Below are 144,179 nucleotides of genomic sequence, written 5' to 3' on the forward strand. Positions count from 1 at the left end.
AAGTTTTAAAGTTTTTCCTCCCTTCCCCAATTGTTGTATCAGCTTTTCCTCTTTCTCATTTGGCATCTATCTTAATGCCTTTTTTTTATACTACAGATTCCTTGGGAGCTCTGGGGGCAGTCCTGCCTTGCTTAGTCTGGTAGCTCTAGCAAATGTTTAGGCAGAAACAATGGAAAAGCCCTGCATCATGATGAAAATTAGCTATTGGGTATAAGCTTTCACAGCTTTTCACAGAAAAGGGGGCATTTTCCTCCTTGGATGACCCTAGAAGAAGCTGGACTTGGAGGACAATCACACTGCCACAGACAGGAGGAGGCTGAATGAACCTTTCTTTCAGTCCCATGTTAGCGTATAGAAAAGGGAGGCAAAAGGGCTGTGGGCTTCCTTCCAGAGACATTGTAACAAGCCTTCTATGAATGGAAAGTTTGGAAGCAATTTTCAAGACAAGATCTAGTTGGGGTAAATATCTCCAAGGAAAGCAAAGCACGAATAGAGTTAAAGCAGGGGAGGAAACAAAGCAGTGAAAAACAATATATGAACTTTAATTACAAAGTCACTTTTAAAAAGACTTTTCTTGCTTTTATGACTTTTTTTCCTTTGAGGTCTATAATTTTTTTATATGTATTTTCACTTTTGGACTAGGAAAGAAAGGTAAGGATAAGAAATTGGATATGAAAAAAGTACGTAAGAAGAGAGGGAAGGGGATTAGAACATTGATTTGTTGTTCAGAAAAGCAGAAAAATAAAAAATAATATTTAACACTTTCAAGTAGAATTATAAAAAACTTTTTGAACTTTTTTCCCTCTCAAAGGAATTTCACTGGTTCTAAAAATTTATTTTTCCATGACTGAAAACAGAACCCTTTTAGAGTTTTCTGAAACTTAGTGAAAAGGCCATGGCCTTAATTCTAAAGATATTCCTTCTAAATCTTTCTGTCTTCCCTCTTTGCCAAAATCAGAGCTCAAGCATTATATAATCAGAACCTGGCTTGGTTTGAACAGTGCACATGTATTCTTCACTGACTTTGGACAAGTCATTTGGGATAGGAGTCATCTTCTCTATCTTAGATTTTGAAGTATACAGTAAGGCCCCTAGACTTCACTCCTTACCACAAAAAAAAAAGTCTTCATAGGATAACTACTCTCATCCTAAAACCAGTGTATGAAAGATGCTGGTTGAATTCTTTCCTACAACTTTAAAGCGAGACTAGGGTGATTTTCCAAAGTTTAGGAGGCTATATTTTAGTCATCTAAAGTTAGGCACTCATAATTTCTCTCAGTTTCCTCCTCTGTGCAAAAAAGAGATTGTATTTCCCTGCTTCCCTGGGATGGTAAATACCTAACTTAATTAAAGTTTGCAAAGCAGGTTGCATTTGCTGGACAAAGATCTTATATAAATAGAAAGTATGACAGACAGACTGATTGAATAAGAGGAGAGTAAAACTCTTTGGTGTGCTAAAATAGTATGGATGCCAGATGATATTATCTGAAAAATTCCAAACAGCAAAGAGGTCTGGGCTGAGTGGAGACACACTTTGAGCTCCCATCAAAGGGGCAGTGGGTTCAGTTATAGCATCCTCACAACTCAAAGGAATTCCAAAAATTTGCCCATTTTTGTTATTACACTTAATTTTCTGGAGTTACACAGGGAAACATGAAAAATATGCGAGTTTTACTGCTTATGCATTCCTGAACTCATCTTTATCCAAAGTTTTAGAAAATGCACAGAATTTCTTCCTGTGGACAAAGTATATAATTGTTCTTCTGATATTTTATCAGATTGGTTGTATGAAGGGAATGGCAATTTCAGCTGTGAAATGTAAATTTCACTTATGGTACTGATGGTGCCTATAGGAAAATTAAATATGCACTGTACAATGCCATATGTAATTCACAATTGTATATATAAAATGATTGATTCAGCAAAAGGTCAGCAAACACAGACATATCCATGCTATAAAAATACTATCAAAGTCATTAAAAAGAGAGTCAGGAGGAAAAGGAAAAAAAAAAGAAGAAATACCCAGGAAAACTAGTCAAACACAAGGCCTAAAAGTTTTGTAGCATGAATGTGTATTTCTGGAGACAACACTGCTCAAACAGCCAGCAGTCATTACCACATGGCAAAGGGATAAGCATGGCAAGGAGACAAGCATTTATGCTGTTCCTTGTTACTCTTTTATGGCAAAAATTAAATTATATCTGCAATGTGCCACCACAAGACTTCTGTCTCTTTTCTCTCCAGCAACCTGAACCACAAATTTTAGTTGGATCTACATATTGGACAGAGCCACCTGACTTGCAATACATCTAGAGACCAATATACAGATCTGGCATAGGGTGATTCTTCATGCACACACTGGGCACAAAGAAGAAACTTATAAATAATACACCTCAACTGAGGAAGCCTGCAAAAATGTTTAATTAAAGGTATAAATTCATTTTCCAGTAATTTTTGTATTTGTCTTGATTTCTTTTTCTTGGACAGTTAATTTTAATTTCTCTTGATATATTTGCACATGCTTTCAGAAAGTGTGAGGCAAGAACTTACATTAATTACTTCCTAATTGCATCCACAAATGTACCTCTGTACCAGTATTTTCAGTGTAAAGCTAATGCAAAAACCTCTCAGCAGTTACAATCACAGAGTGGATTGCATCCTCCACTAACATCTAGGAGGAATTTGCAAGTCATCCTCTTCACTAAATTGTGTGTGTTTGGGAACACATTAGATTTCCAAATATTTTTTGGTCCCTGGGGGAGATACCTTTTGGAAACAGAGAAAGGAGAATGATAAGCATTAAGTAGCTTGTGCAAAACAATGAATGACACACTTCTAGTCCATCTGCTTATGAGCATGGTGGAAGAATCTTGAGACCTGGAAAGTTTTTTCTTGAATTAACTTTCTGTTGCCTGGATACTAATGTGAAATGTCTAATATGAAACAATAGATAAATCAGAAATATTTCATGCCATGCATTTGCAAGTGTATATGTAAGTTATTTTTAATTATTATTGCCTGCTCTGCCTTGTAACAGATCCCTTGTTATTTCCTGTGTACTAAACCATGACAACAGCACACTACATTAGGTTAAAGAGATGAAAGAAGATTTTTTTCATTAGGGCTGAAAAGTGAAATGTTAGATCAGTCTCCAACAGTGAAAATCTAAATGCACTGGAATGAAGGATAAAATGTCCATCCATATGATGATAAGATCCACCATGACTGCACAAGGAGAGCCACAGAGGAACACGTTTAGAATAAGCATAGAGACCAGTACAATAAAATGTTCATTTTCCTCCAAAGATATTATGAAAATTCTTAGTCAGTCAATTCCAATCAGAGAGACAAGCATAGAATCACAGAATTATAGTATGGCTTAGGTTGGAAGGAACCTTAAACACCATCTCATTCCAAACCGCCTGCCATGGGCATGGGATACCTTTCACTGGATCTGGCTGCTCCAAGCCCCATCCAGCTTGGCTTGGAAATTTTCAGTTATGGAGCAAGCACAACTTCTCTGGCAGCCTGCTCCAGTGTTTCACCATTCTCTATATTGTATAAAAGAACACCAGCTCTTTATAAATCTGTATGGCACACGACCACAGTGAAATATGTATATTTAGTAGTAGCTGCACTGCATTAGTTTAGCCAGGAGATTTTCCTAAGCTCCTGAGATCAAACTGAAGGACCTTATGCAGAGGATTATTGCAACTGACTGCAGCTACCATGATTTATGTCAGCTGACTTTCTGTCCATGTTGTTCTCTAGGTTCAAATGTTTCTTACCCTGTATTAGCTTCAGAAGTTTCTTTCATTCCTTCATTTTCAAGACACATTATTGTGCCAATTTTCCACGCCATTGCAGATTACATTTGCCTGAAAAGATCACTACAGTCTAGCACAGATTTTATATATGAGTTTTCAAATAACAGTCTTAGGAAAAGCATTCGATAAAAAAAAGGAAAGACTTTGGCCTTTTTTATGAATTACACATATTACCTTTAACGTAAAAGAGATACTATCTGCTCTACAGAATTTTCCAAGGCCTTCAAAAAAAGGACTTATGTTCATTTTGATATCACCTAGCACAGTAGCATTTGGTTTTAATTTGAGCTTCTGGTTGTAATCACACTTATAAAGTGATGATAAGAAGAGCTGTAGTACATAAAAAGTCTAAAAACATTTTACAGTACAATATCTTGTGAATAGCAGATATCTGAGCATAAAACACTTTGCAACTATCCATACTCCATGGCCCTATGACATTACGGACTACTGTCACTTCTAGGTGGAGAAGTTTGTCATTCATACGGTGAGCATTGTCAGTAAGCAGATTTTTCCACCCACCCACCTCCCTTGCTTTCTTTGTAGTGTTAGCCCCCATAAGCTGTTGGTGGTGAATGAGACATGTTCATGTAGAGTTCCCTGCAGCAACCATTGCCAAAGAGCAGCTGAGAGACTTATAATGATTCAGTGGTGCACGATAGCTCTAATTTCCTCTTTCTGTTTTCAGTCTCTCAACATTTTCATTTTCTGATATTCCAGTGCCAGGACTGCTTTGTTCCTTTTTTGTAAGGAAACAGTCTTTGTTGTTTAATTGAGATAGGAGAACAGGACAAAATTTATTCCGTATATTTCTTTAGACCATTGCATGTGTATTTATATGTATAGAAAAATGTGTGTACATGTGTGTGTATATGTATACATGCATATAAATATATATATGTGTGTATCTAACTCCCTCTTTCACTCCATATAGAGTAGCAAATCCCAGCTTCTGCCACACAGTGTTACCATCCAAGAGACACAAGCTTTAAAAACAACTCAGCTATCCAAATTTGCCTGAGGAGATTTTCTTACCTCTCTACCATTCTATCCTTCCCCCAAATAACCCAAATATATGGCTTCTTGCAGTACATTCCAGCGAAGTAAATCAGTGACAGAGTAAAACCTTTCTTTCCAAAGATTTCACTTAAAGGTTTTAGAAGTCTTTAACTCCATTAAGTATAATATACTTGAGAAAAGTATAGATTTACCTTAGAAGTCTCTCATTCTCTGGTGCTGCCTTTTCTGATTATGTTTCCCCAAAGCACAGTTTAAGGTGTAGTATAAGATTATTTGAAGTATAATGTATACTTTATACAGTACATAAAATTTTACTTACCTTTTCTTTACTGTACTTTGTGAGGGGTGTCAAGAGGGCAGAACTAAATCCCAAGACATTGTAGAAGTGATTATCAACTGAGAGAGCTTCAAAACGGTATTACTTCTTCTTGTAATAAAAGATGTTAGATCTTTTTCCCTGGGTATAACAGCAAGTCCTTGCTTGCATCAAAAGAAGCTTGTGTTGCTTCTGCAAAATATCTTAACTAACTCTAATACAATGGCAATCTCTCTTGTTAATAACCCAACAAGCCTGCAGGTCAGATTTTTTACCCTTTAAGACAAATAACATATGGTCGTATGACCTTATTTCAGAAATTGGTCTGATCTTCCGGGTCTCCTTTTAAAATAAATTTTACATCTCTGAAAAAGGCAGGCTTGTTTAAGCCCAGTTCATGCAGAAAGTCTGCAACAAGCTGACCCCATTTTAGTATACACACAGGCAGACCATCCTGACTATGCAAGATACCACTCCTGCTTTTTCACAGAGTCTGAAGGATGAGAGGCTGTCATTTCCATCCAAAATGCATTAAAATATCTTCAAGAAAGTGAAACAAGGATAAACTAGTGAAATTTATCTCAAACACATTACACGTAACTCACATAAGCATAGCCCCTATAAAATAAAAAATTAAATCTATATCATGCCACACTATATTTCATTCAATAATTTTGTGTTCTAATTATCAAACAAATCACAGATTTTGTGCTGGTCACACCTAATTTATGAACTGTATAGTATAACAGTTAATGGACTCAGTAGTTAATTCCCCCTTGTATCTTCTCCAGTGATATTCAAGTATTTCAGCTGAGATTTAATTGATTTTCACAGTAGCCACTTGTTAATAGGATAATTTGTCAATACAATAATAAAACAATTGTTCCTCCAGTTTATCAGATAAGAAAGTTAGGGCTTGTTTCATTAATTGCAAGCAGCTGTAGGGTTTTCAGGATGAAAGATATAAATCTCAATGGCACTGTGGAAAACTAGGTCAGAGGGCAGGGGAAAATTAGTTAAGCATGATGGACCAACAGTGACCTGTACAGGTGTTTGAGCTCACTTTCTAGTCATCACTTCCTCTCTTCTTATTTGGTTCTGGCAAAGCCCATAGGTCAACACATGTACTCTTATGTCTGGTTTGAATTAAAAGCCAGTCTAGAGCTTCTTGCTCCCAAACTCCAGATAATGTTACCTACTGGAAGGAAAACATTTCACAGTGTCTTTATGTTGTCATGCATTTCCCAAGGAGCTTTGTTTATGTCCATAAGTGACTCTTGATTCTTAAAATAGGAAACTTAAAATAGCATTCAAATTATCTAAAAGAGTTGAAAAGGAGTATTACAAAGGAATAACTGTAACTTATGAAGTCTAGAAGACTGCAGCAAAATAAAACATCTTTTGAAAAAACAGTCCAATCGATACAAATATGTTCATCAATCACATGCAGCTACGTCCTCCATTCCCCTCCCAACATTAACAATATAAGCATTTTTTCCCCTCTATCAAACTTTGAGAGTAGTATTTCCCATCTCCCTTGTTTTCAGCTTTGGGTATTTTTCTCTGTACTTTACAACCTTCTGTCTTGATGTTATTCTTCATTAGGTGAAAACTGAAAAGAGCACAAAAAGCTAGCTAAAAACTATTACTTTTTATTGTAACTAATTAGCCTCAAGGTTCCCAAAGAGACAAAAGACACTGGTCTGACACCATGCATTCTGCATTATGTGAGCTTACTGTATTAATATGTCAGTCCGAAAATGCCAAAAACAAGTGTTTGATCTTGATTGAAATCTTTCAGCTATACGAGACACAGCTCCAACAAGCAGCTCAGCCTCCTACATAAGTAAAATAAAATAGTCACACTGCAGCAAGTAGGACAAGGGCAGTCTTAGTAAAATGGGTGTTTCTGAAGCATAAGTAGTGGAGGGTTTACTTACAGAAATGGTGCAGAAAGGAGAAGAAACAAGATCACTTGTCTTCAGTGCTTCTTGTAGAGAGTAGAGATCAGTCATCACAGTTATGTTCAGAGGTGTACTTTGGTGACCTTTGATGCACCTCAGCTCACTGAGCAATTTTGGAAACCGTAGCAGCTGTGGTATTTATGAGTGTAAGCAAGTGTGTATATTCACCTATGCAGGTCTCCTGATTTGCAGGTACAGGTGAGCCCGACCATGGCTTTGCCTGCTAAATGTAAACTACTGACTGAGGGACGTCTCCATGCCTGCATTTGCAGAGGCTTGGGAGCAGCCATTTTTGCAATATGATTTTTCTGGCTTATCATGGTATCCTTCCCTGTCTCCCTCCCACAGCTGACTTTTAGGCTTTACAGTCCGATTTTTATATATCTTATTTTGGGGCTTTCAAGTAGTGGGTGACACTGTTTGTTGGCTGTATTGCTAATTTTCTCCTTATCAAGTTGGGAATTTCAGAGTCTCATTCTCAATCTCCCATCTCATTTTCTAACCATAGAGGCAATCAAAGACCACAAAATAAAACTAAATAAATAAATAAATAAATAAATAAATGACCTGAAATAATTTCAGCACAATATGACAAAAATTTCTTTGTTTCAAATTCTCAGAATAAGGGCACAAGAACTGCAGAGGACAAACAAATAATTTGGAAAACCCCACAAAACAACTTGTGTGATGCTTAATGGTTCACATTTTAAGCAAGCAGGCTCATCTCAAAGAAAGCTTTCTTTGTTCAAGGAATACAAAGTAGTTTAAAACTGCAACCATTTTTAAGAGAGGTTTGGTTACCTTGCTGTTTCATGGCAATGAAGTCAAGTGCTCAATTGTCTGCTGGTGGGAGTTTCATTTTAACTTCCTCAGTTACAACATTGTTCATTCTTAACCTACCATAGAGAGCAGTTAATTCCAAACACCACTGAACAATATTCCTATAAAGTTAATTTCTCAATTAAATCTCAGTACTCTTCTTACATAATAGACATTAGGAAAATACAGTAATGTTCTTTGTTTGCTTGTTTGTACATATAAGTGTTATAGATATTCATTACCTCCTCCTTGCAAGGAGTGAAATATCTTTTTCCACTGGGCACTGGTGATACATTTTTCTCACCATGGAGATGAACATGCTATTTTGCCATCAAAAACTAACACCAGTACTACTAAATTAAATCTTACCTCGGTCCTCTATAAAGGAAGGATAGAGTAAGAAAATAAAAAATGAAAATTATCTCCCTTTCACAATATTTTCTAATTTAATGAAGGCGTGCTTATGTCACACAATGCACAAAGAAAATGTTATTTGCCAAAATATCAAATCAAATGTTAGTCACTTTTGCAGAGCAAGTACAGTAATAATTCAGTGTAATAATAACTTAAAATGTGTGTATATATAGAAAAAGGTGTGTCAAATATTAAGTCAGACCTCCCAACTACCTTAAACCAACACAGGTATTTTTTCACTAGAACTAGATCAATTTATGTCAAACGAAGAGCTGAACACTGAGAACAGTTATATTGATAATAGGAAATAACTTTTAACTTTTGTTTGACTAAGAACAGAATATTTCTGACAGCAAAATTAAATAAATGTTTTCATGTGTCTTTAAATCTGCCTATAAATGTAGAAATATATTTATGCTGGTTGAAATAAATATTTTCTGAAGCCTTAGAAATCATGTTATTTCTTTTGCTTAATTTCTAAGTAAATCACATGTATTAAGGGTAAAATACAAATGCTGCTTATATCTTTTATAATTAAAACTATAATTGATTCTGGCATTTCTACTAATGTGGTTTTGTGAAATTGTATCAAGAACGCTGTATTAGAAAACCTCCTGAAAAGCTTTTTTTCTATCACCCAGGAAAAAATGAAACAAAAATTCCAAACATTTCTTGTAGAATTACATGGTCTAAAAGTTTGTGCCTAGACTGTATGGAGGAGAAAAAAAAAAGTATATATTCAGAGAGACGGTACACAGAAGTGAAAGCAGCTGAACTTCTTGCAAACCACCCTCAGTTGTGAAAAGAGAGAGAACAGCGGCTACCATGTGGCACAAAAACTAAATATATATTATTTTGTTCCTTTTCGTTAAGACTGCATAGGGCATAAGTTGTTTTCAAGCATGCCTCGGACTCCTACAGCTCCAGCTGTCATGTGTAATTAAACATTTGGCCTCCACAATTACTCTACAGTGTACATATGCCAGTATTTCAAGCCTGGAATATGCATTTCAAAGAAGAATAATTCCCTGGAAATCCTAAATTGACAGGAGCAAAGACAGCCTGAAGGAAAGTAGTCAGAGAAAACTGTAAGGTCGGGATCTAATGATTAAAAAAGAAACTTCAAGAAGAACTTCAACCCTTAACTAAACCAATGGGAAAAAGAACGACAGTTGGCAAGCAGATTTCTGCATAGGGATCCTGATTAGGGAGCCTCTTGGGTTAATTTAATATTATCAGTGTTGTTCACCTTGCTGTAGTATGCCTTACCATTAATACCATTTAAACAGATTTCTTTTTTCTTAAAGCATATTTGGCATCATTTATTTTCCATGAATACTGATCATGGCAATATTAAATTTGATGATTCATATTGAATCTGAGGTTGATTTATAGCAAAGGGAGTTGGCTTTTCGGTTGGTTTGGTTTTTTTCTTTTTTTTTTTTCTTCCCTTGCTTCACATGCTTGCCTTTACTGCTGGTGCTGTTGTCCTAAGTAATGCTGAGTTTGCAGTTCAGTTAGGAACGTGGGTTTTTTAGAATTTTTTATAAGGACCATTTGTAAAGGAATAGTTACATACCCTATTTCCAATGTTAAGAACAATGGCTTTAGAGAAACCAAGATGCTTTTAAACAGGGAAAAAAAAAACAGAAAGAAGTTGGGCTGCAATAAAAATTGAGTGAATAAATTTATTGTGTACAAAAACATTTTCCTTTAGAGTGTGTCTGGGGTCTAAGGATCTGTTTTCCACCCTAGATCATCTGCTTAGTAACAGTTAAATGTGAAGGACTATGAATCCAAAAGCTTGAGGTATGGAGAAAAAAAATGGTAAAAAAAGGAGCATTCTTCTATTAAAACACATAAAAATGCACTCATCTACTTAGCTTTCTGAAAGTTAGACATTTAAGCCTGAATTGGTTCAACATAGGTTCCCTTTTGTACTGAACAGAAAAAAATAAGCATTTCCAGTGTGCAATGCACTCAATTCATTCTACACTAAAATTATTATGCATCTTTGTAATTATAATGCATTATTCTTCAATAGTTATTCAGAAAGACATTATAAAAGACAGATGCATATGACTAGAGCAGCCCTAGATATCTAAATTTGAAACATCTGCATTAATCTGGGCTGAATTCTTGCTTTATAATGAACTTTTTTTTTTTCTTGATTCTTAATATCCTTAATATCACTTAGCTTTAGATAAAGTAACAGGAGAGCAAGAGCACTTCCACCAGTGAAAGTGTATCAATGACAATGGAGAATTACCCCAAAAGGTTGTTATCAACCCTGCTAATCTGTTAGTACTGCAGGCATGCCAGCCTTTATGCCATTTCTGACTAAACTAAAGCATTTATCTTTAACTGACTGTAACTTACTATCTTAATAAAAAATTAAAGTTCACATCATTGTAAGGTGCCATGGCATGACAGCAAGTTACAATGCCTGTCACTGTGAATGATGGAACGACAATATATTCATGTGAACCCTCATGCACAAACACACATACAAGGAAACAATTTTTAAATGCAGCTTGGTATTGGGCTCCAGCCTGTCAGTGTTTTATACTGAAAAAGCATCTTTGGGGAAGAAGTAAGAGGACCACAATATGACTGAATCATCAACTTATTTTCAGCCCTATTCAGGTTAAAGTACAAGTAAAGTCACACTAAACTATGTGTCACTTTTCTCATGATTTTTGGTTTCACTTCAAAATCCAGCTCTGCCAAGTCTGAAGCTGTTGATAAGGAGTTGACTACAGCTTTTCCTTGTTAGAGCTGATCACTGAGGCACCAACTTGGTAAGTAGGAGCTATCAACTTCATTGACTTTAACTGCTAATTTCCATATTTCTTTTAATAGCTGCTAGTGTTGCAGACTATTCAGGAGAAGAGGCAGCCTACCTGCTAATTCTGGCAGTGGAAGTAGCTTCGGAGCACTGGCATGAGACTGGTCCTTCTGGTTAAAAACACAGAGGAGTAACTCAGAGACAACTGATCTGTGCTGCGCTTCCCACCGCTCTTCCCGATTCTGCACCAGTCAAGCCTGGAAAGGCCCTTGCTCCTGCACTTCAGCTCTGTCCTCTGCATTTAAAATAGGCAAGCTAAATCCACAACTCGAGAGAAATTCATAGGATTCAACTGTTGGAAAAATGAGCCACAATATAATTTTAAAATGTCAGTACAAAATTACTTCTTCTTAGAAGTCCCTGCCTGACTTTTCATTCCTTCATCCTGGTACAGAAGAATTCTGCTGTTTCAAAGCAATCTTTTGTTGATTTAAGTTGATCTAGATGTCTCAGAGGATAGGGGCTTCAAAATCAAAGCCCAGACATCCACTTATTGACTAGATCCTGCACATTAAGGGTGTGGTGTTAATGCAGGAAAATAATTACCTCAGCTTCCCCCCCTCCCCCACTTCCCTTTCACTGGATTTTCTTTTTTTTTCCAAAGCTATCTGACCTTTTCCTTTCATTCTGAGAAGATGACTGCTGGAAGGAGGAAGGATGCTGAGAGGGAGAAGATAGGAGAGAGAAAAAGAATGGGAAGAGAGAGGGTTTCACAAAGTTTAAGAAACTGTCAACATACTGGAAAGGCAGTGACCATTATAATTCTAGTAAAGTTCATGTAATTGAAAAAAACCTTGTGCTGCCTCAAGGCTGTGGATCAGGAAGTAAAATCTTATCTCTCCTCAAGTCAGTTGAAAAAATGTCATCAACTTTGGTGCACACAGGATATCTAATGAACCTTAAGAGGGTTCTTTAATAGTTAACCATGCAGAATTCTGAAAAATAAGGACATGTCTGGAAATTTCACTCCATATTCAGACCTCAGTGATATTTTTTAATGAAAGTGGATTGTCTAGAATATTGCCTTTCCCATTACTACCTTCTATTGTTGTTCTTTTTTGCCTGTTTTTTTATTATTATGCTCATTGCCTCTGTTATCAACCAATGCTCTTATCCTCAAGTTGCCTGTCCAGATGAGTTCTGGAATAGCATGTAGCTATTTTGATCCGTATCCAAAAATGAAAAACAGTATGAAGTGGAAGACACCAATTTTGTCTCTTAATGGATGCTCCACAGCAATTCTTTAAACTTGTTGTCCCTAAGGTGGTCAAATGATCCCATTCTGTCCCATCTTTTCTTTCCAGAACTAATTATAAGCCCAAAAGTAATTTAGCATGCTGGAAAATTTTACATGATGAAAAATAGGTTGTAGTAAGTGGAATTTGTCTTTTGATCTTTGGTCCCTTCTTCTTCGTACTGAAAAGTGAAAAACTTTTTTTAATGAAAACTTGCAAATTTTGCACCCTGTGGGGATGTCTGCCCACTCATTTCTGAAATCAGTTGAAGTCTGGAGATTTGGAAGCACTTTTTTCTTTTTAATCTAAAATTTTATGTGCACTTATAAAGTGAGGAATGACTGCCCATGCAGAAGTAGGACAGAAATGTGGGGCTCATAGTGAGTTGAAAATTAAATGTAAATTGATAACACAGTTTTCTTACCACGAGTACTCTTATTTTGTGGGGGATTAGCAGGGTTGTCACACATAAAATACAGAACACAGTCCTGTCCAGCCTACCCTGGTGAGGCTGGAGTTCTGTGTCTGCTTTTGAACATCACACTTTAAGAAAGATAAATGGGAGAAACCCAGAGGAGAGCAAGAAAAATGAGATAAGGTTTAGAAGACATGACCTGTGAGAAAAGGTTGAGAGAATTAATTTAGTCTAGAAAAAAAAAAAGAGACTGAGGCAGAACATGACAGCCATACTCTACCATATAAAAGATGGTTATAGAGATGTTTTCTCCCCTATTGTGTGAAAAAAAAAAGTAGAGCAAAAAGGCTTAATTAAGAAGAAAAAAGAAAAAAACAAAAAAAACAGCCTAGATATTAGGAAAAAGCTTGCTATTGTGACAAAGCTCTAGAGAAGGCTGCCCATGAAGTTTCATTAATCCCTCCCTTTAGTGGTTTTTAAGTCAAGCTAGAAAAACACAAATTAGGAACATCCAAGGAAAACTTTAAGGTGAACTAGATAACCCCTTGAACTTCTTTCCATCTCTAAATTTCACAGACTCAACACCTTCTTCAGACACACCTAGACAAACAAAAGATGGGAGCACAGTGATAGCTGTTGACAAGGCTCCCTCTTGTTAGTCACACCTAGATCTTTGAAGCCCTTGTGTATGATGGGCCACAATACTGTCAAACCTGTTGTAATTTCAAAAGAAACAGCAGAACCTCTCTCCTTTTGGTGGAAGGGGCTTGGAACTAGGTGATCTTTAAGATCCCTTCCAGCCCAGACCTTTCTATGATTCTATGATTTGAAGACAAATTCATCTATTGAATCATATGTTACTGATGCAATGCTGTCTTCCTAATCTGGAGAATACTGAATCAATTGTTCTGAAAGATGTAAATATCTTTACCTTTTATGCATCTCCATTGCTGCTCTCAATGGAGTAGGGTGTGATTTATCTCGCCTGGCTGAAATCACTTAACGTAAAAGATGGGATTCAGTTAAGTGTAGCTCTGGATGAGTCCTCTATACTGCAAATGAGCAATTTCAAATGCCTAAATTTAGCAAATGGAAGTCAGATTATAGTTACCTTCAGTCAGTCTAGTTAATTCATCCTAGATTGTTTCTGGAGTATCTGTCCAAGCGTACATGTCTACTTGAAGGTGAGCTGGCTAGCTCCCCATAGTGTTCTGAATGGATTGACTTAGGTTTCAATGGACTCTAAAAGTATCCTGGAAATTAATTCATGCACAGACATTTGTGTGGGATGCCTGAGACACAGTATACCTGTCTTATTTTGGATTTTTACTGTAGGATGAGTTGAATTGGGCTAATTCAGATGCCCAGGCATAGTTTTTCATGCTCTATGTTGTGCCTACAGAATGATGCAGGTCTCAGTACTTCTATCAATCTGGCAACAGGCACCTATGTTCAGGCAACTGAACTGGACCTGTAATTTCTTAAAAGTGCCTGATTCTGCCCATTGATTATAATGGGAATTTTCTGAGTAAAAAGGGACAATCTTACTCTTATAAATTTCTTTACACCAACCAACATATGTGAAGTTACACAAAATGAACCGTCTCTACTATGGTTACACGGAAAATATAAACAAAACTTTCATGGTTAGGTAAGTGATTAGGAAGTAGGAGACAATGAAATTTTTTTTGGGAAATGTCAAAGAAATGAAAGGGAGCCATATAAGCCCAAAAAAGAAGTACAGAATTTGGAAAATGGGGGAAGAAAATAAAAAGGCCAGAAATGTGGTTGTCAGCCAGAAGAACTCCTTTCCTTGTTGCTTTTTAGTAAGATTAACAACATTGTACTAAGCAAATGCATGTTGAAAATAACTTAATTGTAGCCCAAAATAAAATATTTTATCCTAACTTCAGCATCAATACAAATAGCATGTAAAGCATATCTCTTTCAAACCCACATGCTTAAAATAAAAATGGAATTAATCTCTCTCAAATGAGTTTGACTCCCAAGTTTAAGAGGAACAGTGTGAATTTGAAGGTAGAGTTCTCAATAGGCATGGTGCAGATAATTAGTCAACAGTGAAACACATCTTTCTTAATATCACTCACAGGTGCATCCAGTCTGCTTGAGCATCATGAGGTAGTGTGTGCTACATTTCCCAGTTTGCTTCAAAGCTGAAGAGTTTGGGATTTTCTTTATTTGATTTCTGGGGCTACTTCAACTCTTTACCTTTTGCTACCATCAGCTTCCTTCTTACCAGGCTGAGTCTCTAATTGAATCACACATATGTAATAAATGACCCATTTTTAAACTTAAAAACTTACTGCAGTGATGAAAACACTTTATTTATATAAGAATCTGTAGGACTAAATGTTTTCACTTATATAGTGTATGAACATTAACTAATAATTATGTTCAGCAGAAAATTGTCAGTCTTTCACAATAATAGTACAAATAATACAAGAGCTATGAAAGAATAGCAAGAAAATCAATGATTTTGAAATTACAGCATAAAGTTATAAGTTAAAATATGTGTCATTACAATCTTTGTATACTAAGGTATCACTGAAAATTAGTCATTTTGCATGTTAACAAGAAGGAGTTGCAGCAGAGATTAGATGGGAATAAAAAATAAGGATACTCATTAATTTGGCAGGCACAGAATGTATATCAAAGGATGGCTATGAGGACAGTATAAAAACTCAGTCAATGGTCAGTTCAGAGGTAAGCTTATGAAATATGTCAGGTCACTAGAATTTCCCAGATACCTATTTCAGCTTTCCTCAGCACTGACCAGGAAGATTAAGCACTGTTTGATAAAAATTAAATAAATAAAAATAAAGCTAACATATTGAATTTACCTTCCCTTTTCCATGTCTCTGAAGTGACTGCCAAGAAGTAGCATGGTGTCAACAGAGCAACACTACTGATAGCTCCTGTAATGTAACATTTTCCATTAGGAACTAATTTGGAGCTGCCAAAAATTGTTTTACATACCATAACAGCTGTAGTATGGCAAAGTAATAACAATGGCTTTCAGCCAATCAAGTCACCTGTCTTTCAGCTGTGTGCAGATTAAAGTCTCTAAATTAAGCCACCATCTAAAATGTTCTGTCTGATGAGGTATACTCATCTGCTTGGCAGCTGTTTCCTCACTTAGGAAGCAATTCTCACCCACCATGGGCTCCTACCACGCATGCATCTTCTACTCAGTTTAGAGCAGAGAGTGTTTAAGGATCATACCTCGGTTTTTAGAGTGAACTGCACTCTCCAGTTCTACAAGACCTTAATAAAAATCCTATTGGAAGAGATTTTCTTCCACAAAAGATTTTTTTTATTGAAACGGCAAAAAGCCAGCTTAGCATCCCTTCAACAAAAGCATAACAGTGAATCTATTCGGTATTTCTTAGTTTGTGATAAGGTGGGTATCTGGCTTCAGATGAAGAACTACCTGGAATCTTCTGTAGCAAAGATTGAAAAGAAGTTTGCAAAACATTTTCCTGTAAGAGTCTGCTTTCTGAAGAAAATAAGCAAGTCAGTGTCCTGGTTTAGGGCAAAGGACACCCCAGGACAGTCAGTAAAATTTAAAATTTGTCTTGATATTAGTTGGTTTCATTATCTGAAGAGAGATTGTTATCACCTATCTCAAATCATGTATTACTGCTGCTGATGTCAGACTGCCCTGTTGTTCCAGAACTGCTAAAGATAATTTGTGTTCGTTAAATCTTGCAATGACCTGAAAATGAAAAATATGTAGAAAGAACTTCTGTAAGCCCCTTACTTATTTATGTCTTTAATTGCAGGAGAGACCCAAAGTCCAATGTTCAGCTCTACATTTTAAACATTTAAATGAATAAATAATAAGATTTCACAGGGTCACAGCAAAAGTGGCCCAGATGCAGGTATATTTAGGCTGCAGATTTGACAAGTGACTTAGAGCCACTGACTGGTAGATCTAGGTTGGGCTGCAATATTTTCCACATTTGAAAAGAGCAGAATCAGTGTGCCATCTTTACTCCCTTCATTTAAACTGTTTATCACTTCTTTACAACACCTTAAGTTCACAATTCATGTATATTACTCCATATCTCAAAGTGTAGAAGTAAGGTTACTGACAACACAGGATTCATAGGAAACCTCAGAGCCATGATAAGATTTTCAAGACACTTTGTTGTGGCAGTTGAATAAACTGAACTGAAAATTCCTCTTTTTTTTAAGTTTTTTCCTTCTTTCCAGCTACACAGCTGACAAGATCACAAAAATACAATGTCAAAATAAACACATGTCTACACAGGTGACAGCCTCAGGAAGAGTCTGTGACCAAAGTAGCATGGAAATATAATTATACTTTTGCTTTTGTGGAGGGTGGTCTTTGCAGGTCAGGGATGAGGCCCCTGGCTGTGTGGGGGAAGTAAATCACACTTAGATAGACACTTTATCTTGACTTGGGAATGTCAGAAAATTTAGTTATCTGAGACAAAAAATAATTTATATTATTTATTTTATTTTAATTTGGTTTGTTTTGTTTTTACTTGTTTTTCATCCTTCAAGAGAAATAGAGGAAGATTGGTAGAAGAGGGATGTAAAGGTCCATATTTCCTGAATGTTTATCCCACCTCCACCTGTAAGGAATGTCAGATTACACCTTGGAAGCACAGATCAACATAAATGGCTGAACATATTCAGATAGAGAACATATTCAAACATCAGCCATGGTAGTGGCTGGTTGTCAAGTCAATCAAGCCTCTTCCAGAAAGATCTTCAGCAGATCCTTCCTGCAAAGGATCCTGACAAGGAGAACTTCCCACAGTTTCTTCTCTTTGGCCATTCTGCTATCTGGTTGTTTTTCCTTCACCAGCCTCCTTTGGGGGACTCATGTTACAGGTAGCATCAGCTAAAAGCCACACATGCTGTGAAGTGATAGGATCATAGTTGTGGGTTAGGAAATTTTGTGGGAGCCCTAGGACCTCATTGTCCCTGTCCTGACCCTGTCCTTGTAGTGCCATCTGCAAGCACTCTGACATGCACCATGAAATGGTACTTGTCAGCCACTCTGCCCTTGCACCGTGGCAAGAGAGAACCATAAACCACAAATGTTTATTACTCAGACCTGTATAGTCGAGTTAAAATAGTTCTGTCTGACAGGAAAGGATCATTACCTTGAGAGATGCAAGTACAGTCCTACTGTCCTGTTGTCAGACCTTGTAGGACCCAAATTGAGCACAGAGCTGCGCTGAGTGGGTGCGATGCCTTGGAGGTACAGCACTGTGTTACAGCATCAAGAAGCTACGTTCTTCATCTCCACTCATTGTCCATTTTGGGATAAATACAACATATTGCTGTGTTTTCCAGAGCTGCTTCTGAGCTTTTTGGTGGTGTTGGTAAACTGTGATAAAACAAGGATAAAGAGGTGGTCTGGGGCTGGAGCAAAATTGCTTCTGCCATGAGAAGGAGCATGGAAGAGGAAAAAGAGTGATATGAATGGAAGGGGAAGAGAGGGACAGGTGAGCCATGAAAATTTGGGTCTGCTGCTTCTGCTGCTTATGCTGGTGAGATCCAGACTTCCCTCCACAGTGACAGCAGCCTGATTCTGCTACTATCTGAAGTGGCCATTCCATAGCCATAATAATATCCAGTACCTTGATTGAAATCAAATATATCCAGATTCAGGACCAGGAAAGAGAAAGTGCAGAATATTTCCCTCTATTCTGAAATAACATGGAAATGCTAAAAACAAAAACAAAAAAACACAAAATAAACCAGCCAAAACCAAACAGAAGACTCTTCCTTTTAGCATAATCTGTATTACTAGACAAGGATGTGTTCCCTAACCTTTGAGGGAGTATAATCATGGAATATTCTGAGTGGGAAGGGAACCACAAGGATAACTGAGTCCAGCCCTTGGCCCTGCACAGAACCATCCTCAAGAGTCACACCAGATGCCTGAGACCATTGTTCAAACACTTCTTGAGTTCTGTCAGGCTTGGTGCTGTGATCACTTCCATGGGGAGCTGGTTCCAGTGCCTAAACAACCTCTGGTGAAGAATATTTTCTTAATATCCAACCTAAATCTCCACTGACTCAGCTTCATGACATTCCCCTGAGTCCTGTCGCTGGTCAGCAGAGAGCAGGGATCAGTGTCTGCCCCTCCTCTTCCCCTCACAAGGAAGTTGTAGACTGCAAGGAGGTGTCCCCTCAGTCTCCTCCAGGCTAAACAGACCAAGTGACCTCAAACACTCCTCGTAAGTCTTCCCTTTTGGACTCTTCACCATCTTTGTGTCCCTCTTCTGGACACTTTCTAATAGCTTTATGCCCTTTTTGTATTGTGGCACCCAGAACTGTCCCCAGAACTCAAGGTGAGGCTGTCCCAGCTCAGAGCAGAGCAGGACAATCCCCTCCCTTGCCCAGCTGGCCATGCTGTGCCTGATGCCCCCAGGACAGGTTGGCCCTCCTGGCTGCCAGGGCACTGCTGGCTCATGCTCAACTTGCCATCAAAACTATGCACAAATAAACCTGTCACAGGTATTTTGGACGCTGCAGGTAAAAATAAACATGTGAGGTGATTAAGCTTGCTTATTGAAAAATATACACTTACCAAAATACCCTTAATTTGAGTACATCAGCAAATAATGGCATACTGAAGACAACATAGGGAAAGCAACGACGAGGTGAAAAAGAAGGATAGAATACATATTCAATACACCAAAATTCTCTACTGGTTTAAAAGTATAAAGCAATTTACTCAACTTATTAAAGTAAGAGTTTATAAAATACCCTTGGACTCTGGTTTGTACACTTATCAAATTCAAAACTTTATGTATAAAAATGACTAGAACTTGATTTCTTGTCTCATATAAAAAAAGGTGATTTATATTTGAACTAACAATAAGTCTCAAGACCCACAACTATCTCTTACTGAGGTAGTTTTTCCTCCCTGGGGGAAGAGAAAAGCTATTGGAGTACACATAAAATTTAGGTGCTTTAAGAATTTCTCCAGGACTTCTATTAGATTTGCTATCAGAAGAGACAATAAAATGGGAATTTATGTTTTTTCCTTAACAAATCTTATGCTTTCTGATGTGGTATTTTGTCACTGCAATTAGGGCTGTTCCTTGAAGTAGCAAACTGAAAAGTGGTGCCATGGTGTTTATTTTAGCTTTGAACATTTAAAGAATATGGGGAATGTTTGGAAAATAAAGTTCATATATGTTATTCACATTTTTTTTTCTGACAGATTGCCTCTTCACAGAGGAAGGGTATGGCTTGATCATGACTTACAGGAAGAGATACTGATTTACACTGCTTTCCTCAGTAAAGATTGCAGCCATGTAGAAAATAAATTTATGGTTGCAGTAAGAGAAGGCAGAAGAGGCTGTACCTCTTCTAGGTAAGAACATCTTCCTAATATGTCCCCAAAAGAACTGGAAACAAAGGAGTAGAACAATTGTGACATGTAATAATTTCTACTGTCCATGCTAAGTCATTTCTATAGTATGACAATATTCTGTAAGTCATCTTTAAATAGTTTGTGTAGGTTTTATCTCATCCATGCACCTCTTGTATAAAACCTGCTAGGGATAAGTTTCTTATTATAGGACTTATCACCTGATTCACTTAGTGAGCTTTCACATATGACAGTCAGTAAATCAGGGCTGGATACAGGAATTATGCTGGGGTACTCATGGCAAATGTAGCAAATCCTGAAGCATAGAGTGCTGGCCTCAGCTGGAGCACAAGTGCAAAGGAACCTCTTGGTCGTCCTTAAGCTCGAAGAGAGATGTTTATGGTTACTGGACTGCTTCTACTTTCATCCAATTACTGTCTGTATTAGTAAATGGAATATATGAACACTTCTAAGAGAAAGAGCAGAACCTCAAAAAAAAGTCTCTCAGCCGTGGATACTCACTATTAGGCCAGAAAAGAAGATTTATATTATTCTCTCATTCTCTGGCCCTATGATACTTTACATTTAGGACAATGCAGAAACACATTGATTATTACTCTTGTGTCTTGGTTAGTTGGGCTGTCTCCCAGGAAACAAGCAATAGGTCTGCACAAAATTTAGTCTTCTCCTACATCCCACCAAAGGTCTCATGCAGTGCTTTCATCTCTAACACTTTTAAAAACATGAATTCAATATTTGACCTGTCATTTTCTAGCAGCAGGAGGTCGATAGTCACATAAGAGCTCTGCACATCATTCCAGGTAGACACAAGTCAGCAGTTAAACTCCAGGCAGAAATCCCATCCTGCCATTTTTTTTTTCAAGCGAGCATGAAAGAAACAACATCCACTGATATTTCATATCTCATGTATGATTACTCTAACTGTAAATAGTAGTTTCTGTCATCCTGCTCCAGAGCCAAGGATCTTCAAGCCCAGAGTTTGGAGATAGCATTGCCTCCTCGCCCCACTACATTGACATTTCTGTAAAACCCCATGAAATCTTAAGTTTCACGTAAGTAACTTGAATATTGTATTCGGAAGGTTTCACAAACACTTAATTTGTTCTGAGTTTCTGCTTTTTCCTCGCTTCTATAGTACCATCTAGAAAACATATGTTATTTAACATGGAGACAATGAAGCAAGGGAAGAGGCTTGTGATCAATTAAGCTTGAATAGAAACCAGGTGATCATCAAGCCAATCTATCACTCCTCTGCTCAACAGGACAAGGGGAGGAAATGCAACACAAAGCACATAGGTCAAGATAAGGACAAGGAGTTTGCTTGTCAATTACTACCTTCTTCCCAGGCTCAACTTCACTCCCAGCTCTTCTACCACTTTGTTCCTCTGAGTGGTGCAGAAGGGTGAAGAAGGAAGGTTATGATCAATTAATAATGTTTTGTGTCTGCTGCTTTTTCTTCCTCATTCTCTCCTGCTTCAACATGGGATCCCTCCCTCAGGAGACAGTCTTTTGCTGACTTCAACATGGATCATTACTGCAGGCTGCAGGTGCTGAGGAACTGCTACAGTGTGAGATCTTTCTACAGAGTGCAGTCCTACAGGGACAGACTGCTGCAATGAGAGTTGCTCTTGGGGGTTAAAGATCCTGTCAAAAAAAATGCTCCTGTATGGGCTCCTGTCCACAGTCTGCATCTTCCCTCAGGTCATATCCATCTGCTCTGGCACGGGGCCCTTCGCAGCCTGCAGGACATCTGCCCTGCAGGCTGCAAGTGGACCTCTTCTCCAGCACATCAAGGAGTCCTCCCTGTCCTTCTTCCCTGATCTTGGTGTCTGAGGGATTGTTTCTCTCACACTCAGTCCTCCTTCACAGTTGCTGCACAGCGGTTTTTACCCTCTTGTGTATATGTTACCATATTCCAGTGTTGCTGACAGGACCAGCTATGGGCAGTGGCAGGATTTTTAATTTAGCATGGTACAGTAGGATCCTTTCAGGTAAAAGACAAAGCATAATTTAAAGATATGATGTTATTAGCAATTGAAGAGACGGACTTGTAACCCTGGGAGTTCTTAAAGCTGCAAATTTTTGGAGGTTGGGAGAATATTCTTGGGAAAACAAAATACTTGCTTTCTCTGATCTTGTATTTCAGACATTACATCCATATTGGCAGTCATGAGATGTGTTGGGTCTCTAAGTCAGAAACCATGCCCAGAAGGCCATCTACATTATGACCTGCACACAGGTAACACAATTAAAGAGCAGACAAAACAAGTAAAAAGCCTGTCTTGCACTCAGCTGTCTAGATGTTCATCTCATACAATGATCACCATATCACATTGTTACTAGATAATGGTTTGAGGTTTTCACATTTATCTTTTTTTTAGAAATGGCTGAGAATGGGTGAACACTTCTGTCATAGCTCAGTCACACTGAAAATCAATCTTTTCAACATCAGTGATGCAGCTTTTGTTTTGGGAAAATGAGGAATGAAATACAGAGTAGTCTTACAAGTTCTGGGGAAATTAATTAATTCTTTAACATATCTACAGTGCTTTAAAAAGAAAAAAAGAGTTATCCTTGATATTAGGTAATCTCATGAACCTAATGAGACATGTCTTACATGTCACCACTTGAAGCCATTGCCCTATTCCACAGAGTTGATTACAAAACATGCCCAAAAATGCAGATTATTTTTTAGGAGATCAGTCAACAACTTTTCACTTCTTATGAACAGACCAAACTCTTCAGATTTCTTTGATTTCTACAGTCAATTCAGTATGAAAACATGAGCAGTAAAGCTGTAATAAACTATCTCTTAAAGGAAAACAATCACAAATCTGGTTTATGTGCCCTAGTGGTCCAAATGTAAATAAGTACTCAGAAGGGGAAATTAGCATAATAAGCATGAATTAACTGACTGAGATAAACTAAAAAGTATTTCAGCTTCAAAATGGATCAAAATAATTCTGCATAAATGGAAAAATAACTTACATTTGTGCATGTCTTTTTAACTTCTTAACTTAATATTAACTGAAAATGCCACAATACTTCATGAAAGGTTATTTCTCTCGTATATATCCCTTTGGCTGTAATCTGGGAAAACCAATAAGTTAATATAAAGAGTCTGTTCTGAAAGCAATACTGTACTTTAACTAACACATGGCAGTACAGGAAAGCTAAATAAATTTGTTTTCTTTTGAGGCCATTAAAGAAGTAGGGATATGCTGCCAACAATACAATATGCAACGGAGGGGTCTTTTTCTCCCTACAGATATACATTTGACAAATTTTGTCTTTGGACTCGTTATGGGTTTTGTTTGGTTGTTTTTTCTTTTTTAATTTTGTCTCTCCAAACACTTCTGAACAGACTTAGCATTCAGGATTGTATATAACACTTGAAAACATTCAGTGGTGATTCTAAACAATAGGAACCTATTGAATGTTTTTAGAGTTCCCAATATTTGTGTCAAACACAAGACTTTCAAAACTGATTACTCATAATCTTTCACAAAAATAATGCATGACATACAGTTTGAAGTTTTGCAGAATCACATGCATCAAAGATTTTGTCTGCTTTCCATGGACATTTTCCATTTTTTCCATTTTCCATGCAAAATTCCAGTTCACATTTTTGGCTTCAGAAACAAAAGAAATGTATATCTAAATAAAGATTTGTTGGACTGTGTAAGAATTATATAAATAATTATGCCAGGTATTACAGTTTAAAATAAATGGTATATGAAGACAACTTTTCATCTTTGCCCTATTATGAATACATCTGGAATATTTTTAATTGCAGCACACCAGTTTTGATCTTTGTATCTATCTCAGTAGGTTTTTGAATAGTTTAACCAAACGTGCTTTCAGCATTGATTTGTCATTTTTTTCCTAAATGAATCTGAAATTTTATGTAAATTAATGAAACGGTGATTCTTTGAAAATTTTGTGTCCACAAATCATTTTTTTTGAATATTTTATTCCATTTTTCCAGCTGATCAAAGAGATTTCCTTAGACAGGAAAATTTTATAAATAAAACAAGCAAGCATACTGCAAATTTTAAGCAGTTTGGTAGATATGTAGGTAGAATCTAAATTAGCACATTGTCTACACTGACCTATTTAGCTTTAAAGCAGAGCTGTGAGAGAGTAATAATGAACTGTAACTGCTTTCTCTACATCACACTTCACACATATAATTTAAAATGTATTTGTTTAGTATTATCAGAGGACACAATGCAAAGTATCTGGCTTGTAAAATCCAAGTATAAGGTTAGAAATAACAATACTGTAAAGTCTGAAGCCCCGAAGCAGCTCAGTATTTTCAAAGTTTCAAGTTAGGTATTTTGAGTCTCAAGCAATAAAAAAAGTGGTTTTCTTTGGAGAAGGAATTAGCAATTGGAAATCTGTTTGCATGTACCTCTTGGGTGTTACAATTCCCTAGGCACTTTCTTTAAGAAGGAGGGCTTGGCTAGTAATTTTGAATCTGAGTCTTACTGTTCTCCCTTTGCTAACCTAAATACCCAGCTTTTCTTCTGTGTTTATTCAGAGCATGTGATCATCTGCCTGACTGGTAAATATCACTCACATGGGGAAAGAGGGCTTATTGAAACTTTTACCAAACCTGCCTCAGGAGACACAGAATCAATTGTATTTTAGAATCAATTGTATTTTAGAATCAATTGTATTTTTTTCTAGACAAAAGATTAACATACTTGGAGAAAACACAGTTTCTCATCTGAAAATCTTCTAGGATAATCAGAAAGTGATAAAGTTGGAAACATCAGTGAGATTTAAGGAGAGGTGGGATTTGGGGATTTTTTTGATGCCTTTGATGGAAAAAAAAAGAGGGGAAAACCAACCAAACCAACGCATTGTGTGTAGTTTATACAGACCAGACTGTGCAACAGAAACACAGCTTAAGAAAGCAGTAAAGTGAAAAACCAGGAAGCACCCGCAAGCACAAAAAGAGGGTATCTCATAAAAAGTGCTGCCACTAAAATGCCACAGTAACTAAATCCTGCTTTAGATTATCTTTCTTTGGTCTAAATATTATAAAAGAGTGAACAGAAAGATGTTCATTTTTTTTTTTCTGATAACTTTTGCAGTCTTGAAAATCTTTATATTTCTGCATGCTGTTTTAATTCTTTTCTAAATTAGGACAAGAGAAATCATTTCTCAAACTATATCTTCACATTCTTCTACTGCTGATAGCTGTCATTCAAAGTCCAGCCAGTTTGTTGTCTCAGTTTCTTGGTTACTTTAATAATTCCTTTATTGGTAACAAAGGATATACAGGAAATAATAAGTAAACTTCTGAATAGGTTAATGTTTTTAACATCAGCAGTTATGTTGGTGTTACCTGAAAACGAGTTAAAATTAAGAGTTCAGGCACATAGTGTACTTGTATTTTAATGAGGTGATTTGTGTAGACCTGTCATTGAGTGTTAACATTTACAAATGCAATTAATTCAGTCATATAAAACAAATATTAGATAGTTATATTTTAATGAATTTAAACCTATGTATAAATGCCAGCAGAAAGTTCCAATCATACTTAGTCAGGAATATGCATTAATCTTCCTTAGTTTTGCTCTATATGGTGCACTAGACAAGATCTTCTGCAAAATTAAAAATAAATGCCTACATTTGACCTCTGACTCATGCAGTGTGGAAACATACAATATTTAGGTTTTAATTGTGCTATTTTTCAGCTGCACCAAATCGGACCATCTGTCCAAAGTCTAAACTAGATTTGTTTCTCTACATATATTGAAATGCATTTTTTAAAATTAGGCTTTATTATTATTTCTCTGTAAAAAGTTCAGAAATATTTGCATATTTCCAAACAGGAACAGCCCAACATCCAATTAACAATAAAATATGCATTGAATAAGAAAAATAAATATTGATCTGCAAAATACCATGCCAATTTGTTCTCACAGTAAGCATCCTTTCCCTCCAATCAACTGATTTTCTTTGACAAAGGGAATGGGAAAAGAAAAGTGCTTACATGAAATATAAGTGAATGTTGTTTATAAAGAAGAAATGTATATACCGATGGCAAATACTTCAGGCCAGATTTCCCTACAAGTTTCAGTTTTTGTGCTTCACTCAAAACAAAAAATAAAACAGATCCTAAAAATCACATTTGAAAAAACTACCACAGATGGTGATGCTTATTTGTATACTCACTAGATAATGCTCACAGTATCATATATTTGCATTTTATTTTCACTCAGAAGTTGCCTCGCCATAATTTTCATTCCAATAGAGAGGTCTCTTCTACAGCAAGGAGGGAGACAGTGGAAAGAGGACTTTAGCAGTGTTAAGATGTGACCAGAGGCACAGAATGCTATCATTACAGCAGATCTCAGATCCTCTGGAAAGATGTCTGAAGAGCAGACAGGCTTGCAAGAGCCTGAAGGCTGATTTTCTGTGACTTAAGGCTGGTTGTTCAGAAGACCAGTGAAGAATGGACTCTTTGGACATCTGTGCCAATTAACACAAGGGATGGCCTGTTACCTTGATGAGCTTGGCCTTGCCAGGAAAAGCAAGGCTCCTGTACCCCTGCTTGCTTGCTCTCATCTTTGCAAAATGGCAAACCCCAGTCAAGCAGCAGTGCATTTGCACTGCCACATGCAAGTGTAACAGACGGTCTTCCCATCCATAAGAACAAATGTCAGCATTTAAGAAAACACTTGAAATTACTTTAGCCAAATAAATGCCCCCAAAAATTTTGAGCCGTGCCACTGTTCAGATTGTTCCGCTGTTTTTCTTCCTTATGTCAGCACCACTTCACACTCCAGACATGCTAATCCCAAAATATCTACACAGGAGCTTTAGAATGTCTTATATCTCCACAAGACACGGGGATGAAATGTAGATGTTTTCAAATCCGACATCCGTATCTGAGTTAATCACCTTAGCCTTTATAATCAGTGAGTGGGTAGGATAGGAATTTTTTGGGCATGGTTCATCTCCTTCCAAAGTAGAATTTTGTCAAGTGATTGATGATCTAAATGTACTTATTAGTCTCCAGAAGACCAGGGCATGACTATATGACTAGAAGTTAGGTAAGATGAATCCCACCCAGAGTGTGATGTATTAGATAAATAAATGGTATAAAAATTTCACAAAACATATTAAGTTGATGACTGCTACAGTTTAATATCAAACATCCCCCCTGAAGTGCCCTTTACTATATGTGTTATTGTCAAAATGAAGTCACAAGGACCAATAATGAACATCTGGAAAAATGCATGTTACATAAAGGTGAAGAACATCTGCAGTGTTCTACAGAGGATTTGATGGAGGTTTAATAGAGATGAATGTAATTCAATGAGATAGAATTGCTATCAGCAAAATAAAAAAGATGGAAAAAAGTAGAGAGGAAAAGAAAAATAAAGCTACCAAATTCCAGGCTATTATTTCTGTAGTTGAGAAACCCTGAAAACTTAGCTATTTTTGTTAAAGTTCCAATAATATCTGATATTTCTGTAACAATAGACTTGATGATTAGAGATATTGAAGACCCAGTGCCTGGAATACTGATTATTTTTTTTTTAAATTTGAATATGCACTTAAAATAACATGCTGAAAAGGATATATGACAAAAAATATTTTTTCAGAACGTGAAAGGGTATGTTTCAGAAAAACCATTTTCAAGGATAGAACCAATGTCATAAAGACTTTCTGTTTTGCTGAAGGATATCTTTCTGACAGAAAAGTAGTAAAAATATTTAGTCATCATGAGCAACACTGAAGTTATGTGAGTAAGCAATACCTTTTTGCTGCAGTTTTGTCTGTGACATAGGAATAAGTACTGAACTGCAGTTAAAATCCTTCATGTACTATATATGGGGTTCAAAGTCACAGTTTTTTACAAAATACTTGCTGTAAGATCTGTATTTATTAATAGTGTTCCTATCATTTTAATACTTTAAGATGAGCCAGTAGAGGTATTATGATACTGTAAAATTTTAATAGTAATAAATGTGCCTATGGAAATAAAATACGTGTAAGTTAGTGCTTTTATGAGTTTGAAGTTGATTTATGTTATGCTGTAACCCCTTTCTGAGGAGGATATCTTGCTGTACCTTAGAAATATGTATATTGCAGACTACTGTATTTCTCTTCACCATTCTAAACATAATAAACAGTTGAATAGTTGTGTAGAATTCCTAGGAAAACTTGAATTTAAATAGAATGGCATGCCAAATGATAGATATATTTGCCTTTTAATAGATTAGATTTTCAGTTTTAATTTCTTAATCACCTGTAATTTCAAAGATTTTCAGATTATTAACAGTCTATCAGTATTTTTTACCACCTAATACAGATAGAAAGAAAAATACACCTGAAATCATTTCTCTCTAAGATATTTTCCTCTCAGTGTTTGTTTACTATAGCACATACTCATTATTTGTGACTAGTGTGTATCCAGCACGAGACCTCAGAGACTATATATAGATTGCTGAACTAGAAATATTTTTTTATTATTATCTCAAGTATTGTTATTTATTTAGTTTTAAATTATGTGTACTCCTTTCATTATTTTATGATGATGTCTATTGTGCAGTCTTTTGCAGCAAACCATTAGAAGACTTGTTTTCTTCTAGACTGTTTTTGTTCTTGCGGGTTTTTTGTGCATTACCTTTAATGATAACTTATAATTCTTTAAATACAAAAATTGCTGAAGGCTCCTCAGCAGTGCTGGAAACAGACTCAGTTGGCTCCAAACTGTGTTTTCCTCTTCAATCTCTTGAATGTTGTGTACAAACAATACCTGTGAGACTAGAAAATAAAATCATGAAGCTTATACACATTTTTCTAGAACAATTTTTTCCCAACATGTAAATATGATATGTACAGGCACCTACAATTCAGCATTTTTTGTATGCTGCAAATTTGCCATCCTTACTGGTATAAACCACGTGAACTTAGTCTACCACTTGCATGTGTCATTGTGTGTGTCATATTTGTCATCATACACAAAAAGTATCATTGAACTTATTCTCCAGACTAAAGTAACCTAAAGCTAAACAGCTATGTCGGCAATTTACTTTTCTAGAGTGACTCCTTATATGGTACCTGTTCAAACAGCACTGTCATTGAATTAAGTGTCACAGACCTCACCAGCTTTTCCCATATTCCTTATGCATCTTCCTTTATGGAGTTAGGTAAATAAGTGGTGTCATCACTTCTACTCAGCTTATTGCTTTGTTTCAGGTCAGCGGGATGAGTAAAGCCAAGGTGTGCAAGGCAAACACCAAACACTACACTCTGAGACTGATCCTTTACAACCAGACAAAATCCTAGCAGTAAATCCTAGCAATATGTAGGCACAGTGAACAAAACAAAACATCACAACAACAATTAGGCAGTGTAAACTCTTTAATCCCTAAGTCAGAGCATTTGCTTTCCCTATTTTAAGGGTCTTGCAGGTTCTTGCTTTGATTTATTTACTACCCTTCTAGAAGTGGGTCAATAAATGTGCCTTTACTAACACTGAACACTTCTAGTCTCAGCAGTCTTAGTTGTCAGCATCAGTTGCCTACACCATGTACAATAAAACATTTTTGCCTAGGGAACTTCAAAAAATGTAGTTTTCAGTGCATTTTTCTCTGTGGCTTTGTAAATAATTGTAACATGGATACCTCTTCTCTAGGTGTTTTATCTTTTTCTTTTTTTTTCCCTAGAAAATCAGTATATATAGTCCAGGTCTGTGAAGAATCCCCCCCAGATATCAGTAAGTAAGTATTGTTGTAAATATGTAAGTATTGTTTCAGATTTAGTTCATGAACTTCCCTTCTTTAAGATCAGTTAGACATCAACAAGTACTTTAGCTCTAATTCTAAAGTCACAGTACAAATAGTTCTCAGAGGGATATATTGGCTATATCTTGAAAGAAAGTCACTACCACCTTCCCACATGCTCAACATCCATTCATGTGCTGCTATGATTTTAATATGAATGAAATTAAGATTGTAATAAATGAGATATACAAAAGTAATTGTGTGCTGTTGAACAAAGTGTTGTATCTTACTACATAAATAAACAGAAGCACACATATGCAGCATCGCTTGTGCTGTATATTTTACTATACACCAATAACATAGACATCTCCATTGCCATGAAAAATAGTGAAATTTTACAGGCTATTGAATTTTTGTATGCCATCACATTTATCTCCTGCATAGGTGCTTCTCTAATTACCACACACTGATAACATTCTCAATATTTAGTGATCATCATCCAAATTTCTAGTCCAGTTGTGATGATGATTCAGTATTTAAACAATGGGTGCCAACAGGAAAACAAGCCAGAACCTCGCTTCTCAGATTTTCATAGTTCACACTTTCCCTCCCATTCATCTAGCTACCTTGTCTGGTTTTATTTATGCATCATCTCTGTTTTCTCCCCCATTCCTCAGATATCTCTCCTGAGCCAGACGATCTTCATGGGTGTATTTTATCTTCATTAAAACATCATGGTGTGGTGTGATTAATTTGAACCAAACCTGAAGATCTTTATTTAGTCAGACTGAAGAATTTGGATCAGGAATTATCAAAACACACCCACTTACCCTGCTGAGCATCCCAGCGAGCATTTGTACCCTGCTGAATGAAGTCCTGGCACTTCCTGCTTTTAGCTTTCCTGAGTGGCTTGCATGATGAGTCATGGGGGCCTCAGCAGAGAGGGGAGCAGAGCAGAGCTTTTTACACTCTAAAAGTTGTTGTTCCCTTCATTCCTTCATTTATGATGATCTCTGGAATTCAGTAAGACACTAGTCAGCTTGAATAAAGACATTGTAATTCCATGCTGTGCTACTAGTAAGCTTGCTTTCAAGGTGCTGTAAGGCAGAACTTGGCAAGTAGTTACACCATTAAATAGAGAAACTCAGCTGTAACTATAGCTGAATTACTAGAACATGTTTTTAATGTATTGCTTAAAAAACTTTCACTCATATATCCATTTCTCCCCTCCTTCTTGTCTCAAAAAGGACTCATACAGACTTTCCAAATTTAAAATTTTATTTTCTGTCTGTAAAAACTCAGGAAAATCTTCAGTGATAACTCTCCCAGGTTTATTGCTCCTGTAATCTCTGAAGTCAGTTTAGCTGTCCAAGGGCAAGGGATAGCAAATGAACTGAGGTACACATACCACCTGATACCATGACTCTGACTAACTTTTACTGTAAATTCTGTGTATAGTCCTCAGATAGCAGAATGCCTGATGAAGTCCCACTTATTTGCCCATCTATATGCCCACAGGCATCGTATACGTGTATTTCAGAGACCTTTCAGCAGGCCTACTCAATAAAATTTCAGTCCATTCCAAGTTTATAAGGGTTCAATCAGGCAGATGTTAATCAGTGAACTATGCATAAAAAAAGGAGCAGCCGTTTCCACCGTCTCCAAGATACTTGCCATAGAATCTATTATTCCAGTACCACAATTGAAAAAGGGCTTAGGTTTCAATTGAATCTCTTTTGCAGTCTCAAAGAAATTAGGGCTCCTCTAGGCTGATACTTACTCTAATGAGCCTGAATACTGTGAAACTCTCCCTTTCCATCCCCAAAAAGGCTTCTCTGACCATAAACAAGACTGTATCTCTGGAGGATTTCCTATGCTCTATTGATCTAAAGTATGCTTTATAGTCTCTCAAGAATGGTATTTGTCTTTATATCAAGTTCAGAACCAGTAAAATTGCCCCAGACAATTTTATTAAGCTGATAAAGAGCTGCTCATTTTAGGAAGAGAGAAGGACTTTTGCTTTGTTGGTCAGTTAATCAGAAGGTTTTTATTTATTTCCTGTGAAAATTCTTTTTGGGTTTGTTTTTTCAGAAATCAGAAAGAATTTCAGACAATCTGAGAGTTACTTTGCTTTCTGGCATGTCTAAGAAGGAGTCCTTTCCATATAGACTTTTGTATTTTATTAAAAAAAAAAAACAAACTACATTATGTTTGATACCTAATTTAACTGACATAAATGTCAATAGAAAACTTGAATTGAAACACAAGAAAGCCACATTTCTGGTGAGGGTTTTAAAAAGACCTTGATTTCTGAACACTTCCATACTTCAATTCTTTGGAAGCAACAGGTATATTCTGGAGTTAGGTGCCACCTGTATGTATATACACAGGAATTCAAGTTGATTGGAGTTTATATATGCTATCTATCTTATCTCTTTATCTGATCTGCTTATCTAGATAAGCAGTACCCATAAAATAACAGAAGTGATGTTTCAACAAGCATGCAATCTAAATTAGTCAGGTAAAGGAGAAGAATAGAAAGAGAAGGAGTAGGACATGAAGAGTACACAAGGACAATAGAAGCCAAGGGAACACAATTCTCTTGTAAACATAACTAAGGATTATCTTTCACTTCTGCAGTGGAGGTGATGGAGGTACTGACAGGTATTACTAAGATATTTAAAACAAGTGACATGCAACTCTAAGTGAAGTCTTAGTTTGCCTGAAGTTTGCTGTAGTTTTCTTATTTGTTGCAATGTTGGAAGTGTACTCAAGATGTTGCTCCACTGAAAAAGGTAATATGCGGAGCAGAACTCCAAACACACCATGAAAAGATTCATGTCTGTTAATGTATATAAAATGCATGTATATGAAATCTAAGAAGTTGATAGGTTTGATAGATATGTCACTATTTGAATGATAGGACAGATATTCTATTAAGTATGAACTGATGTAATTCTAGTAGTATTTAGTAACTTAGTAGGACCTAAGTTACTGAAGAATAAAGAATAGAGACAAACATTAATATATAAGAGACAGAAAGAAAAATTCATTGGAATAGCAGCAATTGAACAAAGAAAGTAGCGGTATAGTTCTAATTGTATCTCTACTTACCAGTATATTGTAATAACCGTCATAAAAGTGAAGGAAAAAAAGAAAGTTCATTACAACATAGAAATTGTGCTTTATCTTAATTTCTTCACTGTCCTCCCCCTGTGGCTGACAGGACTTCCTTTAGGAATGGAGAAGAGTGGAGGGTGTTAAACTCATGAGTCCTAACATGATCATTCTAGTTCATTCAAAATACAATTTTTTTTTGTCATGTCTAAACAGAGATGCTACTTTCTTAAAGATTCTTATGATTTTTGGAGATTTTTTTTTAAAAATAAAACCTTTTTCTTCTTAAAATCATATCGTTAATTCAAAAATTTTGGAAAATGCTTGAATATTATTTTGATTTCTGTGTTAACTTCTATTTTAAATAAAGCTGCTTTTAAATGATGTTCCAAGTATGACCAGTGTTTCTCTTTGGGTATCAAAGTGTTTCCCACCTTTGTTTATTGGATTACCAAATGTTTCAGTTCTCTTAGTTCTCTTCACAGACCCTTTCTGCAGCCAGTCTTTCAAGAAAAAGCTCAGGATCCAACCAGTGGGACACCAGCACCACTGCATCCCAGTGCCAGCAAACATTCAGAGACTCGGCAGAGGAATGGAGCTGCTTACTGCAGGTGGTTTATCATGCAGCATTAAGAGTTTAAATCACTTAAGGGCAAAACACAATTTATATAACCTTTCTCTGAGTGTCTGTGAAGGCAACAGAACTGCCAGATACTGAGTAAAGTGAGCAGTGCTGTATTTTAATGACCATCTGAGGTCTCCAGTTAATTCCCCAAGTTTTTAGAGAACCATGAGATCTTTGACAATCCACTGGAAAAAAAAAATGTTGGTTTTGATTTAGTTTATAACACTCTCATTGATAATGGGCTGCAAAATGCAGGTATTCTTTGTTTCCTAGGTTTGATTTTTCCTTGTTTTCATTATCTCCACAAGTTGATGAGTTTTGCTGATCACATTCCTTTTTTCCCTTGTGAAAAAAGGACCTGCAAACTGTTTTTGTTTGCTTTGATTCAAGAAACACCTCTGTATTTCTATTGATGTGATATTGCATTACCATCTACGTGACCCATCTAAATAAAAAAAAAACCTTTAACCTACAAAGGAAATTTAGCAGGGTTTCAGCACTTGGCACAGAAGGGGATTGAGCTGCACTTTAAATTTGGAGTTTTACTGCTATACTATTCAAAACACAGTAAAAAACCTGACTCAAACTCAAGAGGAATAAAATAGTGGTCTCCTCTCTAGGTTTCTGAAGCCAGAGCACCAGGGCAGTGGTGGTTGACAATTGCTACGAGAGTTAAATCATTCCATCACTCTCATTGTATCTTACCAGACAGAAACAAGGAAAGCTTTATACCACAAGAGTTTTAGGACTTCTTCTTGAAGAGTACAAACAGAAACACTAAAAATTAGATACCAAAGCTTGACTAAAGATAACTTCTGGTTGAAGGATGCTGCAGGCCATGGTTGGTTAGCTTTGTTCTTGAGTCATGTTTGATGTTACTTGTCAAGTCTCAGACACAGAGAACTGGGGAGGGGAAGGGGACAGAGAGAGAAAGAGAGAGCTGCAATTAAAAATAGGTATTTTCTAAAGTGCAGACTTTTCTTTTTATAGCAGGTATATTCCTCAGTTCAGACCTTTCCCAGGGTGAAAGGAGTTGGTTATTTCTTGTACAATTTAGCCTATGTCAGGAGGGCTATTTAAACTGCAAAGAGAAATATGTGAAACTGTCAGCCACGGACCTTTAATTCCCAGGCTTATTTTTGTAAACAATGATGCCATATTTTTACGGCACACTCCCTTTCACAGAGATATAAAGATCAAACATGAATGTTTCATTTTCCATAACTCTTCCAGACAAATATAGCTCTTCCAGAAAAATAATAATAAAAACCCCAAAGAGGTAAACAACGTTCACAGAGGGAATATAGTTTAAGTAATTCACACAGTATACAAACATGTAATGGTACAAAACCTGCAACATGAGTTTTTTGTTACATTTTAACAGTGTTTCCTCAAATCTTCAAAGCTTGCTTGATGGTTTGCTGAAGTAATTGAACCACTCTTGAGTTGTTTTATATAGGACATCTTATCTTTCTTTCATTACCCAGTCCGTGGCTTCTTTTCTATTCCCATGAAATCCATGTACACACTTTAGAAGCCCTCCTGAACAAGCTTGCTTCTAACTTTCACAGAGCCCTTAGCACAATTTGAATACGAAAGAGATACTGAATAAAAAGCTTTAATCTCTTGTCTGCTATTCTTCTTTCTTGCCTCTTCATCTCCCCCCACCTCCTCTGTCCCCCTCCCCCTTCTTCCAAGAGCTTTTCTGTGTTAGTAAAGTGAACACTTTCTGTTTTAAGTAAGTGTAATGCTGCAGAAGATGCACTGGGAGAGTGAAACCGAAAGCCTGGCCTGTGAAGCCTCTTTGCCACAATTTAGCAATAATTGTGCTGCATTTACTTGCTCTTGAGCTTTTTGCAGGTAAAAGATTAGTAAAGAGCTCTCCTTAACAAAATCACTCAATCAGTAGCAAGCATAGGTAGTATCAAATGTGCCCTCTACCTCAAATACTGTGGGGCTCTTTCTTCTGATACCTCTTCCCTCAGTTAACTGGAACTGCTTTGAAAGGGCTTTCTGTTCTCTGCTCTCTTGTCAATTTGAATGCCAGGAAATGAGCCCCCTTTGTGAGATTAATTAATAGCAGGAGCTGATCGGCCCAAGCCCAATTGCCACGCAACAGAGCTGTAATTGCTACTTTGTGGAAAGGAAAGAAAAAGTTTTGGTTGCAGTTTAAGAAGAGGGTTTAAGGAAAGTTCTTTGAACTAGAGGTCTCAGTGCACGGGATTAAGGCAAGAAGCAAGGAGGCCTTTGAAGTTTGTTAAGAGGTTTTGGAGGAGAAAAAAGTTGGGTGGCAAATGGGAGCTGGCAACATCAAAAGCATTTAGCACCATTCCTCACCTGCTTGTATTCAGAGCAGGGACCACAGGCTGGAAGCATCATTTGCTTGCAGTTTAAATGGTCATTTTGGGACTCTATTTGTTTTTATCGGAAACTGTACCATGTATACGTCATTATGTATGTAAGGGTTGTTACACCTGGATGTACAAGAGCTGCATGTACCCTGTTACATACACATGAAGATGCACTACATGTAGAGGTATCCACAATCACCGTGTTCAAGGTGATAATTGACATGCCAGTTTTCTCCCTACCATGTCTTTAACTGCTACTTTGTTTATTGTTTGTACACTGACTTACTGGTAGTCACTGACTACTCATATTGCTGGTCCCTCATTCTATTAAAAGACTCGGTAGATAAAGGTTTTTATAAATCATTCTAAGCATTACATACATATATATTTGGCAATATCTCAAAAGTTAAGGTCATCTTCAGGCAATTTGACCAACAGAGTGGACAGAAATACCTTGAAAATGCCAAGACCAAAAGCAGACATAGCATAAATCTTTTCATGAGCTGAAAATACAAACTGTGTGATAAATTAATATCCATTCATCTTTTTAATATGTAATGGCAAGGGTGAGACTTTACAGGCAGAACACAGCTCTGAGTCCATCAGGGTAAAGATCCTCAAAAACCACCCTAATGGAGGCTGCAGGATTACCTTGAAGCCAGGGGATCCTCAAGTGCATCAGAGCCAAGGATCTCTTTCCACTCCACCCCACTGCAGGGCCCATGGCCAGAGCCTGTATATGCTGGTAACACTCTAAGTGGCACAAAAGCACCTTGGAGGATGCTGCAAGCCAGTGGAGCTTAGAGCAGCTTTGAGGTGTTCTGAATTACACAGATGAGCCACTGTCAGCCCTGAGATGCAGACAGGAAAAAGGTGGGGAAATCTGCTTTTCCTCAGCATTTTCCATTTACAACATCATAGTCCACAGGTCAAATTCACATCTCATGTGATCTGCATATAGCCAGGGCCTTCTGGAGGATGAATTTGGCCCGGTATCTATAGTCTCTTAGTAATAGGACAGGGCTGCAAATTAGGCCACACATGTCTTGTCACAAACTTGAAGTCCTTTAAACCATTTACATTTAGAGGGTGGTGACAGGTTTTTTTTTGCAATCTATTTCTACAGAAGCCAGCAGGAAGGACTTCTACCACTGAAGTGGTATCTCTAGTCAAACACGCAGTCCTCTCAACAAGCAGGTCTTTATGCTGTTAGTCTGGGTGGTAGGATGAAATTTCAGAGTGGTATCAGTTTGAAAATCATTCCGGTCTCATCTACTTTCCTTACAGTTTAGAAATAATAAGAAAAAATGGTTTCATTTTATTTCAAAAATTCCCAGGTTCTGTAGGTTTGTATATTTCCCCTTTTCAATCTTGCATGTAAAAATAAAACAGAAAACTAAATGTACCTTCAAATAAATGTCATTAGGTTTTTGAACTCTGTCTACACCTCTCAGTCCAACCCTTTGAGATGGTATTTGATCAGCAATTTTTCTTCTCTCACCTTCCAGTTCACTGCAGTACTTAGAAAGGTACAGTTAAAAGATAATGTGAAATGAAGCCTTGCTGAAACAAAATCCAGACAGAAAAAACAATTGAATGATGAGGGCCTTAGTAAGATTACAAATGAAATCTTAAAAAAACAAAAAAACAAATGACCTAACAAAAAAAGCCCCAAAACAACAATAAAAAAGACAAGCCATTTTAGGCAAGATTCATCTCTCCTAAGCCTTTGCCTTTTCCAGTCTCAAGCAGTCTCCCTCTGAAGCACAAATCTGCCTCTCTAAGACAGGTGAGACAATTTGCATAGCTGTCTTTTTCCAGTGTCTATAGAGGTAGCCTGTCCATCTGACTTAGGGCAGCATGTCTTGAAACAGTTAAGGCTGGGAAGTGGAAAGCCTCCCATCATGGGAGTTTTCCAAGCACTGGCAGTTGCACTGGAAAAAGACATTCTGTGATACCTGTTCATAAATGGACAATATATTCAATTTATTTTTGTAACTGTTTAAAAGAACACCCTAGAGTCAGACGTAGCATTAACAGTATCACCAGACAGAGAACAGTAGACCATGTTCTTCATGTTGTAGACCATTTGCAATGGATCCAGGTGTCAGTCTCTCTATCTATCTATCTATCTATCTATCTATCTATCTATCTATCTATCTATCTATTTATCAATCTATCATTTTTTTGTGTCAAAGACAAATTTATGTTATGTCAAACTTTGCAAAAGAGGGAAGCCCTCCTGAGGAGCAATGATTATTTCCCACCTTAAGCTCATAGTAATCATCCTATTTTAAACTCATGGGTGCACTCAAAAAATATTTATGGTGGGTAGTTGAGTGATTCTACATCATCTCCACTTGCTTTTTTCCTGTTTTACCATTGTACAGCCTCCCCACTGTCCTGCCATCCTCTCCCCAGAGTGATTACAATCTTCAGCTTCTCTAGAAGCTTATCTGCTTATACATCACATCAGAAGATGGTTTCTTTCTCATGTAATAACCAAGGAGTAAACAAATATAAAAATTAAAGGGAAACACCAATTCTGAGGCTGACTGGATGAGCTGTAGTAAGTGTATATAATATTTTGGAGAATATTATGCCATTGGCTTGTAAATTTATCTATTGAACTCATTGTAAGCCATCATTCATATCCCATTTCAGTGTCTCATTTACTAGAGGGTGACTTAATTGGGAGCCAAGCCTCAGAAACCATTTGCAATTCTGAGTATTCTAGGAGATCATAGGGAGACCAGTAACAAATGCAAGTTTTAAAGAGGCACCAGTTTTCACCTTAGGACATGTAAAATTCTCAGACCTCCATATCCCAAGGTCACATTGCATGTCATAGCAAATTTTACTTACCTTAGGCAAAGAAGTTATGTAGATCTTTATTTAAACACACAAATTAATTCACAAAATGTGAAAGTGAAAAGATGCTTCATTCCTGATTCACAAAATATCTATAAGATACCCAAGCCCATCCATATATCATTGTTTTTCAGTAAGGTTTTCTATAATTACATCTGTTAACAAATGTAGCAAATTCAATTAAAATTTAACTGGCAGTGCATGGAAGCAAAACAGGTTCACTTCTATTATGTCAAACACCTTATTTTATGCCATGCATGTTAAGGTTTACCACTCCTTAAGGCTTGCAACTGCAACATTTTAACTGATATCTGGAGGCTTGTAATTGTATGTGTGCACATCAATTATGGATTGGATTCAGCATTTTCAGATAACTTCACCAATCACAAAGAGAGCTCAGTGGTCTCCTGGCATTTTCGGAGCAGTTTGATTACAGGTGTAATACATACAGCCTTGTTAGCTCTCAGTGATGAGGGATTCCCTTCCCTTCTGGGTTCTAGCTGAGGCACTGACCATTGCTTTTCACTAACAATTTCTATCTGCTCCCAGGAGATGTTTTAATGAGCCCCTCCGACATGGCCAAAGGCAAGAAATGTTCTCTGGGCCAGTGAGGTGAAGAGCCAAAGCTTAGCCTACTAGGCAAGCAATAATTAATAAGGCATTTTTGATTCATCTCAATTCATTAACAAAGTTACTTTTTTTTACTATTATTTCTGCTAAGCAACACAACGTTAAGTCTGTCACATTACTCACAAGTATTGAATGAAAAACTCGTGCCAAGGTACGCAAAAAAAAAATTAATTTATGACAAAAATAAATGAATTTGGAATACTAATTGGGAGAAAGCAACTGACAGATAAAGTGAAAGATTGATTTTAGGGGAAATGGAGAAATCTGTTTTCTGCTTATTTTAAGGACAGAGAACGAATTCTCATTAGAAATACATAGCCAGCTAGGTTAGCTAAGGTTCTTAGATTTGTCTGAAATTTTCCTAAAATTCATGTCTATTTTCTAATTAGGCAGAGTGACTGTGGGACTCTGGTCTGTTTGGATTAATGACAATAGCTCATTGAGACCCTCAGACTGTGTAGTCCCATGAAAAACTGTTTGTCAGGTCACAAATATTGCTTCTTTGCAGTTAATATCTTTCCTTGCTTCTTTCCAGCTTAATATCAGGGATAACTGATTTACAGAGGACCAAACTTCTGCTGCAATAATCTAAACAAATTGCTAAGAGCTGATTAAGGAATCCTTCAAATTTTTGTTTTCATAAGTCAGGATTTTGAGAGAGACAAACAGCTTTGATAAGTTGTTTGGCATTTTGCTTCCTTCCTCTCTTCCCTACACTGAGGAAAAAGAGAAAGACATTGCCAGGAAGAGGAGTAATAAGAAATATTAGTTAAAAACAGGGTGCATCAAAACTGAAGCTCTTTAGAGATACGGAGGGGGCATCAATCACTTCTGTGGGCACATTAAGCTGTTACATATTATAGCCATCTCAGTTTAAGTGGTGTAAGGCTCATCTCATTTGCATTTGTTGTGTTACAATCTTGCTTCAGGCCTGTCTCCACAGTGAATAAGGTGGCTGTGCAAGGCAGCTTGTGGCTGGCATAAAGGATATGTCAGAGTCAAGCTGCTTCACTAATCAGCTTTGCTGGGGCAGATACATGATAGTCTATGTGAAGAAATTTAGATAATAGTATACAGCATCCACTGGAACTGTATATAGTGTATATAGGGCTTTAGACTAACTTCTAATCCTTCATGGAGAATTTGTAAATACTGCAGTGATGTTCTAGTGACCTCTAAAGGCAGCTGGTTCTCGCTGTGTAGCACTTTTTGTTAAACCTCCCTCTTTGTAAGGCACATAATGCTAATGTTCCTAAAGGCTCTTCGTGGAGAATTTCCCCCAGAAAATATGGTTCCTCCATTGAACCTTCCACGTTTATTGCCACCTTCCCACTCCTCCCCATTGTCGGCAGAAGCTGCGGGTGAACCCCGCACGCCATCCCTCCTGCCTGCCTGCATCCCCCCTCCCCTCAGCCTCTCGCCCTCCTGCCTTGCTCTCCCCCCGTTTCGGTCACGCTGCCGCCTGCGCGGGCCGGCCCGGGCTGGGCTGGGGGGGCTTCCCCGGAGCTGTGGGGCCCGCCCGGGCTGGGCTGGGGGGGCTTCCCCGGAGCTGTGGGGCCCGCCCGGAGCTGCGGGTCCAGCTCGGGGCTGTGGGTCCGGCCCGGGGCTGTGTGGGTCCGGCCCGGGGCTGCGGGTCCAGCTCGGGGCTGTGTGGGTCCGGCCCGGGGCTGCGGGTCCAGCCGGGGCTGTGGGGCCTACAGCAGCCACCGCCACCGTGACCCTCCCCGGGTCTCACCAGTGCTAGCCGGCATGTCGTGCTGTGGTCTCGCCTTCCGTTCCTCCTCTAAACAACTTGGCATTATCATCAACTTTCCTGCATCCAGCAGGCCAGGCCAGGGGCTTTATTAACATGGAGTGGCAGTACCTCACCACTGGCCAGCCAGCATGCTCTGAGTCGAGTGTGCCTGCACTGTTAAACTGGCTTAAAAAAATCTAAGTTTTTATGGACATTCTGTTTCACATTTACTATTCCTTTCCTTTTCCCTTCAGTGATTTTAAAATTACATTTATGAGAGAATTTAAAAAAATGAATTAATAAAAATGAACAAGAAGAGAAGGCTAAAGTTGAGATTCAACTGCCCTTCCCTCAACTCTTTCCAGCACAGCGTTTCCAGCTCCCTGTAGCACTGCAATCTTCCCAGTGTCATTCTCCTTCAAGCTCAGCTAGCATGTCTAGTGTGCCATTTTCTTGAGTGTCATTTTGCAAAGATGGCCAGATCACACAGATCAACCTCGCCCTGTCTGGGCAGGTCACTCCTGCCATGCACCTCTCCTCCGTGTTCAACTCCTCCACTCAGCAGCTCTGATGGGGAGCGTGAGACGCCGTGCTTTGTTTGCTTTACTCATGATTAAACAATTAAGCTGGACATTTGGGTCCATTTGCACAATGGTGCACACACTCACATGTTTAACAGCAGATGATAAAAAAAAAGCTATAAAGTGTTTTAAATGCAGGTGAATTCTACAGAATAATAGGTCAGTAATGTCTTTTCTTGCTCCCCTATTGAAGACAAGGGGAGAGTTTTTTAAAACAATCTCCTCCTCTTCCTCACAACCACCAAGACAACCTCCCCCCATACACACACACACACACACACACACACACACACACACATGATGAAAGACCTATAAAGTTGAATAGTTGGGAGATAATAACTCTAATGGTAAAGGTCCCAGCATACGTATACCACCCTGCCTCTGGCAGTAATCCTGGCTTTGGGGATCTGAAATTTCCTAAAGATGTATTAGTGTCTTATACACATGTGCTCTTGTGCACTCATAATCCTTTTCACTAGCTTCTTAGCTGCATGCTTTGTATTTAAATTTTCCTTCTGACCAAGTAAATCCCTTTGGATGAAGTGACAGGAGCTTTTCAGCACCCATAGCTGGGTGACAGCTGGTGTAGAGGCTCTGAAAGACTGCAAAGTGTTCCTTACTAGCTTTCTTCAGGACCAGTGTCAGCCACCAGCTGAGCGATTTGTTAGCTCCCCTTTGGGCATCAGTCAGCTGAAGAGGCTCACATTAAAGGCTAAAGTAATACAATAGATATTAATATATATAAAAAAAAAACAACACTAGTATGTGCTCTTGGTTTTACTGTGCTTTTAATTAGGTGCTTATTCATTATATGTGATTATGACACATTTTCATTAATTCAGGAAACCCTTTATTAATACTGTATAAAGTATGTATGCCTGCCTCAGAAATACACTGTTAAAACTTTGGCTTAAAAGACATAATTGTCAGAAGCTTTTCTAGGAGCATCACAGCAGTTGAAGCAGTTTACTTACAGATCACAGAACAAGATGTTTGTATTTATTTTCCCTCAAGTAAAGTTTCCCTGAAAATGTCCAGTGTGTAATATATTCTGTTATTTAATTCCAGATTTGAAGGTTTGCTTCTCAGGGGTTCTGGCAAGTTTTTGCTATTGGAATTAGTAATGAGGAGTTCTGGAACTGTGGAAGTAAATCGTGCAGTGTAATCAGGTTGTTAAAGGAAAAGCAATCCAAAACTGGGACTGTTTCAGAAACAAACTAGGGCTGGATACAGCATTGCAGGATGCTGCCTGCGTAGACTTTTCTAAGGGGGTGCAAGCACAAAGGCAGGGGAGAAATTCTCTACCATTTTTCCAACAAGTAAAGCAAAGAGTAATTTTAAAGAAGTCAATTTTAAAACACAGTGGCTTGTAAGATAAAATTTTTAATTATTTATTGATCTCTAAGGAGATTGCAGTACTGAGCTAGGTAAAACTCCCACAGTATTCAAGTAGTTTTGCCTGAGTAAGGACTGTTGGCTTAGACCAAAGACTTATGAGAATTGCTTTACAAAAATAATAATTAATATTCAAAACTTTGTCACCATGCCACCCACACACATATTTGTGAAAGTATCTCAACATTAAATAATAATCCAGACCTGTGGTAATCAAATATGTAGAAGTATTTCAATTGCATTGTTTTATATAATTTATGTTGTAATAATAAAATTCTCATTTACAAACTGAGATATAGGAATTTGTGAAGTTTCTTTCTCTGGGATGATATGTTTTAATAAAGTTGGGATGTGCGTAAAGAGTGTCTCTCTTGTTGGTTTTTTTTTTTCCTTGTTCTAGAAATGAATGGGGGTCCTGAAGGAATAAATCAAAATTCCAAAAAGACACTAATTCCCTCAAAGCTTTGAAACATTATTATTCCTAAAACAAACAGCTAAATTAAAACTACAGATATCTGAGGCCGTTCCCAATTCAAATTTTGTTCATGATGACTAAAATTAAACAAAATTTGGGTCTTTGATTCATGCTCAATAAAAAACTTTGAAAGTAATTTCTGTAAGAATGCTCATTATCAAAGAAATATAACAGTTTTCAATATCATGCATTTCACTCAAAGTTTCTTTCTATTTTAATCAGATCTGGAGGTTTATTGTCTGTTTTTTTCAGTGACAGTTCCTAATTGAATAAGATCTATTTTGTAGAAATAATAAAATTCGCAAGGTGCATCTTATCTGTGAGTGATAGATCACAGAAATGAGGGAGATTATTCAAATGAATTAAAATAAAACATAGGTTTCTGGCTCTTCTTTTTACTTTGGAAACTTAACGAAACTAATTTACAAAGAAAAAGTGAGGTTTTCTATTTTAAAACCTTTTAGATTTCTCTGCAGAGGCAGTTACATGCATACTACAACAACGTACAATGCAGTTTCAGTAAAGAGATAGCAATACTTTTCACAGACCAAATCACAGATGTATTTACAGTTCTCACTCCTCCTGTACCCTTTGAATGTATTTGTGCTATTCATTCTTACATCTGGATTTTGACCCTTCTTTGCATACATTTTTCGCACTTCCAAAATATACTGCTGTTGAGCCAGAAAATAAACACTCACTAAAATCTCAAATTAAGCTTCCTCCTGAATGAATTGTTGAGGGACCTGATCCTGCACTTGCTGGAGTCTGTGGAAGTTTTAATCACAAATCACACAAGCAAATGAGACAAGGGGCCTTATATAATACCTGGTCAACCTCCTGCAGAACTGAAAGCTTTTTTGTAAGTGCTGTAATTCTAGAAATCTGCTAATAATAAAAATGGAATTTGGGAAAATTTTAGTTTGAACTCAGGCATTTCACTTGGGTCATGATCCCAAGCACTTCTTCAGCATGTTTTCCCCTTATGAATTATTAATACAAGGCTTGTAATGGGCTCACAAGTGACTCCAGAGTCCTTATTAGTAAATCATGGTCACAATATCAAACTGAAAAATTCACAGGTTGTATAGTAAAGATAATATTTAATGATATTTGAGAGAGAAAAATACACAGTAGCAAAATATAAGAGTGTCTATTTCCTCTAAATATTAATTTTTGTTTTCCCCTAATTGGGTTAATCAAAGTTCCTTAATATTTTAGTTTTTGTTTTTTATTTTGTTGTTTTTTTAAAATTCTTGTTTTAAAAATTTTTTTTCTGAATATTTTGTAGCAGCTTGTTTTACAGTTTACTAATTCACTCTCTATATAAAACACTATTGGTGCTGTTTTATTTTTTTTTTAAATATACAGCAACTTTAAAAAAAATATAGGGCATACCTGTATGTTTGGTGTCTGTTTACATTTTCTGTAATGTAGTCATTAAGCATACAACGTAGACTTAAAGGATGTCAAAACTGACAACCACACTATGATTGATGATGCTGTGCTAGACTAATTCTTACCAGGTGTGGTGTGATGTGAATTCAAATGCAGCTCAGGGTTCTTATTTGTATTAGTAAAGTTGTGCTTTGTCAAAGTTCTGTGACTTTTTAACCCACTAAATCCATCTTCTAATCCAAGTTTTTTTTTTCGCCTTTTTGCTGTATAAAATATTTTTCCTCCTCTTTCTCAGCAAAGCAATCCTTATGATTTTGTCTGCAGCCAGGGTTTCTTAAGACATCCAGTTCGTGCAAATTCCAGAAAATACCAAGTCTGATGAGGTTATGTTAATTAAGTGTAAAATCTACGTAAAGGCTTCCTAAGTGACTTGAGCTAGGGTAGGCGAAATTCTGAAGGATGAAATTCACTCCATCAGCATAAAGCATAAACAGGAAGCTTTATGTGGATAAGGAATAAAATACATGATCTTCAACCAGAAAAAGGGCTACAACACAGACTTCTTTGGTCCCTACATAAATTATCTTCATTGTCATCCCTTGTCACTTGCAGAACATGATGAGGGCAGCTTCAAGTTATTACGTCTTGTTAAATGTCAGGGGTAAATATTGGGTGCTTGCACCTTTGAACAACAAATAAACATTTATGAGGTAGCAGAGAGTGTTGGACCTAAACTTTTAGGCTTTTTTTTTTTTTTCACCTCTCTCTCCTTTCTCCCCTCTCACCCTCCTAGATTTTTGATTCAGTCCTTACTGGTGCATTCTCATCAGCTGGATCATTCACTGTCAAGCCAAATGTCCAGCACCTTTGATAACAGAGAACTGTGTTGATCTGGGGTGGGAAATTGAATCGTATCTGTTTTCTGACTGAGAGATATATTCTGCTTGATTGTGTTTATCTTGATTTTATTTATATTTTATTAACAAAAGATATTGATCTTTCAAGCAGAGTCTCTAGAAAGTAGAAAAAATATCACAAAATTCTTAAGAGTCCAATTTACCTCCACAGGCAAATAAAGGCAAATATTCTAAAAACTTTAAAAATCTGATTGAACAAATCATAACAAACCACATCAAATGCATCAAATGCTATGCTGCATGAAATGAAAGCACCTATTACCCCGCACCACTACCTCCCCCTTTCCCTCACCAAGCCCTATTTCACTCAGGTCTAATTTTAAGTGTTCGCTTTCTCATGCAAATATCCATTGATTTGAATGAGATTTTGCAAGGGTAAAGGCTGAGTAAAGACTTTGGGATGCGATCTTCAGAGAAAAACCCAACCCCTTCTTTTTATGGATACAGAGAGTCACTGTACAGGAAAGTTATTGTACTATTACTGCACAAAAGTACTGGAAGGAGGGCCAGCATACAGGAAAGTGACATATGCAATCAGTCTGCCAGGGTCTGACAGGCACTGCTTGCACAAGCACCAGAGTGGGGGGGAAGGCAGAGGCTTTGGGCATCCCCTAGATTACTCAGATGCTTCTCTCCAGGATTACTTTGAAATACACTGAAGACCTCTTTGTTGAAATCCACAGGCAAAGCATGGGGTAAGTGGAGGGGGCCAAATTTTAAGTTTGCTGGTAAATCATGTGGTTGCCCATACATCAAAACATCAGAGAAAAAAGTATTACTTTAATTTGTCAAAATCTTGATAACAAGTTCTGATTTTATTTTTAATTTTATAATTAAACAAAAATAAGAAAAAAAAGCTGTTTTCTTCTGTTTCCTTGTATTTAGATAATTTTGTGTTTGGTTTTGGTTCTTTTTGATTTCAGTTGTAGTAGAGGCCTGAGGAAGTCACAGTGACCCCTGCAGGCAATAGAGCATCCTCCAGAAAGAACTCAGAAAATTAGTATTATTATTACATACATAAAACAATTTTTATCTATAAGATTGCCTGTTGTTGTTGTTGTTGTTGTTGTTGTTGTTGTTGTTGTTGTTGTTGTTGTTGTTGTTAAATCCCTTTTTCAGTTTCCTCTGCATTTCCAGTGTTTGGAAACATGCAGGTGAACTTCAGCAAGCTGGAGCAAGGATTTTAATGCATAGGAGGACAGGATAAAGAGGGATAAAAATTCACTGGAGTTAAACTTAGCATCTTTATTTGCTAATACAGTCTGTGCTTACAAAATAAATCCAAGTTTTTGACAGCAGAGCAATAGATGTGAGGAATGATCCCTAAATTTGGAGCCCTGACAACTCGTCTTTCTTCCCCTTGAACAAGTCTTGCTTTTCTAAATACTTGTTTTAAAGTCAACACAGGTAAATGCATTTCTTTCTGATTCATTACACTTATGAATTAAAATTCTAATTCTGTGTTCACTTTGAAATCTCTGTGATAAGAGAGATAAAAAAGATTGCTATGCCACCCACTTTATTGCAAAGGAACTAAAGTATGCCAAGTGCTACTTAATTAACGTTCATGACTAGCTTTATTTGCTATTTTTAAAGTCCTCCTGTATAGAAATAGCTGTCCAAAGAATTCCTAATGTCTCTATAAAGACTGTTGTCACTTACTTGAGAGGAGTAGGCATCCTGTGCCAAAGAGCATGAGAGCTGGATCACCTGGCACATGGCAGTCACAGGAAGGAATGGAGATACACTTCTTTAATATGAGCAGCATCACATCTGGGTGGAGCTCAAGAAATTCTTGGAGGTCTCACTACTTTTCACAGATCAGTCAGTACTGTTTTCTTTGCTTCACTCATACGTCATCTCAGTTTACTTATAGGCATTGAGTTTGTTTCTTCCTGCTGGAGTCCTCTGTTTGCATTGCATTCTGGCTAGTGCATTTTTAGTGGGCTGGAAAATACTTTCTTCACATTATCAGTTGGTGTTAGTGGTGGAAATCTGATAAAAGCAGATTTTCCAGGAGACCTCACTAGGTAGGGTTATGTACTAATACTGGTAATTGTTTGTTGCATCTATTTCAGACTTAACAATATTAAGCACCTCTCTGCATTACTACCATTGTTTTGGCAGCTGCAGAGTGTGTCCTGACATATTTGTGAAGGGATGAACTACTTAGTTATTGTTCCCCTAGTTTTCTTGTTATAGCTATTAAAAATGCAGCCTTATCTTTAACAGATCGTCTATCTTACTTACTGCTCTTTCTTTTTTTTTTTCTGAACCAGTAAGATATCTCAGTGATGGCTTAGCAGAACAGAAAATTAAAGCAGAAGAAAAACATCTGGAAGACGTGAGCTAAAATATTCCCATTTGCAAGCCATACGAGGTGCTCTCAACAATGTTCCTCATACCATCCCATTTATATGTAGCAGTCTTGTGGTCAGTTACTGTTTTTTTTACCAAGCCTCAGCTGAGCCATGGTAATATAATCTTTTAAATGTAAGGAGAACGTAAAATAATGAAACTTAATTTAAGGCTTTTTCACTTGGGGCTGCTCTAGAACACATTTTCTCACCTTTGTTGAAGGCTGAGGGAGCTCACAAAACTACCATGGTTGAGCTGCCACATAAACTTTTTTTGTCATGTCTTTGATCAAATGTCCAAGTCCTTAATTGTACTTTTATAATATATATTTATCTTTAATTTGTAGCATGATTAATCTTTCTTGGTAAATAAGTATTACTTATTTTTGTCTATTTCCATAGGAAGGAAAAAAAGGAAGAGGCAAGTAGTTCCAGACCCTGTCATCCCCACAGGAATTACAGAGGTGGAAGAAAGGCTGCCTGCAGCAGAAAGGACATGAGTGGGTTTAAGCAGAGAGCTCTGAAGAGGAATTATCTCTGAATGTTATGTGCTGGCCAACAAAGCACAACTGATAACTTCTAAGGCCATTGTGGACCTAAAATGCTAGTAGTGGTCAAAGCAAATTAAGACTTTTATTAGGGGACCCCTATGTATCATTTTCCTGCTGCAGGATTACACTGCCAGCCCTGCAGAGGGAGATTTAGCTGGGTAATTCTCATTAAGGGGCAAACCTCTCTGACTTCTGCAGGTGCTTTGCCTGATTAAGTGCTGAAGAACCAGGCCCTGTGGTTGGCCCAGCTGAGCTCTAACCTGTCTGCCTTTATGCGAGCAAAAACTTCATATATCAGCTCCAGCTCATGCTGAGGAGTCTTACTATGCACTCTAATCCTAAGGGGAAACATTTCATTGCAATGCACAGCAATTTGCATTCTTTCTAAAATTCTGCTATTACATTATCTATTTTTCTTTTGATTAAAAGTGATCAGGAACTGCATGTCCACACACTACACATACAGTTTTTCTATACAAGAGGCCTGGAACCCACATTCAAATTCTGGCTGGAGGAGATCTAGCAACTTCTAACTATTGATGGATTTATGCTGTTTTAATAATAGTCACAATTTTCTGATAATTACCAAGGAGGGAAGTTACCGGGTTTTTTTATTGTTGTTGGGTATCTAAGACATTCAAGTGTTTTCAGAAGTATCCAATGCCAAAGACTTCTTAAACACTGCAAAAGCTCTGAGTCTCTGAGGATGATTTTAATTATACCACAGAAGGTCAGCCTATGGTGCTAGTTACTGCCACACACCGACAGGGAACTGAACATACATTGGCACAGGGGAAATTCCAGAAGGTAGGCATGAAATTGTCCAAGTGTCCATGCCTCTAGTTTATAGTCTATGTTAGATAATTCATCTCCAACACCTTCCTTCTTGGGCTGCCCTGGAAAAATAACTACAAAAAGCAGGGCAGGGCAGGTACATAACAGCAAAAGGCTCCTTATGCTCTATGCAAAAGCATAGACAGTCTTTGAGACTCCCCATGCTTACCTTTTTCCTTTCATAAACACTAAAAAGATTAGGGCACGTGGAGCATGAAGCAATCCCTGGTACACCACTGACGTTTTGTGGGAATTTGTGTTTCTCTGTGCTTAGTGTCCCACAAATAAAATGTAAAAAATTACACTTTGGCTCAAAGGAAAAAGGAAAACAAGTACATTGTAGAGTAAATGGTAGTGAGGTGCCTACAGTACAAGGGGACTACATTAGGTGCCCTAATGATGGTGATGGCATAGTATTTAACGATGTCATAAAATTGATATGAGTATGCAAATTAGAAAACATTTATGCAAAAAGCTGAATGTCTCAACTAATAGCAAAGTAAACAAATGACCTAGTATTGTCAACATTGCCTGTTTTTCAGAATAGATTACTCAAAAAATTTGATTTTGGCTAAAAGTCACATATTTCTTCAGAGATAAGTTTGTCTTCCTCTCCAAATAGTTTCACTGTAGTCCTGGCCTGGATGTTCTGGGTGGAAATTTTTATTCATAGGCACATGGAGCAAGACATCCAGGCCAGAAAAAAAGGGAGAGAGGTGAAAATCTCAAACTAATTTTACATCTCTTGTTCTACATTTTTTAACCAGTGAGAAGAAGCAACGGTTTTGAGGCACTTACTCTAAAGAGGTACTCAAATCAATGATACCTATCCACACAGGAATTAGTAAATGATATATTTCTGGAGAGAATCTGGTTTCACAATAGCAGCTTGATCTGCTCAAATGAGCTACTAAAGAAGGGGTTTTTGTGCTTTTGTGATCTGGATTTTCTGCTTGCTATTGCCACTTCAAAAAGACTAAAAAACCTTCTGGGTCCAAAACTAGCTGTGTGTCCAAATACATATATAGTAGTTATAGGAGGTGCTGTATTTTATTCTTTTTTTTTTAATAACACCCAAGTAGGAATAAAATAAATTTTCCCTAAGTGAAAGAATAGGAATCTACCCCTGCCTGATTGGATATTTCAATAAAATGGTTCCCAAGATCATTAGTACTAAAAGTCCGCCTTTTAATTTATGACTAGAAAATAAGTAATAGTGCAAGGTATATAGCACAACTACAAAAAGGTAAAAGGACTTAGATGAGAACAAGAACAAAATTTTTCAAGAAGCTGAGAGACATCAAAAGAAGCCTCAGGCATTCTAGCTTTTCACAGCTGAGGAAAATTTGCTGTTTGTTGACTCTTGCTTCCCTTATGTCTGTATAAAGAAAAATAGTTCAGCCACTGAAGACTGCATTCACTGGACTTAGAGCTATCAGTCGAAGAGTCCTCACTCTACTCCCTCCTGGAGCACATGGAATTTTCTTTGTAACATTATGCTTTCTAAAATTACAGGAGTAGAAGACTAATACAACTATAAAGCCCTGGCAATTGCTTCCCATGCCCACCATGCTGTAAAACACTGTGTGCTGCACAACTGATGGTCACAATGGAAACTTGATTCCAGCTATACTTTGTATTTTAGCTGCAGGTCAACTGGCTTGAATCATGGCAAATTTACCACCTTAAAGTCATTTACAAAGTTTAATATAAACCACATCAACCCATAGCATAAACAAGCTTGAAATGATAAGCAGTTTGTGATATTTCAGTGAACAAAAATATTAAGAAATAAATATTTTCTTGGAATGTAAGTAGAATGCATGATCTATGTTTTCAATCCTAATTTCAGCTTCTGATGAGATGAATCAAATATTCACATCCCAGCTGCTTCTGAATGTTCTAAGTGGAATTTCTTGGAGCAGTGTGAGCAGGTGGTGTTCCCACACAGCTCCAAATAAAGTTTATACGTGCTGGGGAGGCTGGATGCCTTACAAACATGGATTCCAAAAACTAGTTTCTTTTAATGTATATGCTTGGTCATTTTGTCATAAGGCTGAGAGATCTTCCCAAGGACAAAGGCACAGGCATAAAAACATTGCCTCGAGCCCTTCCTTCTTCCAAGACATTGCATTTTAGGATGTTGATTGTTTCAAGCTTTTTCACAATGTTTTTTGTATTCTCTTGTGCCAAGAGTGCATTATACAGAATAGGACATGAAGTTATGGAGGATATTTGTGGCTACCAGGCCTGTTGGGGTACACCAGAAAAGTAGGTCTTGTAGGGTTGGGGTGGGGGGTGGGGGACTGGGGATGATGAAGTGGGGTAAGCCAGTTTAATCACAGCTCAAATCTGGTTTCTGTATAAAGACAAAATTATGACATGCTATAGCCCATATCCCAGTCCCACATGTGCCCAACGGGAAATCATTTAGTCTGCTCTGTATTGGAGCCCAAATTAAAATTGATTGTCATGCAGCACACAGGGTAGGGATTCCACACCTAGGAGACACATTGAATGTAAGTGCTCATGAAAACTTCACCTTTAGCAAGTTAACCCAATCTTTGACTTTCCTAAGCTACTTCTTGAGAGCACAGTCTTCTGTAAAGAAAGATTCATAGCTGCTCAAATACCTGATCTGAACTGCACCTTAGAGAACTCTTCTGGCTACAGAAAGTATGTAGGAAACTCAGCTTCACAACATTGGAGTCACCTTTTGTGACTTTTCATTCCTCTGTGGTCCATTTTGACTTGGACTTTCATATTTTTTTACTTGCTCAGCAACAGAGCCCGCATTTGTCATGCTGTGTTGCAGGCACTTTTGGTTTTCTCTAGTCTGTTATTTCAAGACAGTTTAAGACTCTGCCAGCTGGCTACTATCCTATGCTCGTGGAATCATGCAAGGGAGTGCAAAAGGGCAGTAGGAAGTTAAGTTTTGTCCTTTTTGTCTTACCAAAATCACAGTACTCCTCTAAGCAGAGGACACAGAGTGAAGCAATAGGACTAGAACTTCATTTTGGGCTAGATAGTAAGTCTCAGTCTGAAGAAATTTTGCTATGATGACTTGTACCATCGTCCATTTCCTCTGTTTTATGAAAGTGATGTGAAAAAACTTTTTAAATGATTCAAAAATCCCCAGACTTCTAATCCCCAGCGCAAAAGTTCCATCTAACATAACTTTTAACCTTGCAAGTTGCTTCACTGGCCATGTGGATGCAGTGCCATTTTCAGTGTCAGCACTTGATGCAGCACCAACAAGGGTGTTGGACTTCCAGAGCCCAGTGAGAAGCCTCACTCTGTCTTTTCACTGTAAGTTTGTTATGCTACTGTTAAGCAGTAGGGTTAGGAGATCCATCACCTAAGGAAATAGAGCCAAATATTTGCTTTGAATGATTACAGTTAAGATGTCCTTCCACAGCTGTGTGCCTAGCTTATTGTGTACTCCTTACTTATGAACACTGAACATATTTCAGTGAACAGAAAATATACTCTCCTGGTATTCTAAAAAAATAATGTACATTCACAAATTAGCTTTTACTCTGTACTTTTTTGACATAAGTAGTAAAACACTCTTTTTTACTTCTTTTTTTTTACTGCCATAGCCCCTAGAAGCCTTTAAGCTATCTCTCACTGTGCTAAACTTTCTTAGACAGCATCTGTTAAGAGATCTCTTACATTGTAAATAAGCAAGTTATGACTATTTTTCGTACCTTTGTATGTTTAACGATACTTTCTAAACTATGTAATTAGAAGGAAGGTATGAGAACTTTAACATTCAAAGTCCAAAACAGAGAACCAAGTCATCAGATGAGCCATCTGGACAGCTTAATAGAAAGATGAGAGACCTCTCTACTGATTTGCTCCTGTGCTACATTGTAGATCTCTTAATATTTCCTCACTGCTTCTAGAAGAACAGAGAATGAAACATATTCTATTGTTTCATAAAAGGTAATTGAAAAGGGTATGTAAATATATATTTTTATACAAAAATTTTCATCTGTATGCATAGATATCCACCTATTCACATATCTTACCCACAGGACTCTCACAAACACAAATATATTGAAACATATTACTTCCTCAGAAGAATTATTTTTTAAAAAGTGAAAGTTAATGGGACCTGGGCATAAACATGGGCCATTTTTCTCCAGTGGGAAGTAGCAGCTTTCAGTAAAGGATTACTACAGATGTTAACTTGTCCTGACTTCGAACCATTTGAGGTTAGTTTTATATCTCCTGATCCACAAGCTACAGTTACAGTTTTAGTTATTTCACATCATTTGATTATTGCCGTTTGAGGATACCACCAGTGTGACAAAATGAGCTTCAGGCACAAAAATTCTAACCCCTAGATTTTAATGTGAGATCTGTTCTAATACCTTATCAAATTCAATAAGAATAACTTTCAGAAGTCAACAACTGCAGTAAAAAGAGTTTCTGTTGCAGGCTTTCAGAATTTTTTTTTATATCCCAAGACTGGAGGCACTTGCAATTTTTTGTTTTGTTTACTGGAAACTAATAATAAAACGTGACCTTAAAATACATGTCCTCAACCACTCTGACCAAAGGAATCAAAAAATTTTGAGGCTTATCCTTATTGACTATCCACTCACTTTCAAAACCAGGTGGAGCAGATACATCAGGGCAAACACACCAACTCACATGAAAAAACATGTGAGTATGATTGGGATATAGGACAAAAGACCTATTCAAGACATCCAAGACACACAGAAGTGCTACTGTAATAAAATTCTTATCTTATTATCATAGAAGAAATAGATGTTAATTTAAAAAAGATTGATTTTTACCAAGGATACAAGAAGACACTAGAATTAGCATCTAACATGTTTTTTCTGGTAACAGAGCAATTAAACATGACCAAAAGGTCTACTCTCTTCTCTTTTTTTCTCTTGAAACTAGAAATATTTTCTTTCACTGGTGTCTAGAAGATCCAAAACACCTCTCTGCAGTCAGTATTCAGGAGACACACAACATATGGTTACTGAAAACTGGCAAGAGAACAGTTTCTCATTCTCCAGTCAGGCATTCATTGAAGATGCTCAGAGGACTATCAACACAGCAAATACTCCTTCTTGCTGATGCACTTTTTTGCTGTAGTGACCTAGATAATCTTCTGATAAAAAAAGGCATTTTAATCACAAAGCTCATTTTTTCAAAGTTAAGTGTTCAGTATACTTTGTTTAAATTACTATATATAACAGAAAAATTGAAGAGTCTTGTAGTCATGAACTTTGCTTTTTAGTTTGTTTTGGATTTTTTTTTCAGTAATTTCTGTATATTTTTACACATGGTACATTTTTGCATCTTTACACTCACTTCCGTCTAGTAGTTGAGGTCTTTCTAGAAGCTCATGTGATATTATGATCTGCAGGAAAAAAGATAGATGTAGTGTTTCTAACTCCACAAATTGAATATATATATAATTTATAGAAAAGATTGCAAAACAAAAATCAGAGCATTAGCCACATGTTTTACTCTCTGAATCTACCGGTCCTTTTCTGCCTTTTGCTGAATCAAAATAAATTAAGGATTTTCACTACTTTCCAAATTCCTTTTGTTATGAGTATTTACATAATTTCAATCTATGGCCCTGTCATATTCTAGTAGAGTCCATACAGTACCATTTTTGTAAATGAATTTTAACAAAAAGGCACTAGTACATTCTAAAAAGAGTTGGTAATATCAGAAATTCTTAAAATAGTCTTATTGCCATTGTTGTAGGCTTAAGGATGAATAATGACCTAGACAAGAACATGACCATAGGAAAATTAGGCTACCCTTACACTGAAATACAGAGTGGGAAAATTACTAAGATTTTATCATCCTGGAAGTATTTACAGATTTTTAAGAAATGGCATGTAACACACATCTTTTCTTGAACAGGACCAAGAAATAAACTTAGGAGGAAAAATACCCTCTCTAGACCTGATATCTTCAAAGACAAGGCTGTCCTCAGCCCTTCAGCAGGCACACAAAGGAGTGAGCCAGGACACAGGCCGTTCTATGTATATCCTCAGGGAAGAGCCATTGGCAACCCACTGACTGGCATTCAGTTGGCAGGTCCATGAAGAACTCACTGTGAAGGTGTCCACAAACATACCCAAAGATTTTGTGGATTCTCCTAGGCTGGACATACCCAGCAGTCATCTGGACAGGGTCCTGGTCAACCAGCTCTAGATAGCTCTGCTTCAGCAGGAGGTTGGACCAGATGATCTCCAGAAATTCCTGCTAATCTCTGCCATCCTGTCACCATGTGATTTGGTAATTGTTAAAGCCCTGAAATATCCTACATCCATAACCAACATAATGTAGTATAGGAGGTTTGATAGGCTCCTGCCAATAGCCTGAGCTTCATGCCTAAAAAGAAAAGGTTGAGAACTAGAATGAGTGGAGATAATTATCAGGTCTTTATTGTGAAATAGTAATTATGGCTGAGATCTTAAGGAATAGATTTCCTATGTCCCTCACACTTATAAATGGCAGTGAGAGAGCTCCCTATCTGAAAGGCAACCTGGAGTTCACTTGCTAGAGTGTGTGCTCAGAAGGGAAGGAACTGTTCATATAAAAGAGAGGTAAGTGGCAAATTCTTCAACCACCTCTCAAACAAAGCACAGCACCTGACTTCAACAGTGCAGACAGATTTAGTGTTTGTAACAAACCAAACATGAACACTAATCTGATGTGTTAGCAAGCATGGCACCTACAAGCCTGGGATCATCATTTATTTTACTTAAGACTGCCTAGTGTTATAGATGTACTTTCTAGCAATCCTGCCCTCTTTAAACCAGAGGAATATTGTTCCCATTGAATATTTGGCAGATGTTTTTTCTTCCAGTTCCTAAAATGAACCACCTTACAACATTTCAGAAATAGAAGGCTGAGCCTCTTTGTTGACTCTACAGAAAGATCAGACTTCAGAAAGACACCTTTATGTAAGACTATGTGTAATGATTTTCCTTCCCACTTCTCTCTCTCTGGAAAATAACAGCTTTTCTGTCAAGGGTTTTGTGTAGTTCTGTGAGTAAACTTATGCCTACACTGTAGAAAGATTGCAATACCTGTGTACAATCATAAGCATTCCCTTGTGAACTCACAGGGCAGGAAAAAATGTCAATGAAAGAAAAATAGAAGAATAAAAAAGATAAGATAAGTCTACTGTATGTTTCCAGATCTCTCACAGGTATACATTAAATTTCTTCGGAAACCAAGGTAAAAAATAAATATTTAGTACAAAACAAACTATCAGAAAATAATATTCAAGTAATAGGAAATGGGAAATTTTCAGGTCAGGGATTTCAGAGACTCCAATATTTTTATAAATTTCTTCTTATTTCTTGTAAACTCAACAGAAGACACAAAAATGACACGTTACATGATAAGTGGATGCTAATTTAAGCGGTCACTTACATTAGCATGCTGAGCACCAGGTCCACTTGAATGACATAAATGGTAACTTAACCACTTAACCAAAGTCTGGCACAAGCCCAGTCTTTCAGAAACAAGGTGCCTACTCCACACGTGGAGTGAGGACTTCCAGACGAATCATCAGTGGGAATTGGATATTCTGAGAACGGTTTCTGCCCGGACCTTTCACCTTCATTAAAAAAACGTTGTTGTTAAATTGACAAAGATTGAAAAAAGAAATTATCTGAGGCCTGGAAAACCTACCTTGTAGTAAATGGGTAAATCTGTTTCTTTTGCATAAAAAGGTTAAGAAATGACATGACAACAGTCTAAAATTGCCTGCATTATTTCTTGTAATGGAGTCTTTAATCTAGTAGATAAAGGCATAATAAGAAGGAACTGAAGCCATATAAATACAAACTGAAAATAATCTCTGATTTTTAGGAGTAAATGAAAATTACCTATTGAAACGGATGTGGTAGTTTCTATGGAACCTTTTTAAATCAAAATAGATATTGTGATTTTTTGTCTTCAATCCAGACACATATATAAATACATAGGGTGCATAAATAGTAGAATAATTAAATATTATATATATATATATGTGTAAGTATATATATATACTAATATATATTACATATATGTATAGTATATATATACTAATATATATAATATTGCATATTAGAAACAGTTGTTGATATGGTAATGATATATGCAAAAATTACTTAGAATTGCCACTTTTTTATTTGGGTGATACACAATTCTACATTAATATCAGTGTTAGTACTATCTGTTCAAACTGTTTTTATTGCAACCCAGAGCTGAATAAAGAGACTGCCTTCTGCGGTAAAGACAGAGCTGTTTCAATCACTAGGGGCTATGTGTTAATCAAGACTCCCGTGTTTTGGCATGATGCAGCTCTGTTGATCATTTATTTGCATGGATGTGTATGGTAGTACTTCATCAGTCCAGATTTTCCTTCTCTCTCAGCAGTTACACTAGATCAATAACCAAGTAGCTGGGAGGAAATTAAAATGCTCCATACATTTTTATCCATATGTGAAGGTGTAGTGTCTGATCCTTGCAGGTGCCTGAGATGTCACAGGACTGTTCAGTCTACAGAATAGTTAAGTTCCCTTGGTTGCCCTAAAATGCTCCTTCCTTGGCTTGGTCTGGGAGCACATGTGAGGCCACCCAGTCAGAGCCTGACAGCTGAGCTTCCAGACTGCAGTCCTTGCTGATTTAACCTGTCAGTTTGTCTCCTCACGGCCACCTTCAACATAGACATTACTCAATTTTCAGTAGACCAAGCTGCAATCTGAGCTCAACCAAACACTCTGGAAATCAAACTGATTTGATCAAACCTGGATGTTTGGCAAGTCTGAAATAAAGAGGCTGTTATATTGGTAGTAGAGAAGAAGAAAATATAGACTAAAAAAGATGAGACAGAACAATTCTCAGGAGTTGTAGCACTGGCTTTTAAGCATTTGCTACATATAAAAGAATGTGAAATGTCAGCCCAAATCCCATTAAAAATAATGCTTCATCTGACCCATTTGGAGTGCTGAGACAGTGAATAGATCTGACTGCTTATTTAGAAGTATTGCAGGCGTTGTATTGGAACAACTGATATAAAAACACGCTATCCCACGCTCCCACTTTTCCCTCTATTTGCCAATTTGTAATTACAGTATGTAAATACACAGCAGAATGGGTCTTTGGTTAATCAAATTGATTTAATTGCTGAATCCCCACAGATGAATGTGAACAGAGTCTTCTCTTTTCTCATTTTTTGTTGGCAAAACATAGCCACACAAATGATAAAATTCCACCAGAAATGGGAATGGGATTTGAATAACTCTCTTACTGGAGCACTGCTAGAACACCTGTAGTCAGATTCAAAAGACTTTAACAAGGTAATTCCTCATAATTTTAGACCTTTAAATTATGACATACCCTAGAGATACAGAATTAATTAGGCCTTTGTAGATAATCAATGTGTATATCTACTTTTTATGGAAATATGGCATTGTTTTTCATTTTCTGAATTACATCACTGAAAAGGCAGTAACACAAAAAAAATGTTGCAAAGGGTTCACCAAATATTCTAGTTGGTTCATAGCCTGGATATAAAGCACTTGTTATAGTTACTAGTGTTATTGTAAATATCATGTTTAGTACATGGCACATTTAGCCACAACATTATCCTGATTGCTTTTGGCAGGTAATTGATTCATATAATCTGAAGAAAGAAAGCCTGGAGATGTCCTTGACAAAATAGTGGGCCATTAAAATCTGATCATTTCATGAGCTTGTGGAAACACATATAATTTTCAGAGTTTTGGAAATTCATGCTACAGACCCAGGAATTTGAAATTTCCTCAGGCCAGGTTAAAAGCTCTCCCAGGTCCAAGCTCTATAAAAAAGCCAGACACATTTCTGTATAAGCTTTGGTAAACCCTTCTTTCTATTTTAAGAAGTTATGAATGCACACTGTTGTAAGGGTGGTAGCCTGAAGTATTTGGGTACCAAAATCCCAGACTCACTCCCTGCTATAAATCAGAAGTGCAGCCTTAAATCTGGTATTTGTGATAAAGCAAAGTAACCCCACTTTATTTAGAAGCTTTGCCTTGATCCCAGTCCTTCCATACCCTGGATGAGTGCTGTGACCATTCTTGTACATTATACAGAGAGAAAGAGGAGGAGGAGGAGGGGAAGGAATAGTAGTGGTGGTAGTAGTAGTAGTAGTAGTAGTAGTAGTAGTAGTAGTTGTTGTAGCAGCACATATTTTTCTTCAACTGTTCTTTGAACAAAGCCAGCTGTCACTGCTTACTAGGTCCCATTCTACAAGCATCTGAGTGGGCCTGTGAGAGTTTGCTCACATAGAATTCTGAAGTAATATCATGTCCTGATAAGGTTTGGCACATCTAGGGTTTTCTGGCCTGCTAATTTACTAAGCTGTTTTTAAGAAAACATAAATTTCATAGATCTTCAAGGTCTGGTTCAGTTCCACATCCAGAGACCTGCATTTAGATGTCCAAAAGTATCTGTCTGCATGTGAGGTGGAAGACTGGCTTCCCACCATATTAATTCAAAGCCTAGTCAACACAGTCGTATGAGTCTAGAGAGCTCTTTGGTTTACCAAATGAGATGTTTCCTTTACACTGAGTTAACTGAGCCTTGCTGACTAACAGCTCAGTTTATTTGCCTAGACAGATGCATTTGAGGTGCCTTGATAGCTTTCCCAGCCAGTTGCTATTAGTCCAGTAGACCTCACAACTCCCCTGTTATAGATGTCAAGCCTGTGTAGATATCTGAGGTACTCTAGGATGCCTAAACATCATTAGCTGAATATGTTTGAACATCTGAGCTGTACACCAGGCTTATACTGTTTAAGAGGCTTATCCATTAGCATACTCATAGACTCTTGCATTTAGGTAAATTAACCTAGATTTCTGAGTCTGAAGGTCGACCCTACTGGTAAAACTCAGAGGTTAGTTACCAGCTGATACAGTGTTGTCAGAATCAGTTTTCTAGTTAGGCACTGGTAAGTCTTATTCCAAGGTACCTATTGCCTTTATTCAGCTCTGTCCATAAATGCTTGGAGTAAGCTCAATCAATTCTAGACTACCCGAGCCTTGAAACAGATTCACAAAGGTCACTCATACTTCACAAATAATACCACTGCTAACTTTTGATCTCAGCAGTTCATGGGTACACTGATTTAAATGCTTACTACATGTTTCTTTAAGACTCAGGATAAAACTGCTGCCAGATTTCAATTCTAAACAAAATAAAATTCTTTACATTGCTTTTGTATTTGCTTCGTGTGATAACTACCTTTTCAGCCTATTACTAAACTCAATTAGAAATTCTTACTCATGCTGCAGTGCTTTGCTGAGCCTAATGAACAAAGTTTCATAAAATCAGCTTGTGACCATGTGATGACTATTAAAACTTATAAAACCCTTAACAATTATCATAAGGAAATCAGCATACTATGGCATTGTTAGAGGGTGCATCGTGAACCAAAGTACTTCTAGCTCATCAGAGCTTTGCCTGTTCATGCTGGAGCACAGACCTGGTTTTAAGCAAACAGATGGAAATACAAACCTCTGATATTCCTATTCCACTTTGTGCAACATGTTTAGAAAGAGGAATTACATTGACCTTGAAAATCTATTGCACTGTACTCTGTACAGTGTATTCCAATTTCTTCCTTCCATAGCTCCCTTTTCTATCACTTTTTATCAGTGTTATTTATGAAAGCAAGTTATTCACATTTTAGTTTTTTAAACTAATAGAGCAACTGCCACACACCTTTAATACAGTTTTATTCCAGATAAATTAGCAGGTTTCAGAAGGCTTTCATAATTGTCTTCCCTTCTACCCTACTGGTAACACAATACTATTACCTGCTGCCAGCCTGGATACTAATCCTTTGTGTTGGTGTTTCCTGCCCTAGTGTCTCTTCTGGCAACAACCAGAGTTGGCCCTTCATAATTGTCCTTCTCCTTCAGATTCTGGCTAGAAAACTGAGAGTGTTGTAGCCAGGCTGATAATTATTTCACAGTGGGACCTTCCAGTACTGTTCAGAGATGCAGAGAAACATTTGCTTTGGAGAACACCAGACATGCCTGGAGACTTACACAAGCTATAATTTTTCAGCAGTCAGAAGCTTTCCTAACTTTCAAGTGTCTCTGCGATTCTGTTTTTCCTGCTAATGTCCAGTACTTGGTTTAAGTATTATTCTCTTGGTATCTACATTCACAGCATGCCTGTTTTGTGTATTGTAGCCGACAGTGGGGCCAGGATACTTCTTCATGTAGTTATCTACATGTGAGCTGTTCCGACTACACTTTTCTCTTAGAGAAAACAGATGTCCATTTTAGCTTTTGCTCCACAAAGTCCTCAAAGAAGGTCAGATGAATTGCCACTTAAAACTATGAATTAGTCTCCACTGGCCACAAATGGATTTATTTTAACTAACAGAAGCATATATATACTTCAGATGTCTATATCTATACAGGAATTTGACCATAAAATGAGCATAAACTGTCTAGCATAAATCATATGACTTTTAATAATAAATTTTGCATATAAGTGGATAGCATAATAAAACATAAATATTTAAGCAGCATATTGTGTAGTCCTTTATACTGCTTTGCTTTCTCCACCCTGCCACAAAACACTTATAACTTCCCTGTTGTTTACTTTCTTTCTTGTGTTGAGCTTTCATCGTCCACTGAATACTTCAACACTGAAAGTATTGTACTTAACCTAACAGCCGCTCAATGAAGTAATCCAACAGCATATTATAGGTGCCTACAGAAACAGAAACATCCTGGCCATAAAAAATAATGCCCTTGAAAAGCTATTTGGAGAAACATTTCGTTCTCTTTAGCCTTCCAGAATGAAGATGTGTTGTATGAGGTATTTTATACATGCAAATGCTTCATTTTCTTTCTTTAAGTCTTTATAGTACTATTTGTTTTCAAATGAGTTTTGTGGTTGTTTCGTACAGGGAATGTAAAACCCAGGGTACATGTCACTATTCTGTGGTTTGCCATATACTTTTCTTTAATAAATCATCATTGAAGATGTGAACAAGTTTAATTTCACAATGTAAATATTTCCCTTTCCAATTTGTGTGTTTGTATGTGTGTGCCAAAACCAGATTTTTCTAAAAAGCAATAATCTAAAAACCCACAATTTCAGCACAGCATGAAGCTATGCCAAATAATACTCACATGGAAAAACTGAAAATGATACAGGCCATTTATATTTATGAATCCTGAGCTCAAAGAAATACCTATATTTTTATTAAACTTTGTTTGGAAGCCATGTTCAGTGATTTCTGGATTTTTGGGAACATAATGATGTATATGGATCATAAATGACTCTCCTGCTGTTTGTCTGCCCAGAACAGACCTTTAGGTAAATAAACAATCTCAAACATAACTAAAGTATTGGTATACTCCAAACTTAAGGAAAACTTTGAAAACATGAACACTGGAAAAAGTATCAGTTACATAGAGTTACAGAATAAATTAGTTTGGAAAGGACCTTTAAAACCAAAGAGTCCAATCATTGACCAAACACTGCCAAGCCTGCCATTACTTTATATTCTTAGGCATTATATCTACATGTCTTTGTAGAATGGTATGTAAAACAGTACTCAGTTCAAAACTGGTTTTCTCTATTTAGTCTACTTTCTCGCTCATGACCATGACATAGTGATTGGAAAGTGGAAATGCTAGTGGAGCCCACTGTCATCCACCTTTTGAAAACAGCTGAGCCATCTTTTACAGGTTACAGCCATGTTAGCCAGCAATAAAAAAAAAGAAGGGCAGTTGCAAACATGCTCCACAGGAATAGTTGAAAGAGATAGGCTCCAGCAACATGGATATCTGCTATGCCTCTTCTTCAGCTCAGGTAAATTAGAAGTGTCTCTGCATTGTGCTTATCTGTGAGAATGGCAGGAAGCCATGCAATTTTTGGAACTGATTTCACTGCTTATTTGGTTAATTGGACATCAAATAGAGCACTAAATGGAAGGACTCTGTTAGTGCCCACTAATCCAGCAGGGAATCACAGACTTCTGATTCCAGAAGATAGAGAATTCATCACTTGGGTGATGAATTTTATTGTTAAGAGGTTATGATTACACATAAAAAATACTTACCTTATTTTTATTGAGTTTCTTTCTGTTGTGTCTGAACTGGTTTCATCTCATATTAGCTGGATTTATGTCTCAGTTATTTGTTAGAACAAAAATTTTGTGGCATAAATGGCCTTCCAACACACTAGCAAAAATGGATTAGAAAGTACAAATCTACTTTTTGGAAGGGTCAATGTAACAAAAATAAAATTCTTTAATCCTGCTTGCTTGTTTTATGTGCTGGAAACCACTGAAGCTTAGACTGTACTAAGTTATACACCCCAGTCACAAGAGCAGCTACACAGACTAACACAGCCTTTGTGGGATCTGTACAGCTGCAGCTCCCATTCAGCTACTGTCTGAAGCCACCTCCTTTATCACTAACTTAGTGTCTATGCACTACCCTGACATTGTATCTCTGCTACCTCTGTGACAGCAATAAAGACATATTCCAGAAGGAACACAGCTGACGTGCTCTAAGTGTGTTCCAGTTACTGTGTCCTTTCAGGCAGTACAATGGAACTGCTAAATAAAGGCAGAGGTTCAACCATTTACCAGTGCTGTGCATCCCAGTTTCCTCAGGAGCATTACTTGTGGTTCAACAGTCTGTGCTGTTGACTCTCAGTTCAGCTAGATCTGGGCAGGCCAGACCCTGTAATCATCAGGGCTCACTGTCATAAGTGAGACTTTAATCACAGAGCTTTTTGGAAAAAAAACTCACACCCTTTCTCCCCCAAATTCTAGGCAACACTGGTGTCCAAAAAAATCTAAGGAAAAGAAATTACTTTGCCAGTTAGCCAATAAAAACTTGAAGCTTTAGAAGAATATATATCAGGGAGATTTCACATATGCATTCTCTCAGTCATACTTCTTCACTCTCGCTCTTCTCAATTTGTTATGTTTGGCCACATTGCTGGATCTGCTCTACTTCAGTTCTTTTGGACTCCAGGAAATGTATAATTATTATTTAAGAATCAGGATTTTGTTGAAGCAGTGCAGCCCAATTAATCTTGTTTCTTGTAATAAATCTAATAAAATTGAGGTTTGGAAAACATACTCATGTTGTGAACAGAAACAAACCACTGAGGCAGACTTAAATGTCCTCTGACTGGTTAAAGCTTTTTAATGATCTAATTTGCCCTAGAGCAAACAGTTACCATCATTTTGGACACTGTGATTTCCAGATGTAGTAGCCACAGAAGAGGAAAGCTCCAAGAACAACATGATTTCTGGGGACACTGATGTTTAGATGATTGGTTTTCATTATCAGACTTAGTGATTATTTTCAGGACTTATACCACAGTTACTAACATTGTTTTCATTAAACAGAAGACTGCCAGAAGCAAGTTAATAGCTAGGTTTTGAGTTATTCCCTGTTCTTAAGAGTAGTTTCATTATCAGATAATCAACTAGCAAGCTGCTTGCACTAGCTCTGTGCATACACACAGATCTTCCTGTGACTGGTTCATGCACCCTCCTCCCCAGAGATCAGGGGTACTCCATGCAAGAACATTTACTAAACAGAGTAAGGCACCACAGGCCAAGTGGCAGGCATAAAGCTCTGACTTCCCATCTTGTGAAACAGTGTCAGACATATTGTGTATGTATTTTACTTAATGGAATTCCACTAAAACCTGTGCTTCAGGGTGTGGCTCCTCTTGATAGAAATACAGCAAACAAATTAACTTCACTTATGTTTTATCCAAATAAAAAGTGCAAGACTAGGGAGATTGTTCAACAGAAACAAATAGTCCTACCTTCCCTTTGCCAGCCAGAAACTGATTGCTATTAGAGGTAAGGGAAGAGCCTTGGCAAGTACAAATATGCTGCAACAGGAAGTCCTTTAGCCTCTTAGAAAAGAAATTTCAGTACCGACAAAACGGAGACCACAAGAGCATCCAGACAGATTCTTGAAATTAATCCTTCCTGATTTAAAGTGGAAGACAGCAAAATTTTTATTGAATTGTCCTACTGCTCTCAAATTATAATGTGCTCTACTAGATTGCAGGTCAGTCACACCAATCTGGAGGATATTATTTTTTTCCCTTTTCCCCCCCACTTATTCTTTTCACTCAGACAGCACTATTGATGAAGACCTCAGGAAAAAAATACCAGCACCCAAGACACTTTGATGGCCTTTCCACTGTGTAATTATACTTACTCTTGATAACACTAAAGACATGCCTTATTGGTAGTGGCACAGGCTGCTTTCCTTTTCACAGAGAGATGGATTGTTTCTGCAGGCCTTGATGGCCTTCAAATTATCTGAGCACAGAAAAGAGAGCAGAGTGAATTTTATTTTAACTCATTTTATTTCTAAATTTATTTCCCAGTAGCTAGAAGGTGATGACTGCCCCAGCAGTCAAGTCAATTGTTATCTGTGGGACTTGATTATGTTTAGACCCAGTCTCTCATTTTGAGCAAGACACAGTTAATGAGGAGAGAAATGAAAAGTGCATTGAGTCACAGTGTGTTTGTGGTAATTTGTGACACATTCACTCTACTCAGTTCTTTGTTTATTCCTTCCCCCCTCCACACAGGTCCTGTAGAAAAAGGAACAGATAAGCGAATTCAGTGGTAGACAGTTAAGGGTGTTGAAAGTAATGAATCTATATCTCTCTATCTCTTTCCCCATTGTTGGCAGTAATTGGAGCAGTGTTCATCTATACAGTAAAATGCCAGTGAAGCCCATCTTAATGAAACATCTTTTTTTCCATTATTTTGCAACACATTTTTCATTGACACAGCTAGTTTTTATTTTCACTATATGCCCTTTTTTTTTGCAAGCTCTTTGCCACTCTTCTAAATAATAGTCCATTAAACAGTTCACAGTGTGTGTTCTGTAGAAATGTAAAAAAGTGATTGGATGATACTAATTAAGGAGAGATTTTGTTTCCACTTACTGCAGATCAATGGTGGGTTACATTAAAGCTGCATTTTTGTGATGAGTTTAAACACAAAAGAACAGCTGTGCTAAATACATATTTCAAGGCTTACAGGTAGGTCAAATAAATCTTTCTTTCTTTGCTTGTCTATTTTAAAACTATAGCAAACTGTATGTGAAGAATGGCAGTAAAATAAAAAAGGCAAATTTCTCAGTGCAAATATTTTTCACTTCTGGTAACAAGAACTGCTAATTCAGGAATGCCAATTGCAATGCATTGAGATCCTGTTGGCTTTTAATTTAATCTATAGACTACTATGCATTAATTTTAATGAGACCTTTTTTCTTCTGTTTTCTACAGTTGCCACTCTAAGGTATTCCCTCTCTGATTTATGGCAGTGCTCGATGCAGGAATAAAACATATTAGTGAGAAAACTCTGTATTTGAACCCACAGTTTTTCCTTTAATCCTAAATTATTCTGAGCACAAAATGTAACCAAAATCTCCATAAAGAGATATGCTCATATGCAAAGAAGAGTGGCAGCTCATTCCAGTCAGATCAATTAAAATAAAAATTCACTATTCGTTGGCATTCCTTGATCAGCATGAACAACAGTCAGAGGAAATTCACCTGGTTGCCTCCAAGTAACATAATGAATCCTGAACATATATGACAAGGAACTAAAAGAGAAAATGCTTTTCAGGCACTTGCTCTAAATATTAAATGCACAAAACTGTTTTAAAATCAGTTCACTCTATTTTAGAAATGTATTTTCTTTAATATAGGATTCTATATAAGGAATCTATAAGCACCCTGCTTTTATCCAGTTCATTTCAATATCAAAAGCACACAAGAATTTTTGTTCATACTTTCCTTGCATTTCAACAGTCTAGATCCCAATTCTAAACCACCATTAGCAGACTAGAATAACATGAGTAGGCTTTGTATTGCTTGAATTAAGGAAGGTGCCTGATACCTTTGATTTTGTAGAAAGCAACCTCACATATAGATTTACTATTATACAACCAAAGTTTGTACAGAACAGATAAAAAGGTCCATCTTTACTGTTTTAAGTTCAAGCTATTAAGTCAGTACTCTGTGCCTTTCCTCAAATCAGCTTAAATCAAAAGTTAGTTCAGAATTCATAATACCTTTGTTTCATGTTGAAATCTAGGGGTTCTCAAAACTTTTGCAGATTCTTGAAAGGAATCATGTATGCTGGAAATTGATCAAACCCTGGATGTGCTCACTTCTCAAAGAGGTGCACTTGTAATAATTTTAAGAAAGTCTCATTTATGTGTAATGAGCTAGACACCTGCACCAAGACAAGAATATCCATAGCTAGTGTGAAAGGCCTGCTGTGAGTCTGAAGACTACTTGTCTATAAACACATGGACAGTAGCACCACAGCCCCATGCCTCACTTCACAGTTGGTCAGTTACCTGTCTTTTCCAAGGTCATGTAGAGCTGGTGTTTTCCTAACATCATTATTAAAATGTCTTTTTTCCTTTACACACCTTGAAATACCAACAAAGCCCTTTTGCAGCACATTTTTGGTCCAGAATGATGCTCTGTTTAGCCTGCATATCAGCTGACTGATCCCATGAAAGAAAAGGTTACTCAGCCACAAAAATGTGAAAACTTGTAGGGTGTGTTACAGAATTTAAAAGCTGTGCTGAGACCAGGCAGTATTCAGCAAAGGCCTGTTTTCAAGAGTGACATCCACTCTTGAAGTGAAAACAAAGACAGTGGGAAAGCACTCTGCTAGTTATGGGGCACACTTCCAGTGAATAAAATGGTCTTTAAAACCTGCAGTACTGTGCACCCCACGCTGCTTTTACTGCTGCTATGAACTGGATAGATTAGGGTGAGCAGCACAATTTTTAGTTCAATTTTGCTCAGTGTGTCTGTGGTTGTAGAATCCACATGTATATAAACTCTTTATTCAAGCATGGGTTATCACTGGTATTCTCACAGCAATTTATACAAGGAAGCTTCTCCTGGTATAATTCATTAAAAATTAATCAACCCATTTCTGTGCAAATCTCTGTGACATGTGTTCTTTGATGCAGTGAGTGCTGAATAGTCTTTTCTTTATTATGAAATGACACAAATGGAACTTTCTAATTGGCTGTCAGTGATGTCATATCCAAGTAAATGCACAAGTTGGCTTATTTCTCTTATTATGAACATTCTCCATGACAGACTCTGACTTTCTGGAGAGCTCCTGTCCCTCTTTGGTAGTTAACATCACTTTGCTGGAACTATTACAGTTATGCCTCTGTAATATGATAGAAACTTGCTAGCCTGTTTTCCTGTCTTTGTTTGCATATGGGGGATACTTTCTTTCTTTCTTTTACTATGTTCCCTGACTGCCCACAAAGGCAATGTGGAACTTACCAATTGAAACAAGTGACAACTTTCTTAAGCATCCTTTTAAAGCTGTCTTTTTGGGTGGTTTCAAGGATTGTGTCAAAATCAACAAGAAATGTGGTCACGCTCATATCTAGCTCATAGTTAACAGACTTCGTATAATATGCAGCAGTTTCATCAGCACAACCACAAAGTGTACATAGCCAAGACACATATGGAAACAGTGAGATTTTGTTCTTGTGGTTTTCAGCTTATTTGTGTATTTGGTTAACCGTGCCTCGTTAATGCAGAAGGATTGCCACATCTCCAGCCTTTCCAGGAGGGTCAGCTTTCACTGCAGGAGGATTTGCGCTCCAAAGAATGTGCTTTGGCAGGAACAGTCTAGCTTACATTTGTTTTTTCTCTGTTATCCTTGTTATGTATTTACAGAGCTTAGATAAAGGGGAAATATTTTGCTTCTAGGAATCACCTTTCAAAATCATGTGGCAAGGTGCCACATTCCCTATCTATCCTCCATACAGCTCTCCAAACCAAGACTACAAATCCATAACTTCTTTACTACCTCAGCTCCTAACTACATTCACCCTGCTTTGTAAGCAGCTCTGCTTTCATGTGCAACCTTCAGCTTATACCCAGCTTCAAGATCCCCAGGCCTCTGCAATTTCACAGGACAGCCAGGACCACCCTCATTAAGACCACAGCCTCTCTTGCTCTCTCTGATCTCACATGAACTCTTATCACCTACTTCCAGTCAGTCCCAACCAGGTTTGTCAGGGGAGTGAGGCACTGCAGATGCTGTTGCTGGGGGGAGTATAGGGGTAGGCATCCTCTAGGATGGTCTGCTGAAGGCAAGGCCATAATCTGATCTTCAGCTCTACACCTGGACTCCCTCCTCATGTTACCTAGGCTGTGTTTAAGGTATAGGAAGTAACAGAAGATAAATTCACCTGGAGACTCCTGCTCTTTAGGTGATTTCCTTACTGGATGCTCTCCTCAGATACCTATGATTATTACTAATCACATGCACAATGAAAGTGCAGCTTTGGTAATTCTTATTCTCCAGGACCTGGAAAAAAGTTACAGAATATAATGTGCAGTAATCCCAGCTGACAGAGTTAGCATGGTGCTACTCTAAGTAAGGCTGGAGTTTAGCAATCAGAGTTACTTAATTAGAATATCAAAAAGAGTGAATGCAAAATATAGCTTGAAAGAGAGATGTAAGTGGCTTTTGCCAGTATCAAGTTGTCCCATCTTCCAGTCTCTGAGTATTCTTTGGTTTGTTTTTTCTTGTCTTAGAAAAAATAGAAGACATATTTCTTTCCTTGCTTTCTGTCTTTTTAATTTCTGTTCTTTTTTTTTTCCCTCATTTCTGGTAGACAATGGCTTAATCTAAAGAATAAAGACACCATATGATTATATCATTTTCTAATCCAATTACAGATCTTTGATATAGCCCCTTATCTTTTTTTCTTCATGCCGTGATATACAGATCACATGGTTCTTTAAACTTGAAAATATCTTTACTTTTCAGATCATGCCTTTACCTTTCCTTTGCATTTCACTAAAACACAAATGTGCAATATTTAATTATTTGATTTCTATCTTGTGAAAGGAAGATTAATAGAGACATTAATGAATGCAGTAATGTAATCAACAGTTAACTTTCCTAGAATAATTTGATTGGGATTTCATTTTACAATATAGGTGAAAACCTGGCTCCAGTAAAATTACATCATTCCCATAAGATTTAATAGGACCAGAATTTCATTACCTACTTTCTGATGACCTGAAAATTTTCGGTATTTGGCACCATGGTCGTTTGACAGCAGTGGAACTGCTTTGTTGCTTCAATGTGTGTTAAACTTCAGAGGAATACTCTCCCAGCTGCTCTGCCTTGGAAAGAGGAAAAGCCTTTTCCACAGCAAGGATCAACGGCCCAGTTAGACAGCAGCTGTTGCAATGGTGTTTAGAAGCATTCATTGTCACTATTAGGGCTGTTACATGCACTCCTATCAGTTTTTAAAACTTGCACATGCCCATTAGTGACATGAAGAGTATTAATCACAGATAGATTTTTGGTAAAAAACATCCATTTGTTCAACTATTCTGCCTCCCTATAGAAGTTGGAGATTTAACTGTAGGCTAAATTTAAAAGTTGAACTCTTAAATCTCATGCAGTACTTATGGAAGCAACAGAATTCTTTATGAGATACAGAGGAGGCATGAAAAAAGCATTGTGATCCTTGGTTTGATCTTTTATATTTACTGTAGCTCATTATTTGATTCAGGAAACCCTGCCTTGTTCACTTATCTTTGATGTTAGCAGTGTCAGAAAGTCTAATATAGACGTTCCTTTTTCTATTATTTTTTTTTTCCCCCAGCTGTTGTTTACATATTCTCCCCAAAGTGAAAGCAGTGGAGCTACAGTACTGGCCCTCACAAAGCTGGTTGCTGAGGTTCTTGTTGGTTTAATAGGGCAAATAACAGTCCAGTCTAGTTCCTTTTGCTCTTGTCATAAAGATGGTGAGACTTAAATTGCCCTTTTGCATGGAAGCTAGACTCCTGCAAGAGAAACAGAAACCCTGCAGCTGGACTTTCAGATGTACTGTGAGGAATGAAAATTTTTATCTCATCATAAGAACTCATCAAACGGACTGAATGGCCACGAAGTCTGGGAGCAGAAGCAGCCTGGAGAGGACAGAAGGTCAGCAGTCCTCAGTGACAAGATGATTCTGAACAGTTTGCTGTGCTGTGACTGACTTCCTTCCCTTTCATGGTGTACTTCCTTTCTCAGCCTACCAGTGCTCAGTTAACTAGTATACACAGTGGCAGCTTTCATGTGTTTTATCTGGGATAGTATCAGATAAAAATTTATAGTAGAGTTGTGTGAACATGCGCATATAAGTGTAAAATAATGGAAGTTCAGAACAATGTGGAATAAAACAAAAAACAGTAAAGTACTGAAGATAGCACAAAGATGAGAATGCTATGTTGTTACACATTGGAAATGCAAAAACTATGGTCATTGTCCTGGAGGTTTTGAGTTTCTTCTGTGCTCCCCATTACATTCTAAGGTCAAGTGGCTGTGTGTTATCTCTGCAAGCTTGGGGACAGACAGTGAAAGCTCCATTGATTCAACTGCACAGGCAATTGAATGAATAGATGCTGTGTAAGAGTTGATTATTAGTAAACAAGAAAATACATGTCCTTAAGTATTAAAATATTTAAGAATCTTTTTAAGTATTTTGGTTTGTTGTTCCAGGATATGGTTTGTTATGTAGTGGGAATGTCACTGAATATCTTCCCACTGTTCTTGGTTTCTGTATTTTTCTTTTAAACCTCTATTTTTTATCCCTACTGCATGCCGCTATTAAAACTGATCTACAAAAAAAAAGGATTTAGTGAAGTTTATAATCTGATTTTTGTTTATGAACTGTTGAAGATGGGCTCCCCTGACTCAAAGTATTACTGAGTATAAAATAATTTATAACATCAGAATTGCTTCCTTTTTGCTTAGGATGAACCCTTCCCCGCAGGTGCTATGACACAACATGGTCATGAGTTTTTGTAGTATTGTCTCATCTCTGAGACAAAGCCTTCTCCCAAGAGGAAAGATCTTGATGGAAGGCCCACTGCCTAGGCCATAATTGCCAGTGATTGTTTAGCAAATTGCAGGGTGCCCTGTGTGGGAAGCAGCTGCAAGCTGTCCTGTGATAGTCACAGACAGGTTCAGTCAGCTCTCAAGCTGACGAGAGCAGGGTGAACACCATCAGGTGTTGAAACCTGCAGCCCTTCAGGGCAGCACCCCACAGACCAGCTCTCACATGTTTGTGAAAAAGCTGCAGTCATGAGGGGCATGAAAGACATGGGGAGATGTCCTTGGGGACATGTGGCTGGAGACAGGCAGAGAGAGAAGCTGCTGAGGACATGGCTGGAGACACATTCTTGGAAGGAGGCACTCCATGATGGAGTGCTACCTTCCAGGGACTGCAGCCATGGGCAACCCACAGAGGCAAAGGGGCATGCCTGAGGTACCGCAGCTGTGGGCAGGGACATCCTTGAGAGCCTTTACTACTGGGTGACTCCCATCAGAGTGAGGACTTCCATCAGAGTAAGGGTACCCTTAGGGGTAGTGGCCATTGCTGAGCCATGCTGGGGAAGAGGAAAAACATTAACAAGTGAAGAGAAGCAGACAGAAAACATTAAGAACACAAACCAAAACCTTCTGGGCCACACATTTCCTCATCTAAGGAACTGGGATTGCCTGAGTGTAATCCGTAGGAAAAATGCAGGAAAAAGTGATCAAGAAGGCAGGGAGGAGAGATTTGGCTTAACAAGAACCCAGATCAGGGAGGAATCCCTTTACTTTTTTGTAGGTGTTTACTTATAAGTTTCTTACTTGCTGATAGAGTTTGTTTTCTCAATAAACAAATCACTGATTAGAAGTCTGCATGACATGGCAATAAATTTAAAAGGGTGAAAAATTATTGAGTCTAGATTGTTTACCCACTATAGGCACTGTGCTGCTGCTTGTCATGAAAGATATGATCAGTTTTAAGATTTCTTTCCTGTTTCTTTGTCTAACATTCATTTCATATTTCAAATGATGTTTAAGCAAAACACATAGATTTTCTTGTTGAATAAACTGTGTTTGAGCTTCTCTACTTCAAGTTCAGTTTAGTAACATTTTATCTTTCTCCAACAGTGGATTTACACATATATGTAAATGGAACAAAAGAATAAGTTCTGCAGACTGCAATTTTCTCTCAACCAAAAACCAGTAATTCTGTAAGAGGGTAGAAGAAGCACAGTAAACTGGGTTACCTTGCAGAAAACTCATATGTTGTTAATGAAAGGATTTTAGCATATCTTGAAGTATTTTTCAGCTTCCATGGACACAAAATGCCTGATATCTTAATGTCATCATAGAAAAAATAGGTTCAGATTCATAAATCATGATCAGTTTCCATTATCTGGCAAAATTAGGACCTAGCCTTAAAATTCCTCCATGGTCCACATTCAGTAAATCATCTCTACTTATGGTAGTAAGAGTCAAACATCAGTTTATAGTTAAGCACCTGCTTAAGTGCTTTTTTGGGTTATGTTCAAAAATTAAATGTGTTCATGTCCCTCATGTGTAGATAAGGGTCAGATATAAAATTAGAAGATAGATTTAGATTCCAGTCACCTTCTCTTTAATTAGTAAGTACTCAGATCAGAACTTCTATATGGGACCATCTGGGCAGTGCCATTTTTAATGCAGTTATTTATTTTTCCATTTCATCACTGAATCTCTTGCATTACAGGTCTGTGTTTTTAAACAGTATCAAAACAAAGATGACAAGCATATTCATTTACTGGCTCAAATTAGAAAAATAACTGAGGAGGTGTTGAATGAAGTGCATTTACTATTTTGAGTATTTCTTGCACACAAAATTTTGATTCTCAAAAATTATCATGAAAAAATTTGTTCTGCTAAAAAATCTCTAACAGATTATTTACATAAAACAACCATTTTTTAAAATTATATTTATTTATTAATGTATGTTGCTTCAGTGTAATACAAATTAATATGAGTATCTTATTCTCTACATCAAATTATGGTTTTCTAATGGCATGAGGGTCATTTTAAACATCATTGCTTCAGTTGTCAGAGAGATGGACAGAACATTTGAACTTTAACAGAACATCTGCTTCAAAGTGCATATGCTGTAATTTATGGCCATTTCGGTATCACTGAACTGTTGCTAAATTTAACAGGATTCAGTACTTCCATAAAGATTTTAGCTTAAAAAACAAAAAGGTGTTTAAGAATGAAATTACACATGTAGTATTATTAATTTTAAGAGACTGAACAAAGATTCAGATAAAGTGCCCATGAGACATCAAATATCATAAACAAAAGACAAAAGGGTTGGGTGTTTTGTGGAGAGGGCATGGTTATAAACAGGTCACTCTTCAACAGAAAATATTTCCTAAACAAAGGAAAAATAAAAGGTGAACTTTTAAACTCATTTCTGCAAAATTAGCAAACACAGCCTCTTCTCTCTTGCTAGTTACTGGATGGTGAAATCTCTCACAAAGTTTTAGAATTGAACAAGGAAGTGTCACAACAGTATGGATTGACATCTGCCTCTGTCAGGTTTTTTACAGCTTGCACAAAGGAGGATGAAGGCACACTATCACATAGGGAAACCTACCATTTGACAGAAAAGAGCATTTTCTGACCTGACCAACAGTGCTGGGACTTAAGTGAAGGCTCCCCAGAGTGGATGGTCTAAAACATTGATTCATTAGTCTGTTTAATCTTTATGGCTGCTAAGGGAGAGATCCTCCTTGATTTACAATCTGACAGACTGTCATCTCAAGAGGTCCCTGATCACTGTCCCTCCACCAAACTGATAAAACAAAAATATAAACCCTACTACCCATGATGCACAGAATTAGCATAAGGTTCAAGTGGAAAATGGAAATAAAAAAATCACAAAGGACTGAACTCAGTACAGGGAGAAGCGGCTGTCAGGGACTCATAACTCCCCACTTTGGAAATACATGTGGTGTTTTACACGCTCCAGATGTAGTGCAGCCTCAAGTGACTGAGGGAGTGTAGAAGCAGCACAGAAGAGCTCAGACCCTCTACATGCTTCCCACTCACCCTCATACCACCTACACCATGCTACATTTTGTTTACTACTGTAAATTGATGATATAGACCAGATAAATGAAATATTGTCACCTATTGCCACTGAAGACAAAGGTAATCTAGAATGACATGGCAAGGTTGGAACTAGATGATCTTTAAGGTCCCTTCCAACCCCGGCCAGTCTGTGATTATATGATTCTATGACCAACCAAGATGGAGACAGCTACTTTGTAGATACAGAAAGTTAAACAGGATGAATTTAATTCTGTATGAATGCCAGTATTTGGCCATAAATGACTCCTGATACTACTGTGGTTATGCAATGTACAAATATACATATACAAATGGAAGGATGTGAATAAAGAAAAAAGCAATGTGGTTATATTCACCTAGGGTGAGAATGATCTCTTTCTGGGGACAGCAAGGACCAGGTGGGAAACCAGGTGCTGAGGTAGATGCGAGGGTGAGGCCAAAATGTCAGCTCACAGTTGGTGATCTGGGGGGTCGAGATCAGACTCACTGAGGGAACAGGACCTGGCTCAGCAGGGACCATTGCCAGGGCTGTGAAGAGTTGAACACCAGCCCCACTGCAGTCACGCTGACTGCCCTGGGGTGTAACATGGGGCCCTGGGCCCTGGGCCCTGGGTAGGGTGCAAAGAGATCAGGGGTGGTAGGCAGGACCAGGAAAGGATGGTGGTGCCCTCAGAGCCCTGGCAAGCTACACTAGTGCCATTATACCCTTTCAGTAAGCTTGCTGGGTAGGTAAGATAGGGCAGGAGTCAGATTGAAAAGCATCATAATGCATAGAGACATGTCCATGTGGAAAGAGGAGGGCGAGGCCTGCGCAAGAGGCTAAAAGTCCACTCAGCAGAAGAAACCTTAGGGTGGCTTCTGACACAGCCTAGGACTGATCCTTGCTGAGATTGCTGCAGAAGAAAGTTATGTGAAAAAGACAGCAGTATAAAGCCTTCCTTGTCCAACTTTTCATAAGAAGAGTTTCAACACGGTAGAAAACTACCTAGAAAAAATGAACATAAATGCTCAGAAAAAGTCAACTCACTCATATTTTTGAATTACATTTCCCTGTTGCTCTTAGTAAGCGTCTTCTGTATGTCTAGAGAATGAGGGATTCTGGCAGTGGCATTTTTAGCCATAAAAAATTTTAAATCATACAAAGACAATCTGAATATCCAGAGCAAATTAACATTCTTCATTTCCTGTTAAACCTTGGTGCTTTATTTATTTTATCTCTCCAACTGTATTTTTGATTCTCAGGCACTGTAGCCTATATTAACAGTCACTTTGGGTTTAACATCACTAAACGTTCACTGTCAAGTCCCCACAAATCCCACATTCCCCTTGTCTCTCAGGCTTAAAAAACTCATTTAACACTAAGAGCTAATTAATTAACTGAGTTTTCCTGTATTTAATAGAGACTACCCTAAACCATAGAACCAAACCCCACTGAAATTTAGTTCACCGGGGCAACCTATAATTATACCCTACCAGATTTAACTACTGTTCTAATTCATATTTATTATTACAGTAGAAGTACATATTGTTATTATTATGAATATGCTCATATGGAAAATTGCACAAGCTACAGTGTACAAGAATATTGTATCATGAATGTACAGGAAGATCTGCAGAAGCAGGTGCCACGAGCATTAGAATTGGTTTTCATTCTGAATGAACAAATACAAAAAATTCAGGGTGAAAAAGGAAGACAAATGCATTATTTAACAAACCAGTAAACTCAACGAAAAAGATCTCACTCAATTTTTATACCATATTCACTAAAGTTTTTGCACACCTCCAGATGGTCAATTAACTTCTTTTTAGTGTCAGCAAACTGGTTTTCATTATTTTCATTGTCCATATTGGCTTCTGTGAAATTCATTTTTGTTCATTATCCTTTATTTATAGATGATTTCTAGATAAGCATATGAGTTAAAAAAGAAAATCAAAGAGGAGTATGGGTGCTACTTGATGTAGGGTGTGTTAGAAGACAGATGACAGTGGTGAATCAGCAATGAGGCACAAACAGGGCATATAGCACTGTATGGTTATGAACATCTGCTTCAGGTGTGTTGGTAGGACACAGAGGACTGGCACCTACTCCCTCTATGCTCAATGGGAACACTTCTACTGACATAAATTCACACAGTTATAGAAGAAAACATCCAGAGAAAACTTGCCTTTTTAGAGACTAATGATTTTTGATTTTACAAAATTAGTGAAAAATTATTTGCAAGTTTTTAATTTTTTCCAAGAACAAAACACAATCAAATTCTCACCCATCTTTACTCGGCAAAATGTTCTTTTAGAAGAGTGAAACATTTCAGTATGTTTTATAGTGCTCAGCATCTCTAGGTATTCCTTTGTCCTGAGATGCTATGCCATGTAGAACTATGAACAATCTTGCCCTATGTCCTTCTGCATCTTCATGAGTCTGCAGAGAAAATGCAGATAATGATGTGGATCTTTCCAGAAACCCAGCTCTATACTTCATGATGTATACCTGCACATGATATTTTTTCAAGTGTGGAACCCACCTTCATATCTCTCCACAATCCAGCCTTGTACCTTTGAAAAATTACTCTCAATGGAGTAGCAAGCTAGTGCATCAGAGATACAAATATTCATTAAATTCCTAAAACTAATTGAGAAGTCCACCTCAACAAGGTGGACTCAAACACATCCATGGCAACAGTCTGTTCATCATCACTGGAACACTGGACACAACACTCTGCAAGAAACAGCTTTCCAAGTGGTCTTTTTGTTGTTAATGGTCTTATTATTGTTAATCCAATTATATTCATTGCAATAATAATGCTGATAATTTTCCACTTGGGCTCTACAGTGAAGAAATCGATAAATACTGCGTGTATTTCTGCATGTAACTTTGTGAGTGCATTTAGTTTTGCCAAAGGCAAGGAAAAATCTTTTGGAGAACAGGTAATTTGAGTCCATTAGGAAACACTGAGGTTGGGGCATTCAGAAACCATTGCTTGTAGGCAGGTACACCGAGTTAGCACTGTCTGACAAAAAACAAAGGAGCAGCAGTGTTTAGAATAGGCAATAAGCAATAATAAGTAAGGAAATACAGACTTAAATTCCAATATGGGGTAACCAAAGCTATGGAAATGTTAATGAATTGTATTCATCAGAGGTAAAGTCAGCAGGGAGGAAAACACCAGTACCTGGCTGTGACTTAATTGTTACTTTACAAGTGTTTATGTGCTCCGTGTTTAATGAGTGCAGATTGGGAGTCCAGGACTCAATTAAAAATACTATAAACAAAATAGAAGAGTACAAAGGCAAGGAGAAAGCATGATAAGCCCACACTCTAGGGCATTGTGATTGGGAAAATATCATACCATACATAAGATGTCTCCAGATCTAAAGGAGCAGCAACAAATGTTCAAAGGAATCAATCTAAATGATTCAGGAGTAGATTTGAGAGAGTCTGTGACACAAGGATTAACTGCAGCTGAGGAGAAGATAAGGAGACCCTTTATCTTAAAGGCTGAAGTCCCCTACACCATACAGAAATTTGACATGGCTAGCAATTTATATTTAGTGTTGAAAATAATTTGCTTCACAAGTGTAGTGTGTTCCAGAGAATGTAAGGATTCCCTCAGAGCTGTCATTTTTCCTTTTTTAGTATTATAGGAGCATCAGTGCTCAACTGAAAACATGGTTCAAAGGGCATCATCTTCCAACAGGCCTAAACTCTCTCTGTGCTTCAAGTAACTCACACATACACACAAATCAAATCAAATAATCAGAAATATGAAGTGAGCAATAATGACTGATGACAGAAATGGTAATCAATGAATTACATGCCACTCTTTGAATTACCCAGTAAGGATTTAGATACTATGAAATCAGTGGCTGTAAATTCTGATGACAAGACAATTTTGTTGTGTCTTCTAGAGCCCCACAACCACCACAACAGCAGTGTTTCAGGCAGTGTATTAGTCAAGCAGGATGGAATTACCAACCACCTGCAAGTCACTACCCTAGGCAAACAAGTTATTGTCACTTTTGATTCTGACTGCTAGCAGTATCACTGGTTTCATCTCACAAGACAGTTGGTGTCTGTTAATAAAGCCATTATAATTAAGATAATCAGTTGTTGCTGCTGTTTTGATTTAGCTGCAAGAAAACAATAGTTAGAGATGTCAGCTTTCTAAAAAAGGTCAAAATTGAGATGCATATTCAGAAGCAGAACCTGGGACACCTGAGAAGACTGAAGTACTTGCAGGGTTCAAGGCCCTTCACCTAAACAGGGAAATCCTAAATGTAGCTTTAAGGATAAGGACTGCTTCCATTTTTAGGCATTTACGTCTTCACATTTGTCTGCTTTTATGGATGATGATTCTGTCTCCAAGATACACTTTTGCCTACAGGACTACCTTGTGACCACACTGTTGGTGTTTCCAAAGGAAGAAAATTTTCACTTCTCAAACCACTTGTGCATGGACTCTCACACCCAAAATGTGTGAATGGGACTCTCACACCCAAATCTGTCTCAGCAATCTCTGTTGTGGGGTCTCCTCCTGTGATGACCTCACATACCACTAACACCAAGGGGGCAAGATGACCCTCATTAAGAAAGGCCATGCTGTCATCAGCCTCAGGGTAGATGACAGCTGTAGGCAAACTGAGTTCAGAGAATTTTCAGGCTGTCAGCAAGGACTGTATGGATGCTGGGTACTCATGATGAGATATCCAGTAAGATAATAACAACTGTTTCATTATTATGTTGTGCTTAAAGCTATTCTCTCATTTTTCTTAATTAATGTTTGGATTGCACTTGTGGAAAACTCTATAAAAAGAAGTTGTCCATTATTATTTATTTCAGCCTGGATTTGTTATGATGCCTTGAGAAACTATTCAGAGATGCTACATAGTGATACTAATCCATTATCCACAGACCACTCCCTACACCCCCACCCCCATATTCTTCTATTTTACAACCTGCAATTGCATAGAATCACTTATTGCCAAGTGGTCATTTTCTCACATTTGTTATGACAACAGGATAAATGCCAACGTTTGTCAACATCTTGTAAATGATGAGTCTTAATGAGGCAATCTAGTGTTTCACCCCTCTGAGGAATCTCATAATAGGATGAGCAAAATATCAGGTTAAAGGAAGTGGGAGGTAATCCCAGGGGACAGACCTTTTCTTGTACAATATATTCCTCAAGGTTTTGCTTGGAGTGGGTTCTAGGATGCAGGCCAATTTGGCGTACCCCCTTGTACGAAATTTTAATTGTATTTTTATCAAATCCAGCAGAAATGCATTCTGCATGTTGAATCTGTCAGTAAGCAGTGCCCTGGGAGAAAATAACAATATGAGCTTTGAGAACTTTCACCTAATACATGAACTTAAAGTCACTCTTCCTAAAATGAAGAATATACCTAATGTTCATTCTCTTGATCTGTCCTGCTTTTTTGATTTGTTTGTTTGGGGTTTTTTTACTTTGATTTTGTAAAATATATTTCTGCCTTTTGTGCTTGCTAATTTATTTCAGGAGGTTTCTTTGCAAAAAATGCAAGGCACATTTCAGTCCAGCATTTTCTTTTTAGTTATAAGCCAAAGTGGAAGAGAATTCTTGCATCTCCTCTGAGCTTTCTGTTGTGTTGCTTTTTTAAAATATATGTATACTCTGTATTTCAGAATGCTACGCCTTAAAAACTTGAGTAAATAAAGTGTGTAAAGGGCCCTACAAAAGTAATGCTTAATTAGAACAAGACAGGTTTTTCAGAAACAAGTATTATCACTTCATCACTCTATAAATGATACTATAGGTAATCAAGAGATACTGTGTTTTGATAACAAGAATCATATATGATTTAGGATCCAACCAACTGTATAGCAGAATTAGAGTTCATTAGAAATTTCTGGGGGTTTTTTTGTATCTTGCAGGTTTGTTATTTATTTGGGTCCAACTCAAAGAATGTCAGAGATTTAATTTTGGATAATTCAAAAATAAGAAGCATTAAGTTATATCATTGTTTTGGCTTTAAAAAAATTCCACTGGAAAATTACTCAATCAAGTCTACATATTCTAGTAGAACATATTGAGTATCATTTAAATCAATCAATCAAATGCAAAATGATGGAAATTGTAGAATTTCATTAAGGTCATGTAACTTCATTTCAATTATTTTCTATATCATGTACAAAAACAGTAAGGCTAATAATGAAGTGCTTCTGTAAACTTATATTCATGTTTTTTAAAACAGAATTGTGGAATTTAAGAAAAATTAATTTCTTAAAAGTCTCAGAAATTTCAATTCTTTATTTGTTTTTATTCCAGCTGAAAATATTTCTATTTCTACATTTTTATTATTTTTATTTCAAGCCGAAAAAAAAATTCTGACATTTCAAAATTTCTTTTGGGACAGACATTTCAGATGTTACTACACATCACTACAAGTGGTCAGGGACCCACATTAATTCTCTAAGATATTTGGCTTCAGAGGACCCATGTCAATCTATGGGGCTTTTTTTCTCACCATATATCCTTTCCTCCTCATAGTGCCCTCTGCATCTCCTGGGATCTCGTCTGCAACTACAGTGCCTTGAGAAAGGCAATGTATTGATATATTCTGATTTCCACTTTTGCTGTTCATCTGCAAACTGGAAACATGGTTTAATTGGATTGGATTGGCCATGACTGTGCCTTCTCCTGCCAACGGAACTGATGTTATAGTCTTTCCCTACTAATTGTTTGTATAACAACTGTTAATGTTAATCAGAACAACTGCAACTGGCTCTGGTTTGCATCTGTTTTGTTTTAATCATCATTTAAGTGTTAACTTAGAGTCCAAGAAAGGAAGGGAGACCTGTGTTACACCTGGGCATTGCTAACAAGCCTCTAGAGCAGCATACTATTTTGAACTTTATTAGCCACTGAATTTTAAGTAGACCAAATTGTCAGTGTTTTCATTTATAGGTTCGTTCACTGAGACTGTTTATATAAATATAAGTGAGAGGGAAAGACTGGGAATGCGTGCAGGGAGAAGGACAGGCAGAGGTCAGTCCAACCGTGAACCCAAGTGGAACCGAGTTTTCTGATTTAGAGAATTTGTGTGAGGAGACATAGACTTTGGTACTCTCCTTGTCACAGAACAGATTTTGTGACTTGCAAAACTTACCCACTGAAGTCACCCTAAAAAAGGGCAGGTGAGTCAGGTATGTGCAGCTTTTGCAGATGAATGGTGAGGAGTGGCAACAGAGCTGATGCTACAGAAAACATCCATGCAGTAGTCGAGGACCTAAAACAGCTTTCATAGGAAATAAAATAAATTATTGGTTCCTTCCTTAACTCTGTGGAGTTCAGAGATAAATACATAGGAAAAACTTCATTCCTTGAGGCAAAAATCTAAATTTCAGATGGCAGTAAAGAGTTTTGGTACAAATGTAATGCATGTAATGCAGGACGTACTATTCAAAGGCAGACCATACCCCTTTAATCCCACTCTTGCTCTTTCTCCATTAAATAGAAGTGGCAAAATTTCAGGAATCATTTAGAAAGGAAGCTATAGTAAGATGTGGCCTTCTGACAATCCTCCTCCATCTCTTTGTAAGCAAAAGAGAGAAAACATTTTTGGAAGGGAACCAGTATGAACTACCAGTAACAGGAACCCAGTCTTTCTAGCACTCGCATTTTTTTTTTGCTGATATATCTCTAAATCTTCTCTAATCTCATAAATGCAAAGTACTTTCACATATAAAATATGTATTCATAGTAAAGATTGGGGAGGAGGGAATATAAGCAACTGGGAATTTCAATTGAACCTATAATAAGTGCTACATTCACTTTAGTAAAAGAAAATAATAAATAAATATTCAGCCACTCTTACATGATAACATATCGTATTTTCTTTAAACTAAGGCAGGATGGAAAATGAAGAGTCTCCAGATTATAGCAGACTAAAACCACTTATATTTATCCTGTATAAATTGTTTCCTAATATTCCTGAGACCTTTTCTCCTCTCTTTTTCCCTCCCGACCCTTCATTTCTTCATAAGGGCTGAAAATGAAACAACTCATAAGCATATTCTTAAGGAAACTTTTCATTTTCTATAACAAACATTCTCCTGGACCGTCAATATGTAAATTATTGACAGACTAGGGAGAAATTACCTGCAAATAACACTAGATTGTGTTGAATTCAGTTAGCTGTACAGCCAAAGGATCGCACATTTCTGACCAACACATGGCAATTTGAATGTCCCTCTCTAGAGGCAGAGTTTAGAGACAGAATATGTGGGAAGAATCACCTGCCACACTCTCATCTACTGTGAACATATTCTTCCTTTCCAATTGGAGCTTCATCATCTTGCATCCATTGTGGCTCACTTGCAGCTTTCCCGCCTTTATTAGGAGACTTGGACATTTCTGCAGAAGTACAATCTTCTTTTAAATTTGTAAATAATAAATAATAAATTAATAAATTAAAAAGAAGCTCTGAAAAATGCATTTTGCTGTCTAATGGATATAAAGCTTTTATTATGATCTGAAACAGCTGAAGAAATTATAATGCTAAATGTCTCTATTCCTTAGAAGTGACTGGATTCAAAATACATACAGTTACCTATGACAATACAGCTGTGTATAAGTGAAGGGCTCCTTGCTGAGTGACTGAATGTAAGCCAACACTAATAAAACTATACCACAGAAACCTTCTCCACAGTTCCTGCCTCATGTCCATGTTTCTGTTTCTCACCTCTAACCATCGTCAGCTCATGCACATCTATCATGGTTTAATCCCAGACTCCTACAAAGCTTCACACAGCCACTCACCCTCTTACCAGTGGGATTGGAGAGAGAATCAAAAACGTAAAAGCTGGAAATCTCATGGGTTGAGATAACAACAGGTTAATAGGGAAAGCAAAAGCAGCACCCACAAGCAAAGAAAAATGAGGAATTAATTCACTGCTTCCCATGAGCAGACAGGTGTTAAGCCATGTCCAGGAGAGCAGGGCCCCATCGTGCGCAAAAATTATTCTGGAAGACAAATGGCATCACTCCAAACATGCCCCTTTCTCTGTATACTTCCCCCTATACACTGAGCATGAGGTCACAAGGTTTGGACTATCCCTCTGGTCAGTTTGGGTCAGCTGCATTTGATGTGGCTCCTCCCAATTTCCCAAGGACCGCCCATCTCCTCCAACATGTCAGTGTGAAAAGCAGAATAGGGCTTGGTCCTGTGTGACCGTAACAAAAATATCTCTGTATTATCAGCCCTATGTTCAAAACACAGCCCCATGCTAGCCACTGGGAAGAAAATTAACTCTACTGCAGACAAATCCAGCACAACAACTGACCCAAAACCCCTCAGTGCAGCAGTGTCATTAAAACATTGTTCTTCAGCAACCCTTTCATATGACACTACCATGAATCCTTAAAGAGTATGGCCTCCAACGGCCTCCTTTTCTCAGCAGTGAGTGCACTCAGGTTCTCCAGGTGAGATGAGATGCTGCACATTTCTTTACTTCCCCATTGCAAATCTAGTCTCTCTATATTACAAAGTTAGACTTCCAACTGGTAAGGGAACACTGTTGGGAACATTAGCTAAATAAGTTATTTCTTTATATTTTTAAATTTACAAAAGAAAGCCAGAGAGGGACTTTGACCCAGACCCTCACAGATCCACTTTCCACTGAGGAAAAATTGGTTAGCATGACTTGCTCCTAACAAATAATTCAATCAGGCTCTATCACCTCCTAGAGAGTCTCAAGTGACAACAAAAGGTGACAGTATTGAATGATTCCACTTTCATCTATTCCACATGATTAAGGGGTTTAGTCTAATGAATTCCACTATATAAAAATAAGTATAACTGATGACAGGAAAGATGCAGCTTAGTCCCTGCATAAAGAGATTTGTTTGGTTTTTTTCCGCCTCACATAAATAGAGGTCTTTCTAGGAAGGTGAGTTTGTCTATACTTATCTTCAATTAAGCTCACGAAGCTTGCAGGGAGGCTGTAAAACTCTGTAAGCTCTTAAGACTGGACGGCACTACCGCATGAGCAGAGCATTTAAAATCAGTGGAGACAGAGAACCCCTAAACATAACTCCCTTTAAATAGTCAGACCTTGTTAATCCAAGCTTAGTTTAACCAAATGCCCGAGTATCTGAAATGCTTAAGTGGAAACTTGTCTCCAAGTCTGAATGTACCTTTGATTTGTTAATCTGATTGTGAGGGTGGGGGTATCCTGTATGAAATGAAGTTTGCAAACAGCTTTGGATTAATCAGTCTTACATGCTACAAAACAAAGTATATTCCTGCCACTGTATTTATCATCAGGAAAGGCTGGCACCCTTTCTCACTGGCTGATTTATAGAATTGCACATTTGGCATAGCAGTGTAATATTCAGATGGCAGAGTTTTCTAATAAGGATGTGCAATGAATGGAAATAAATGGAGCGTACCTGAAATTATGCATGTAACTTTTGAGTACATTATGTCCTGGTAGCTTAAAAAAATAAATAAATCTTTATTGGAATGCATTAAGTTTCTGGACAACCTGACTAGTACATAGCAAATTTGTCACCTTTAAAATATTCATTTGTGCTTATTTGGCCTCTTAGTCATGTGTTTATTCTGTTATGGTTCCAAGGAAATGCTACACATTAAATCTACTGGGTTCTGATATAAGGCTGCTTGTCATTTTGGTTCTATTCAAAGAATTTCTTATGTTTGATATCTACAGGACATTAATGCTGGGGCATCTGTCCATTTCCAAAAATGAGCTATCACACATCTGGCTGCTGGTAATAATTGCTTTATCAATGACTTCTTCTCTGAGTCAATAACCTCATTTGGACTGTAGTGGGACGGGTTTGGTGTACAGCCTAACTTACATTTTCTAATTTTGTAGCTCTGTTTCTGTAGTATACACGAGACTATCAGACAGACCCAGTAATTTGACTTCTTACCAGAATAAAATACATTTCTGAAGATGCAGCCTCATGTTATTTTTCCAGAACCAGAAAATAATTCTTCTGTATGTTTAATATTTTAACAAAATTCACGGACTGGAATTAACAAAGGAAGATTTACTGGATTTCTTTCTTGCCTTGACTATACTCTGCATGTATATTCTCATACATATACAAATATTTTGCCTCCTTTTGGTGGCATAGTTGCTGTCACCTGAGTTAAATGCAGTAATAATACAAAAAGCCCTTGTAATATTGTCAGAGTATTAATTTAACATACAGATTATTTATTATAGAATTCTTCCCCCAAATCATGTTTCTCATGTATTTTTCTTCTATCTCATTTATGAGGTTCAAATATATTTCTCATTATGGAGAGTTATTGCATTGAAACCATTGTCTTAACTACCATGTTAAGACAAATTACCATTTGCTTCAGTAAAATAACACTATGTAATTTAGATAGATGAAGCACTAGCCAGAAGTTTTATCTGATGAATGGTACTAGAGTATCCTGATGAACTTACTTGGGTTTTCAGAAGAGTGCAAATAACATAGGTTATATGCTGTACTTACCATTATTCCTGCCAAATGCACCCCAACCACATGTGAAACTGCTTATGATGAAGCAAAAGCATCAATGAAACTATGGGAGGAGATCAAGACTCATCTGAGCGAAAAAATTGACTTCCTGCTCTACTTTACATTCTGGACATAAAATATAAATATTTCAATCATAGCACTGTTTCTCTGAGATTTTTTTTTTTTTTTTTCACTTTTGTTTTGTCTTGTTATTAATTGGTTTTGATATTGCCTAGCTCAAAATGCTTAGCAAGTTCACTTGGAAGCCAGAAAGAGACACACTAAAACAGCCTGGAACAGTTTTGTGCACTGGAACAGATTGCCCAGAGATGTTTTGAAGTTTCCCTCACTGGAGATACTCAAGAATCATCTGGATGCTATCCTGTGCCACGTGCTCTAGGATGACCCTGTCTCAGCAGGTTGGAGCAAATGACCCATGGTGGTTCCTTCCAACCTGATGCATTCTATGATTCTTTGAAGCCTGAGGGTATTCCATAGGGCAAATATCCACAGAGCATCACTGACTCAGGCTGATAAATTGAGCCACTTTAGAATATCAATTTGTGGGTCAAGCTCAGAAGTCACACTCAATCTACTGTGCCCATTCTAAAATCTCCTCCTATCTTTTTGGGTTGGGCATATCACTTAAAAAAACAGTCATATGGCTCTGAATTGAGCTGTCTTAGGATCACATTTGATGTTTAATAGTTGATGTTTAAGGCCAGTGGTGATACCTAAGAATCATTGTTAACCAGCATTTTTCTACTCCTTCCTGCTCTGGTTGCTTGTAACTCAGGAAATTAACTTGTTTGGGTCTTTGACACTCATTATGTCCATTTTTGAGTCTGAAAAAGAATATTAGAGAATATTAGAGAAATTAACATTTTTCTGTTCTGATAGTATTGCTGTGACAAAAGTAGTAAAGATGTGAAACAAATAGCTATTGATATGACTGATCTTGTCTTCTTTGAAAGCTCAATCTACACTCATCCATTTCACTCCTCTTCATTCCACTACCCATACTGCAGTCATTCATGTCTTTGAGAGACACATGGTGAGGCTGACACCTAAAATGTAAGGTAGCCCCCAAAGTAGTTGTTTATACAAGCTTTCTTCAAGGCAGCTACAGTGACCACCACCCAGAATTGTGGAAAATTAAGGCAATATAAGGATCCTCTGCTCCTCCCTGACTGCAGTTGCATGAGCATCTAATCTCCATCCAGTTTTGCCCTCTGCTTTGCCTGGAAGTGAGCTATTGGTATGATCCTGCTCACTCCCATTTGATGCACTACTCATCACATTGTGCCTGCCATTTCTTTGGCATTACCTATCTGTGATATTGATGCATGGGAACTAATGCCATTAACAAGCTTGCAGGCTGATGAAAGTCTTACACTGAAAACACATCTGCATTCTCCTTCCTCTTTCTCCATTGCATAAAACTCTAAGAATTGATCTTCAGGGCTTACTTTGCAGCCTCATTGATATTAGCAGCTTGATGACACACCCAACGTGTCTGTTAGCACTGTTCTGTATCAGTGTCAAGCAAAACAGATAACTGATAATATCTGACACAACTAGGCAGGAATTCATAGCTTCACAAAAGACAGTACACTACCTTATCATCCTGCTGGTAGAGTGGCTTGGGAAAACTTATCTTGGCATGTAAAAGGAAATATGCTTGAATCATGGAATTCTTTGCCTAAAACTTACTATGCAATAGGGTGTGCCTATTTGTCTAAGATACCAAGCTCCTGTGTGGCTATTGCTGAAATACAGAAATAAGTATTTTTAAAAATATGGTTCTTTCTCTGTTATACTGCTTTACAGATGCCTTGAAAACCAGTGGAAAAATCAGAATCAGTTCTGAGGCCATAGAAAACAAAAACCCAGTATCACTCTAGAAGTTCCAGCACTATAGCATGAACTACTAGACAAGAGTAAAGTAGCTGTGGCCTGAATTTAAGCTGACAAATCACCCCATTGCATGTCGCCTTCTGGAGCCAAGGACTCAAGTTTACTTTAGAAGGAGCCAATTGCACTGGAAATATAGCAGCAAATACAGAATCATCTCATTAAACAAAAGCACATCCATTAAGATATTAGAGAAGTTTTTCCCAACCATGGAGCTGCAGCTAACCCATCTGAGAAATTCTGTATGCTCTTTTTTGTTATTTGTTATCCAGAAGAATGCTGCTATATGGGCAGTCACTTGCCTAACAAGCAGAGAGGGGAAAACCAATTTTTGATGGAGAGGTCATCGAGGTTTGTGAAGAAATTCATTTGATTATATCCCTCAGGGCTATCAACACTGAAAAAATTGCTGGAGTCACAAGGAGGTTTGAAGAAAAGGGCTTCCTGAACTGTGCACGTCCTAGTGATCAGACACATATCCTCATTCTGTGCCTGTGAATGTATTATCAAGACAGGATAATATTCCATTGACATTTATTGTGTAGACAAAGTAGAACAGTCATGGACACAAACATTGGATGCATAGTGTGCAATGCAATTTTTTAAATGTGCCTTCTTTCAATAAAGGTAAACCAAATAACCAAATAATTTGGATTAAAGCATCCACATCATGGTACAGCTAAAATTAATTTGGATTTTTCTGTCTGGTACAGAAAATCACAGAGCCAGAGAAGAACTGTTTATTTTGACTGATTCCCTATTTTTCACCTTTACTGGAAATCAGTAGGGTTAAAAAAGAAAGCAGACACATGTTATGCATAAATGTCACTGAAAAACATGCAAGCACTACTTGGAAAATATTTTCCCTCATCCACCTTATGAAATTCTTAATGAATTTCTCATGTCTCCAGTACTGCAAATCAGGTGGCTGCTGATAATTTGGAATCCTTTGGTTTGTCTCCAAGAAATGGAACAGTAGAGCTCAGAGTAATTGAGCTGAAATATGACCTTCTGGGTCTAAAATAGTCTCTTAGAGCTCCATCATGTTCTTCTGTCTCCTTTCTCAGTGCTATGAAATTCCTCTGCAAGTAACTCAGTCACCATTCTCTGATAGTCTTCAGTCTCATTTTCTTCTCTGTTTGACTTTACATTGACTACACTGTTCTTCTGTTTCCATTTCTCTTCATTCTTGCATTCCTTTCTTGTTTCCTTCTTCTCAACTTCCTGCTCTCTCATCGCTATCAAAGTACCCTATCAAATTCAGAATTCTGTTTCTCTGTTGGATGGTTTTCTACGTAAGAGATTTATCTTTAGTTTTTCAGACACAGTTGTAGTTTTTCCTGAAGAATGGAAAACAAGAAATTACAGAGCACTTGCATTCTGTATATTCCTTACATATGGTGCTGTATGTGAAGAAGTAAGTTTTATCTCTAAAGACTGTTCTTTCTCTGGGTTTTCCATTTTTATCTAAATGCAGATCCCAACATGTCAGACCTTCAGTAAAGAGCTGATGAGACAATTTTATCTTTAGAATTTACGAAAAGACTGTACTATGCAGAAAAGAGGAGGAGAAAGAATGAAAAGAAACAACACAACCAACAGATAGGATCAAAAGTGGATATCTTGAAAAATTTCCACACCATTATTACTTTAGGAGATTTCCAGTTTCAGAAGTTTCAGCTTCCTCATGGTGAGAAGGAGAAGGGCAGGCATTTATCTCTCCTGTACAGTGACCAGAAATAGAACTCAAGAAAACAGCACTGTTCTGTGTCACAGGCTTTTGACACAGTCTGATGACTGTCTCAGGGAATCTTTAAGTTGGGTATTAGAAAAAGTTTCTTCACCCAGTGGGTGATTTGGTACTGGAACAGGCTCCCAAGGAAAGTGGCCCCACATTAAGCCCGAGAAAGTTCAAAAAGTGTTTGAACAGTGCCCTCAGGCACATGGAGTGATTTTTAGGATTGTCCTGTCCATGTCCAGGAGTTAGAATTGATGATAGTTCTGGGTCCTTTCCAATTCAGCATACTCTATGATTCCGTGACTCCATGTCAAGATGGAAAGGAAAGCAATTAATCAACCCTGCTATCATTCCAGCTATACCATCTATGAAGAGGAAACTCTGTACATGATAGATCAGCTCCTAGGACAAGTTAAAAATACTAGGAAACTAAAATTGTCCTAATTTGTCCTGAGAATGTTAGATTAAGGATTCTCTTCATAAGAACCAGGCAAAAATTGTATTCTTTGTACACTTTGAATCAACATCAGGTCAGGAAATTTGAAGAGGTAAAAAGTCTCTTTATAAGAATTCATGACATCTGCTATTTTGACTGTTATATTTACAGTCCTTTTACAAACACAATTTCCTCTTCTACTCTACAATTCAGTAGAGGAAATTCTACAATTTCCTCTACTGAAGATCTGGAGACAATTGCTTGAAGTTGGGGCTTTATTAATAAATATATTTATTAACTTAAAACCCTCATAGTTTTGAAATTACTAATAGTAATTTAGAGAAAGGAAAAAATAAGTTTGTGGATAACAACACCAGAGGCAACTGCAGCCAAATCAAGTAGAGAAAGCAGATATGTAAGAACCTACTTATATATTTTGCATTATTAAGTATTACAACAGCCATTGTAGTAAGAATGAAGATAATTTACCTCCATCCTAGGCTTCTGTCCTGTCTGTACAAGAAACTTCTGCAGTCCCTGAATGTGTGAATAGCTCCTCAGAGCTGGAGATAAATGTCTCATTGGAACTTTATCATATTTGTGAAGAGATTGTCTTAAATTAAGACAGGCATTGTCTTCTGCTCATATTGCAGACCCATTCTCTCAGCTGTTCCTGACACATTTTAGTTAGAGCTTCATTAACAAAAATTAAGGTCTTTCTTGCCCTTTCAAGGTCGTATCTCAGACATGGATCCAAAGCAGCACCTGCACCTGACAATCACATATACCTACACCATGACTTCATTTTAACCTGCAGAATTATTCAGTTAGCATAAATTTGACAATCATGTAACTCAGCATGTTGCTTCCACATTGTACTGGGCTTACATGGCAAGGCTTTAGCTCTGCAGGTCTGTGGGTGTTGTCTATGTGAGGCCAAATGGCTCCAAAATGGATTCCCTGTTGTCCAAAGCTTAGTCCATAAGTGATGCTGGTAAATCCTCACATTTAAGAAAGGGTAAAAATGTTCCACAACAACTGTGAGGCAGAGGAGTGAGAGAAATGTGAGAGAAACAACCCTGCATACACCAAGGTTGTTGAAAAAGGAGGGGAGGAGGTGCTCCCAGTGCTGGAGCAAAGGTTTCCCTGCAGCCCATGACAAAGGGTATGATAAAGATTTCCCCCCAATGGAAAATGAAGAACCATGTTGTAACAGATCCCACCCAGCAGCCCACAGAGGACCCCACACCAGAGAAGGAGCAGTTATCTTTATATCAAGCGAGCAGCTAAGCTAGGTAAGATCCAAGTGTCGATCTTAACATGTTCTCCCAGGCAGTGGAAAGGCTAGACCCAGACCTGTGGCACAGATGTAAGGCTGAATTGCATTTTTCCCATCTATGTAGATAAAATAACAGGGAACCTAAGAACGAAACTTATAGAAATAATATATAGAGGAATATGACTCATAACTAAAATAAAACTTGTAAGAGCTCTGAAGCAAGTAGACCTTTAAAAAAAATTTTAAAGAAGTGAGATTCAAAACATAAATTTGACATAAATTAAATATTTTGTGTTTAAAGCACTCAGTGATCAGAATAATTTGAGCAATGTTATTTCTCTTCATTAGGGAATGGGGAGAAGGAGCCATATTAAAGAAACAAGTAAACTCACATAAGTTGTGATCTTCCCTATTTAGATAGCCTTATATGACATTTATGTGTAGACTCAGCTACAGAGAAGGCTGAAGGGCGACCTGACCTCTTTGCTCTCTACAGCTTCCTGAGGAGTTGTTGAGAGAGAGGTGCTGATCTCCCTGCTGCCCAGTGTTAGGACATATGGGAATGGTTCTAAGCAGCACCAGAGCATGTTTAAACTTTGGAACTATCTCCTTATCAAGAGGGTGGTTAAAAAATGTCATAGACTTCCTAGAGATGTGGTCAATGCCCAAAGTGTTTCAGTGTTAATGAAGCAATTGGACATTGAGCTTAATAACCATCTTTAACTTCTGAGCAGTCCTGAAGTAGTCAGGCAGTAAAACTAGATGATCACTTTAGGTTCTTTCCAGATGAAATATTCTATTCTATTTTATTCTATAAAAACTGTACCTGGTATGAATCTGTTTTCCTTACAGTAAAGTAGTCCTACTTTCAAGTTATTTGGAAATTGCAACTAAAATAATTCCTTTCAATATTCCCTGATTTCCACGACTCTGATCCACTCTCAAGGTATAAGAGTGCTGTATTCCATTGTCCTATACCTAGTAGGCTACATTTCTGTGTGCCTTTGTGTATGGCTTCTCTAAACATATAATGCTCTTTTTCTTGCTTCTGTATTAATTATAGGGTTTTTATTTCTTTAATTATACCATTTCAAAACTGCAATATCACTAATTGCTTTCCATAGTTTCTTCAAGTTCTTTCTCTTCATGGTCAGATTAAAATCAGTGCAGTTTACTGATGGATAGAAAAAAGTTACAGAAATGGTAAATCAGTTCAATGTACATTCCCATTTGTGTTGCAAGTCAGTATTCAATTTCAGATAAGAAAAAAAAACAGAAAAACTACTTTCTAAAGATGCATTTCTTAGGGTGGCATGTGTTTTCAGATCATCCTCTGAATGTGGCAGAGGTGTGGATGGGGAACACCAGTTCTGCCCCATTCCTAATCCACATTTAAGAGTATTTGCAAACAGATATTATTTCACAAGAAAAACAGATTAACAGATTGATTTATTTTCCCTCTTTCCAAGTGCTACTTTTAAACACAAAGAAGAAATAGGCATTTGGAAGCAGGAAAGCAGGAAAAGAATGATCAGATGCTTCTAGGCAGATTTGCCACTTGAATTTTCCATGTTGCATCCATTTCACAGCCATTCTTTGAAAATATTCACACTTTTTTTGTGGGTATGTGAATGCCCAGAATTAAACAGAACTGAATGCTTTAGTACAAAGCAGGAGCTGGTCATTTCCTGCAATACTTGGTCTATCTGCCTCATGCCTGGAGTGAGGGTATGAAGGAAGAAGGGAGGAGTGTCACAGTGGAAGTTCCATGGTGCTGAAGTTCAGAATAAATCTGTCTCCTGGCAACTCTGCACATTTGCTTTCCTTCCCTCTATCCAATGTTGTGGTACAGCAGAATACAAAGTCAGCAACAACTTTATATCTTCCTGCTGGAAAAAAAAAGTGACTGAATGCAAGACAGAGTAAACATAAAAGTGAATCAGAAAATGGAGTCTCTCCTACCCAGACATGTCCATCCTTCCATGTAAAAAGATGATGAAAATAGTACTCCTACATAATCATCTGGGGTTTAAATCAAGAGACTTGAGGAAGAGGAGAGGTTCTAGTGTTGATGCCTGAACAGAACTCCTGCTGTATTGCCCAGTGTTCTAGTAATGATACCAACTAGCTAAAACTAGTCCTCTACATCTACATAGTTTGCCTACATCTTGGTCTCTCCATCTCTTCCTAACTCTGTTTTCACTCTTGCCACTTCTAAATTTAAGTCAGATACCTTAAACTAGGACATGAATGTTTTAAGATTAACATTCAAAACTCAATTTTACATGAGCTTACTACTCTCTGAGCCAGTCTGGTTCTGGCTGCAGATGGACTATGTTTCCCTTTATTATCTCTTTACTTCTTGAGTCTCGGAAAGAAGTGAAGCAACCAGAAAAGTGATTTTAACTAACACATGATCGCTATCATAGCTGGGATTAAGGAGGTAATATCCAGCTCAGTGGTGGTAGCCTCTGAAGATGAACTAACTCTCTCTCTTTCAATTGTGATATTGAGTTCAAATCTGCATATATGATGGACAGGCAAGCTGTGCTTTTCACAGGCACTGGCCTCAACTTACAGATGGACAAGGCCTCAAATGACACAAGAAAGCTCCCTGCCACACTCCATTTGTCTAAATCACATTCTGCCTCTGATGATAAAAGAAGAAAATCCATTTTAAGAATGAACCTGCTCATAATATCCACATTTCCTAGTAAGGATTTTTCAGGCAGGAAGTAGTCCAAAGGAAAAGATTTAAAATATTCTTAAATTTCTTTTATGAGCCAGTCTATTAGCTCCTAATTTCATAGACCTTTTGACACAATCAAAGGCAGCTTTCCCTCTTGTCTTACAGGTACTCTGTTCCAAGCTGGAGCCAGAAATAAGCCTGTATGTAATGTGACTCAGGTGACTGATCACATTAAAAAGAGTAAAAACCAGTGACAGAAGATTCGCAAAGAACGAGTGGCCTGCTATGTTTTGCATGATTCATTGTTGGCCAGTGAATAAATTTATAAAATGACATCTCAGAGATGGGGGAAAAAAGAGTGGGTGGCAAAGAATACAATGTATTTCTATCCTATCTCTCCATCTCTATTAACAGAATGGCAGGAAAGGGGGGGTACCTGCTGGCCTAAAATTTAAGACAAATGCAGAATTTCCTTTGCTAAAGGTTACTTTACCAACTTGCAGCATGTGCTTGTTATTCCCCAAACTTTCTTTCTGCTCTGAAATCCTGTGCTACCCTCCTGTGACATTTTCTTGCATGCGCTCCACTGAAGTTTGGGTCTATTGTTTCCCAACAAGAGAGCTGATCCTTCAGCAGTTACTTATTTATTGAGGTCACTCGAGGTCAGTGATGTGGATTTTATGGGGTGCTTTTTCTTTAGAATACGGTCAGTCTGGTGTGTTGGAATTTCTTTAATTTTGCAAAGAGAGAGGCATAGGGTGGGGGAGTTTCATTTTAAAATTAGGTACATATCAATAATCACATAGGTCTATACCTGCACTGTATTCATAACTAGAAATTTTCAGTATGTCACCCTCCTGTCCTGATTTTGGTTTGGTATTAATGGGCTCATATAGCTTTTCATGAGCAGGATCTCAGTTCTTTATTCTTCACTGAGGACTTTTTTTTTTTTTTTATGTGTGTGTGTGTGTGTGCATTATGCAGCAAGGAAGGGCTACTCTGGCTTACCTCTCACATTTCCTCCTTGCCTGGGTGACAGGGGATTTGTTGACATTTGCTGCATGTCCTGTCGCTATTATAAATCGGAAGCTACATTTCAAGCTTCAGCACACTCAGAGTTAAGCTGCACTGGAAACTGACAATGAAAAATATAAATGGAAGAAATTTGAAGATGTGAAAAGGGAATTATTTGGGGGAGTCTTTTATTTTAAAGCATTTTAAAATGGAGTGAGAAAAAAAATCCTTGTACAGATTTTTTAATGTAAACTTTTTAAAGTTGGGTTGGGTTTTTTTATTTGTTTTCTTTTCCAAGCAGGATGCTTAAAGTTATGGTTCTAACTCTTTGTTTAGTCACCAGATTTTGCCACTCGAAAATCTTCCCCTGAAACAATCCTCAGTACAAAAAAAAATAGGATTTGTGATAAAAAATTTCCAGAATTCTGAAAATGCCCTTATAAATAGTGCTTGTCAAGATTTTAAGGAACTGAGAAATTTGATGAAAACCCCTCACATTTCTGCTTATATAATACACAATAAATGAATACCAACTATGGCAAAAATTAACAAAGGAAACTCAAAGTAAATTTTACAAATCATACCAAATAAAATATTTAATCTGACCAGACATTAATATTTCTTTTATAATTTCAATTTTTAGGAAATCTTTAGAAAAATGTTTGTTATTTTCTGTTCCATACCTAAATGGAAGGGAGGATTCTCATCAGGATATTTCTCCTTAAACTCCAATGGATTTTCTTGTTATTTTTGAGTTTCATGTGACCTTAAAAGGAATGTGAGTACAAATCAGTTTATTTATCTGGGCTACTTACAATAATGTCTGTTTAGTGAAGTGTAATTCAGAGGCTCAATTTTATTAAGGTGGCCACGATTCAAATCCACAATCCTTAAAAAAGTAGAACAAATAGAAAGCATAAAATAATAGAAAACGTGTAATTCAAAAATATTTTTCTTGACCTATTTTAACTTGTTTCATGATGTTTTTTTCTTTTTCTTGGGATAATTTACTTCATAATTCAAACCTGCAGATAATTTCGACCTCTTTTTCCCTTATTATTAGCTATTAAATTTTATTTAAGCTTGATCGTTTTTAAAGGGAGGGGTGGGATAAAGTGAAGCTTCTAATTTTGCATCCTGCTCTAATCTCCGATTTGAGAGTGCTATACTCTGGGGTTTTACATAGTAATATACGGGCAGCAGATACAGAGATGTGATACATACCCACACCTTTGCATATCAACCTCGAGGGGCCTGCATGTTTTGCACTGGTGGCTGACCAAAACCGTCCCTTTTGGACTTCAAATCAGCTAATCGCCCTGTGAGGGAACATCCTAAATTTTTTAGTTGGGACGGGCTTGAGGATTTATTTTTTGGGTGGGGCGACGGGTTGTTATTCCTAAACGGCAGTCCTCCTGCCCTTAAGTTTAAGGCTATTTTCAGACTTGGGAAAACGTTTGATTTTTTTTGTAATTATTGCTGGGATTTCCTCCCCCTTCCCCTCCCCCTAGACGAAAACTAAAATTGTGATTTAGATATTTGGTCCCAGCGGCCCTGCCTGTGCTCAGCAAATGGTTCCATGTCACTCGCTGCATCACAATATCGGAGTGGCGGCGCTCGGTGGCAGCTAATCCTCTGAGCCCGTTAATAAGCTTAGGAGCACGTTCATTGAAGACTGACGCGTTAGTCACAAACAGGGAGAAAATATCTACTGGGGGAAGCTGAATTGGTTTTAATCATCTGCTAATCACCAGTAATGAGACCTACTCTGGGGAAGAAAAGAAAAACAGATAGTCAGAGGGAGGTTTTGTTCTTCACAGCGGAGTAACAGGGAATGAGAGGGCAGCTGTTATTAGGAGAGAAAAGATGGAAAGAAAGGAGGGATTTGGCCAGACCAGATGAAACTTCTTCTGCGGCGCACTGTTTTGTTAGCTGAGTGTTTCTTTCATTCAGCCTCCAAAACTTCAGATCTGTCAGCCCCTCTGAAAGCCCCGGCCCACCTCTCCGAGCCGCCGGGGAGAAAAGGCGCCGCTACCCCGCCCCACGGCCCCCGGCCCGGCCCGGCTCCCCTCCCCCGGCCCTTCCCCGACCCCTTCCCGGCCCCTTCCCCGAGCCGGGCTCCTCCAGCGGCCCCTCCAGAGCCGGGACACGGCCGGCGGGCCTGGGAGCCGCGGGGCAGCCGCTGCCGGGCCCCGAGGGCTGGGGCGGCTGCAGGTGCGTCTGGGAGGGATGGGGCCTAGGGGGGATGCTCGGCCTTGAGGAGCCTTCCTGCCCCTCTCCTCACCCGTACGTCTCGGGAGACTGGGCATCAAGGTGGCTGCTGGGAATAATCCAAAGAGAGGGACACATCTGGCGCTGCCTGTAGCAGAGCCCGGCTGGGAAGTCGGCTCCCCTTCCCACCTGAGCAGAGCCTTTGCTTCGAGAAGCAGGCGTGACGTTCTGCAGGTGAAAGTGGAGCAGTAAGCAAAGCTCTGGTGCTTCATCAGAAAAGCAGTGAGCGACTGCGTTCCGTGCTCTGTGCAGAGCACCACGCTTGCTTAATTGCAAGGTGCTGGTGTGAGGACTTCTGCAAGGCACTGGATGTGGCAGGTCGCTCTGCTCCCTAACAGTAGGCCCCGGGTATCTCCTTCAGCTAGATCATGTTCACTTCTTTTTAAATTTTAATTTGGTTTAATTTTTGGCTTGTAATTGTGCATCTGGCTCAGAGAGAGGAAGAAAGCCCTTAGCTACATTTTTAAAAATCCAATCTTGGATGAGCTCTTTAAGTGATTATAAAGTTGACTAAGTGTAAAAGCTTTGCAAAGGCAGTAATTTCAGACACACTTCTGGCTGCTAAGACATGTCTGTGTTTCATTTTCTGTATATTTTTAGGGAGCTTAAGTGGGGTGGGTAGCTCACTCATTGGGAAAAAAAAAGGGGGTTTTAAATGTCATGTTTCATTTGGCTGTATGGAAAAGCTGAGTATCAGATGTCCTGTCAGGAAATAAGATACACTGATATACAATGTGCAAACATTTTATTTTGAAGAACTCCTTCACAGTCTCACTTCATGGAAGTGAGTTGCCCAACTTAGTCACACAGCAAAGAGCAGTCTACATCCTGATTTAGGTTTAATTTCTTGGTTTAGAGCTCATGGCAACAGGATATCTGAAAGGGAAAGTATGTCTAAGTTTTTTCTCTGGTTCAAATAATTCTTATCCTCACCATTAGGAAACACATCTCAGTACACCAGGATGTGGAGGGAAATTTCTCAGGTTAGCCCAGAGAAATTTTTTAACCTGTTCTTCATAACTTAATAAGAGTGGAAGTGAGAATGTCTGCCTTACTGAGGATCATCACAACATCATGTTTCTGATTTTGGAGAAGGGCTCTCTGGTGGTCTGGGGATAGCTGGTATCAATAAGAAACAAAGCACCATCAGGCAGATTTCCAAATTTTTTTGAACGGAAGCGCTTGAGAAGTGTCACACGTAGGGAAAGACGACACTTCTCTAAGTTATGGTATGACCATATTCTAGTACTATCAAAAGTTCTTTGTTTTATAGTGAGAAGACAGAACCTTTGTACAGGAAAACAGAAACTTTGTAAAGGAAAAGATGAATCAGGAAAATTTAAACTCCTTTCCCTGTTGTCCTAGAAGAACTGACCCACGTTTTTCCATTTACTCCTGTTGAGTTACTCCTTATTGTGCAGCTTACCTTGAATGAGGAGTAGATTGGTTCTTAAAAGTGGCTATTTGTTTTGGGGACCATTATCCTCACTGGCTTCTCACAAATAGCCTGAAAGGTCTCACACAAAACTAAGCAAAACAAAACCAAAAACAACCCACCCACCTCCCAAAAAAATAAAGCAAAAAAAAAAAACCAAACCAAAACAAACAAACAAACAAAAAACCAAACCAACCTGCCATTGGAAACCAGGCCTCTTCAGAGGTGTTCAAGGCCTGCCTGTTCAATAGCTCTAGGATTCTCAAGCCATAAAGTTATGGATTGTCACGTACCCAGTGATCCCCAGAAGTAAGGCAGTGTGCAGAAACTAATGTTTCAATATGTTAGATTACAATTTGAGACTGAAAATTAACATGAAAAATGTCCCTATTCAAAATAAAACAATCAGAGATGCCAGCTACAGTCTTAGTGATCTCATGTATACACTCCCTCCAATCTGAAGGCAACTTTTCCCTGATAGTGAGCATGTCATCAAAGCCTTGAGGTAATGTTTAATTGCACTCTTCTTCTTTTCTTTTTCCACAAGTATATTCAGCATTGTACTGATGTTTTCTCAGTTAGTTCATCTGTCTCTGTATTTTATCTTTCTGTCTGTCAGGCTTATTAGCATATTTTGACAGATTAAAAGGCTAAGGTCAAACAAGCAAATCCCCAAAGAAATACTGCTAATTATTGTCATATGTTTTTTAAATACTTTTGCTTCTTCAAAGAATTTCATAAGGAACTAAATTCAACTTTTCAGTCTGTTTCTTTCATGAGCCCCTCCTCTCTTTAACATCACTTTTTCTAGACACCCTCCAGTGCCCCTACCCTCACTCTTATTTCTTTAGGCAAGCAATTAGTTTCTTACAAAAATGCAAGACTGTATTTCAGGTAAGTTACATTTTGTGGAAGTATACCTGGAGTACATTCTAATGCACACCCAGTGAGTAGCGCTCAGTGAACCAGCAAACATGGGTTTGGATGTTTTGCTGAGGAGAGAAAAAGATCCTTTTTATTGTTGACAAAGCAACATAAATACCCTTCTTCCAGAATCCTGTTCAGGAACCAGTAGGTGTGTACACCTGTGGTCAACAGAGGGGTCCTTCACACCGTTGCATTTTCCCTCTCTTTGTAGGGTAGGGAGGATTGGTTAGGATCTGGAGGCAGAGTCAGAAGACCAATGAGCTGCATGCTAGTACTAGATGCAGTACAAACTTTTCTGTATCTTCAGCTTCTTAGAAGACAAATTGGAACAAGCAGATGGTCTGAGAGTGTGTGTAAAAATTAAAAAAAAAAAAACAAACAAAAACCAAATATAGAAGTCCAGCATACATTTAGTAAGGAGGAATTGTTACAACCACAATCTCTGTATTAGTTGTTGGCCAAGGTAAATAATAGGATAGGAGCTGGTCAGATAAAGGATGATACTGGCTTCTTGTGAGGATGAGACAACAGGTGGCTAAAATAAATAGCGAGGGAGTGCTTTTGGGACAAGATAAGCAACAAAACAATCCTAATTAACTTAATGATCAGACATGTATTTATCTTATGCCTCCACTTTTCTATTCATTTTCAGACACTGCTGTGTTTCAAGACAATATATCTGGTTTTTAAAGGATTCATTTTTTGATGGGTATGCAAAGGTAGCATTGCCAAACCTTGTTCATGGCAGGTAAATCATTACACGGCCTAAGACAGTGTTCATTAGCAGCATTGTCAATCATGTAGGAGTCCTGCCAGAGAATTGCTGATGATACGACAGGGTCAGAGACAAAGATATTCAGTCTCTATTCATCCATCAGATTTTTTTTTTTTTAAATCAATTTACAGCATGATAATTGAGTCAAGTTTATTGTGCTGCACCTCAAACAATGTAAGATTTGGTGATTATAAATCTCTTGGTACTGAGACCACACAAAAAAGAGAAAGAAAAAGAGATGAAAAGGTAGGAAGGAAGAAGAGTTGGGATAGTGTGGTAGGTTTAGATAGGTTGGGGAGGTGAAAGCTAATTGCTAAGATAAATATATGTAAAAGGGAAAGTTTCAAATGGACAAGATGTCTCTTTAAAGTCAGAAAAGTAGTTGAGAGATTAAGTCCTCAGTTAAAGAAACTCTTCACTTAAGGTGAAGGGCTAAATTGCCATTCATGTATCTGTATCATCTGAAATGAATTCACTGATAAAACCAATGTGTATCCATCCCAGGGGATGGATAAAGGAATACTGCCTTACTGATAATGAATACTGCCTAAAAAAGGATTGTTTCTTTATGCTGTATTGGAGAGCTCTTTTGTAAAGCATTTTTTCTCTTCATACGTGCAAATGTGCATGCCTGCTTGCACATGTGTGCATGTAAGGCCTGTGTGCTGAATAGGTCTCTGTGTCACAAGATTTAAAAAAGAGGAAGAATAATATGGAACAGGAAAGTGAAAAGTCTTTTTCTAAGGTAGAAATAGGAGTGCTTTCTACAGGGAGGAAAATGCTTTTCTGTCAAGCTGGGCATGGCTCTGATTTCCAGCACAAATGTTCAGTGCTGCATTTCCAGACCAGGAAAAAAGGGTTTTTAAGCCTCCCTCCCATGACCTCCTCCCTCCTCACATTTACACCAAAGCCTTAAAATGAGTGCCATTTCCATCATGCACAGGCTTTCTGTAAACTGATGTTACTAGTAAACATGTGCTTGCACATCTACTTTCCTCAGTTTGCTGTTTGGCTGATTTCAGACACATGATAAGTAGATCATTCCTAAATTTTCATATAATTATGTTTAAATATAATTTTGAGCAATTAAAATGAATGGGAGAGGAATTTATATGAAATCTGTCTCAAAATAAACCTATAAAAGTGTCACATTCCAGGGTGATTTCTTAAACTCCCTTTCATACAGCAACCATGCTCATGAGCTCTCCTCTCAGACCCCTGACTCTTTTCTGGGATTCATCAGGCTGATGCTGAACATATTTAAATCCTCCCCATAAAAGGTTTAGTCTAAGTTGCTTCTCCAGTACTTGTTTGAACATTAAATATGCAAATAATCATCATTACACTTCCAACAATTACACATGTTTGCGAGCACCATGTCAAGTACTGGCAGCAGTGCAATCATTTGTAAAGACAAATATTCCATTCCAAGAGATGTCATGCTGCTTAGAAGATTTCTTTTTGTATTAGTAGCCACACTGCTGCTTCATAAAGTGTGCAAATGAACGTGACAGTGCTGCCAATAGCTGCCAGTTCCTTCCTCTCGGCAGAGCAGATGTCAATCAACCATCCCAAACAGACAAGGCCTCGGTACTGCCGCAGACATTAAACATGTAGGATGGAGAAGGGAGGGCACAAACAACACAGGCAGTGCAGGGGCTCGGCATACTCCTCACTCTCCCTCTCCCTCCTCCTCCTCTCCCTCTCAGCCTCTCTCCCTCTCTCTTTCTCTCTGAGGAGGCCCGAGGCCGTTGGAATATTTTAATTTCTGATTTCTGACTATATTATCATGTGTTTGTAACAGATGAATTGTAATTTGTAGCTCTGAGGTGATATGAAAAGCTGCCTGCGACCGTAGGACAGATGCAGGCGTGTGTGGCAGACTTCTCTCCTCACTGCTCTTGCCTCCTTCTCTCTCTCTCCTGCTCTTTATGTAGTAATGGATAATTGTCAGCATTCACTTTTATCACATCCAAAGTAGCAGCTTAGAGAAGATGCAACTTTAGTCAGGACTAATCTTGCCTCTTCCTGAAGTGGGAAAATCCCAAGTATTTCAGGGTCCTATTGATAACCCTTGTGCTTTTTTTTTCCATAAAAGACGGATGACTCTGGCAAGCTTGGGAGACTGCAGATAATGGGATTGACTTGGTACTTAAATCTCAGTGAACCAAGACAGCATAAGTAATTAGTGAATTGGATCCATACTGGGGTGCTAATGATGGCTAATACTGCCCCACACCATTCTAAAACCCACAAGATACACATCCATCTCATTCAGATAAAACCGAGGGGACACTGTTTTGTGGGCATCATTTATTTCTTCCTTAGCACTGAATTTATACCCCTTTAAAAAAATAAATCTAATGTTCATGGAGTGACACCTAGAAGAACAAGTGACCATTCTGTCAGAAGAGTTCATTATGATCACAAATACCTCTGGTGTTTTTAATTAAGAAAGGCTAATTAAGAGAAACTATGCATTTATCTTCTTATCTAGTTGTCAAGGGGAAAGTCACAAACACTAACTATATGCTGTTTAAATGGGAGATGCAGTTCATATTTTTAATCTTTTTCTTTTCATTTTTACTTTTTGTTTTCTAGCAGACTGAATCCTCACAAAGGAGGAAGTTCATTTAAAGAAAGTATTTATTTTTTGAAACCAATGCTCCAACTTTTGTTAAGTGTAGTTCAAATTCTGATTTTCCTCCAGGTTAGTATAATTGGGTAGAAACTAGTATTCTGCCTCATTTTTCTTTTCCCACAGAGTGATAGCATTTTATCAGGATAATTTAGATAAATGTCTTTCCATAGGGTTTGCTTATCCTTCCAGGAGCTATGATCGACAAACAGCCACATAAGATGAATGGCATCGTGTTTTGATCAAATGTATTCTCATCTAAAAGTAGAGAGGGTTTCAAGGTGAGGGGAACGTCTGTTTTCCTCAGATGTGATAGTCAGAGGGTGGTCCTCCCCCCTTTCCTCCCCCCCTCCCTGTGCCCTCCAGTTTGTTACAGTGGCTGCGAGTTAGGATGGTTCTGCGTTTGAGCGTGCGCATTGCACGTATCAGACACTAAAACCAGGGACAGCTCGGTAGAAGACATTATAACTTAGTCCAACAGTCTTAGCATATAGTTTTAAAGAGAGAGCTGAAGATAGGAACGTTGTTTGTGAGGGGAGATTGACAAAGAAACTGGCAACTCAGGTATCCAGCTTTTGTGCTGCCACCTAAATCTTAAAGCTGGAAAACTCTTGCCTCTTTCAGCTTCTTATTTCCAATTCCTTTTGTTAAGGGACATTAAAAAAGGTATGACTCAAGGCAAATTTGGACTGTAGATTATAAAGGGTTAATATGCAACATTACAGACTAGAAACAAAAGAGTAGCCTGGCAAACACTATTTTTTTCTTTTCTTTTTTTTTTTTTTTTTAATTAAGATTGAGATGAAATTTTTCTTTTCCCCGACTGTCAAAAGAGCCTTAATTCTATGCTGGGTTATTTTAGCAAATACCTCTGTAGGTGTATGTGTGACCACAGTAGGAAATGCTTTGTAAGAAGAACTTCATATTCAACATTTGAGGAGAAAAAGCTGTTTAATGCAGGGGCTCTTCATAGTCCTTATAAATCTGTAACTGATTAGGAGGCATTCAGAGCTAATGTAGGATGAAAAGATGGGCAGACTGTCGGCTGAGAAGGCGGAAGCGGGGGTTGGTTGGGGTAAGGATCTGAACTGGATTATAACAAACGCAAGTTTTAGTTGGGATGGAGCTAAAGTGTTAGCCTGGAGGCAGACAGGCTGCTCTTCATCAGTTGAAATACTCTCACCTCAGTGACTCTTTCTGCTTCTCAAAAAACAAAGGTTCCTCCTGAAAGCAGTGCTTTGCAAATTGAAGCTTTAACCTTATCTTTTCTATCCAGCCCAGGGATCTTTCTCCCTTTCTTTCTTTCGTTCTGCACACAAGAACTTGTAGCTTGTGTAGATGTAGCATGTATTTATAAAGTGCCAGATATTTTTATAATACTAATAAATCACACAGTCCTTTAAGTTGAAAATTGAACTCTGCCACCTCCCCAACCAGGTTTCCTTTTGCATTTCTGCTTAGCACTGTTTTATCTCTCTTCTTCTATTTCTTAGGACTTCTTGTAATACTCAAAAGTAAAACAATTAATAATCTTATTTTCACCATGCAAGATCTGAAGATTCTTTATCTCAAGAAGCCTGAAATTTTTTAGTCCACATAAATAATGAGGATTCCTGTTTTATTATTAACAGCATTAATTGTGAAGCGCTGCAATGTGGAAGGATAGGGTATGAGATATATTGCTTTTAAGAGATAAGGATACACCTTCTGCAAAATTAGAATATCATTTGTTAAAGAAGCTCCTTTTTTCTTATATTTCTTACTATAATTGTCCGCTTCTATGATTTTAGCTATTGGAAGAGCTTCATTGTTTATCTTCCTAACAGCCTGCATTTTCCCTTGAATATGATGAATACAGCTGCAGGACCCTGCATCACCAGTTCTGGGATTTTGTCAGATGGTGGGAGTCTAAAGAGTTTTCTATTAGAAAAAAAGTGCCTCCCTTCTTTTGACCTAATTTGTTCAAATATTTAGTAGTTGCTCCCATTTCTGCTGTCGTCCCTAGAAATAGCCCTAGAAATTGCAAGCACTGATAGAAATAATAACATCACTGGACAATGTAATCTAAAACACTGCAATTTTCAATTTTTACTTCTGAAGTATTATTCCCATTTTTTTTCCTCACTAATCAACAAGACTTTGACAGAAATCAGAAAGGAAAAAAGGCTAGAACTGTTACATGATTTACCCACTTACACCTAAGACTTTCACATACTATTAGCTGAATTATAGGGCCTGTAGTAAACTGTATTAAACCTCAGACACTTGGCTAAAAGTAGGTCTATATCCAAGGTTAAAGAAAAGGAGGGGTCATTTTTATGAGGATACTGACCTTTTCCAAACTAATATCTGCCACACATTTCTTTTTCTAATGTTTCAAAAGGAGGTGAGTTCATTTCTACATCCTTTCTAACAGGATTTTGAAAGTTACAGTAACAAAAAAAAAAATTAAAAAAAAATTGCAGAACCCTTACATTAATCTGAAGGCAGGATAGACTGTATCAGTGAACTGCTTTTTGATGCTGAAGGGTGGAAGTCAAGATTGCACTTGTTTTTCCTACCGTTATAAAAACTAGTATGAGCTGCCTGAGCATTTTCAAAAAACAGGACAAATACAGAAGAATGAATTCTGAATCTTTCTTCCCTGCTGTAAAAAGCCCAGATTTTTGTTGTCTGATGTGGGAGACTTTGCAATGCACATGGATAAGTAGTAGAATCAGAAAAGGTTGATGTAGAAGGAAAGGGGAAGCAGTACACATAAACAACTCTTTCATTCGACTTCTTATTTTCGTTTTCCATAATTAACCATATAAGGCAGAAAGACAGAAAGAAGCAAGTCTTATTTTAAAGGAAGCAACTCAAAATATGATACTTTGCTTTTTACATCTTATACCAGATATCAGGATGCTGCTGAAAAAGTGCCAGAATTAAAAGTAATTCCCTCAACTTGAGTAAACAGTCCTGAAATCTGCCAGATGCTGGCATATATCCACTGGTTTGAAAGTTTGAAAGCAGTCTAAAAAAATTTAGGGGTAGTTTTTGTTTGTTTGTTCCTGATCACTGATAGCATGAGCTAGCAGCTGGTAGAAGAATAAAGGAAAATGTGTGTGTATTGGCAGCAGACAATTTATAACATGAAGTGATTATTCTCTCAGTCTTAAACATCAGAACTTGTGTCTTAAAAAATAATAATTTGCTTGGACAATTTTACAACTGAGCATTTAGTTTTTTCCCATTTTTCCTCCTTCAAAGATGTGTTGGAATTTGTAACCAACAAGATACATAATTTATCAATCTGGTACTTTTTTTTTTTTTTTTTTTTTTTTTTAAAAGAGGCGTTTTTCAATCTTGTTCCTTTTAAACTTATTGCAATCCTAGCTTGGTAAACCTACATCTCCACCTAGTGGTTTCACAGAAAGGGGACGCAGTCGTTTTTCAAACGGTGTGAGCTTCCAGATAACTTGCGTGTCAAGTCAATCTTCAACACCAGAGTGAAGAAATTGCATTCTTTCTGAAGGAAATATTTTAAAACGTGATTAAATATACAGAGAGAGAGAGAGAGAGAGAGACAGATGATAGATAGATAGATAGATAGATAGATAGACAGATAGATAGATAGATAGATAGATGTAGATAATTAAATGTTGACATTTCTTTGCTATGTGCAATTATATAATGGCTCTTTTATTTCTTAGTGTTAATACTTTCAACTACCAACAGAAAAACAAAATTTTAGCACAGCATGAGTTCATCCTGCATTTTTTCTAATCCCATTTTAAACCATGCTCGTGCAGTGCTGGAAGATTCCCATCTATCCTGCAGCCACATCTCTAATGCAGAGTGTGATCAAAGGTACAAACTAAGCACAAAACAACTACCAAGACTTTGAAAACGCCCTGAGACCTTTCCTTTGCACAGTGATGTGGGTTTTTTTTAACTTCCTGGTTCAGGATACTTTTTATCTGCCTTGAAAAACCTACAAAAAATCTGTGTATGGAAGAGGCATGCACAAGGCGTGTGACTTAAGTACCAGGCCAAGACAAATTTTTAAAGCTGTTCTGCCCTTTCCCCAAAAGATTAATAATGCGTTTACTTGACTCTCCAAAAGATCCTATCAACAATTTTTCTTTAAAAGAAATATTATGAAGTATATCTTTGAAGTCTCTTTTTCACAATAGAGGAGGTAAAAACTCCAGTCCCAATACAGTTGTTTACTATCCCATACAATCACTTTAAACCTATTCTGCAAGAGATACCTCAGCATATTAAGGCCTCTTCAAGTACACAAACTAATGTCTTCCAGTACCAGCAAACCGATTCCTTTTAAAAAATAAAATATAGGCAGAAAATAAATTAATCTTCTGATTCTGTCCAAAATATCTTATTTTTCTCAGCCACAGTTCTCATTCCTCTTTTATGTCTCTTCAGTGACAGCCACTTCATGGAGCAGTGAAACTCTGAGTGGTTTTTGGGGGGTTAGAATCCTATTCTTTTAATAAAACCATCAGTTCCATAGGACTATCCAGAGCATACAAAATTCAGAATGTGCCTAAACCTGTGCAATATTGAATCCTTCACATGGTCAGTAGATGTACTGTTAATTAAATGCTACTTGTAATAAAATATATTAAAGTGATTGAAGCTGCTGTAGCTGCAGTGGGCCTAGAAAGTACAATAATCCTTCACTGTAATGTAGAATCCTCATGTCAGAAACATGTACAGTGCTCAGAAAGAGTATAATTAATGCACATTAACATACATACTCAGAGACAGAATATATGAAGAGGGTGCTTTGGGACATGATTAAATTTTTTGTGACTTCAAATTAGGGAAATTTTGAAAACTTCCAGTTCAGCAATTTACAATGATTAAATGGTATCATAACTTTTCTCTAAAACCAAACAAATGTAAAAGTAATGAGAAAATATGGGTTTATTTCATTAATGAGCTATTTCAGCCTTAAATATTGTTTTCCACAAATACAATAAATATTGATTTTCTTAGCTGATTAAGAATGGATGGCCACCCACAAGTGATTAAACTAAATATTTAGTCTTGTATAGTTAAATGAAAAATTAGATGCTTATTTCAGAGCTGGGTAGCATGTAAAGATCATTAGATACTCCAAGGTCAGTACTGGATTAAAACTAAGATCTTCTGCAGAATAGCAAGGAGAGTTTTTGGTTGGTTTTTTTTCTGAGAAGGAAGGACATTTGGGGTGGCTTAGGCTGAGAACTGTTGCTATCTGAGATGCTCACTGAAATTCAGAGGTGAAAATTGGAGGTGAAAACGAAAGCTCATTTTCCTGTAGAGAAAGTTCACCCTTCCCTTGAATAGTGAGACCTGCAGGGCACTGTCAGTCAACACAATGAATTTACCAGCAAGAGATCCGGGCTGGGCTTGCCCTGAGCCCCGGTGGCTTGCTGGGCTCCTTCTGAGCAGCTAGAAACAGTGTCCTTTTGTGCATGCTCTATCTGACACGTACATGTCACAGATGGAGACCAAGTACTCTTGACAGCACCCAGTTAGAAGCCATTTGGGCAGACAACACAAGTGCAGCAAAACTCTGAATTAGCTTTTAGGCAGAAAATTTGAGCTGTTTGAATAACAAGAATGAGGGATGGCAAAACCACTTCATTTAATTTCTTTGTCACTTTAGCTGACTTCTGACTTCTTTACATTTCAGAATTAGATAAAAAAAAGTAGGCTACATAATTATCAGAAAACAAAAAATACCAATAATGTTTTTTATTCTTTCTTCTGGTATGTATGAAGCCTAAAAAGTGGAAATTTGGTCTCTTTAGGAAGAAGATACGGTCAGAATCCATCTGGGCTTACCCAGTCTTGCTTGCCAATTGTTTGTTGTGTTCTGTCCAGTTGTTTAAATCCATCCCAGCAATCTGAGTTTTTTAAGTAATCTAAGTATGCAATTAGAAACTCAGTATGATTGAGCACTCTTCATTGGCTGTCACAGCAATAAAAGGGCCAGTGTTTAATGATATATATAAGAGGATGAAGTATCTAGTGCTGCTACTCAAAAGATATTTTTGCTTCTTCTCACTGTAAAATTCATAGTCTTACAATATGGGTAGCTCTAACAGAAATCTAGGAAATCACTTTTTCATGAAAAAAAAACCAAAACAATTTGTGGCATTTAAAAAAAAGTTATGTGATTCTTTGGAAGAACTGGAGACACCACATTTATTCCAGAAAAATAAATAATCAAAATAGGAAATTTGCCTGGGTCCAGAGAGTTGCAAATATTTGAACCACTGTAGATTTCTCATCAGTTAATGAGACTTCTTATCAGTTGATCAGTTGTCCTCAAGAGAACAATCTGAAACTCAGCGATCCTAATGGGTCTCTTCCAACATATTTTATTCTATGAAACAAAACCAGTTTACAGATATAACCACCAAATGGCATTCTTCATGTTACATTGTTTTGGACCTAAAAGAAAAAGTAATTCTGAGCGTGCTTCAACAAAGTTTTTTGTTTTCCATGCCAATGAACAAAACTACATTATTTTCTATACCTTTGCAGGTTAAGGAACCATGCAATACCACACAGCTGTTGCATAACATAGCTGGAAAACTTCTGGTGATCTCATTGTGTGTTCTCTCTTGTGTGCTATGACTGGATTTTCAGAGTTTAATATTTAGAGTTTAAGGAAATAAGCACACACTCTAGATGAGTTATTATTTCTAAAATTTTTTGTCTCATGATAGATGTAGAAAGACCATCACACAAAGTAAGTTCGTCATTTACAGGCACATATTTTATCAGTTTTACTACAATAAGCTGATTCATGAACTCATTATAACTAATGTATAAATGCTAGTATAAATTTGTAAGTTCTAAACACATTTTGCATTTTCCTTCCTTTAATAACCCCACTGATTAAATTTTTAACATGTTATTTCTCCTGTTTTTTGCAAGGTGGCAGGTGAGATCATATGGAATGAAGCATTTTCAAATATAAGCCAAGATTTCTCACATCCACGTCAATCTTAATATAGTTTTACCTAACTGTTCTTGGAAGTCCATGCATACCATGAAGCATTTTCTTCAAACCAAAACAATCTAGACTTACTTCAATTACAAGAGGAGTGACCTGCAGAGCATCCAAGCACGTACATGAGCAGGACTATAGAATGCCTTGTCCAAGCTACTGGTAGGAAAAAACAGCTTTTCTTCAGCCTGCTCCTCCTACTTCTGGGGTTTTCTTAAAGCATTTCCAAACCCTGGCCAAAGATCAAGATACACTCCAGTTTTATTCTCTAAACAAAAACAAAAACCAACAAAAAGACCCCCATCAAATAACACAAACCCCACATATATCACTTTCTTCTGTTTGTCAATATGTATTGGTGTGTATTCTGGATACATCTCATATGTACTGTGCACTAGGACTTCTGCACATATTGCAGTGCAAACTGAAAAAAAAAGAAGTTCATGGGGGAGAAAGGGGTGTTTGTATTTTAGTTGAAGTACAGCATGGCACTTATCTGGTGATTCCAGTAGAGAGGGTAACTTACTGTAACTGATAACAAAACCTTTTGAGTAATTTAATTGGTACACAGATTTGGAATCATGTAAAATATTTTTCTTACTTCTAGTAAAGCTATATGAGTGCACATATACATTTAACTATATAGCTGAGTAACTTAGAATAGGAGAGAATATAAATAAAATCACCTAGAGAACCATTAAATGATATTAACAAATACAAGTCATTGATGTGTCTCCCTTGTGTGCAATAAAAGTTGTAGTGGAGAAAAAGGAGAAGACAGTGCGAAGAATAAGCAAGGTACTTTCCGTAGAAGATGCAGGTTAAATGAACAAAGGTAAGACCAAAAAAATAAAAGAAAAAAGTTTGCAACATTTATTAGCTAAGAATATACCCAGAAAAAAATTACACATTATTCATATATCCAACTGATATATATATTTATCTTCAAATCTACTAATAGCAACTGTAGGTTTAGTACAAATAAATTAGATTCAGAGGTGAAGACACGCAACATAGTCCAGCCAAAATTTTTACAGGGGCTGCCAGTTTTTGCTTCAGATTTAAAGGTATTGTTAAGGTTTCAGCCCACAATTTGGCAAGAAGCTGATGAAACAGACTTGGAGATTCTCTTCCCTTTTGGCCTTAGTGATTTTCTGTGCCATTAATAGATAAACTTGCAATGGTTTTCTGTTATGAAATAGCTTCTGTGTTGCTGTATTGTGTGGTGTAGTTCAGCATTTGTAAGGCTCTAGGGCAGCATCTACTGCAGTTGATTTGATATGACTTCTCATGAGATTTTTAAACTTCAGCTATGTATAGAGTTCACAGGCTGAGTTGTCTTCTTCAGCTGTTGCAAGATGTCACAAAACCATGTGGACAACAAGGCTCCCTCCAGGTCTGACAGCTGGTGGTCCTCAGATGGATCAGTCTTGAAACCTTGGGAAAGCCAAACTGGAAAATTTAGCTGGAAAGACTTAAGTGTCTTCAATAATAGACTAGTAGGATTTTTGAAAGCCTTGAGCTCCACATGCTTTTGTGCCAAGGATTTTCTCTGAGTTTACAACAGTTTGAAGTGTATGGTTTCCAGCAGTCACAACCTCCACAGACTCTGTCAGCCAGGCTTCTGGGAGGCTTCTCATGTGTCTCTACAGCATGTGTGGCTTGTGGGACGCCTGTCCCCAGACACAGTGCAGAAAGGCTGAGCCCCTCAGTACAACTGAAAAGGCTCTGTTCTGTTCACTACCTACTCTTGCTGACTGTGAGAACTGGCATCTTTGGCTAAGCAAAATTTGCTCAGGTTTTCCCTTTAGAAAGGGCAAAAGTATGTAAAGTATGACTTTTTCCTTCTCCAGTTTTAGTCTTTTGAAGTAAAGATACTATGGGGACAATGCTGTACATTTTGATAACATAATTATTGTCTAAGAAAGCAATAAGATTGTTGAAAGCAACTGTTAATGTTCTCATACCAGTGACCCATATATTTTACGCAACTGTACAATTGCTCTATAGCTACAGAAATATAACCATAGGTTGCAATTTATAGCAGCAAAAACATTCAAAACACTCAGTAATATTCTTGGTAGCTAATTGGTCATTTGCTACAACTTCTTTCTTTACACACATAAACTCAGAGCACCATTAAAAGTTAGAGATCTAAAAGAGCTCACTCAAACTGAGCCCAGGTAGATGAGGGGTACACAGCATCTACCAATACCACCGTTTATCTGTGAAGGCCATGCTTGAAATACAGGTCAAATCGTCCATGTAACATGCTGAAAGAACTTTTGCTGTCAAGCTAAGCTGTAGTAAGTTGTTACATGGAACAAAAAATTCATTTCAAAAATCATGAAATATTTTAGAAAAGCCTGCCCGTGCAGAAGAAGGTGAAGTGTTGAAGTAAAAGAGGAGTTTATTCATACAAACTCTTCTTGGGAAGTTTAACCTATAAATACCTCTGGCCTGAAGGTATCTGAGTAACTAGTTCATTGGACTTAGGTTATACTTATTCCTTCCACTGCAACGGACTAAACAAAGGCAAGCCTGGGAGGGTTATTACTGCCTTATTCCTACTGCTTCTTCAACAGCTCTTCACTGTCTGGTGGACACTAGCAGAGCAGGTAAATCTGATTTGAGGTCTTCTTGCTCTATCTAGTTATAATAATAAATAATTTCCTCTCTAAGCATAAAACTCTCGATAAAGAATTGCCCTACACATACACAGCTACTTTTTTTATTATTATTTTTCATTTATATACAGTATACCAAATTTGGCTATGACAGATTTGCTTCTTCTCTACAACGTGACAGAGGAAATTTTTTGCATGACTTTCACCATGCTTGAAATGCCAGGGGAGCAATGTACAATCTGATAAAGTCCTCTTCAAGAAAGTTGGGGATTTTCCATTTTTTAAAAAATTCAACTCATCTCAAGTCAGAATTTCTTTGCAGAAGATATGCTCCAGCCTTAATTGGGGTGCTCAGTCTAGGGTAAATGGGTGAAATTTAAGGTCCAGAAATACATAAGCAGGTTTTCTCAGTAATCTCACAATCTCTTCAATTCTATGCATTTAAAATGAAGAATCTTGCAGTGTGCAGCCTGCAGTATGTTAAGTATTTTTGGAACATAGGCAAAGCATTTACACCAGTAAGTAACTCTACATCACTTGCACAGTGAATTCTTTCCTGCTATGCATAAAACACAGTATCACTGAGTACAAGTGCAGATTGGCAGAGTACAAGTGTATGGATGGTCTCTGCAATATTGCTTCAAAGCCATTGTTCAGTGGCAATGAAGCCCCTTCAGATCTCAACCCATGTCACTGAGATCTGTGAGTCTTAACACCTTGCTTTCTGCAGTCCAAAAATCTAGCCCTATGATGTCAGGGTGACTTTTCAATTCCTCTTATGAATGAGTCTTTCCAATGAGGAAAGACAAGACAGATCCTTAGAATCATGGTTTGAAGAAAACCTTTGCCATTACAACTACTAGCAATGACTCTGCTTTGCCAAAGAGTTTGAAAACACAAAGATTAAAAGGCTAAAAAATATGAAAGGAAGTGTGAGGCAGCAAAAGCACGTGTTAAGAGAAGGTAGAATGATGAGTGTTTTGAGAACAATTAATACCCCATCTGGCTTTCTATGAAGGTGTACATTACACAAGGAAAAATGACCAGATATTTTATTCTTTATCTTTACATGTCCATGTTGCCCAGAGGTATGGTGAACATCCCTCGTTTTGGTGGGAAACACATGGGAGCCTCATTGCGTCTGGCACACTATGTCAAGTCAAACACACGAGCTGAAGAAGTGCCTTGCTTTTGCTCAATTAGGACTGTTTGCTTTGTGGACCTCCATTAGCAAGTATAAATTTGTACAGTGGTCACCATTTAAAAATCAATATTTACCAAGGGTTATCACATCATCAAGCCTAGGACACTAAGTAGTTCCGTAAACTTTGAGTAGAAAATAATACTGCGATCTGGTAAATATTTAACACACGTATCATTTTATGGTTACCACTACTTTTGATACAGGTGTTCATTACCTCTTCCTAGCTAAACCCTCCATTAAATTACATTGCACTGGACTTAGGCTTCACTTCAGCCAGATTTCAGTTAAAGGAAGTGGGAAGAAAAATACAATGAAACTGACTTTATAATGAATATAATGAAAATAACTGTAATGAATAATCACTTTAATTTTTGATGCCCTCTTATCCCAAAGCATATGATTCAGCAGGGATTCTCTGTGGAAGTACTGAATAGATGGCTAAAATAGATCTAGGTAAAAAGAACTCAGGTTCCTTTCTCCTCTGGGTGTAGTAGGGTATTTTCTGTTTGGCAAGGAAGGCTCCCCAGTAGCTAGCTACACTGTCCAGTTTCTTTCAATATAACCACCCTTCCTTTGATGTGGAAGTAACAGATGTTTAAGACATAAGAAATTAGATAGACTGTGATTACTGAGAAACAAGTTAATTTCAATTCATTACTTGATGTTCTCATTCACTTGTTCTGAAAATGACAGTAGTTAGTAGGGTTGTTGGTTTTTTTAATTGACATATTTTATGTTTAACAATCAACTTAACCTATGCACACCTCTAATTTTGAAACACATCATTTGCGAGCTAATATGTTACTTTTTCATCGTAAATTGGAATTATTTCCAAAATGGCTTCACTTTAATTATATGTACGTGTACAACTTAGCCAGCTTGTTTTCTTGTGGGTAGTAAGAAGAGGTAAGGAGAACACAGGAAGTAACAGATTAGTTTTTCCTCTTTTCACAAAACAAGTTTCATTCCCCCTCCAGTTTCCTAAAAAAAGAGGTGTTTCAGAAAAGCCAGAGGAAGGGCTTGGCAGGGGAAGGATTAAGTTTGGGTTTTTCTGCTGGAAAGGAATAAGTATGATTAGGAAACTGTCTTAGCTCATTAGCTTTCAAATATTGGATGTGTTTGGTTGATGAAGGTATTAATGTTCACACAAGTACTGTAATGCATTTGACTTGGTACCTCACAAAATTTTGATTGAGAAAATAAAACAACAATAAACTCAACATGGTGTATCTTGAATAGCTTTAAAAGTATGAGGGTTTTTTTTGAAATTACAAACAGGGAATTCTCACAGAAATTATGTTTTCCTAGTCAGGTGCTGAGGGATCAGTTTTTAATGCCATGCTGTGAAATATTTTCATTGGTTCAGAGAAAAAGATTGAGAATAGGTGTTTGAAAGAACTTTCTGAAATACAGTACAGTTAACAAAGAAGATAACTAGAAAAGCTGATGGTTTCTCAGTGAAGATTTTTAGGAATTGATTAGTTGGTCTATGTAAGTTCACTTCCATCTGATATCTAGTAGAGATGTAGTCTAGATGACCCTTTGAGACCTCTCCAGAACTGCATGATTTGATGCCAAAGCGATCACTTACAAATTTTGAGCGTGGTTAGGAAACTGTAGCAGTGATAAATAAAAATAGGATAGACTGATGAGACAATGCCAGCTGAATCAGTCTCCTGATAACTCAGGTATAAGCAGCACAGTGTGGGGAATATCCCAGCAAGAGGACAGAGGGGAGAGAAGAAGACAAGAAGGGAGCATAAAACTCACCCTCATATAGCTGTGCATTAACACTGTGCATCACAGAACCTCTGTCACCCGCTCTGCTCTTCCCAGACTAGAGAAAAACCATCAGAAGGCAGTAGTGCTTTATAATTTGCCCTTTCAATAACTGACCCAAATAAACTATGCCTGCATGGTTCCTATGTCAGGCAAAATTTTCAGGGAGAAGTATTATTTTTTTATGTCTAACTCGTATCATTGATAAAAAACAGGTGAGCTCTTAGGTACAAAGGCACTAAATCTCTTTTTTTCTCAACTGTATCAATCTGTCTTATAAAAAATACTACTGGGCCTTATGAAATCTGCTTTTTTTACACCCTCTGGCCATCATAACTATAACAACCCTACAGTAGTAATAAATTGAAGTAACAAGTTACACTTTCTATCAGTGACAGTAATTAAGTCCCAAACAAGGTGTTAACACATTTAATAGATTCCACATCAGAAAAAATACTGAAACAAGTCTTGAAATTTTTAATAAATTGTGTAGCTCCAAGAGAAGCTGAGATTTGGAGCTAAACCGAAGGAGTTTAAAAGCCTTTTGGTCGTTATTAAATGGGAGGTCAAAAAAATGGCTGAATACAGTTTTTCTCTTTGGTTTCATAATCTATGAATCTAGAGCTCTGCAATTGAATACCAAGAGATGATTTTTTTTTTTAATAAAAAATGAGTAGAAAAGCTCTAAACACACTCTTATTCCTAGTTTATGATTCTAAATTTGAGACTTCTATATCTCTCAATTGTTTTACTGTGTTCACCTTGTAAAAAGAAACAGACTAAGGCTGCACAGGATGAGAGTCAGGCCAGTACAATGTAGACAGGCTTTTAAGCAATCTCCTCAAGCACCACAAATCTATGTCCAAACCTCACAGTTTATCATGTGTTAAGCCTATCCAGATGGTAGGTAATATTTTGGTATTAGCAGTCCACATCCATTTCCACTTCCTTCTCTATAGAAAATTGCCAGCAAGTCTCCCTGGTGGTCTTTTAAATGTAAGAGTACTCACATATATATGAATGTACACCACATATATTACAGTATCTTGCTCTGAAATAAAAAACAAGCTCTTAGTAATTTATAATCTGAAATATGTAGAGGAACACAGCTTCAAATGGTATGAAATTGTGCTATTCAAGTACTTTTCCTAACTGCCTATGACAGTCCCAGGCTCCTGAGAACAGGACTTCGAAAAAGACAAGAAGAATCCAAACTACAAGTGCTTTATCTGCCTTCCTGTGAAAGCTGGAGTGATGGAGCTTTGTGTGAATAAATGCAGGACTCTTCTCTCCATGTAGCATCACAGGCACTGCTACAGCTCCAGTCCACAGTGCTATCAGCTACATGCCCAGAATCAAATTTATGCCCAGAATCAATTTGGAAACCTGGAGATTTTTAGTATACATACCAGTCATTTTAGCATACATGCATACTTACATTTTGCATACATTTTAGTAGTCGTACCAGGCAGCAGAAATAAGCATGGAGTTACAGAACAGAATAAATTGTCAATGAGATGTAGTCACAGTTAATTGTCCAGTGTTTATAACTAAATGTGTAACGAGAGAAAGCCAAGCCTTGCAGTAGCTAGGAAAACTGTGGGTTTACACCTTTAAAAGCTACTTGCAGTTCATCATGGCTGCCTTTCAATTTTTCCAGGGGCTGTCCAGCTGTCAGTGGGTGCCAGCAGAAAACGCCTCAGCTCTCTGCTTCCCTGTTGCACTGCTCCCCTGCAAACACCTTGTCCTGCCTCTGTGAGTAATGCCTGTGACCACAGTCTCTGTCCCAGGAGAGGAAGACCAAGACATGAGGCAGACATTCAGGATGCACTGTACAGCTCTGCAGTTTAGATGGGGTGGAAACGAGAGTGTCTCAGAGCAAGAGCTAGCAGAGCTGTGTGAAACTGAGGTTCAGTAACACAGAAGTCTCCAGTCTTTTCCTGCATCCTTCTTTGGAACTCAGTGGATGTGCATCACTTAACAACAAGAAAAAGCCTGAATCCAACATCCTTTTTTAACCTTGGACACATCACCAAAATCTTGTTAACTGTTCCTTATGAAAATAGAGGTTTTTTTCCTTTTCTGTGTTAATCACCAAATTTCTTCCAGCAGCTTTCTCCTCTTTGTTATGCCGAGTAAACCACCAGGGTCTTTTAAATCCTCCAGATCTCCTATTCCACCACATGTCATGTGGAACCTCAAAAACTTCTGGATTGTGCCATTACCTCTTCCTCAGCTATATCTCCTCTACAGCACTAGCAGGAAAACTTCGCAGGCATCAGCCTGAGCATTCAGTAGGAGGGGACATCTGAGATGGTCTGGGTGGTAGCTTCAGGCAGCTCACTTAGATGTTTAATTTGAGAAGGGTAAGATAATTAAGTACCTGAGTTAAGAACATTCCTATCCTTTCTATTCAGCCAGAGACAGAAGTAGAGCACCTAAGCTCAGTTTCTTGCAAAACCTATTTCTCTTCATTGGAATATGGAAACTGAAGGAAATTTGCAGTTCTGAATGTGTGTAGTAAGTCCCTGCAGCTAAACAATATGAATATCCTGCCTACCTTCTTCCACAGTTCATACATCCTAAACAAGCTCAGGCACCCATAAACATTGGTGGATACAACAAGAGATTTTCATGCATAGCTACTGCCTTCACTGCTGCCTTTTTCTCTCTGAAGAACTGAAAGCATGCCTCGGCATTCAGAGATTATTACTGGGTGCAATGTGTTGTTATCCCAAGCTTGCAAAAGAGAGGTGCATATTTTTGCAGCTCATCTCTTTTTTGACACACACTCATCGTCTGGGGAAAATTTTCATTGCATCTGCTATGTGGTGTCTCTTGTTACCCCTGAGAGGTGCAGAAAGTACAGAAATTGTGTGAGTGGTCAGCAACTTAAGTGGCACAGAAAGTTTTTCAGCTGCCTGTTACTGAGACTCAGCAGCCCTCACAGGGTTAACCCTTAAGTGGGCTTCTGCCATGTCTTGACACAACTCGGAAGTTTGCCAAAGAGCATTAATTAAATTTCATGCTTTCTTTCAGACTTATTAAATGTACTCATCTCTACCAGCTCCCATACTGACATGGGCTATTATTGTTATTATTACTATTACTTTACAATTAGTGTGTTGTTCCCTAACCACCATTAAATATGTCTGGAAAGTGTTTCTGAGTTAATACTTTAGGACTAGACTAACCTATAAAAAGCACTGAGAATTATAAAAGAGAGCTTAATTTTAGGGGTCAAAGAACTTTTTCTATGTTAAATTTTTAAGGAAATGTGTCTTCCCAGCTGTGTCTTAACCTTTTTCAAGGCCTGCCTTGATCTGAGATACACCTGCATTTTGGAAAGGTGAGGTATATTTTGGTGGGGGGAAAAAGAGGGAATGATTACTACAAGTAAATGTGTGGTAAAGTATTTAGAAGTGTTTGAAGGAAAACAAGCTCTTGAAAATGCACAGATTTACTCAATTCTTGCCTTACATTTACATGATTTTTTCCATTATTTTAAAATTTAGCCTTTAATTCAGTGCAGCTATGTGAACTTGTTAGGATTCTGCTGCCATGGTATGTTTAGCCTAATGATGGATCTCAGATTGTGAGACTGTAAATAGAAGTGTACACTTGTCCAGCCCTTTGCACTGCAACCCATGAGAGCATCCTCATGGCAGATTATAGAAGTTGCTGAGAGATCACTACACCGTGTTGAGACCAAGTAAACATCATCCAAATCCCAACTCTTCATCACATGAAAGTGTATTGGAACAAATATACCAAAATATCTGGTATTTATAAATTTTAGTAATATGGAGTCATCATTAAAGACTTCCAGCATTAGGACTTTTACCCTGTGCTACTTTCAAGCTCAATGTAGAGAGCTGTCCTACTTTTCTTTTGTTGGGTTGTGCAAAAATCAACTTGCATTTTGCCTTGGGAAAGAGGCTCAATTTGTATTTGCTTAGCCCTAAGACTTGTGCAGAGAAAGCAAGTTTGTCATGTATCTGTCATGACATTATCTAGATAATCCCTTTTGATAAGCAGTATCATTTTTCTGGAGCACTATTGAAGAGGACTTTACCCTGAAGTGAATTGAGAGCAGCTGAGCAGCTGATGTGGTTGGATAAATGCTGAAGTTCTGCCTGGTAGCAGGTAAATATCTTCCATATGAGAGACAGTTTATGTTCTTTGATTGTAAAAAAAAATATCTCAGGTTACTCAAGGAATGATTCTCCAGACCTGATATTTTAAAGTAGTTTCTTTTCCAAATTTGGCTATTAATACAATCACAAAAAGCAGGTATTAATGTTACAACAAAGCCTTATACAGAGGGAGCTTGGAAACAAACTTGTTTCTTTCGTGGCTTCTGAGCTGTGCGGCTGGATTAATGTTTGAACCCCAGCATGAAAAACACAAGAGCTTTGGTGCACTGTAAAAGCTGAACAGAGAAACTATACTCCAACAGGAAAAAATTTCAAACTCTGGTTTCAACCTACAGCCACTTTCCTAATGGAATATTCAGCCATTTTCAAAAAAAGTCCTACAAAATTCAGGGTATCTAATCCCATAATTTCTCTGTACCAGTATTAAAATTGCTGCAACCTGCTTTAGCGCTGGTAGAAGATTAACTTCCAAAAATACCAGTAGGAACAAAACAGTAGAAAGCACTTTTTGTTAAACTTGTTCACACACCTCAAAGTGATCCAAGAAAGATAAGTGACTCTTTCTACTCTCCCTTCTGCTCCTGAATGATTGCTCCCTACCACAGCTTTTGCTGTGTCCTGCATGCCCACTCACAGCCCCACACATGTGCAGAATGGGTGGCACAAAAAAGCGGAGGAGAGCACCACTGATACCCTCAGTGAGTCAGGGTCTTTTGCACATCGAGGTGAGGGAGCAACAATAGCTCACACACCTTCCTCCATCACCTCTGACCCAAGTACAAAGGCCACAGCTATAGGAGCATTTGTCAAAGGACTGAGCAACTGAGGCAGCAGTCTTTTCCTACTTCCCACAGTTTTATTCCTCGTCTTGTATTTTTCTTAAACTGCAACCCCTGCAGGCAAACTAGACATCCTGAAGATTTTTGTATGTCATTAAAATTACATGCATACAGACTCACACATACACACTTTCTCAGGTATTATGTTAGTGGAGCAAAGCTTGAGAATACAGCAGAAAGAAAAAAACAGGCCAACTCTGTGGACAAAGGAAAACAGTACTTTTTAATTATTTAAACACTGTGAGCCAGCCTCATAATTTCTCAGCATTTGAAGCTGGCAATAATTTATATTGCCAGGTACATGGCTTAACACAGGTGGGACTTGTCTGCTTGAGAATCTGAAGGCAATATCTTTTATGGTCACAAAGCAGCCGGCCAAGTTTATTTTATTCCCGCTCCCATTTCCTTACAGCTCCCCAATTATTTTTTCCCCTTGTCCTTTTCTCTCCTCAGTACTCCCCCTACTCGTCTACCCTCCATCTCACAAAGAAGAAAGAGGCTTGTGAATTTGTTATATTTGGTGTTAGAGCACGGGCAAACTCTGGAGGGATCAGGCAAGCGTGTTTTCATCTTTTATAAGCAGCATCTCCCTCCCTCTCTGAGCTGCAGCCTGTGGTGACACTGACCTCTGGTGATCACACGAGTAACACTCACACTGAAGTGACACAGCTGCAGTTTTGAACTACAGTGCGATTTTTTACTAGAACAGTGTCTCCCCATTAATGAGACTGTATTTTTCAGTCTCTTTTCCACCAAGAAGGACAGACACACATTCATCTCCTATGGGCTTGCTCCAACTGTGGTCTTGCACATGGGAATTATCGCTGTCTTTCTGTTACTCAAATAAGTTTTATACATTTCCCAAAATACATATTGCACACGATAGAGAAGTTTATCTTGAAAACTGACTTACATATTATGTTTCACAGTAACCTTAATTACTAAAACATTCTGAATAAGCCCGTGGCCCATGCAAAAGTGACACTGTGCAGCTTCTTGCAACATGCTTCCACCTCCCTGATTTCTCCTTGCTCTCGCCAAACACGGCATTAACTCCACTGAAGTGAACGGAAACCAGATCTCCACCCAGGCTATTTTTTGTCCATTTAGCCAAGAAAAGCAAATAAATCCAGGGCTAAGGCTGCAAGTTTTCAATTGCTCATTTTAAATGTGCTCTATTATGATATTGGAATGATCTCAGCACACTGATGTTACAGAATCAAATATGTGCTGCAGACCTTGGCAGAAGTGAGCATTGAGTTAATGAAAAGAGTTTCAGCTTGACATTAGCTCTATTTTGTAACCTTAATTCCTCTCTAATTTATTCTTTGGAAATTTTAGAACTCAGTCCCATGCAGATGAAGTGAGAAAATATTGTGTTGCTTATTAATCGTTAGGGTAATGACACAGGTATTGGAAAGCACACTTAGAATGAACTTTAATTAAAAATGTAAGAACTGGTGATACTCTCATTATATAAGCAAGGTTTTTCGAACATCATCTGGTACTGCTGTAGCCCAGTAGTTATGAACAGTCCTTGATCTTTAGGATAGCTTAAAATGCAAGGAAAAGAGGGGAGGATTAATTAAAATCAGCCTATTTAAGTAAGCAAAAAATTGTTTTCCACAAAAAAACACATGGAAAGGTGTCAGATTAGATGAATGATATAGACAGCTAGATAATAATCCCCTTGACTGTGTGTTTAACTTTTCTTCTATTGATAGGTTTGCTTGAGTAGTATTAAAACATTTCATGAATCTGTTTAAAATACTACTTTACTATAGCAGAATGAAAATGAATGCTTAGTAGTCTGCTGTATGCTTTTAACAAACAGATTTCATTTACTCCTTTGAGCCAAGCAAAATTAGAAGGACCTAGGGGTCTCTGATCATTAGCCCAAAATTAATGATCAGTTATTGAATAATTAACTGTCATTGATATCTCATTTCTAAACAAATCAATGGACCCATTTAAGTATTTGTGTAATGATAGTAATATAATCATTCCTCATATGAACTGCAAGTGAACAGACCAAAGAGAAAAAGCACATTCTCCACCCGAAGTAATTATGAGACCTACTTAAAAACCATTTGCCTCAGCAGAAATGTAAAGTATTTTTCTGCATAATTTACCTCCAAAATGTGTGCATTTGGCTTCCACATTAAAAACTGAAACCTATGTCAGTGGAGGTAGTGCTCCAATACCCTTGAAATGTGAGCACATGGGTGTAGGAGATATTTCTAGGAGTGTGGTAAGGCACCCCCAGCCATGGTGTCTGAAGGACCTGCAGAGGAGGGAATCCATCGGTCGTCCCCTGGCCAGGGATTCGCGGGGGGCAGCACGCAACTGGGACTTGTGGAAGATGGGGCTAGGGAGGGAATAGGAGAGGCAGATCCCTGTGGTTCGTTAATCTCTTCCTCCTGACCCTGCATTGCTTTCCTTCCCACCACCCAGCACTGCCCTTCAAGGCAGCCAAACACGGTCTTGTAATCTAGGATTTAAATCAAGAGGGCTGTCTTTTTTTTTAAAATACTGCAACATGTGTAGTGCATGAACAAAATTGCTGTCACCAATGAAAATGGCTTTATAGATTACTCTATCCCTGGATTTTTGAAAATACTCTCCAGTGTCAAATACTACACTTAACACTGATTGTCTTAATAAAAAACAGGGGCATGCATGCTCTTGATGGGGAGGGGGGGTGTGTGGGGGTGGAGGGGGTGGCTGCTGTTTATTTCAAGGCCCAAGTATAGAAAACTATAAAACTATTCATACCAGAAATTATTTTAAAATGTAATTCAGTTCACTCAGACCATTGCAGGCTTACCAAGGGGGTTTACCCTTTCAGCTGGTAGGACAATGAGTGCTTGAAGCAGAATCACTTATTAGTGTTATGAAGAGATGCCATTTTGAGCATTTAGTAAGAAGTCTGTGAACATAACAAATACCACAATTGGAAACAGAAATGTTTGCCTTATTGCTTCAATGAATGTTTAAACAATAGCAGCAACAATTACTCAAAGCAGCAAGAATCCAAACTATGGGACGGAAAATCTTAACGTTCAGCTATGTTTAAGAAAATAATTGAAAAGAAAATCTAATAAAATAATAGCTATATGGGTGTACTAATCCCAATATCTAGTTAGTTTTGCTGGCACTAATTTACTCCCATCCTTTGGCAACAAGCACTTTTTCAGATTTGCCTTCAAGTTTCTATTAGCTATTTCTTGAAGAGTTCCACCCCCACTCTCCTGAAACAACAATTTTTGAGTATTTCCCAAGAATGCTGAGGTACACTCTCTGCCCTAGATGTCCGGTTTTAATAACCCACCAAGTTTTGCCTCAGTTTGGTATTTGTGGGTTTTCTAAGAGAACAGGCAGAATTGGTAAGGGATTAGAGGAAACAGACTTCCCTCCAGTCCAAGCACAGGGTCTGTGTTCTCTCTTGGTTCTGAAGAAGGTTTGTGTTCTGGAGCATGGCTGTCCCCTCCTATTCTGCTGAATTTACCAGCTGCCATGTGACAAGAGTGTATTTTAAAATGTTTGTGAGCTTCTTTTTCAGTGAAAAATCTGTAGGTCTTTCCCAGCCTTCCCAAATGTGAATATCTCTGAGACATATGCCAGCATATTGGAAATTTTTTTCTGTTGCAGAAATTACACTAAAAGCAATATGCATTTATGTCTGATTCCACTTGTGAGTGTGGAGTAAGCTGTGGGAGTGAGGGTGGTCCTTGTTAAAAACAGGGAAAGGGGAAGGCTGGTGGGATTTAGGTTTTGCAGGTGACTTGCTGCTACACAGCTCCATTTGTGATCATTCTGTATTGGGAAAATTCAGAACCAAAAGTACTCACATATGAGTAATATAATAATTTAAAAAATCAGTATTTCACAGTATTTCATAGTATTTCATAGCAATTTCTAAACACTTTCAACGCCGAATTCAGTGTATTTATTTGTAGAAGGAGTTTGTATGATAAACACAGGATAAGCATATACTGCCCCAGAGAGGGAGAGGATCGAAGAGCTCAGCTTTAGCCAATCCCATTCACCATGGATGTGCAGGCATCACAGCAGGTTGCAGCAAGCTCCCATCCCAACCACACAAATGCTCTCACGCATCAAGCCACTGTGTTTGTTCCTATTGTACCTGGAATGTTAGCAACTGAAAATGAGATGTCTGTTCAGTTGACATATTCACGATGTACAGAGCATTGAAAGAAATTAAAGATGCAAAAGCAATGTTGAAACAACCATTTTTTTCCCCCTTTTCAGCTGTTTGAATAGCAAGCTGCTTCTTTCTTTCCTATGAATCTACACTGATAATAAAAAGGAATTTTTAAAGAGAAGTGGTGAAGTTTCTTAGCTGAAAATGTTTATAAAATACCTACTTATCTCAAAATGATAATGATGAGAACAGCTAAGAAGCAATTACTATTTGCTTCAATATGCTGCCTGTGATCTTGTTCCATGATTTTATTTATTATTTTAGTTTCACAGTATTTGACAGAAATTGTATCATTTTTCTTTTTATTTTCTCTATATCATAATTTTTTTAGTTGGCAGTGACAGTCATCTTCCAGTTCTGCTTGGAACTATACCACGCAACATTTTCAATGTGTTTTCAAATAAAAAAAATATTATTTAGGTTTACATTGTTATTTAATTGTAAAAAGTGCCTGGTTTATAGCCATATTTATAAATCGCTTGATAAAAGTATTTATTTGTCAGGCTGGTGTCTCAAATAAATAAAGGTGACCTGCTCTTCTTTCACTTTAATAAAGGGTTTATGTGTGTGGGAAGTATTAGCCTAAATAAAGCCTATGATGAAGAATTTGTTTTCAAAGCCATGATCTAGTTCTTTAATTTGAATACAAACAAGTGTGATTTAGAATTAAATTAATACTTTGCACTGAGATTTGCCTCCTTCCTTTGTTTTGCATTTAATTTTTTTTCCTTATTCTTCTGTTCTTATTGTGGGTTCTAAATTTTGTAGCAATGAAGGCCAGCAAAAATGTTTCTCTGCCTCAGAGTCTGTACATATATTTTATATACAAGTTTTATTGGTTTTTTAAGTGAAAAAGCTGGTTTTGAAGCAATTCCCTTCAGAATATTTACAGCTCAGTAGGAATATCAGAGAGACCATAAAGTGAAGCTCGGAAGAAACAAAAGGAAGCCAGGCATGATTTCATAATTTAGGGAATTAAGAAGCTATAAGCAAGCAACAAGATTAATGAAAAATAAGTCTCCTTGGTTTTAATTCTAGATGATTTTATTAGTAAAGTGCATAAAGTTCTGGGATTTTTTATTTTTTTTTTAAGTTAACAGTGTTATTCTGCTTCTGTCTCTTGACAGTCCAGTTTTTCTTAAGCAAACCTGAAATAGATTTGTTTCAGTGTGCCTGAGTTCTGGCTTTGAAACATAAAGGTAACTTGGTTTTGATTGTCATCTGATACTATCCTTTATGGTAGGGTGGGTAAGAGATGCTGAATTAAAACAAATTTATTTCAGAATTTCTTGAATTTAAACACTAAGCATATGCTTACCTGAAATAACAACTCAAAGAAAAATTGAGGAAGGCAAAGAGCTATTTTTTTCTCCAGTTCAAGAATGATGAATGCTCTTATCCAGCTGACCAAGTTAAGAAGCAATTTCAAGTTTATCAACTAAAGAAAGGATAAAGGCTTTTTTTTTCTTTCCACTCTTCTGGTACTACTTCAGTATATTTATATGAGATGCAACGGAGAATTAAATCAAAACACTGATTTAAAAATGCATAACATTAATGTCAGAGCAGTGTTTTTATCAGCTAATGATAAACTCAGAACACCTCTCTTAGTTTACAAGGCTGATTGCAGCTAAAGGCAGTGCTAGCCTTCTACACATTTAGGAAACACATCATTATAGTTTTCAAAATCATTACTTTTTGCAAGCAAAATTTATTTTGTTTACTCAAATCAGATAAATGTTACGGGTATTTTATTAATCATTTTCCTGCTTATGTATATTGACATTTTTCACCAGATTCTTCCAGCGCTCCAAGTTGGGATGTCAAAAACTGTGCTTGCAGAAATGAAAGTATCCTCATTATGCAAATTTAGGTTCCACTGATAGGCATGTTCTGTTTTATAAATTACATCCTCTTGTCAGAAGTCAAATTGTATTTGAATAACTTCATGGAAATTGTCACCAAGATTTTAAATTGTGTGCCTTGTATGCCATTGTTGATTTAGTCAGTAAGTAAAAAATGGACATATGTTGATTTTTAAATATGTGCATGATTGTTTTTTCATAAATGTTATTTAAATGAAACCTAGATGCATATGTAATTTTTCATGTATATTTTTGTAAAGTTTTGCATTATATAAATAATCTTAATGTTTATATTTAATAAAATATGTTAAACAGTATTAGTTGCTGTATATTTTAGTCCTAACAAGTTTGTTTCCTATAAACATTCTTGAAAAAATTTCCTGTAGGGTAAAATAAATATACATGTTCCAATAAAAAATATTAAAACATAAAAGTTAAAATGAAAAGTGAATTTGAATTATGAAAATCGTTTTTATCTGCTATAAAAAGAATGACTTTCTTATTTACATTTTTATGAAATTTACAAAAAACAAACACAAGTATGTTTCACTCATATTGTTGAGAGTATTTAGTAATATTAAACTAAAAGTTCATTTCTTATTTTAAGATAAGCAATTTAATTAAAAATACATTTAAACTAATTACAAAGAATAAACTCAGTTCAGAAAAGAATATATTTAAATAATTTATAAAGAAGAGATTGTAATTTAAAAAATAACGTATTACACCCTTCTAAAATATAATTCAATGGGATAAATGTTACCAGCAAAACATGTCCTTAACAGAAGCTCATAGTTCAGTTGATCTTAGCTTGCAGAATGACCATTATTGCAGCTGGAGTAATCTTTGATGTTAAGAAAAGTGGAAAAATCAAAGTGAAGTGGTAAATCTGTTCATTTTTCAAACATATTAATCTTGTCAAGATAATACATAAAATCAATCTTTTTTTTTTTTTTTCAGAGCCTTTTATTCCCTTTTATCCAAAATATGAAAGCACTTAGGAGGATAAAGAAATGCGGATGACTTTGGAAAAATGATCTGAAAATATATTTTGTCTGTTGGTATTAAACAGTGACACAAGTAATGTGAACTGTGCATGGTCAAAACATGAATTACTTGTTCAACTATTGGAATTCATCGTATTTGTTCTGCTTATAATATGAATATACAGCAAATTTCTAGTACAGCTTTCTTAACAATTCAACTGAATTTCAAACCCTGACAGTAACAAATACAAATTGCACCAGCCCAAAAAAATTGTTGGGGCTAATTTTAATATTAATGAATTCTTTACAACCTCAGTTCAGCAGTTTCGATTAAGCTTTAATTAGTAGCCAGAGGGGAATCCAAAACAAAAATAAGGAGTTGAATTGCTAATTAAGTTAGTTTGATGAGGTAGAGTTTTAGTAAAAGACTGGTTGTTGTTGGCTGTGCGGGTTCTGACAGGCTAAAAATACTAAAGATTATCATTATTGTAACTAACATCCTACATTACCACCAGATTTCAGCAAGGAGCAGACAGTTCATTAGAGTACAACACTTTTGTGTGTCAGTACGAGAATTAAAGTCTTGTTAATAAGATAGCAGTGCATGGGAACCATAGACCAAGACAAGAAAACGTGGTTTTAAATTTGACTGGTGATAAATTATCTAGTTATTTGATACTCCAGTATGCATCTGAATCTAATGTGCATTTATTTGTTAGGAACTGCTTGTCAGTCAATTCATTTCCCAAACGGAATTTTGTTGATTAGGCTATGGGGCTTAGTGATTTTTCTTTTGACGTGTCCATCACAGTCACATATTTCTCAATTTACATTCTTTAGATGATAAAATGTTCACCAAAAAATAGTACTTAGTACTGAATGTGTAGATGTGAGTAGGTGCAGTGTTAGATGCTCTACCTCCAGAATCTCCATCTCAAAGCAGGCAATTTAAGAGAAATCTATAAACAGACTTAACTGAAGAAGTAGCATATAGTAAAATTATATAGCTATGTTTTTTTCCTAATGATCCCTTTGATAACAGGATAAAATCTTGGCCAGATTAACTCATTATCAAATGAATTTTTGCACTGCCAAGTTAACTATTGCATTCAATTAAGTATTTTTGACATTATAAGTGTGCTACCGTAGCTCCCAAAAGATTACTAATTATAACCACTAAAGCTCTGCAGTGATAGCAGTACGACCAAGCTGCACATAAGAAATGTGTTAGATATCTCTGTAAGGATCGTAAGGAATGTCATTTGATTTCACTATACTTTGATGTTTTCTATAATTTATATTTTGTCCTTTTGCTTAAGGTTTCAAAGCCTACAAACCCAATAACGAAGGGATAAGGGAAGACAGAAAAATAAATTATATTGTTTCTATGGCATTAAATATAAGCCTGCTATCAGAGCTACATAGCACTAGTGAATTGTAATCAGGTACTTTGACTTAACACTGTTTTGTTTTATAATAAGAGTGGTTGCCATATGTTGGAAGTCCTATCTGTCTGTGTCTTAGGGGTTTCATACCCCTGTAACAAATCCAAAAACTCATTTTATAATACCTTAAATCTACCCATTGTAATGTAGCTCCACTAGCGTAAATCCACATCAAACTTTCCTCATGAATGTTGCTAGAAGATTACTTATATTATCACTGAAAGCAAGGGGAAGCATTGAATTAGGATGCAGAAGATAGAGGGAAAATAACTTTCACCAAACCTTCTTTTAATGCGTAGTTTACAATTTTCTCTCATTCAGCATGAAACTGATTAAAAGCACATGGATGTCCCTCATAAAGAATGCTTTGCACAAATAGATGCATTGTTTAATATATTTACATCCTTGGATGCTTGGAGTTTGAACTTTAATGCAGCAATGTAGCGGTTGTTGGAAAGGAACATATGGTATCCACTATACATTTATTTGAATATACAGTACCTTCCTCTGCTGTCTCACTCTCCCCCAGTGGCATTCCCACTGGAAGAGCAGAGCCAGTTCCAGGGAACACTGCTGGTGTAAGAAGCTGTCAGGGGCAGCGTTCCTGCTGGGTGTGACACCAGCAGGCAAACAGGGTCATGCTAAGAGCAGAGGTACAGGTGTGCACAAACTCTACACTCACTACTTTATTTAGATGAAAAATGAAGCACAAATAAAATATTTTAAAGGAGGCATGATGAATATGATTTGTGTTATCTGGATTGTTTTCTTCAGTGCACATTTATCACAGATCAAGGCTATGTTTTAGTTCGCTCTTCCTCAAATGTCAGATTGACATTTTTCCATAGGGCTCACTTACTGTGTCAAAATTAAAGGAAAGATACAATTAATAAGAGAAGTACAACTACCTGAATGAAACTGGCATTTATTTAAAACACCAAGGAGAGATTTTTAGATTAGTGAAATGAAATGCAAGATCATTAAAAATCTTCAAAATTCCACAAAAGCAGCAAAGGAGTTCAACCAAATGTTATATTTAGAAGTTTTATATTACCAATATTTGTCTTCTTATGCCAGTTTCAATACTGGTCTCTCTGCTGATCTCAGTGTAATTGTTACTGACTGACAAATGTGAAAATGACAGAAGAATCAGACTTTTTATATGATGTAAAAAGTATGTGAAAATTATATCATTGAAGGGCACTCAATTACTGCCTGTTAATAAATATTTTTCCCATTCTGATTTTATTTTGATTTACTTTACAATCAAATGCAGACTGTTCTAGTACACAATGCTTGCAGAATGAGCATCTTTTCATACACTGAAAATCAAAATCTTTACAGTCACATTGTGTCAACCAGATGTTCAGTTTTATAAATTGAGTTAGTGTAGAGCTACTAATCATTTCAGCCTTTAAATACTCAGGATAATAAAAAGAGCAATACTATTAACAGAGTAGATTATTTGTTTTGATATGGAATGTTAAAATAAAATTAATGGAATAGGTTAAGTCAAAAAGAAATTACTTTTTGCTTTGGAGTCTTCATATAAGTACATATGTGTATGTGCATGCATGTGGATATTATTTCTGTGTGAAGACATATAAAAGTACAAATACATATGTATTTATAATCCCTCTGAAACAATCTCCTGTTTCCCCACCCTGCAAAACGGCAATTTTTTCAGCAGGCTCCCAGTCCTAGCTAGACATGAGTTTATGTGCCTCTAAATGTGTGTCAGTTCTCTGAGAGAGCACAGAGATGGGGGAGGGGGCTGCATTCATATTGTTTTGTTTAGAAATTTATTCTTTAATCAGTTTGTGCATACAAGTTGGGTTTATATTGATGACCTGAACTTAGGAATAATTGAATAGCACCTATCAGAATGAAAATTTTTATATATATATATAAAGAAAAATAGTCATATAACTTGTAATGTTCTGTTTGGCTGTAGTACGTTATACAGAAATTAAGAGAAAATGAAAAACTAGGATGTGTGACTTTTCAGGTACACAAGAGAATCTTAAAGTGGACAGTAGTAAGGTTTTCTTGGATAGAGCACATGTTGATTGCTCTTTTTTTATGTAAATTTTATACAAATATATCACCTTCAGAATTGTATTAAATACATCTGAAGCAGTATTTTGGACAGAGGAGATACTTAAAGGCTTAAGAGAAAGATATCTTCCAAAAACACATTGATGGTTCTCATGGACAATAAGCACTGCTCAGGAGGGAGACAAGTGGTTATGAGCAACCCAGATGGCCATTACAATGACTTAATAAGAAAATCACAGAAGAAAGTACATTTTTAACATGAAAACAAATAACTCAATTTCAATAAAATAATTTATTTTGAATAATCCACAGATTTTAACTGCATTCGTTTATATCCTGAGATATGTTACTGTATGAACTACAGCACAACTGCCAGCCCTGTGTTCAGTAGAAACCCAAAAATTAGATAAAAAACCCTAAATTCAAAGGCAATAAATTTTAAGAGCTCCATTGCTTAGTGGAAGATGTCTTGTGATGGCCCAGTTTTGAAGACAGTACAAAAACTTCTACCATCTCTCAGCTGAGCAGAACCCTACAGTCCTTTAACAAATTAGCTGCACACACTAGCTTTGTTTTAGTGGTAGTTTCTTCTAACTCACAGTTTGGATTAATAACACTATTTCTAGCTAGTGTGAATCTATTTCCGCAGGGCACCTCAAACACAAATCAGCTTTCGTCTAACCTGGCTTAATCAGGGTTTTCAAATCTCCTCTCTACAGCATCTGAATTGCTGCTAAACTTGCCATGAGATCTTGCCAAACATGCACAAAAGAATCAAATTTCTGCTCAGATTCATGTTCCCACTGATTTGGTAGGAGTTTGGAATGCGTTTTAACAGTGTCCACTAAAAAATCGATGTCTCTTCCCATATCGTTAGACAGATGGACAGGCTGGCAGACAGGACCAGCCTGGTTTGGGGGCAGGGACAAAAATAACACGATCATATTTCAACTCATTGTTCAAGTTTAATGAGTTCTGCCATAGCTCCAGCACTAGAAGGTTATTGTGAGGGAAAAACAAAGGGACCCTTCTTTTGTCTTTCTTCTCAAACTATCAGGCCCCATTACTGAAAATTAAGGTTCAATAAAATTCGTATTCAGAGATAATTAGCGGACAGCTTTGTGGTGCGGGGGATAATATGCCCAAAGTGCTGGTTCACAGCAGTGTGTGCTGAAGTGTGAAAGAGCAAGTTCTCCGTTGCTGCTTCTGAGGTCATACCCCCTCATCCTGCATACAATGTGGCAGTCAAAATGCAGCATTCTTACCTGCTGTGATAAAAAATACACCAAAGCAAATAAATTATTTCAACTCCCCCCTCCCCCTCACAGTTGTTTTTTTTTTAAAAAACAAAGCTAGATCATTAGTAATAAACTATGACTTCATTAGAATGTTCCGCATAACAGGATTACAGAGGAATGTGTCAATAACTGGCAAAGGTTTGTCTTTCATTAATTAACACTTTTGTATGAATACAAACTTGTTATCCTCACTTTTTATAGGTGAAATATTATCATTAAAATTAGACCTCGGTTTAAAAAAAAATCTTGATGGTGTTAATTTGTACAAGTGAACATTTTCCAAATATTGTTGAGATTGGAAAAGAAACAAAATTTGAAATGAAGCAGAGTTATGGAAGACTGCTTTTCTTTGCATTAAAGGAAAAGAAAGTTTCAGAGTTCTACTCTTTTATATATGTGTATATTGAAGTGCACATGCACACATTTTCTTCATATAGTAGAATATTTAAGGAAGTAACTAATTAAATATTTGTTCTGGTTTTGTTGCTTAACAGAAATGTACATTAACAACTTCAGCTTTGCTTTTCCCATCTGTCACTAAGGAAACAGCTCAAAAGCTTAGGGACAGTCTGTAATATTGCTCTGTTTATCCTGACACACAAAATTTCTGTGTGGACAAAGAGAAAAAAGGAAATTCTACCTAAAAAGTAGATTATTTTCCTGAGGTAGAAACACAGTAATTTCTATTTTTACCTCTTTTACCTGCTAGCTTATAGATGTAACTTTTGACATTACAGAGACAGTAACTGAAATATTCACAGTAGTGGAGTCCTGGCTACAAATAAGTTCTCAGATACTGATGTCCTTTTACTACTGTCATCTTTACATTATTTACTACTGTCAACTCAATAAAGAAGGTAAATTTAAAAAAAAAAACAAAAACAGTATTATGATTGGTGAAGAAAAGTAGGTCCTCATCTTTATTTTTCAGGAGCTGTCTCTGAAATTGCGTGGGCTTCTAGATTTTCCAGACACTTGTGATTTTTTTTTTTAATAACATCTTGCTGAGGGAAAATCTCAACACTCCATATTAGAAGATGGAAACCCTTCTGATTACAGTGGAACCAGTTTTATTAACATTACATAAGGAAGAACTTTCATCTGTGTTTCAGTATGCGGTGAACTTGGTATGTGATTAGAAAAGGAGGCTGTGTCTACATTAGCAAATAATTCAGTATGATAAGAGTAAATCAGTAGATCAAAGCAGCTAATGCTGCAGCTCTACAGCCTGTGGTTGAAAGTTTTCACTTCAGTCCAGGTTTAGTATGATATCCTGGTCTGAATATCTTCATTGCACACATGGCTCAAAGTCACCCACTCAGCATCCAAATGCTTATGGCTGCATCAGGGAATGTGTCACACCAAGTGCACCTCTGAAGTGGAGAACCTCACTTACTTTTCTCAGAAATTCACCTTGAGAGCATTTAGTTTGCAGGAACCAATCTACACTATGCAACAAAACAGAGCACAGTAACATGAGGAAACCAAAGGACTGTGAACCAAACAGGGGGTGTGATGCAGTCTAGAAGTGTCTTCTAGCTGGATGAACACAGGGTATAGAAATTCTTGAAATTTAAGTGGCTTTCTAAAACCTGTGCAATCTCCTCAAGTGTAGTATGCAGCCACTAACTTTCTTTAAAGAAAGTCCTGCAGCTCCCTCTACTCCAGAATAAGGAGTTGGACTGAAAACCCTCCTGCAGCATGCTGCAGACACTTCAGTAAACCCAGCACTTTCATTTCATCTGCTTTAGAAACATAATAAAGAAAATATATCATACTATCCATTGAACTCTGCAGGCATGGTAAATTTAGCAAGGATTATTCTTGGGTATGTAAAAGTAAACTACGGAGATCAGCAATATTCTGCCACTTTACAGTGGCATCTCAAGGGAGATTTCCTTGTGAGGAGCAGTGAGGATCTTTGCTCAGTCCATGCAGCATAAAACCACAAACCCTCTGTACAGTGCCGTTCTGGAGACAGTCTCAGTGAGTTATAGCCCTGTGACAAGCTGATAAGGACAGTTCCTGTCAAGGAGTTCATAAATCATCAGTGATTATTAGCATTGATTAGCACTCAGCACGGGCACTCCTCAAACTTACATATCCTGCTTCTAGACCTGAGAAACTTCACCAGCAGTTATCTTGGTTGTCTTAGCCCTGTGGTGAAGATGTACCCACAGTCTCCTGACAGTGCTTGAACTGCACCTTCCCCAAATCCTTAGGCAAAAGATATTATTCTGTCCTCTGTTTTTTTAGAGATTTCTTTCAAACAATTTAAGCCAGGTTATGCAATTGTTCCTTGTAACAGAGATAAGCAGTTTTCTAACCACATGTGAACTGGTATTAACTGTGTTTGAACTTTACTTCAGGACCTATAGGATTTTGATGTTTTAATTAGGTTTTTTATTTTGATTTTTGGTTTTAATTTTGGTTTTGATTTGGCTTGGTTTGTGGGTCTGACTGTTTTGTGGTTTTGACTGTTTTTTGTTGATTACTATAATGCTTACTTAATTGTTGATTCCTCTATAATACTTCCTAATGTCAATGTGATGGCTTTAAAATTCTCCAATAGCCGTGAGGGTCTGACATAGTTTGATGTTTCCATAATCCCAAAGTCTCACACCTGTAACTCAGTGTGGGCAACTTGTTTGTGTGATGAAGACAATCACAATCATCAAGCACAGTCATCTTTGGTTTATTTATTAATTATTTAAGAACCAAACTTAGAAGTCAAGTTTCACTGTGATAGAAGTATTACCCTAAAAACCCATATCATTCTGCATATCTTTTAAATATGAAGTGGGATTGGCAGGTATTTTATCTAACTGCTCCTCACAGCATAACACGCTATTCCACAGTTTCTCAATTACTCATTCATTTGATGCCAGACAATTTTCATATGCTGAGAACAGAACAAAGGGAAGAAAATAAGGGTTCAAACCAAAGTCTTAACAAAGGCAATGGAGAGAATTTTTTTTTTGCAGAGAATTGGATGAAATCTCAGTTTTAAAATTAAATAAATTGTATTTAAAATGAATGCTGAAAAATATTTGGGTTTATAAATTTATTTTCTGTGAAAGGAAGAAGAGGATTTTATATACATATATATACATATATATGCACTTTAATTGTGGAACCAGGGTCTGCTTCCACAGTCTTGTCCCAAAGCTATGCTCCATAAGACAAGGTGCACTCTGGATCTATTCCCACCCACCCCCTACCCACCCTCCTTCCATGGCTCTTTCTTGCTTGCTGCAGAAATCTTACTGAAAGCAGACAGACTGGACTTGAGCCAAAGAAAAGTTAAGCCTCTTATTGATAATCACAACAGGATATCAACCTAATCTAGGGCTTAAACTATTCTTTCAGTCAAGATTCCCCCCAAAAAATTTACGGGATGTATTGGATCTGGCTGAGATGGAGTTCATTTTCCCCACAGCAGCACTCATAGCACTGAGCTTTGTGTTGGCATCTAGAAGGGTGTTGGTAACTCACCTATATTTTGTCTACTCTTGAGCGATGCTCCACAACATCAGGGCTGTCTCTCCAGCATTCCCCCTCACCAGTAGACCAGTGTGGACAGTCTTGGGAAGGGACACAGCCCAGACAGCAGACCCAAAGTGACCACAGGGAGAGTTCATTCCATAGGATGTCTACTCAGCAGTATAAGCTGAGAGGGTAGGAAGAGTAGGGGGAATTGGGAGTGGGCATTTGTTATTACATTTGTCTTCCAGAGCTAATGCTATGCATGCTGAAGCCTTATTTTGTGGGAAGTAGATGGGAATCACCTGCTGATGGGAAGCAAAGAATAAAATGTTTTCCTTTGGTTCTGTGCGCAGCCTTTGCTTTTTCTTTATTGAAGTGCTTTTATCTGACCCACAGGTTTTTTTCAATTTATTTTCCCCCTGCTCCATGATAGAGTGGCTGGTGGTCATCTATCCATGGACAACTCACCCCACAACTGGTCCCAGAGCAGACCAGACCAGACCAAAGGTTCTTATATGCTTAATGTAGTCTAAAGTAAGGAGGGTACACTTCTTCAGCTAAAACAGCTCTGAGGCAGCAGTTCTGCTAGACACCTTCAGCTGAGAAAGGCTCATATTTTATTGTCTGCCATGCAGCAAGACTCTGGAGACAACACTGCAAATATGTCAGTGCCTGGTTTGGCATTGACAACTCACCTGTGCTATGATGTACAGCACCCTGCATTTTGGGCTGTGGGGAGGCAACACTGAACATTCAGTGCTCTCTTCCTCATTAGCCAAGATGCTGTGTTGTCCCTGTACACTACGGAGCAGCTCTCCACCAGAGGAGCACCTGACAAATGGAGGGTACATCCATCCTCTTGATACTTCACAAATGTTGATATGCCCCCACACTACTACTGCTGAGTGCACACCTGGATCCCAAACATGTGGAAGGTTTTGCCATTGTCACTGATCTAGGCTCTCCCTAGAGATATGTGAAGACATAGTCCTAAAACTTAAGTTTTCAGGTGGGAAATGTCCTTTTCCTCTTGACCTCCATTCATGAGTCCACAGGATGAGCTAGCAAGCTCCCTGCAGCATCAAAGTCTTCCCATTGTAGAAGGATATATGGAGTTTCCCTCATTTAGGAGGAGATCCTGGTACAACAGGAATGAAACTTCATTCACTTCAAGTTTTGACATCTCAAGTCCAAAGGGTACAGATAAACTCTGATGTTAACCACACTTTAAGTAGTGCATAAAATCAATTCCTAATGATTAATATTAATTTAATAATCCAGCAATCATTTGCTATTAAAGCAAGAAGAAAGCTAATGCCCTGTTTCTGAGTAAATTATACACAGTAAACAGACTGTTTATTGAGACGCAAATATTGTCTGGATTCACTTGTCTTTATCAGGAAGTCTGAATGATAAATGTGTCAGCCTCACAGTACTAAAATTTTTAAATATAAAGGCCGGTAATGAAAGAATAATGTCTATCCCCTGTGATTACAGCCCACCCACCACCACAGTGTGCCCATGGCAGGTGTCCCTTCCTAGCCTCACACTTGCTTTCAGGCACTCAGCTGCAGGGAGGCTACGAGTAACTGCAGTCCTTGCAGAACAGAGCTCTTCTGTAGCAGCTTTGGGAATTTGGTTATGTGAAAGTGTAACAAAATTACCCTGTGAAGTCCTGAAAAAAAAAAGGTAATGAATAAATAGCTAGGGAAATGGCTTGAGTTACTAAAAAATTTAATTTACTATGCATTAATTATTGGTTAATTAAGTATCTCTCTGAAAGTTTTACTGGTATTCAGATCTTTGGTGGTTCTAATTACTTTTGCTCACGGATGGGATAAGGGTGTTTTGGAAAATAGAGGACAACTTCATCTTTGTACCATAGAATATTTGTAGATAGAAGATATAAAAAATTGTTCCCATTAGAATTTTGATTTATTTAGAGGAAAACTAAAATTTTTAAAGATATTTATTTTCTGATTAGTAATTAGTTCTTTAAATTCTTGTTGCAACATCTGTAAAGAGTTTACTTCTATTTTTCTGTTTGTTTCACATTTTTATCTGTTGAGTATAAACAACACACGAAGGCCACAATTATGCTCACCTAGTGCTGGAAAGTCTACTGACTTTCTGATTGCCTGATTGGATCCTATGGAATAGCCTTTTCTTCTCAGAACCAGAGATGAAGTAAATGAAGATAAAAGTTAATGTTTATAGTTATAAATTAAAATTAGCTGAAGAGAAGGAGTAGCAGCTCACAGAATTGTGATTGTGTCTCACCTTGTCTGAGATGGCAGACATCATGAAGCTCCCAAGCTGCTATCAGGTCTCATGTCATGGGATCATTGAATTTGTGAAGGTTGGCTTTAATTTAAAACAAAAGAATGGCAAATACTCTGCAACGTTCTGACTGCTTTCCTGTAGATACAAAGGTGTAAATAACAATATGTAATCTTGCAAGTTTTGACCTAACTTTGTCCTATTTCACAATCACAAATAGAACTGCTGGCAATCCTTGGCATTAAGACAGTGCTATGTGCTTTCACAGCTGCCCTGACAGTATAGGTGGCCAATGAGCACTTCCCTTTTGTTACCATGTAAAAACAAGTAAGAAAAAGTTCCTTAGGTGGGTTCAGTGCCCTTGATAATCTTTCTTCATCCATAGTAACAAAACCCTCAAAAATACAGTATTGAAAAGTCAGTGATATGAGGTTAATTTATTACATTCACTTAGGGATAAGTGTATCAAATTTTTAAAAAAGGGAGAATGAAAATATTAAATTAGTACCTGATGCAGTGCAGAGTATCATTCCAGTTCAGAACATTCTATTTCTTGTGCAGCAGGTGCTTGAAGTAAATACCTCAATGCCTAGTTTCATTATATGGAGCTACTATTCTATAACATTAGGGAAGTGTTCACAAATCAGCACAAAATCTACTTTGTCTGAATCCTTCAACTTGCCTGCCTGCATTTTAAGTTTATCAGGAGTCAGTAATTTTCTGACTCCTGATTTCTCTATCACATTTTCTCTGTCAGACTGTTCAGAATGGATTTGGAAAGCTAAAGTTCATTGCTCTGTGCTGCTGCATGGGTCTGTAGCATTTTTAAGGCCTATTTTTGTATTTTTAATAGATTTGTGGGAATTCATGAAGAGTAATAGTGATACCTGAAACTCTGAGCAATGTGGCTGTGACATCCTGTAATATTAAAAAGGTCATAGCTTGTGAAAAACTGTACAAAACCAGAGACAACTGGTAAATAAGAAAGATGGAACTACAAAAAGTGCTTACAACAGGTACCCTCTGAAACCTGAGCTCATGGGCTTCCTTCAAGGTATGAATAAAAAGTCCTATTTTCAGCTTGGAAAACTCACTTCTAAATTATTTATTACTGAAAACAAGCAAAATCTTGAATTTTTTTTAGCTTTCTAAAAAGTTTCTCTCTGAGGTATCTGCATGATATGGACTTAGCATTTATCTTTTATATTTTTTCATCTACTCTTCACTGGGCAAAACAGAATTTGCTGTTTCCACATAAAGGTCATTAGTAGCCTGAAGGTCTATGCAAATCCTTCACACCAAACACTAATAACATTAGAATGGAGTGAGTGATAAAAGAACTAAATAAATGAAGATTAGAAACTACTCTAAGTACAAAAAGGGTGGGGGTTAGCAACATGTCAATACAATGTTTTGACTGTGGATGGTCATAACTTGTGTGCATTTGTAGCTAAGTTCAGAGTTATCCTGAAGACCTGCAAGATCCTTCCAGGTGAGCATCAGAGAAGTTCAGTTTGGATTTTGCAACGTTCCTTTCCTGGTATGTTCCTGTGTCATTCTTTTCTGAAGACATTGACCATATGATGATATTCAAATGGCCAAGCGTTTACAATTTCCAGACCTGCCAAATAGCAAATCAACCTTTATAATTAAAGGTGACAAGCTGACAAGGAAAATGAATGTAAAATTGTATACGTATATGAATTTTTATGTCAGATTGCCGTCTGTGCACTTGTTTTTTCTTTGTCAATAGCCGAAGGCTCATTTCTCTGTACTAGAAGTGCATTTTATATCAAGACCTTCAGACAGCTCCCCTTCGCCCTAGTGAATTTGCTGATTAATTTTGGATGCTCCTCTTAATTAACACCCCAAAGGAAGTCTAGATTTTCTAGCCTATATTCCATGTAAAACAAGTGAATCTGAAGAACAATGACCTAAGGAGACAGGCGCGCTGTGTCCGAATGACATTACAAGAACATTGAATATCTCACAAGTCAGGACCTGGTCAGGCAATGCCTAGGGAAAATGTAGGCCTTTAATCAGGGCAGAAATGAGATTCATATTAGTCCAATTTCATTTTCTTTATTGCTGACAAAGAGAGGCTGGGATGGATGCCACCTGACAGTTGAAACATGGTGCTCCTATGCAGGAACGGGTGCCTCTGGCCTTGATTAATAATTGGTACCATTTTGACTTGCGGGCAGATAAGTTGATGATGGATGAGAGAAAAAGAGTGAAGTGATTTATTATAAAATTAGGATAAAATAACGAACTGGCTAATTGCACACAAGCTTCATAAAATGTAGCTGTGGAGTCAGAAGTGCAATGCCAGGCAACAATAATTTCCACCTCACTTTTCACAATGAGATCTTAAAGCAAAAAAGGGTAGAGACAACTCTTACTTACAGAGATGCTATATGCAGAAAAAGCCTTGCCCGTTCTTCCACTTCAAGCAAATAAAACACTGAGACTTATATTTCAGGTTTTATTGTGACTGTTGCACTAGAAAAAGCAACAGTAGAACTAAACAGGCCTCATTAAACCAACTGTTGCTTCTTTTTTTAAGCTAATGAAACCTTGAAATTCTGTAATTTCTTTGCGTACTTTAGCAGGGTAAAAACAGCTAAACTTATGAAACTGACATGCATGTATATCAAAATCAAAATTCAATCCAAAAAAATCAATTTTCAAGGTCTATTGGCAGCTGTAGAAGTGTTCAACACTCTTGGTAGGTATCATTTTTCTAGTTCACTTTTTGGTGGTTTGAACTTCCAAACCTGTGCTCTGACAGCTATTTTAGAAGCTGAGTCATCTATTCCTCTCTATTTTATGCTGCATATTTCCAGCAGAGTACAATTGCAGATTAAAAATCTTGTTATAATAACCACTGGCTGTTATGTTATTTTGCTGTTATGAATCAAAGTCATTATATTCTTTTTTCTTTACAGGACAGATGCTTGATCACTTTTCTTTGGAAAGTTTTCAAGTCCAATCTGCTGTAATTTGTTGAAAAGTTTTTCTGCTAGCAGTTCTAATCAATATCCAAGAGATTTTTTTCTGCAATCTCAACTATTAAACAAGCTGAAATTACTAAATTAAATACAACTGCCAACAGTATTGTCCCAATAAGATGAGTTCAGTTATAAAACTTAAAATTAATATAGCATGGGGAGCTAAAATTTAATTTTCATGTAATTGATTTCTATTCTAGTCCTAAGACAAAAATGTGGCAATTTCTCCTTAAAGTCTCTCATACTGAATTTGCCATGCAGATTAGGAGGCAGGATTTTCAAACAATAATTTTCAAACAGTTTATTTTGATTCAAAAGCCACAATCATGGCTTAAGAATATTAAACTTTTTTCATGTACCTAAAGAAAAATAAAAATTACACATATTACCATATCCCTTAAACAAATATTACAAGTTTTCATATCTGATCCACTCTTGAATGCTTACCATGATTGATAATTTATTTTATGGGAAGATTTGAGAAAAGTTAACCTGAATTAATTTCTAAAGTGAATTCTTAAACTACATCAATTCCACAGGAAATTGTTTCAAATTTTTAAGGTGTTTTTAACATGATATAGCTTATGAATTAGAGTAAACTGAATTAAGACTGTTTCAAAATAAAAGAATCCACCATTTACTTAAATTCTTTTAAACTCGTGCCCCCATTTTATCTGGACTAACCTCTTCAAGTGTATCCTAATAAAAAATCTTTTCACACTGATTCACTGATCACACTGATTTTGGGAAAAAAGCGTATCAGGTGAAAGGTGATTTAACAGCAAAATTACAGAAGTGACATCCTTTTTTTGTCTGATTCCAAAATTATTAAATTTGTAATCATGTCTGTCAAAACCCAAAGTCTACATCCCATCATGGCCATCAGAACGCAGACTGGAGAAAAATACACATTACTGTGAAAAGGAGATAAGAGAGTAATACTGCCTGTGTTGTCCTTGCAAATTGCATTAATGTCTTCTCACCACCAATATCTATTTTCTTTCTATATCTTAGAGGTTTGACAGTTTAGGGTAAAGGGAAATCATCTTCATGAACTGTAGTGCTTTTAAGATCAGGAGATGAATAACGCTACAAGGACTGACTTGTGCTCTGAGCTTTTGTTCTGTACTCAAGCAGGAGCAGTGTGGCTGGCTCTGACAAGGACTCTCTTCTGTAAGCCACATTGTGAGAGGAGTTCAGGCCATCGTGTCCCTTGTCTGTATGAGGCTGGTGCCAGGCATGGACTGACTCCACACCTTTGCTACCTTGCCTCTGATATCTTTGCTACCACTGGGACTCACGTGCCTCGCAGAGCTGAGGCTTGCCATTTCTCCATACTGCAAACATGACAGCACTGGGGTAGCATCACAAATGTCTGGGAGGCTTGTGGCTGAAACAAT

At 37.4% G+C, this 144,179-nt stretch overlaps 3 long non-coding RNA genes across 5 annotated transcripts; 1 reads left to right on the top strand and 2 right to left on the bottom strand.

The window, feature by feature from the left end:
- Positions 1-20,276: 20,276 nt before the first annotated feature.
- LOC147654043 (uncharacterized) lies at positions 20,277-41,126 on the bottom strand. 2 transcript variants are annotated; one of them, XR_015284351.1, is made up of 8 exons: positions 37,515-41,075; positions 34,550-34,660; positions 33,130-33,247; positions 30,846-31,028; positions 28,914-29,053; positions 23,790-23,895; positions 23,252-23,353; positions 20,277-22,492 (listed from the first exon to the last, which is right to left on the bottom strand). It is a non-coding gene; the product is annotated as an uncharacterized LOC147654043 (long non-coding RNA). The 2 variants fall into 2 exon arrangements; XR_015284350.1 differs by lacking the exons at positions 20,277-22,492; positions 23,252-23,353; positions 23,790-23,895 and having other exon boundaries at positions 28,728-29,053; positions 37,515-41,126.
- Positions 41,127-82,373: 41,247 nt separating this feature from the next.
- LOC111922523 (uncharacterized) lies at positions 82,374-98,834 on the bottom strand. Its single transcript, XR_015284349.1, has 6 exons — positions 98,746-98,834; positions 97,145-97,227; positions 96,456-96,582; positions 84,145-84,262; positions 83,016-83,144; positions 82,374-82,497 (listed from the first exon to the last, which is right to left on the bottom strand). It is a non-coding gene; the product is annotated as an uncharacterized LOC111922523 (long non-coding RNA).
- Positions 98,795-120,960, top strand: LOC111922514 (uncharacterized). Of its 2 annotated transcripts, none has more exons than XR_015284353.1 (4): positions 98,795-98,906; positions 111,447-111,681; positions 112,274-112,354; positions 118,790-120,960. It is a non-coding gene; the product is annotated as an uncharacterized LOC111922514 (long non-coding RNA). The 2 variants fall into 2 exon arrangements; XR_015284352.1 differs by lacking the exon at positions 98,795-98,906 and adding an exon at positions 104,474-104,579.
- The last annotated feature ends 23,219 nt before the right edge of the window (positions 120,961-144,179 follow it).

This window comes from Cyanistes caeruleus, chromosome 3 (genome assembly GCF_971803275.1).
Source record: "Cyanistes caeruleus chromosome 3, bCyaCae1.hap1.1, whole genome shotgun sequence".
Classification (NCBI taxonomy): domain Eukaryota; kingdom Metazoa; phylum Chordata; class Aves; order Passeriformes; family Paridae; genus Cyanistes; species Cyanistes caeruleus.